At 39.1% G+C, this 144,179-nt stretch overlaps 2 protein-coding genes and 1 pseudogene across 3 annotated transcripts; 2 read left to right on the top strand and 1 right to left on the bottom strand.

Moving 5' to 3' along the window:
• The first annotated feature begins 17,087 nt into the window (after positions 1–17,087).
• Positions 17,088–32,798, top strand: IDO1 (indoleamine 2,3-dioxygenase 1). The gene is made up of 10 exons (XM_037166985.2): positions 17,088–17,210; positions 21,012–21,107; positions 21,226–21,345; positions 24,246–24,364; positions 25,452–25,466; positions 27,363–27,462; positions 28,015–28,132; positions 29,212–29,263; positions 29,705–29,853; positions 30,858–32,798. The coding sequence occupies exons 1-10, from the start codon at positions 17,115–17,117 to the stop codon at positions 31,310–31,312; spliced, it is 1,320 nt and encodes a 439-aa protein (XP_037022880.2). The 5' UTR covers positions 17,088–17,114; the 3' UTR covers positions 31,313–32,798.
• Positions 32,799–48,091: 15,293 nt separating this feature from the next.
• IDO2 (indoleamine 2,3-dioxygenase 2) lies at positions 48,092–99,556 on the top strand. Of its 2 annotated transcripts, XM_037166888.2 has the most exons (11): positions 48,264–48,353; positions 58,979–59,069; positions 64,978–65,073; positions 74,514–74,633; positions 77,762–77,880; positions 79,693–79,707; positions 80,941–81,040; positions 82,361–82,478; positions 88,002–88,053; positions 95,478–95,626; positions 96,889–99,556. In XM_037166888.2, the coding sequence occupies exons 2-11, from the start codon at positions 59,034–59,036 to the stop codon at positions 97,242–97,244; spliced, it is 1,161 nt and encodes a 386-aa protein (XP_037022783.2). In that variant the 5' UTR covers positions 48,264–48,353; positions 58,979–59,033; the 3' UTR covers positions 97,245–99,556. The 2 variants fall into 2 exon arrangements, with proteins under 2 accessions (XP_037022784.2, XP_037022783.2); XM_037166889.2 differs by lacking the exon at positions 58,979–59,069 and having other exon boundaries at positions 48,092–48,353; positions 96,889–99,554.
• Positions 82,974–85,408, bottom strand: LOC119065013 (cleavage and polyadenylation specificity factor subunit 5-like; annotated as a pseudogene).
• Positions 99,557–144,179: the final 44,623 nt, after the last annotated feature.

Raw genomic sequence — 144,179 nt, 5'->3', positions numbered from 1 at the left:
TTGGCATGTAGTGTTTCAGTTGTTCCAGCTTCATTTATTCAAAGACTACCTTGTCTCCCTTGAATTGCCTTTTCATTTTGTCAAAGTTTGGATAAGCATATTTATGAGTGTCTGCTTCCGAAATCTCTATCTGCACTGATCCATTTGTCTATTCTTTCACCAATAACATACCATGTTTATTAGTGTAGTTTTATAGTAAATCTTGACATTGGGTAATATTAATTCTCCAACTTTGTTCTTCAATATTGTGTTGACTATTCTGGATCTTTTAACTCTCAATATAAACTTTATAATCAACATGTTGATAATCACAAAATATTTTTGTAGGATTTTTTATTGGGATTACATTAAAACTTTATTTTGATCAAGTTGGGAAGAACTGACATTTTGGAAACATCTTATTATCCATAAATATAAAATAACTTCATTTGTTTAGCTCTTCTTTGATTTTGTTCAGGGGTTTTTAGTTTTCTTCATATATATCTTATACATTTTGTTAAAATTTTACCTAAATATTTTATTTGTTTGGATGCTAATGTAAATGATGTTGTGTTTTTAATTTAAAATTCTACTTGTTAGTGCTGGTATATAGGAACTCATTGATTTTGTATACTAACTCTGTATCCTGTAATCTTAGTTTAACCACATATTAGTTTTAGAAATTTTTATCACTTTAAAAAGTATTTTACATTAAATAAGTATGCCATCTGTGAATAAAGATAGTTTTATATCTTACTTTCTTACATTGAGAAGGTATACCATCAATTTTTTTCTTGTCTTATTGTATTAGCTAGGAGTTTAATTACAAAGTTTAATAGGATTGATGTGAGGGGATGTTTTCGCCTTTGTCCTGATGGTGGGTTTGTTATGTACTGACTTTATTACATTCAGGGATGTTCTTTTTATACCCAACTATTGAAGGTTTTTATCAAAAAAATGTTTTAATATGTCAAATGCTTTTTCTGTGTCTGTTGAAGTAATCATATGGTTATTTTTATTCTATTAAGGTGATATATTACATTTATTGATTTTCATATCAAGCTTTTTAAATTATTGTGCATCCTAGAGATAAGTCTTACTTGATCATGTATATAATTCTTTTAATGTGTTCTTGAATTATATTTGTTAATATTTTCTTGAGAATCTTTGCATTTATTTAGCAAAAATACTGTTTTATACTTTTCTCATAGTGTTTTTATCTGGCTTTATATGAGGGCAATGTTGACCTTGCAGCTTGAGTTTGAAGTATCCCTTCTCTTCCATTTTTTATGAATGTGAGAACTGGCATTAATTCTTTTTTAAATGTTTGATAGGCCCGGCTGGTATGGCTCAGTTGGTTGGAGGGTCATCCCATAGCTGAAAGGTTGTCAGTTCAATTCCCAGTCAGGGCACATACCTAGGATGCAGGTTTGATCCCTGGTCTGAGAGCATATGGGAAGCAACCATTCAATACTTCTCTCTCACATCAATGGTTCTCTCCCTCTTTTCTTCCACTCCTTTCTCTCTAAAAGTGAAAAAAAAGTTCTTGCATAAGGATAAAAAAAACCACATTTGCTATATATCACCAATAAAGTTCTCTGATTCTAGGGTTTTCAGTGTTGGTAGGTTTTGATCACTGATTCAGTCTCTCTATTTGATATTGTTCTATTCACATTTTTTATTTCTGATTCAAGTGTGGTAGGTTGTATTTTCTAGAAATGTATTAATTTCCTCTAGGTTATCTAATTTTGGGGGGTGTATAACTGTTCCTAGTACTTTCTTCTTATCCAATGTATTTTTGTAGTATGAGTTGTAGTGTCTCCTCTCATTTATAAATTTACTTAAGTTGTCTGTCTTTTTCTTAGTTGTTCCAGCTAAAGTTTTATCAACTTTGTTTATCTCTTTAAAAAATCAGCCAAGTTTTATTGATTCTTTTTATTGTAGTTCTGACCTCTGTTTTATTTATTTCCATTCTGATCTTTATTTCTTTTTTTCTGATAACTTTGAGCTAAATTGTTTTTTTGTATTTTCTTTAGGTATAAAGTTTGAGACATTTCTAACTTCCTAATATATGCATTAATACTGTAACTTTCCTCTCAGAACTGCTTTTGCTGAATTCCATAAATTGTGTTATATTGTATATTCATATTAACTTATTTCAAGGTGTTTTTCAATTTTCCTTTTAACTTCTTTTTTTGACAAATTGGTTGTTCATAAGTGTGTTGTTTGGTTTCCATACATTTGCTGTAGTCAGCAAAGATCATGGTATGTTTTTAATCATAAATTAATGAAATTTATTTTTGTCTTATCATATGATATATTTTGGGGCATTTTCCATGTGCACTTGAGAAGAATGTATATTCTGATATTGTTAGATGGAATGTTCTAATATGTCTGTTAAATCCATTTGATATAAATATTATTCAACTCTGACATTTCTTTGTTGATTTTCTGTCTAGATGAATCTATACATTGATGAGAATAAGGTTCTGAAATCTTCTACTATTATTGTTTATTTTTCTCTTTAGATCTGTTAATATTTACCTAATATATTTAGGTTCTTTTACACTGAGTGCATTTATATTTATGATTGTTATATCTTCTTGATGTATTGACTATTTTATTATTATATAGTGACCTTCTTTGTCTCTTGCTACTATTTTGCCTGATATAAATGTGCTTGCTCTCACTTTTCTTTTGCATCTCACTTGCATGAAATACCTTCTTCCATCCCTTCACTTTGAGCCTATGTGTGTCTTTAAAGAAAAATGAGACTCTTTCCAGCAGCACAGCAGTGTCTTTTTTAAAAAATACATCCAGTGACTCTGTGCCACTAATTGGTAAACTTTTCCATTTACAATTAGAGTAATTATCCGTTATTATTTTTGTATTTTATATATTGATTTTGTATTGAATTTTATCGGTGTGACATTGGTTGATAAAATGATATAGTTTTTGGAGGAAGAAGACAGTGGTGAAGTAGGAGGGAGCTCATTCCACTTCCCCCTACACAAGGGAGAAAAACGTACCTAATCAATGGAGAAACAGAGCAAACAGCCAACAGTACCCCAGCATATATGAAAACAGGAGACCAAAAATTGTAGTGGACATTGAAAAACTAGATGGTAAAGAGAGTGCTTCAGGACAATAAGGTCTCAAGTATTGGCATGGGGACCAGGGCAGCTGCGGCTGCAGCCCCAGGCCCAGTGCCCGCTGGGTCTGCCACAGGTTTCTTGGGAGATAGCTGGGTCAACTGCTCCCTCCCCAGCCAAACAATGCTTGAGCAGCACCAGAAGAGACCTGGTTGCTTGAAGTACCAGAGAGGGGAATGAAGACTAAGTGGCAAATACACAGGGACTGTGAGCACCCATGGAGTCTGTGGATGCCAGCAGGGGAGAGTCAGGAGTCGTGCTGTGACAGGCCCTGACCTTGATAGTCCCTGGTCTGGCTGGAGAAGTGGGCTGTGCAATAGTCCAAGCCACTCTAGGGAGAGGCGGGCATGAGTTTGGGGAATTTCTCAAAAAGAAATAGTGAAAAAAGAGACACTCTTTGGGGAATTCTCCTGCAGCAATCGCTCCAGCCTCATCCCCACCCAGCCCGACAGTGCTCCTGAGGTGATGTGGAAGGTTCTGCATACACTCCTGTAGCACTGGGAAGGGTGTGCCCCCAAACCTGAGAGACTGGAGGTGCCCTGGATATAGCCTGGATATGGCCTGGATGAGCACGTGTGTTCACACCCCGGGGAGAGTGTGCTCTGTGGAAGGCCCCAGGCACACACCCATAACCCTGGTGAGAGTGCACTCTTTGGAAGGCCTGGGTCCCACACCCAAAGCCCCAGGGAGAGCTAGGCTAGCCCTGGGGAGAGTGCACTGGAGGCTGACTGAGTGTGGATCAGAAAGGGATAAAAGTGAAACCAAATGCCCCTCAGCCTGCTGCAGCCAGCAAGACCAAAAAAAAAAAAATTGGTTTGGCAAGTTTGAAACCAGCAACAGGCCCTTTTTTTTTAAAGTCATTCTTTATTTTTAAATTTTTATTATTTTTCTATCTCCCAATTCCTTTTTCCTTTCTTTCTTCCTTTCTTTCTTTCTTTCTTTCTTTCTTTCTTTCTTTCTTTCTTTCTTTCTTTCTTTCTTTCTTTCTTTCTTCCTTTCTTCCTTTCTTTCTTTCTTTCTTTCTTTCTTTCTTTCTTTCTTTCTTTCTTTCTTTCTTTCTTTCTTTCTTTCTTTCTTTCTTTCTTTCTTTCTTTCTGTTTTATTTCTTCTTCCTTTCCAATTTTACCTGTTCATTCTTCCTTTTTCTTCATTCATTTTTTTACTTTTTCTTTTTTTTTAAATACCTACAAGTGAGACAAAAAAACCTGGAACTGTGAAAAGACCACAGTTGGACCCAAAGAGTGGGCAGCCCAACAGCTGAGACAGTGAGACAAATCTCACCTTGCTATTACAGAGAACCTGCAAGTTGTTGAATATTTGTATTACCATTTTTCCATTATTCTTACATCTTTTATTTTAATAATATTTTTGTATTCCTCTTCTTTCTGTTTAGCCTTCTTTGCTTGGCTGATTAAATTGTATCAGTTGACAGGTTTCCTCTGTTCTCACTTTCATAGTGTATTTCTAATTTACTGTCCTTCACTTCACTTGTGTTTCATTAGCACACTACTCAAGATCCTACACTGTGTTAAGTATGACACATGGACATGAACTAAAGGTGGGGAATGTGGGTAGGAGAGGGTGTGCAGGGTAGAGGGGAATAAAGGAGGAAAATGGGACTACTGTAATAGCATAATCAATAAAATATATTTTTAAAAAGATCATATACCACAACCAAGTGGGATTCATCCTAGGGATGGAAAGAGGGTACAATATTCGCAAATCAATAAATGTAATGCATCACATAAACAAAAGCAAAGACAAAAATCACATGATCATATCAATAGATGCAGAAAAAGCATTTGATAAGATACAGCCCCCATTTCTGATTAAAACACTCAGAAAAGTGAGAATAGATGGAGCATTCCTCAACATAATAAAGGCCATATATGAGAGACCTACTGTCAACATCATACTCAATGGGCAAAAACTAAAATCTTTTTCACTAAGATCAGGAACAAGACAACGCTGTCCACTTTAACCACTTCTATTCCACGTAATATTGAAAGTTTTAGCCACAGCGAGCAGACAAGAAAAGGAAATAAAAGGCTTCCAAATTGGAAAGGAGGAAACAAAACTGTGTTTGTTTGCAAATGACATGATAGTGTATATAAAAAATCCTATAGACTCCGCCAAAAAACTGCTTGACCTAAAAAATGAATTTGGCAAAAGAGTGGAATACAAAGTCAATATCCAGATATCAAAGGCATTTTTGCATATCATCAATGAAATAGCAGAAGCAGAAATCAAGAAAATAATCCCATTTGATATAGCAACAAGAAAAATAAAATATTTATGAATAATCCTAACCAAGGAGGTAAAAGACCTGTATGCAGAAAACTACACAACAATGAAGAAAGAAATCAAGGAAGACACAAACAAATGGAAACATATACCACGTACATGGATCGGAAGAATTAATATCATCAAAATGTCCATTCTACCCGAAGCAATTTACAGATTCAGTGCAATACCTATTGAAGTACCAATCGCATATTTCACAGACATAGAACAAACACTTCAAAAATTTATATGAAACCACAAAGGACTCCGAATAGCTGCTGCAATTTTGAGAAAGAAGAACAAAATAAGACAGATCACAATACCTGATATTAAACTATATTACGAGGCCACTGTAATCAAAGCAGCCTGGTATTGGCATAAAAACAGGCACATAGACCCCTGGAACAGAATAGAGAGCCCAGAAATAAACCCAAGTCTCTACGGTCAATTAATATTCAACAAAGGGGGCAGCAACATAAAATGGAGTAAAAACAGCCTCTTCAACAAATGGTGTTGGGAGAACTGGGCAGCTACATGCAAAAAATGAAACTCAATCACCAACTTACACCATACACCAAAATAAATTCAAGGTGGATAAAAGACTTAAATATAAATCATGACACCATTAAAGTCCTGGAGAAGAACATAGGCAGGGAAATCTCAGATATTTCAAGCAGCAACATTCTTACTGATATGTCCCCTAGAGCAAGGGACATAAAGAAAAGAATAAACAAATAGGATCTTATCAAAATAAATAGCTTCTGCATGGCTAAAGAAAACAGTATTAAAATGAAAAGAGGACCAACCATATGGGAAAACATATTTGCCAATGATACCTCAGACAAGGGTTTAATCTCCAAAATATGTAAAGAACTCACACAACTCCATCCTAAGAAGACAAGCGACCCAATTAAAAAATGGACATTAGGACTTGAACAGACATTTCTCCAAGAAGGACATACAGAGGGGCCAAAGACATATGAAACGATGCTCAGTATCGCTAGCTATCAGAGAGATGCAAATTAAAACTACAATGAGATACTACTTTACACTGCCAGAATGGCCATTATAAATAAAGCAACAAACAACAAGTGTTAGAGAGGTTGTGGGGAAAAGGGGACCCTAGTGCACTGTTGGTGGGATTGCAGACTGGTACAACCACTATGGAAAACAGTATGGAATTTTCTCAGAAAACTAAAAATGGATCTGCCTTTTCACGCAGAAATTTCACTGCTAGGGTTATATCCTAAAAACCCTGAAACACCAATCTAAAAGAACCTACGTGCCCCAATGTTCATATCAGCACAATTTACAATAGCCAAGTTTTGGAAGCAACCTAGGTGCCCATCAGTAAATGAATGAATAAAAAAACTATGATACATTTACACAATGGAGTACAATGCAGCAGAAAGAAAGAAGGAGCTCCTACCATTTGAGACAGCATGGATGCAACTGGAAAGCATTATGCTAAGTGAAATAAGCCAGGTGGTAAAAGACAAATACTATATAATCTTACCTTTAACAGAAACCTAAACAACAAAACAAATAGGCAAGCAAAATATAACAAAGACACTGAAACAGTGACCAGAGGGGAGGGAATTTCAGGGGAAAAGGGCAAGGGTTTACAGGAACAAGTGTAAAGGACACATGGACAAAAAATAGGGGGGGGGTGGAAATGGGAGGTAGGTGGAGAGGCTTGGGGGCATGGCCTGGGATGGGGGTAAAAGGCAGAAAACTGTAACAACAGTTAAAATTTTAAAAATATATATAGTTTTCAGGGGCAGTGATTTTACTTCTGGAAATATATCCAAAGAAACCACACAAAACACTAAATCGAAAGAATATATGCACCCCTATGTTCATTGAAGTATGTTTTATAGTAGCCAAGATTTGGAAGCAGCCCAAGCCCCTACCAGTACATGAGTTGGCAAAAAAGTAGTGCTACATTTATGCAGTGGAATAGTATTCAGCCATAAAAAAGGAAATCTTATCTTTTGCAATAGCATAGATGGACCTATAGAATATTATACTAAGTGAAATGTGCCAGTCAGAGAAAAATATGTACCATATGATTTTACTTATATGTGGAATCTAATGAACAATAAACTAACAAGCAAAATAGAAACAGACTCAAATACAGGGAACAGTCTGACAGCTCTCAGTGGGGAGTGTGACTGAGGGGCTGGGTGAAAAAAGTGAAGGGATTTAGCAAAAAGAAAACTTCACAGATGCAGGCAACTGCATATGGTGGTTATCAGAGGAAAAAGGAGGATAAATGGTGATGGAAGGATACTTGGTTTGGGGTAGTGAACACCCAATACAATATACAAATGGTATACTATAATTAGAGTGATTATTGATATATAAGGACTTACTACTGGCATTTTAATTTTTTCCTCTGGCTGTTTTATATCTCTAATGAGATTTTAATTCTCTGTTTCTGCTTATATATGTAAGTTGATGTTTTTTTATGGTTATATGCTTGGTTTCCTCTTTTTTTATGTTTTCTGAATATACTCTAGATTTTTCTTTTTGCTTACTGTGAGGCTTACATGAAATATTTTGTAAATATGACAGTCCATTTTATTTTGGTAACAACTCATCTTTGAATATCTAAAACACCACACCCTTTTACTCCTCTTTTTAAAATACTTTTAATGTCACAATTTATCTTATGTTGTGAACTTGCTAACAAATTACAGTAGCTATAGTTATGTTAACACTTTTTCTTTAACTCTTCTATCTTTAACCCTTATAGTTAAGTGGTTAACATATCTTTCTAATATAATGTTACAATTTCCTAAATATGACTTTATTTTTTACCTTTACCAGGGGGTTGTGTACTTTGGGGATGAAAAGGGGATGCTGTAATAAATCTAAGCAAAAATAAATTCACAGGGTGATCTGATCATAAATTCCGAACTGGGCAGGTTATGATGGTTGGTCAAGAAAAAATTTTAATCAAGCCCTTTCCATTGCTCTTGTGCATCAAAGTTAAAACACCTTTAAAATGCCTGAAGTAGTCCTCTTTTTCAGAATCCTCTAAGGCAACCACCCTCAAGAAAGTACAGTTATTATTTCTTTAAATAAACTACCTTCTCTCTTTCTTGTTTCTTTTACACCAATTGTTCTTATATTTGCCTTTTTAACTGAGTCCAATAGGCCTTATAGGTTTCCTCATTTTTAAAAAGTTAAAGTTCTCTACCATCTAATTACTAAATTATTTTCATAATCCTAATGTCCAACTGGTCTGTCTCGTTATATACACTCTCTATTGTGTTCTTCATTACATTCATTGAATTCTTCAGTTCCAGAATTTCTGCTTGGTCTTCTTTTATAATTTTAATGTCTTTGGTAAAGAACTCTATCTTTTCATTAATTTTTTATAGTTTATGAATTACCTTTCTGAATATTCTTGTAGCTTGTTAAATTTCTTTATAATATCTATTTTAAATTTTTATCAGATTGCAACATTTCATGTCTTTGAATTCAGACCTAGAGAATTATTATTGTATCGTGATATCTTATTTCTTTGATCTTTCATGTATACTTCTGATTTTGCATATGCAGTGGCAGACAGCTTTCTTATTTAAGAATGTATGTTTACTTTGGTCCTTAAAATTCAACAGGTTGGGAATTAGAAACAATCTTCTGACTTCCAGGAGGTGGCAGTACAGCTAAAGTTTGAGCTTTCTCCTACCAGAGCTAGCTTTTGAAAATGCTCCTGGGGAGCATGCGCAAGAAGCATTTTTCCATTGCCTGTTAGGCCCCTTATGCCCTCTCCCCCCACAGCAATCACACACTGTTGTCCAAGGGTTTGAAGAAAGCTCAGAGAAATATAGGAGAATACAGGTAGAACTCCAGGAAATCTAGTAACAATTATATGAATAAATAAGAACAGTGGGATAGTTATTATAAAAGAGCACTAAACTGAAATTCTGGAGCTGAAAGATACCATAAATGAAATTTTAAAACCATAGAGAGTATCAATCACAGACTAACAAGGAGGCAAAAAAAAACCCTGTGAACTCAAAGACAAGTCATTTGACATTGTCCTATTAAAGGAAAGGGGGAAAAGAATGTTAAAAGAGGCCTACATGAATTAATAGAATAGTATTAATTTAAAAAATAATGCACTATAAGAGTCCCAGAATGAGAAGAGGGACCAGAAAGGTATAGAAGGTTTAAAGAAATAATGGATGAAAAACTTTTCAAATCTAGGGAGAGAGATGGACATCCAGCTTCCTGAAGGTCATAGAACTCCAAACATATTCTCTACCCAAAGAGGACTTCATCAGGACACACTGAAATGAAAACATTGAAAATCAAAGACAAAGAGAATTTGACAAAGAGAAGACAATCTCATCATATCAAAGGGAACCCCCATAAGGCTATCAGCAGTTTTTTTAGCAGAAACTTTGCAGGACAGGAGAGAGTTGGATAATGTCTTCAAAGTATGAAAGGGAAAAAACAAAAAACAAACAAAAAACCCCTGCCAACTAATACTTGGCAAAGCTGTCCTTTAGAAATAAAGAATCAATAGAAATTTTCACAGAAAAACAAGATTTGAAGCACTTAATTATCACTAGACCTGTTCTTGCTGGTTTCAGTAACAGGTTTTCAGCAAGTAGCAGGAAAATATATGACAGTAAAAAAAATTCATCGGTAAGTACAAGTATAGAGTCACATTCTTAAGTCACTGAATTACTTTAACGGTGCTGCATAAATCAGTTAATTCTAGGATAAAGGTGAAATAAACAATTTGTTAATGTATGCACAACAAAAATATGTAAATTGTGACCTCAAAAGATAAAATGGGGGTAGAGTCTTTCGTATGTAACTGAAGTTATCAGGTTAAAATAGACCATTATCACTATAAGAGGTCTTGTGGAAGCCTCATGTTAACAACAAAGCAAAAAAATGTCTAGTAGATACAAAAGATAAAGAAGAACCAAAATATACACTATAAAAAACAACCACGTGATAATGAAAGACCACACAAGAGGAAGAAGCGTACAAAAGAACTACGTAAGAGCCAGATAATGATTAATAAGATTCACCAGTGAAGTTGTCTAGTCATAGAATCTTGTTTGTTGAAAAGTTTTTGATTACTGATTCAACCTCCTTATTAGTAATTGAATTGGTCTGTTTAGATTTTCTTTTTCTTCATGATTCAGTCCTGGTAGTTTTATGTTTCTAGGATTTTGTTTTATTTTTTGAGGAAGAAATTGTATTTTTTATTTTTAATGTTTTTAATATGTTTTATTGATTGTGCCATTGTAGCTGTCCTGTTTTCCCCCATTGTGGGGGCAACTTTCTCCACAAGTCCCCCCGTCAGCCACAGATGAAAGTAAACAAGACAAGATGTGATCTGTTTGAGGAGGAGAGGTGGCTAGTTTCTCCAAGGAAAAAAGCCCCTTTCTCCAGAGACTTTTATTGGGTTGTAATACACAGGAATATGGGGTGGCAAGGATCAAACAGCAGATAACATTTCAAAGAGATCTGAGGGCTTAGTCTGAGTCACAGTCTGTCAGGAAGGGGATTTTGCAGAAACTTTTATGGTTTCCAGCTCGGACCTTTAACATATGAATGAAAGCACTCTTAGCAGAGCAGATTTCACAGGTTTTTCAGGAATTCTTTGTGACGCCAGATTTTTCCCCTGGGATCTGCTCTGGCAAGGCAAGGAGCTGCACCCCTCCCCATCAGATATTCAGGTTTAAGGGGATTAGAGCAAGGAAGCCCTCCTCCCAGAGGACATGGGGACTTGGGCTATGTCATGTAGCTGAGGGGGGGGGCAAGAGTCCATTGCTCACTCTTTGTTGCAGCCCCCAGAGTCTTTCCATGACAACCTCCCAAGTGATGGAGTCTGGCTTAGGTTGCCCCCCCCCCACTGTGAGGGGTCTTACCTGTCATTGACTTCCTACCAAGCTTTGGGGGCAGGGAGAGGAAACTGAGGCAACGTTTGCCATCAGAGACAAGCTTTGTCTCCTGTGGCGTGCATTCCAGAGGTCACTCACTCTCCCTTAGCCACAGGGGGTAGTTACAATTCCTGAAACCAGGCAAAGCGGTCTACAATACCCCTTCACTGTCCTCCACCCTGCACACCCTCTCCCACCCACATTCCCTCCTTAGTTCCTGTCCATGTGTCATACTTAAAAGTTCTTTGGCTTCTACATTTCACACATTATTCTTACCCTCCCTGTCTATTTTCTACCTACCATCAATGCTACTTATTCTCTCTACCTTTTCTCCCTCTCTGCTCCTCCCACTCTCCTGTTGATAACCCTCCCTGTGATCTCCATTTCTGTGGTTCTTTTCCTGTACTATTTGTTTGATAGTTTGCTTTTGTTTTTGTTTTAGGTGTGGTCGTTAATTATTGTGAGTTTGCTCTCATTTTACTGTACATGTTTTTTATCTTCTTTTTCCTGGATAAGTCCCTTTAACATTTCATATAATAAGGGCTTGGTGATGATGAACTCCTTGAACTTGACCTTATCTGAGAAGCACTTTATCTGCCCTTCCATTCTAAATGAAAGATTTGCTGGATAGAGTTATCTTGGATGCAGGTTTTCACCTTTCATGACTTGTAATATTTCTTTCCAGCCCCTTCTTGCCTGTAAGGTCTCTTTTGAGAAATCTGCTGACAGTCCGATGGGAACTCCTTTGTAGGTGACTGTCCCCTTATCTCTTGCTGCTTCTAGAACTCTCTCCTTCATTTTAATCTTGGCTAATGTAATTATGATGTGCCTTGGTGTGTTCATCCTTGGGTCCAACTTCTTTGGGACTCTCTGAGCTTCCTGGATTTCCTGAAAGTCTATTTCCTTAGCCAGAATGGGGAAGTTCTCTTTTATTAATTTGTTCAAATAAGTTTTCCACTTGTTGCTCTTCATCTTCTCCTTCTGGTACCCCTATAATTTGGATGTTGGAATGTTTAAAGATGTCCTGGAGGTTCCTAAGTCTCTCCTCACTTTTTGGAATTCTTGTTTCTTCCTTCTTTTCTGATTGGATGTTTCTTTCTTTCTTCTGGTCCAATCCATCGATTTGAGTTCCAGTTTCCTTCTCATCACGATTGGTTCCCTGTGCATTTTCCTTTATTTCACTTAGTGTAGCCTTCATTTTTTCATATAATTTGTGACCACATTCAACCAATTCTGTGAGCATCCTGATTACCAGTGCTTTGAACTGTGCATTTGATAGGTTGGCTGTCTCTTCATCGTTTAGTTGTATTTTTTCTGGAGCTTTGATCTGTTCTTTAATTTGGGACATTTTTTTTGTCTTGACATGCCTGTTACATAGCGAGGGCGGGGCCTTAGGTGTTCACCAGGGTGGGGCAACCCAGTCACTGGGTTATGATGCTCTATGTGGGGGGAAAATCAGAGAGGGAACAAGGCTCTTGCTCCACTCTCTCTTGGATTTCAGTCCCTTCCGCTCCTTCCCTCAAGCAAATTGGGCCCTTCTGGTGCTGATTCCCATGTGGGTGGGTTTGTGTATGTCCTGGGATCCTGTGGATCTCTCCAACAAACTTTCTTGTGAAGCTGGGAGTCTCTCCTGGCACCTCAATCCCCACAGGTGTTTTCAATCAGTGGTTTGAGGCTTTATTTTCCCATGATGGGACCCTGGGTTGTGTGGTCTGTCTCACTCTGCTTTGCCTGGTTTATCTGTGTGTGAATGTGGGACCGCCCAGGGTTTTTTTTTTTTTTTTTTTTTAAGATTTTATTTATTTATTTTTCAAGAGAGAGAAAGATAAAGAAATATCAATGTGTGGTTGCCTCTGACATGCCCCATACTGGGGACCTGGCCCACAACCCAAGCATGTGCCCTGACTAGGAATCGAATTGGCCACCCTTTGGTTCCTAGCCTGTGCTCAATCCACTGAGCTACACCAGCCTGGGCAAGAAGATTTTATTTTTTAATTAAAGTATAGTTGACATACAATACCATGTTAGTTTCAGATGTACAACATAGTGATGAAATATTTATATATCTTACAATGTGACTACCACAATAGGTCTAGTAACCATCTGTCACTGTACAAAGTTATAGTTTTATTGATTATATTCCTTGTGCTGTATATTTTGTCTCTGTGACTTGGGAGGGATATGGTCATATTTGAACACTTATATAATGAAACCAGCAAAGAGGATGAGTTGAACATGTAAGAGTGAGAAGAAGTAATTGATAGAATAAAGATCCTGAGTGTGTGGAAGGGTGAGATCTAGAACTCACCCACAGTAAAGGTCCTGCACCTCTGTGGTCCTAACTCTAGCTAGCCAATCAAATCCCTCTCTCCTGGAAATTTAAAATTTAAGATTCATAACTGATGGTCAGACTGTGCTGGCCACTTATATGAAAGTGATGTAGCTACAGGGACGTGACATAGAAAGAAGTACATGTAAGAGACCCCATGACCACAGAGGGTTGGAAGAAAAAGTGGTTTTAGTTCCTTGCACCACCCCCATTCCTGTTCCAGTTCCTGGTGAATCTCCTCTTGGGTTCCACAAAATACCTCTTTGTGAAAATAACTTCCCTCTTCTTGTTTCTTTTACTTCCAACCAAACATTTTAAGTAACAAATTGACAGGATTGAATTTTAACCCCAAACGAAACACTTTCTAGGTGTGCAACTTCTAGGCTGAATCTTCTTTCATTTCGTCTAGGTTTTCAGATTCATTGGTGTGCTCTCGTAGTACTCTCTTATGATCCTTAGTTTGTCGGTGGTATCAGTTGTAGCATTTCCTTTTTTATTTAAGATTTTATTTATTTTAATTTTCTGTTTTTAGTGAATCTAGATAAAGTTTGTCAATTTTATTTATCTTTTCAAAGAACTAGCTCTTTTATTGATTTCTCTATTGTCTTTCTATCCCTATTTTATTTATTTCTTCTCTGATTTTTGTTATTTCCTTACTTCTACTAACTTTGGGCTTCATTTGTTCTTCTTTTTCTAGCTTTTAAAGATATATATATATATAGTTATTTCAGGTTTCTCTTGTTTCTTGGTGTAGGCATTTATCACTTTGAACTTCCTTCTAGAGAACTACTTTTACTGCACCTCGTAAACTTTGTTATCTTGCATTTTCATTTTTTTGTTTTTCTCATGGTTCTTTTTTATATTTCTCTTTCGGTTTTTTCTTTGACCCATTAGTTGTTAAACAGTGTGTATTTGTTTTATACTACACATTGTAATTTTGCATTTGAATCACACTTTTAGTTTCTCAACTGAAATGATATATTTTTTCATTTATTTAAAGGATGTTCACATTTACCTCCCAGATATTTATAATATGCATCCTATCAGGACTGGAATCTGTTGATTTTCTTTTCCATTAAACTTTGGTCATATTTTCCTGGCATTTTGAGTGTTATGAAATTTTGGATTATAATACAATAATGTGAGGCTGTAGATTCTCTAGAATCCTCTGAAGAATGTTGAATTTTTTGTTTGTTTGTTTGTTTTAGCATGCAATTGTGCTGGTTAGATTCTGATCACCAGTTCTGCCTCATCAATTTTGTAGTTTCAATGTCAGTTCAAATGCTGTTCTATGCCTCTTACATTTGCTGGGTGCATATACCACTCAAGTTTATCTGGGATTTGGGTAGTCATTTCTATTGTAGTTCAGTTCTTAAAGAGTTTACTATATTCTTCTTGATCTGTTCTGTGTGTGCACAGCTCACTATAGAGTCCAGAACTTAAGTCAATTCATAGAAGAAGTAGGGAATACCATTTTTTGTTTCTCTTCTCTTTGTAATTTCTCTAACATTCTTGACTCTTATAAGCTCAGGCATATTTTCCTGTTTCATTGTTCTTAAAGATGGTGTTAACTCAGAATTTTAGCTTTCTGTACTGATGTACAATTTTGTATGACTGGATTTATTTATTGCTGAATAAAAATTAAAAGGAATGAAGACAGAGGATCAATTGAAAATGTATTTCAGAAATACAAAAGATTTTGAAGTTTGAAGTAGTTAAAATGTTGATACAAAAGTAGAAAAGTATTATTGCTTCTTCAGTCAAATGTAGAATAGATTTAGTAAGTAGTTGGATGAGTCAAGAAAAATGTTTTCAGCCATGTTTATTTGGCTGACTAAATGTCTGACTAAAAAATCAATAGTCAGACATTTTTCCAAGGTAATTATATAAAAGCTATTTACACGCCTCTATTTGACTCACCCATGAAAAGATTCAGGAACAAGGAATACAAAAAAAAAAAAAACAGGAATAAGCACACATTTTCTAGTTCTCAATATTTTGTTGATTTTTGTTTTCCATATATGTGGTAAACCAACACTTTTTGTTTGTTTTTATTGGAACTGGTTTCAACAATATCACCCTCATGAATCACTCATTTTGTGGAAGCTGAGTCATTGTGTTCCTTTTCTGTATAATTTTTTTTCAGTTTTTCTTTCCTTTATTATAAAAGAAATATATTCTCATATGATTACATCTTTCCAATAAAATCCATAAAGTAATCATGAAGAACATTGTGAAAACTATTCTTGAATGTTGTCCCAGTCAAGTACTATTAAAATGTAATTCAAGTACCAAGAAGTTGGATGACAAAACTGCATTGGCTCTTAGAGTGCTGAATAATATCTCTCTTCCTGTTTTGGTCATCAAAGGAAACAATATGGCCATTGTTATTGTTTGTGATGTGTCCATCAACCTGCAAACACTGTGAAAACATTTACCCAATTCAGTCTTAATTTGCATTTTGAAAAAACATTTTTAAGGTAGTTTATCCTTCTATTCAACTTTTTAAAAAGTATTTATTTATTTTTAGAGACAGGAAGGGAGGGAGAAAGGAAAACATCGATTTGCGAGAGATATGTCAATCAGCTGACTTTCACATGCCCCCAACTGGGAACCTGGTTTGCAACCCAGGCATGTGCCCTGACTGGGAATTCAACCAGCAGTCTTTTGGTTTGCAGGTTGGTGCTCAATCCACCTAGCCACAACAGCCAGGGATCAACTTTTAACATATTACAAAGTCCTCAACTGTGAAAGTCTGTGGCTTCATTAGTCCCTAGCAGTCAGAAATAGTACAGATGTAGAAAAGTCTTTCTTAAAATGACTTACTAGGACTATGGAGAAGGAAAATCTCTACGATTGTGAACACAGATGAAAGAATGTGTAAGAAAAATGGGAGGTGACGAGGTACTATCTTTTAAAATTTTTCACGTGTTACTTTTTTTTCTACTTCGGAGTCATTGACTAAGATTTCAGTGTATCGTGAGTTATATTTCATGGCTGCTGAAACAAGACACTAATATGTTCAAAGAACCCCACTAGGTTAAAAGAAAGCCAATGGCAGTAATAACTAAATGATAGTTTAGGACTTGAGCCTTGGTCAAATTCATCAATTTAAATCAGTTTTAAAAGTTCCCATAAAATAAAAACCTTCTTTTCTGGTCACCTATTTTCATGTGTTAGTCCAATTATGTCCTTTCCGACCCGCCCTCTGAACAAATGATGTTCCTAGTGATAAAGACTTGATATGGGATGCAAACTTTTAGATTTTTATGTGATGAATAATGGTTTTATTACTTATCAAATTACAAATAAAGAAATTGGAAAATGAAACTGCTCTTCAGAAAGTGGAAGTACTTCTTACTGCCTACGTGATAAGTTGTGGTCATCAGCTATGGCAACCTCAGAGAATAAATAGATGCTCAGAGAGGAGAGTCAGACGACCGGGCTGAGAGAATGGCACACAAAGCATCTCCTATGGAAACTTTCTCAGAAATCAGCAAAGAATACCATATCGATGAACAAGTGGGCTTTGCTCTGCCCAATCCACTGGTAAGAGAGGGCACTACATTATGGTAACATTTTTTCTTATTTTTACTTACCTGGACAAGCTAATTTCTATTGGAAAAAAAAAGAGGGGTTAGAAATTTCTACTGAACAAAGGGGGGAAGTGTGCCAAACTGAAGGCAGAGTTTTAATAAATGGGTCTCACTTAACAATCTTACAATTTTCTACCTAGAAATTTAGTCTGAGATGTATTACCTATTTTCCCAGATATAGAGATTAATGAGATAAGGAAACAATAGAAGTATCTTGGTTTGATACAGTTGTGTTTTCTGAGGACATTTTGAGGGGGGGGAAAGACAGGAATAACTGATCTGTGAGTCGAAAGAGTCCCTTTTTTTGACCAGTATACCTTAAACTATATGAAGTATCTGTTTGTACTTTGGTTAGGTTTTTGAGATGGCACATCTAGCAAGTACGTTGTATTAATATTGCTTATTGTTACTGAGCATAAGATTCAAGGGAGTCTGAAGTACCTCTTATTTTTTTTACAAGTTTTCTTTACCAAGTGAAATGCAGGTGCTGTTTGCCTTAACAACTACATTTCCCTTATTTATCTTCTAAAAAACGCCATTAAAGCTATCTTGGTATCATCAACATTGTAATTATCTAACACTTATAGAGCATTTTGAATCAAATTACAGATACTTACTTTTCCATCTTCACCACCACCCTAAAAAGTATGTATGTTACTAATCTTGTTTTTCTGATGAGCAATGTAAGCTGTGCAGCATTTTAAGTGACTCTTCTAACTCACATAACCAGAAGCAGCAGAAGCAGGATAGGAAGCCTAATCAGTTGGGCTCCATAATCCATGATCTTAAAACACCGACACTGTGCTGGGTCTCTTACAACGAGAGGTCACGGGCGTGCTTCCCTGTCCCACCCCTGGGAATTAACAAAACAGTGAAATTCCAGGAGACTATTTCCAGGAACAAGATATATGTTGGGACAATAGTGTGTAACAATATAAGTCTATGTGGTTGTGACTCAAGCAGAGTCCACACTACAGAAAGTACCTTTAAATGCAGCAAATATATTTTTCGTCAGAGATGCCAATCTGACTATACTTAGAAATAACGTTTAGTGTTTCTCTATCATATCAATGTCTCTCTGACTCTCTTTTGCTTTTCCTTGCTTTCTCTCTAAAATCATGAACATATCATCAGGTGAAGATGAAAGGAAAGGAGGAAGGAAGAAAGGAAGAAGAAAGAAGCAAGAGAGAGAGATTGAAAGAGAAAAGAAGGAAAGGGAAAGGGAAAAAAACACTGAAAATATCTTGTAATAGTAGCAAATCTACAGCAAATTCTTCCTCCCAATTCAAATTATTAAGTTAATTGAATGATATGAAGTATAGGGTTTAATTTTATTGTTAAAAACACCTGGCTTACTTTATATTTGCTCCCTCTTCATACAAAAACACACGATTACCAGGATTGGCTTGTGTGAAGGATGTGCTTATCAATGGTACAATTTAAAAAAATCTTTTTCAGAAATTACAAAACCCATATTTAGTTTTTGCCCCCAAAGAGTCAGTTTTCTTTAAAAAATGAAACAATCGTAATCATGGAGACATCTAGGACAGATTCCAAGGGTTAAAGCAAAACCCCAAAGGCAAACACAGAGGATAGTGTGGTGACAGGCAGGGGAGAGGGGCAGGAGGCTGGGTGGAAGTGGGCAAAGGGGCCCAGGAGACAGGTGACATCTGCAATAGTGTCAACAATTTAAAAAATGGGGGGAAATAAAAACCAAGCATTATGCTGAGTGAAATAAATCAGGTGTTGAAAGACAAATACCATATGATCTCACCTTTAACAGGAAGCTAAACAACAAAACAGACAAGCAAGCAGAAAAAAAACAAAACAAAGACACTGAAATAGAGAACAGGGGACAGCAACCAGAGGGGAGAGGGGAGGGAATTTAAGGGGGAAAAAGGGGAGGGATTTAGAGGAACAAATATAAAGGACACAGGGACAATAACTAAGGGGGGTAGAAATGGGAGGGAGGTGGGGAGCACAGGGTGGGGTGGGCTGGGATGGGAGAAATAGACAGAAAACTGTACTTGAAAAATAATTAAATAGAACAAAAACGAAAACCTCTTCCAGAGCTACTTGAAAAACAATGCTGCTCCTTGAGATGCTTAGGAAGTTAGATTCAGTGTTGTGAAACACACACAAAGTAAGGCTTATGTTATGGTCTTCACTGAAGGTCTCTCCTGCACATTATAAGCTCAAAAATCATTCCGTTCCTTATCATCTATCAGCTTTCTATTTCAAAGGAAAATAGTATGCCTTCTAATTCCATGTAGATACGAAGTACATTCTCTAATCTAGCAGAGGTTGAATGGTTCTCTTGTTATTCTTCATTAATTTAGATTGTACCGGTTAGGCATCCTCTGGATCAGAAGTATACTATTAATTGAATTTTACATTTGCTGAAATTTCTGTCTAAAAGGACACTAATCCTGATACATAGCAGAAATTGAATTTCTGTTCTTTGGGGGAAAATAACAACCAATAATTTGGTTTGCAACACAATAAAACACATGACAAAAGATATGTACGAAAACTGAAAACACTAGAGCACAGCATTTGTACGATGAGGGAGAAGAATTCAGAGTAGACAAAAAAAGGTGGTGCTCTAGTAAATATGTTGCCAGATATTTTGTTGCTAAAAGTCTGCTTTTAACAGATTAAGACTGGCCAATTAACTGCAGCATCCAAAAATGTTTGAATTTTATAGTACATTTATCTTCTTGTTTCATAACGTGTTTATAATATTGTGAAGTTCACCCATGTTGGTTCACTTAATCACTTGGCTTGTACTCCACCCCCATCGGTCAGCATCGGTGGCACCAAGGGCATGTCTGGACGTAGCTTAACGGAGGAGGGCTAGAATCAGAGCAGGCAGGGAGTTGTCCAGGGATCTGAATCTTATTTTCGAGTGTTTCCTAGGTCTCTTGCTTGTATATATTCCCTTCAAATGAGGTTATAAATAGGCTAAGATCCAGGGAGACACTTTTATTTGGATTTTGTTTAATCTTATTGGGCAAAAATAAACCTACAGTGAAACCAAAGCAAGAAATCAACATGTGTACGTACAGAATTTCTTCCGTGTCTGGTGCTGTGCCAGTGCTATAAGGAAAATAGAATTAACAGCATGATGAAATCCTTACCATTGAGTAGTAAGATGTAAAAAGAGCATGGGTTGTTGAAAATTGGAAACATGTTTGAATCACAATAAATTATTTATACAAAACAAGTTAGTAAACTGTCCAAGCCTCACTTACCATATTTATGACATAGAAACAACAATCAACTTTTTTGGTCACTGCAATAATTAAATGAGAAATTACTGAGTGAAGTATCTAGTGTACTACTGACATTTAATAAATCTCATTTTTATTCCATTCAAAAAGACTTCAAACCTAGCTGAGAAGAAAAAAAGTAGCAGTTAATGAATACATTACTTAACAATAGGAAAAGGTATATAATACGTAGGCTTCATAGTTGGGAACATGGGTGTAAACTGCAGTAGTTAGGAGAATGTTAGTGGAACTTTGGAGGTGACCTTTGAAAAAGAGGCAGATGACAGTACTCAGGAGAAGAGGAGGAATGCAGAGAAGGTCTTGAGCCCTGAGTGTGCAGATGACAATCCATGACAGGTGTCGATAGAGCTAGACTGGTAAGTGTGTGTTGGGGCTTCATGGCACAGATAGGCTACCAGTGGGAGACAAAACTTTTTTACAATAACTTCCACCGGTAAAAAAAAAGTTCTTTTTTTTTTAAGGAGGAACTGCCTCACCCATATGATGCCTGGATTTCCATCGCTAAAAACCTTCCTGTCCTGATTAAGAATGGTGAACTTCGTGCAGAAGTAGAGAAGGTTTGAACAACTATTACATTGGTCTTCTTCTATTTTAACTTCTTAACAGTTTTAATTTGATTTTGAGGCTATAATGTCACTCCTATTGATGCGAGCCAACCTCTCCATTTGTTCTCAGTTACCCATGTTCAGCATCGATGACCTCCCAGGACACAAGCTGCAGCGCCTCGCACATCTGGTCCTGGGGTATATCACCATGGCATATGTGTGGGACCAAGGTGATGGAGATGTCCGTAAGGTCTGGAGATTTTCTAATATTTTTTATGCTACATGATAGGTTTACATCCAGTTTATATTTAACATAAAAATATTCTGAAACTACTATTGTAACTGTATTTTGTGAAGCTTGAAAAATAGGAAAAAAAGAGAAAATCATTCACTGACTTTACAATGTCAACTATGATCATTATTGAATGCTTAGTCTTTCACTAATATAACACAGTTGTTCCATTTTCTGCAAGTACATATATATCCTGTTTTTTTTCACTTGTAAGCATTTTTTTTTTACTGTACAATCATCCTACTCATTTGAAATCACTTTATAATTTTTCATTGAGTTTCAGAACTTTATTCAATCTGGAGTTGAAAAATACTTTACTTGTTTTTAGTGTTTTACTAGTATAAAATAATACTACTATCAACATATTTGAATATGAAAACTATGACTTTGGGGAGATATAAACATTATATAGCTCTTCTTAGTTAATGCTAAAATGCTAGCTTATATCTGTCACGATAGAAGAATACATTATATATTAATTTTACTCTACCCTCATCAAAAGTAACTTTAGATTTTAAATAATATTATCTTGTATTTTATCTGGCATCATTAATCACATAAAACCTACTTAGACTGTAATAGCTAACCTTTAAATCACAGAGAGATAAGAGATTCCAGACACCTTCTTCCATGCAGTGAGTTTTCCTTTTGTTGACAAAAGGGTAATGGGTAGCTCAGCTTTGTTTTTTCTTCCCACATCCTGTTTAAAGATAGAATAGCTGATACAGTCCACCTATGTGATGAGTCATCCCCTGATAAGCAGAAAAGAGGAAAAAGTTGTTTCGCACAATCATGGAACACCTTGCACTTCCTTAAAAATCATGAAACTGCTGCATCTTGTTTTGTGATGACACAAAATGTTTAAGATTTGCTCTAGTTTTACAACCTAGTCTCTCACTAGAGTTGGTGGAATCTGAGTCTAGCTAAATGCATAGGTATTGTATACAAAAAGAACACCCATAATGCAGCATCAGTAATACAGGGAAGCATATTCTAGGTAGAGAAGTGTTGCAGTCCAGAGGAGTTAACCAGTAGTTGATATGCTCATGAAATACTTCAAGAGAGAAGTGAAATTTGAATTAGTTCTTGGAAGATTGGTAAAGCTTATCCAAAGGGGAGGGGAGCAGAAAAGAAAGAGAGAGAAGATGAGCAAAAAACTTGGGAGACTAGAATGCACATGGCAGAATCAAAAGATAATAAATTTACCAGGCTGGAGATCAGAATTATACAATAAAACATAGGAATGTGTTTTTTAATTTATCCAGTTTTTGTATGGCCATATCACTTTGAAAAAATTGTAGAAGCTGGCAGTGAAAACAATATATGTAAAGATTTAAAAGATGTGAGTGAAATCATATGAAAGAGAAAATAAATACATGAAAATAAGCTACATCAATATAAGGCACATTTTGCTTGAGAATGGGCAAAAAAATTAGCAACTGAGTTTCTTAGCAGCTGCATGAGTGTCTATAATAGATTAGGATGTGTTTGAACACTTCCTTTCTTTTTCCTAAACCATTTGAAATTAACCATTTTCTCTAATTCAGAGAGAGACACATTTCATTTCCTTTTGGAATATGTGGAAATCATTTGTCAAGAAAAATATTTTGATTCCCAGTGGCATCAGGTCTGCAAAGGGAAGCAGACATTTAAATGGCACTTTAACAGTCAATAATTCTATTCGAACACTTTTGGTATTTGGGTTAAATCATCATCTCCAGGTATGTCACACTAACCTGAAGCCACTTGGACTAGAGCTTGGACTTTTCACTGAACTGTGGAGTGGGCTCCATAGTCACACCATCTCTACCGCTGAAGTCCCACCACCCACTGCCCCAGATGGGCCATATATGCCTGTCCTTTGTGTGGTTAGATATGTATATTCCAACCATAGGATGCTGATGATAAGCATGACTGTAATTATTACATGGGACCATCTCATTATAAACTAAATATAGTTAGATGAAGTCAGGCAGGTGGAAAATGAAATGTCAGCTTTATGAATAATGGAGCAGTAGGAGATTGTGGCTTGAATATGTGGCAACCATGTGCTGAGTGTACCTGATCATCAGGATTGTCCCCGTGGGGACAGGAGTCTGTTATTATGTGGCCCAAGACAGGACAGAATTCTATGAGAAACAAGCTTAGGGAAAGAAGAGTTGTGGGGGAGGGGGGAGGGGCAGAGCTGTAGTTTCACTGCCAAACTCAGTCATTAAGTCTTTTGAGGAAGGGTGAGTGAAAGAACCGAGATAAACCAAGTGTCATTCCAATTTATGTATTTTGCATGGAAATACAAAATGAGGGTAATTCCTTCAGCCAACAAGGTAAGCCATCAAGACCAAGCATTAATGTCACTCTATGGTGAAGTTTTCCAAAAAAATCTTTCAGTAGAGAGTTTCCATCAGTATGGTGCTCTAAAAGCAGCCATCTTTTTAATGCTTGTAGTATATATCACTTCCAAAAGCCTTAATTACAAATGCCTTTGAACCTCTTTGAGGTGATTAATTTCATCTTTGCTTTGTGGGTGGATCAGGAGTACCTGGCATAGAGGAGTTGCCAGACCAATGCTCATGGAAAGGATAAATGAATGAACATAATTAACTCGCAGGGTCACTAGATGGTCAAGGAGGTAGCCTTTGTACTTCTTGCCTTCTACATCTGGCTTTTCTGGATGATTACATTATGTACATGCCAGTGCAAATCCAAAACCCAAACATTTAACAATTACTGGGACAAAGTTACAAAATGAGGAAGAGAAAATGACAGGTTCATTACAGCAGTTAATGTTTTGATACCCAGGAAGCAGAAAATAAGGTAAGACACTTCAAAGTTTATACTAAATATTGTGCTTTAATTAGGTCCTGCCCAGCAATATTGCTGTCCCTTACTATAAACTCTCCAAGAAGCTGGGGCTGCCTCCCATTTTGGTTTATGCAGACTGTGTCTTGGCAAACTGGAAGAAAAAGGACCCCAAGGGGTATGTAAGCAGTAATTATAACAAAAATGAAACAAGCACATGGCATTTAAATCAAAAGGGAGCACAGATGGGTGGGGCAGGGAGGGGTGTGGTATGGGGAAAATGCAGACAATTATATTTGAACGACAATAAAAAATTATTTAGAAATTTTAAATTTAAAAAATCAAAAGGGAGATAGTCATTGTTTTAATTTTTGGGTATACGGTTTTCTTCAATGTTTTTGGGGTAAGGTTACTTTGGTGTATCTATAACCACAATTCTATTGTACATATATGAGAGGAGTGTATAATTAACGTACAGTGAAATGCACAAATCCTAAGTGTTCCATTTGATGAGCCTGACACAGAATATTTCTATCACCTGAGAAAATTTCTTTGCGCTTCTTTCTATTCAATTCCATTCTCTAACCCCAGGTTTTTCTGATTTGTCATCAAAGTCAGTTTTTCCTATTATTGAATTTCATAGTGCTGAAATCATAGAATATGTATTGTTTTGTGTCTGGATTCTCGATTAACATGTTTCTGAGACCTACATGTTTTTAACTATCCAGTAGACTTTAGGAGTCATCATCCTCAACTGTAGAGATAAGCAATGTCTGGTTTTCTGGAGCAGCATGCTCAGAATTTAAGCCATTTCTAACCATTTAGTTAGGGGATCTGCTACAATGAAGAAATAAGAGAATCATGGTACTTTCTGGGTCTGGTTGTGAAACTGCAGAAGAATATCCTAGACACGGAGATGGCCCCACATGAAAGGATTTAGTCTATGAAAGTTTTTTTTTCATGCAACCAGTCTGACTGTTCATGTGTGTTCCCTGCAGGTTGATTTTTTATATTCTTTATGAAGTCCTAAGTTAAGGGCTTGCCATGACTACTTGAGAAATATAAAACACATGTATATTTTTATCTGACTACATCTTACCTTTAACAGTAGTATTAAGTCTAATAACAATAGTTTATAGAAGGTATTAAATTTAATAATAGTAACATTAAATCTAATAACAATAACTTGAAACCATTTGATTTTTTTCCATTGGTTTTCTTTCTCTCTTCCAACTGGTCCATTGCTTCATTGCTGCTTTCATAAGGCCCATGAGTTATGAGTAAGTATTTGATTCTTATTTTAGCCTAAAGATTCTTTATTATTCAAAGTAAATATAGGTTTATCAATATCCATCAAATGCATTTTTTAAAAGGCCAATTGAATTCAAGCAAAAATATTAATTCAAATAATTGTTTAAAGGGCAAACAACCTCTATCCTTAATTATATCTGTGACTGTTGTGTGACTGTTTAATATTATAGCTATAGATATATATGAAAGTAATACTTGCCCATATAAAAATGTAATTAATAGATATAAATACAAAATGCACATACCTCTGTGTATCTATGACTTAATGACCTCAGTAGCCAGAAACATCAAGGTGTTCCTTTTGACTCAGTCCTTGCTATTCTTGATCTATGTACCAAAAAGAGGTTAAGAGGTAGGGGAAAAAAGGTGAATGTCATAGGTATCAGCCTGCCCTGATGAAGCTGGACTAATGGGGAATAAAGGAGGCATACAAAAATGATGTAAATTGCAATATGATTACAAGAAGGGGTAAGAAGATAAAGTACTGGAAACTCCAGCCAAATGAAAGCAATGAAGGAGAAGTCCATTGTAACAAGTTATTTAAGCAGAGTTCTCAAGAACAAGCAGAAATTAGCTAGAGGAAAGAAAAATAATGAGTGTTAATAGTGGGGGATAAAGCAAGAGTGAAGATAAAGCCAGAGACAAAAACCTTGGTGCCTTATCAGAACTAAAGGAAGGCTAGTATTGCTGATAAATGACAAAAGTATCAGTATGGGAAAGCAATGAAGAAATAAACTTTTGAAACAGATTATGTAGGAATTTTGGCTATTGTAAGGGCTTTAAACAGTATCTTAAAATGAATGGGAAGCTACAGAATGTTTTTAAGTGAGAGACTATCATTGGTTTCATTTCATAGACAGAAACACTGAGGCAGAAAGGGAAGGAATATCATGCTCAAATTAACACAGGAAATAGGTTACAGAAGTGGTCTAGCTTCAGAGACCATGAATTTAACTATCATGAAGCTCACAGAGATACGGATACTGAGACCTATTCACAACAATGCAAAACTTCAGTGAGAAAGAAAATAGGGTCTAATCAATTATTTGAATTTGCCAATCAATAATCACATTTTGCATTTGTCCATCAATTCCTTTCTGTAGCAGATAAACCACTGAGAAATTGGATTAGATTCACAGATAAAAATAAAGATATGAATACCGTTATTTAAGCAAAAAGGCCACCTTGTAAAATCAGACCTCGCAGATATCTCTGTAAATGCTGTGCATATATGTATGTATGAATGTGCGTGTGTGTCTACTCCTATACATGCATGTGAAAATGTGCATACATGTATGTATGAATGTGTGTGTGTCTGCTCCTATACATGCGTGTGAAAAATTAATGTAGTAACAGAAATGGTCTTAGAATTTCTAGTTCTAAGTTCTAGAATGGCATTTCAAGTCTCTTAATCTTTTTATTTATTTTTTTAAAGATTCTACTTATTTATGTTTAGAGAGAATGGGAGGGAGAAAGAGAAGGACAGAAACATTGATGTGCAAGAGAAACATGGATCAGTTTCCTCTTGCACGCCCCAAGTGGAGACCTGGCTTGCAACCCAGGCACCTGCCCTGCCCAGGAATTGAGCCAGTGGCTTTTCAGTTTGCAGGATGATGCCCAACCCCACTGAGCCACTCCAGTCAGGGTTCAGTTTAACTTTTTATTAATTATATGATCTTAAACAATGGATTCAAAACGAAGATTTCTATGTAATGGAGATAGTAAAACCTGTAATACTTATCTCACAAGATTATTTTGAAAATAAAACAGGACAAGTAAAAATGCTTAAAAACTATGAAGTAGTTAGTCAACAACTATCCCAATATTCTTGCTATATTCTTGACTTTCTTGATTGATTTTCTCAGGAACATGGACATTCTGTTTTCATTTCCTGGTGGGGACTGCAGTAGAGGATTCTTTATCATTTCTCTCTTGGTGGAATTAGAAGCTGCTAAAGCAATAAAGGTATGTCCATTTACCTCACAAAATGTGTATCTTCATTCATATAAGCAGAGCAATCACTTAGTAACTGAACTATGTAATGCATAAAGTGACTTTATCCTGAGTAAATAAATATAGCCTTTGATTATTTAATTGAAGGTAAAGGATCATCTAGAAGAAACAAATATTGAATTTATTTTTATGTGTTGCCTAAAATATAAAATGGAGGAGGCATTTATTTACAATCAAATTTGAGACCTCAATAAGAGGAATATTTTCAGTGCAAACTGGCATCGGAACGTAGTGACATAAATCTAATGGCTTTGCCTATCTGAAGTAGAAATAGAAATATATGAAACTCCATAAACTTATATCTAAATGATAAATGAAGAAAGACATATCCAAGCTTAAGAATGTATAAGAAAACTAGTTAAATGATTGGAGAAACTCAGCTCAAGAAAGAAGCAAAAATCCCAAATTTAATTGAGGGATTAAGGTTTAGGAGGATTTTATTCTGTGTCACTGTTAGATAAATCTAAAGTGTTGTCCCTTCTTTCTTTCTTTTATTTTTTTTAGGACATTCCCTCTATATTCAAAGCACTAGAACGTCAGGACCAAGATGCTTTGCACAAGGCACTGCTTAATATAACTTCTTGTCTGAAGGGAGCCCTTAAAGTGTTTGAACAAATTCATGGCAAGTATTGCATGCCACACGACATTCTGGACCTCAGACAAATGTTTCTGATTATCTAAGATATAGAGTTGTTGACAAAATGGAATCAAAAACACTCTTACTGAGTGGGTGTGTTTTCGCTCTATTTTATCTCACTAAATCTTTACTTTCCAAGTGGTAGCTTTTACTATGTTCATTTTGTAGAGAAGGGAATCTAAATTCAGAGAGGTAAGATAAATGACCTAAGATTACAGAGGTAGAAAATACTGAAGCCAGAATTTCAAGCTACATATATTTAACTAAAAAGAAAAAAATCCTCACCTCTCATTAAGAACCTTGGAGAATCTCGCCAAAGGTACAGGCTGGTTTAAGTTCTGAAAGAATTAGCTCCTGCTTGATAGGAGCTCTACACAAATTCTGCTTTTTTTTTACAAGTTAAGGAAGAAACAACAAAGAAAACTATTGAGCTCAAAAGTATTGCAAAATTAACAGCTACTTAACAATAATAACCAAAAAAATGACATAAGGAAGATTTGCAAGAAGAAATTTGCCCTGCTTGGATGGCCTTAACAAATATGTGCTTCTGTCACTGGTATTTGAGTTAATGCTGAGTGGTGCTTGGTGAGAAGACCAACCTGCAAATCAAAGACATTAGCAAGCTTTGGAGGTGCAGGGGACCCTAGGAATGTGGTCCATAGGACTGCTGGGGTTTTCATTTGTGGATTTTTTGTTTGCTTGTCCATATTTTTAGATTCCTTTATTTCTTCGTGGAAGTAAATTATCTGTTATGTCAGAAAGCACATGAAGTAACCTTAAAGAAATGTTGACAGTTTAATTAATGTGAGCATGAGAAGTCAGTGGGTTCAGGCTCTTGGACAGCCCTATGGTAGACCCTGTTCAGGAGACATAAGAGATGAGCAGGGCTCACCTGGGAGAGGGCAAGTGAGTGTGAGCTTGTCCTCAGGGGCTTTCTCTACGCAATCTGCGGACGATCAGATTGATTGCCTTTCCCGCAGCCTCTGCTGAAATCTGCAGTCAGCTGATTACATTAGCTTGATTTCTCTTCACAGCCTAACTAAACACATCCAATCTTTTCACAGATTATGTGGACCCAGACCTGTTTTTCAACGTTCTTCGCATATACTTGTCTGGGTATGTAGCCTTATGTTTGAATTTTTCTCTTCCACAATTAACATGAGGAATCCACCAAGTTCCCACTAATGGTCCCCACTATCCGTTATGTTTAGAAAATACTTCTTTTAATATGTAAAATGCATGTTGTAGAAAAAGAATAGACTATTATCTCTGTTATTACTTGGTGAGGCCCACAGTGGGGTATGGACAGAAAAGCTAGTCATTTTAAAAAGAGAAGAATGATCTTTGCTAATGCAAAGGTAGGCTCTATCCATAGAAGACATAGACCAAATTTGCTCAGAACCATGCTGTGTGTTATTTTTATGCATGAACATGAGTGGAAAGGAGAATAATGAAATCTATCTCACATCACCTTCCATTCATCCTCTATTGCAAGATTTTATGTCTGGAAATTTGGCAATTAATCCAAATAATCATTTTCTTTCCTTCCTGGCCCAGCTGGAAAGGCAACTCCCAGCTGCCAGAGGGTCTTTTGTATGAAGGAGTCTCAGACATCCCAAAAATGTTTGCCGGGGGTAGTGCGGCCCAAAGCAGCATCTTTCAGTGCTTCGATGTTCTGCTGGGCATTGAGCAGAGTGCTGGTGAAGGTGAGTAGAAAATTATGTTAATGCAATCATTTTTTTAATATCTAAAAAATACCTTCTTATCCGAATCTTATCTGAGCTTACCTGGTGCTTTTAGAAGACTCAGCACAGTAGAGATTGTATTGCCATCATCCCATTTCACAGATAAAGAAGCAGAAAGTTAAAGAGGATAAGTGACCTGTTGCCTGTTAACCAGCTAGAAAGCAATGAAGGCAAAACTCAAACACAAGTTCATCATCCTCTCAATCTTGGCATTTAAACATGTATTTATAAGGCTCGATTGTGGTAAAATGTACATTCTATGTTCTAAAAATGTATGATCAGATTTAAGAAGAAAAGGTCACTGGCAGATGAGACAGGACTGTGAGTAGGAGTTGGGACTGTGGAAACTTCAAGAACAAGAGGATCCACACTGCTCCTGTCCCGCCTTCCACGCTGTTATGTCAACCCATGGGCAGTGCCCAGACTGAAGGGTGAAGATCAGCCACATTCATTATGCTCCTTTTAAGGGCTTAAAGAAACTTCTTTCTACTATTCCCTTTTTCCCTAAACTTATGTTTAATTGAGCTAAGGAAAAATATGTTTTTTTTCCTTAGTCCATTCACTTATTTTTAAATGATCCCCAGAACTCTCTTAGGCTTAATGTCACAATCTATCCAGTACAAATTATATATATATATATATACACATACACTCTGGCTACACCATCAACTCCTCCAGATGATCAAATACAGTAGGAAAGTGAGAAAGGAGGCACAAAGATCTTTATTATGGAAAACTGAGTTTAGCTCATCTGATTTTCAAACTTAAAAACATTCACAATAAGTGCCATGACTAGTAAGAATAACAGCTTTCTAATAGGATGGTTCAAAAGTCATTGTCCTATGCTAGCTATACTGTTGGTCTGTGATCTTCTAGCCACTTTGACGTCACTCTGTCCTTCCTCTCCGGACTGCGTGTGGGATCTTCAGTCTCCCTACTAACTTATCTTTCTCTTGTTCTTTCAGCATCAGCTGCTGCATTCCTCCAGGAAATGCGAACATACATGCCACCAGCTCACCAGAAATTTCTTCACTCATTGGAGTCAGGCCCCTCCGTGCGTGAGTTTGTCCTTTCAACAAATGATGATAGGCTAACTGCAGCTTATAATGACTGTGTGAAAGCTATGGTCTCTCTGAGAAGCTACCATTTGCAAATAGTATCTAAGTACATTCTGATTCCTGCAAGCAAGCAGTCCAAAAAACCTGAAACCTCTGAAGAGCCATCAGAAGTGGGAAGTAAAGGAACTGGAGGCACTGATGTCGTGAAATTTCTAAAGAATGTGAGAGGTACAACAGAGAAGGCCCTTTTGAAGAATGGCCCTTTTAGTGTAAACCAAGCAACAGTACATTTTTTCAAGATAAATATTATATGTGTGTGTGTGTGTGTATGTGTGTATATACTACTTGCTATATTAGGATGACAAATCAATACGTAACAACTTAATAATGATTTAAAAAATTTTTAAATGTTTTTTCTGATGTCTGTGAATTCCTTGCATGAAAACAATAAAAAGCAATTGTAAGTGCTACAATCTATTCCATATAATTAGAATGTAATAATAAAAATTGAAATGATATAATAAAATACCATATAATTAGAATGTAATGATAAAAGTTGAAATGATATAATAAAATACCTAAAAGTTGCTTTATTCATAACTATAATTAAACAGTGCTCCAAATGAGACCTACTCCACACTGCTCCCCTTCATGCAGGGCTAACAGATTCCGATACTTTTAATTAAGTAATATCACACTTTCTCACAATTACCTGTTTATTTGTCTATATTCTCATTACAATATAAGCTTCATGATATCAGGGACACTATTGTTTACCATACCCATGCATGCCTATAATACATATGTAATAAATATATTAAATAAATATTGAAAAGATTGAGTTTATGAATAAGTCAATATGTGCTAACATGAAGTCACATTTGAAGTATACTTTTTCCTAGGAGGTCAGAGTTATTAGGCATTCACTCTCTGGCATGAATTTATTTACCAATGGAATCTAAGAAAGTTAGGGCTAGAGAGGAACTTAAAACTCATATGAGCCAAAACTTATTATAAAAGATGATCGAACTCATTATAAAGGCTCAGAAGAGTGAGGTGGCTTACTTAGGGTCACACAATTAGTTTAAAATGGGAGGAGAACTTTTTTGACATCTCCCATCTTTTTCACTTCACTTGGAGCAAGTGGGTTAGAAAGGAAGGGAATTTGGGGAGGACATGAGGTGACTTAATAGGATCTCATGCAGTAGTAAATGGTCAGCCAGAAACTGGGTATTCTATTAAAGATGAGAAGAAAAACACGCACAATGGTTGTATGGGTAGAGGATTAGCAAGCACTTTCGATTTAGAAAAAGCTCAGCTCTGAGGGGATGAGTTGAATACACTCAAGTACATTTGAAGAAGTAAATGTAGTCACATATTTCTAAAGTGAAACATCCAAAAACAATTTTAGCATCATTTCTCAAACACATCCAAACTAACCCAAGGAAATCAAGCGGAATCTCTGCTTACAGCAAGATTTCACATATATTACTAGTGCATGGTACACATTTTTTCTTTATTCTCCAGTTGATATTTCTGCAATCAGTGTACATTAGTTTATAACAAAAATATGCATGCATGTATACATACATACCAAATACATATGTGTATGCACATGAGTGTAATCTTTAAATGATCACTGGAAAGGTCATCATGACTTAAGAGTTTGATGCTTTTCAAAAGCACTAAACTGAAAGTCAGGAGACCAAGAATTGGGATTTATTTTGGACATCTACTTGGTTTGTGACCTTAGGCAAATGCTTTGTATTTCTGTAAAATGAGCGCAAAAATACCTGCTCTGTCTCATTCACATGGTAACTGTGAGGACAGAATAAAATATAGTGCCAAAGTACTGGAAAATATAAAGTAGTACTAGAATATATGTAAATAAAATTTCAGGACCATATATTGGCTCTAAGTCAAGGTTTTTTCTGTCCTTTCTGTTACACTGGTCACTCCAGCTTCACAGCTGTGCCTCACAGGGCTACATATCAGGACTTTCTCCTTCAGAGTTGGTTTTACCTAATTAGCATTGAGTCACTTTGACACCCAGAGAGTCTTTGGTCTCCTCTGCAAGGCCCTGCATTACGTCTTCTCCTTTAGAGCAAACACATCCATCTGACATGAGGGGGAGAGGTGGGTAGTGGGAGGGGAAAGCTAGGGGCATGGTCACTGGCATTGCATTGCTGTGAGGTGGGTGATGGCCAGACTGAAACTTAGCTTCCCGTTCTCCACAGAGAGCGTATACATTTGTTTCTCAGAGTCAGTTCTCCTCTATCTGTCCAAACAATAGAGGTAGAGTTTCCAAACACTCTCACTGATCCAGAGAATAAACTGAGGGTTGCCGTATGGTTGGGGGGCTAGTGGGAAAGGTGAAGGGATAAAGAAGTACAGACTGTCAGTTACAAAATAGTCCTAGGGATGTAAGGTACATCATAGGGAATACAGTCACTAATATTGCAATATTAATGTATGGTGTCGGGTAGGTATTAGACTTATCAGGGGAAACATTTTATGAGTTACATAAATGTCTTACCACTATGCTGTACACCTGACACTAATATGTTGAATGTTAACTATAATTTTAAAAAATCACTTATTTTTGAAAAAAAGATTTCTGATTTCCCTTTAAGTCATCTCTGAAATAGGAGATGTACAACAAAATACTGGATAAGTTTCTAAAGAAATTCTGCTATTTTCCCCCAATCCCACGTGGGCTCTTCACAGTGAGTGGTCAACTGGGAAGGGTCGCCAGAGGGTAAAATTAACGTCCTACTGTAAGAGAAGGTTTTAGCTAGATGTAATGAATTCTTAGTAACATGGATCCCATTTAAAGAGTTAATGATAATTCCATCTCTTTCTGTGTCCTAGTAAAATCAGAAGTTTGTAATGGTATATTCTTCTACCTGTTTTTTTTTGTGAGGAGAATTTGGCTTAAAATATGTACCTTTTTCATATAAAAAATTCAGAAAATTAAGTATTCTTAATCTCCTTTTTTCTATAATTAATTTTATACAATACATAATTGAAGTTCCTTATGCATAAGTTATATATATTTTTCTCACTCTTATATATTAAAAACAATGTTCAGTTCTGAGCTTCTGCACTTCTCTGGACAACTCTGAACTCATTTTACCTTTGTTTAAGAGCGGTGCCAAGAGTTAAAGATGGAAATTTACTCATTACCACACAATTGTTTAGGGTGATAATAAATGATTGAAAAGCTTGAAGTTCAGAAATGCTTAAAATTTGGCACATAAACATGCAGTTGAGATTCTCTAAGTTTCTTGCCATCTGGGACACAATGACAAGACTCCCTCCCCAACACTTTTGGCAATGCAGCAAATGCCTATTTAGAGCTCATTCTTCTGATTACTGCTCCAACTGGTCTTTGTGTATCAACTCATTAATCTTCAAAGCATTATCCTCCCCCATTTTACAGGTAAGGAAACTGAGGTGCAAAGAAGTTAAGAAATATGTTTTTAAAATGCAAGTAAAAGGCAAAGCCAGGTATAAACTCAGGTATCTGGATCAAAACACTGAGCTCTTAGCCACCATAGAAGGAAATTCACCGTTTTTGAGGAAATACTTCTTTTACTTTCGGTATTTAACTAGAAGAGGGGAGTACAAGGGAACTAGACATTGAACTTAATAAACTGGGGAGCATAAGCCTGCTTGCTTAGCCAGGAAGCCACAGCTTCACCCCCCCAGGAAATCACAGCATTGCTCTGCCAATGGCATTACCGTTCCTCTCTCCCCCCATTCCAATACCAGATTGTTGGGTGGCCAGGAGACGGTGCTGAGGTGCTGAACCGTAGAAGCCTGTCAGCCTAACTAGGAGGTGTTAACCCATCCAAGGCTGACAAAAGTCAAAGAAGTTGGTTGGTTCTTTTGAAAAGGCCTGTCAAAAACTCAAGCTAATATAATCCCAGGAGAACAAAGAAGCTCTCTCCCTTTCTCTCTCTCTCTCCCACCTCGTAATGTTTCCAGTGTGCTCACGTATTCTCTCTCCATATCTACGTGGCCTTAGCAGCAACATGGCCAACAACCATACAAACTCTGCCACTGGAGCAGTTGGGAACAAGTCTGAACCCAGACTGAGCCACCTGTGGGCTCCAAGCAGAAACTGGACACTGGCTTTTGTGCTGGCCCTACTGAGGAAAAGATTGAACCTTTCCCATGGAGGGACAGAGGAAGATGGGCCATTCATTGGAAACCCAGGGGCAGCTACTACTTCCACACGAATAAATCCTACCACACCGCAGTCTCTCCTGTGAGGGTCCTTGGAATGCTTTTCTTGTGATCCCGTGGAAGAGCCCAATTCTCACTTGACAACCCTTACAGAGAAGAGGAAGTCATTAATGACACAGAAGCTCCACTCACTTTCACACAGGTACTCTTGGAGACACTTGGGAGTTAAAAAGTAATAGAACACATTCACTAATCCTAATGAGTTTATAGTTTAACAGACAAACCATTTTATTGTATTTCCATTGGTTGTTACTTTTCCAATTGTTAGACTAATCATATGGGCACAGAGTAGGAGATTTATTCTAATTAGAAGGGCTGAGGGACGTTTCTTACAGGAGGTGGCATTTGATGGTTACCTTTAAAATTTAATTAATTGTTATAATTTAACTGAAAAAAACCCCTCCCGAATTCCCAGCATTAAAATAACAAGCAGAAATATAACTTTGCTTATCAACCCAGCCTTATACAATAAAAAAATTAAATATAAACAATATGAATTCTGCAAATGAACATCAGAATTATCTAATACATGGAATATCATCATATAGCAACTCTTTAATCTATAAATTAATAAGAGAATTAATATATTTAGTTTTTCTATATGCCTCTTACTATTCTAAAAGTGTCATATATATAAATTCACTTAGTCTTGTCAATGAGCCTATGAGATAAGTACTAGCTAATTTTAAGAATATTGAGACCTGATGGAGTTCAATAGCTTTCAAAAGCTACATAGTTATTATACGGCAAAAAAAGAAAAAAGAGATTAAACCCAAGTAATGTGACTCTGGACAAATATGTCAGTCTATTACTGCAAAGGGGACCTGGCCCTTAGTAGGTCTGCCTAGGGCAAGCCTGTTGTGTAGGCTCTTGGCTTCATGCAGGAAAGATTTCACAACAGGAGTCCAAGTGACTGTGAGGGTACATTTATTAACACGGGCACAGTGAAACAAGGAAGGGCTTAACATAGAAGAAGCAATAGGAGAGCCTAAGTGGTACTGCCTTGGCTCTCTGAGAATGTCCTAGTGATATGAGAGGTCTGATCAGATCACTGGGGAGGAGGTGGTTGCCTGAGGCCATGGTAAACAGTCTAGGATAGCACTGGCTGAGCAGCTGAATGCCTCCTGAGCACAGGGGATTATAGGCCAGAAGATTTAAAATAAAAGGAGAGCAGACACTGGCTCTCTGGCTCTCTTCCTCAAGGATGCCAGGGTGATCCTGCTACGGCTGCCTGCATTTCCCAAAGGACGGTATTTTGGGTGGGAGAAGAAGCTCCAGGCGCAGTCTAGGACTGGGCTGACCTGGCAGAAGGTGGCAGGGTTATTCTTTGGATGTTCCAGAGGGGAGGAGCTGTGAGCTAGAAGCCTGCCATTCCTCCAAAATCAGGTAGCCTTTGTATCTTAAGTTGTTTTAGTTTGTAAACTAATCCTATAGAAAGAAGATAAAAACTAGTAAAGGAACTCAGGAGTTAGATTTTAGTCTTAAAAGATAGGCTTAAGTGTAAGTGGAAAAAGGTGTAAGTAGAGTTAAAGAGTTTAGCTTAAGCGACTGATGCTTATGGAAAGCTTTTATTCCAAAATTGTGAAACTTTTGAATAAACACTGATTTCCTTTATCACTGAGCTTTTGCCTCCAGAATTTTGCCTAGTAGGTGGTGGTGGGCAGCAGGATTTCACTTGCTGCTTTGTAACAATAGGAAAGAAATGACCTCTTGGATAGTGGCTTCCACTGACTGGTGGGTTGGTACCAGAAAAGGGGGTCATCATTCAATACAGCAGGTCCTGAAGTCAGCTGTGGTGCCACTTGTCTGGTTTTGCCACTGTTCTGAGCCTGAAGCTGACATAAAACTGAGGTCCAGATGTTCTCTCCAGGGAGGAAGGGCCAGGAAAGGAGAAGTTATCCTGTGGGCGAGGCTCTCGTTTTCCCAGTTTTGCCCCCCATCAGACATGGGAACTTCAGCCATGGTAACCATCTGGACCTGGCCGTGAATTGTTTGGCCAGTGTTTTTTTCCCCCAGATATCTGTCTCAGTTTCCTTATTCTACTTGCCAAGGAATTTTCTTAGCTTTTTATTAACTTGCCTTGAAACCACAACACAGTACAACCTTCCTTGAGGAAAGACTTTCCTTACAAACAAGTAAATTCTGCTCCTTTTTACTTAAACAATCAAAGTATTAAGCATTTGACTGGATGGGCTCTCTCCCAAATTCCCAACTCCTGCATGACTTTTTCTTATGTTGTGGTAATAAAAGAGTAGTGGAGGTAGGGTGGTAAAAAGACCTATATTTGTTCCCATTACTGCTGTGTGCAGCAACCAGCCCAAACTTTTCAAAACAGGAGCACAGAGGCATAACACTGATCTGGAAGATGCCCTGAAGCCCTTTGGTGGCTGTGCTTTTGCCAGAAGAGCTGTGGCTATGGGAGCTGAGCCTGATGGGGACTCAGCTGGTACCTGGAATATGATGACTTGCACGGGAGAGAAGAATAGAGTTTTGAAAGTTGAAAATTTGCTCGGTAAAAGATCATTTGCTGGTGTCTACAGAGCTGAGTCTACTCACCCTGGTTTAGAATTTGCAGCAAAATAATAGATAAGAGAGTTGGAATGGTACAGAATGTCAAACATGAGGTGAAAACACACTGCCAATCAGAATATCCTTCTACTTTGGAGCTTTATGACTATTTTAAAGAGAGCAATTATATGTAGCTAGTGTTAGAAATGCACCATAATAGGAAAAGGAACAGATATTTAAAGAATAGAATGAAAGCCTTTTTCAAAAGCAAGGTTAAAAACTTCATGCACCAGATAATCACAAGAATGTTGTATCTATTTTCATGATATGTATTACCCTAGGATCTCACCTTCTACTTATAGATAATATAAATATTAGGATTGCCAATCTGGGGCTAGCAACTCAACTGGAAAAGCTACATAGAAAAGCATTATACTTTAGATATAGAAAAGAATGTGGAATTCCTAGTTAACATTTTACCCAGAAATTGCAACTCTAAGTACACTGTGGACTTGCATATGGTACTGTCCATGAGCTGTATGCTTTATGCATTATTCACTAGGAGGCCACCTTTTAACACTGATACATTCAAAAACACATTAACTGAAGTGGTATTTGCAGATTATGAAATGCTAACAATATCTTTTCCCAAAACTGTGGAGCTGTCAACACTGTTGGTGTTAACAGTGTGAACTATTACATGTCCTTTAACTTGCTCACAGATTAAAATCAATCAGACTGATAGCCCAAAGAGCAGTGGTGAACATATCTCATTCAGAGGAGGTGTGTGCAAACTTTCTAAAGGAGTTGTTTATATATGTAGTGATTAAAATGGCAGTGCTCACCCACTGGCAACATCGACATAAGTTACCAGAAAAGTATTGGAGGAAGTAGAAACGTGTCTGCATATTTCTTCAGCTGGTGAGATCTAAGTCTCTAAAAAATTACCTAATTTTACAAGGTACCATAAGTGCATCTGGATAGAAAGGTACTCTGGTGTTGGTTTTAAAGTTTGGTTTTATGATGGGGCAAAAATACCCCTAAGAGAAGATTTAAGTCAGATAGCTGAAAAAACAGAAATCTTACACCTTGATAGGAGAAAGTAAAGTTAATGACTTAAAAGAGGATGTAAATATATGCCTGATCATGCTAACAAGAGTTATTGCATTTGTTTAGCACTGAAATACATAATTTGAGGGGAAAAAAACTTATGTCCACACAAAAACCTGTGTCACATGTTTATTGCAACTTTATTCATAATTGTCAAACTGGGAACCAACCAAGAAGCCCTGCGGTAGGTGAATGGCGGTAGGTATATCCTGACAATGGAATAATATTCAATGCTAAAAAGAAATAAGTGATTTGGCCATGAAAAAACATGGAGACACTGATGCATATTACTAAGTAAAAGAAATCCAACTGCATGATATTCTGAAAAAGGCAAAATGATGGATATAGTAAAAGGATCAGTGATTGCCAGGGCATAGGGGAAAGGGAATGGTAAAGCACAAAGGATTTTAGGGGCAATTAAATGATTTTATGTGACACTATAATGGTGAATACATGTTATTATATACTTTTCAGAACCCATAGAAGGAACACCACCAATGAGTGAACTGCAATGTAAATTATGAACTTTGATGGTAACGATCTGTCATTATAGGTTCATCAGTGGTAACAAGTGCACCACTCTGGCACGTGAAGCTGTGCCTGTGGGGGCAGGTTTATGGGAACTCTGTACTTTCTGCAATGCAACTAAAACTGCTACAGAAAATCAAGTCTATTAAGAAGAAAAGAGTTATGTGACCTTAGGTAATTCGTTTAATCTCTCTTATCTGTTTTTGCACACCTAAAGTGATTAGGGTAAATAGATCATTTTTAAGTGCCTTCCAAATCTTCGAGTCAATCACATATATGATCTGCAAATTAATCTGTGAAAGATTAATTAATAAGCTAGGTTAATCTAATAAAAATTTTAAACAAAATAGCAACATGTGTGTAAATGTGGGATAACACATACTACTTTAAGATTATAAAGATGATGATTTTGATGTAACAACTATTTTTACATACTCATATGTTTTAGAAGTTTACAAGTGTTTTCAGGAAATGGCATTGTTTTCTATCTATGATCTTAACAGTAAGTCAAAACAGAAACTATTTTCTGAGTTTCTGGTAACTCTCAAAACATAGGAAACAGGGTAGATGTAGGCAGGACAATACCAGAATAACCTGTTTTTTAAAGAGAGTATCTTTAGAAGAATAAACATACAAAACCATCTAATTCTCCAAAGACAGTCAAAGCCTCATGGATTGCAGGATGAACTCCAATGATTATGCTGATAGACCTGCCTTCCGCCTATTTGTTTGTCCAAATCCACCCAACAGCAGAGTTAACTTGTACGAAATTCTCTCTCTACTCTGTTCTCATAGATTTATGTTATTCTCGTTTAGTATACTTTTCTTTAGCTCTTTTGTAGTAACTATAGCTCTGTGTGTGTCCGTATCTTACTTCACTTGTTAATTTGTAGTTCCCTATAGATAAGATCCATAGCCTTTAATTTTTATATCATAGCACTTAGCAATGTATTTAAAATACCAGCAATTAAAAGAATGAACCAACGCAGTGTGGAGTCAGAGTACTGTTTCGTTAATAGGGTTATACTTAACCCTATGAGCAACAGAATCTCTACTCTATTTTTTGTTCAGTAACCATCTAATAGGCAAACATATTATGAAAGCTCCTTAGATAACAAAATTAAAAAGATTGATGGCACCAATCCTACCTTCAAGGAGCTCACTATTGGACAACTAGGCAAATTAATTATTTGAAAACAATGGAATAAGTATTATATGAATATAAACAGGGAACACAGAACCAAAGACCTGTATCCCCTAAACCCGGTGAGAGGGCTGAAGAGGGATAACAGGGTTTCCCATGGACAGAACAGGGAAGGAAAAGCGGGTACCAGATGAGGTTGTGGCAATACTAGACTTTCATAGGTGAGGTGATACATGAGATAAGTTTTAAGAGATGATTAGTATATATGCAAGTGAAAAAAAAGTTGGAAAATTTCAGAACGAAAAAGATGTGTAAGAACACAGTATGAACATTCACTATTGGAGAATGTACACATAGTTTGGTACAACTGAAGCATAAAAGAACTAAGATTGATTAGTAGGTGAAATTAAACCATAATTGGTTTCAAGAGCCATGCACTGAAATAGTCTCAAATTATTCAGAAAACAAAGGGAAAGATTCTTTAGTTGTTGACACCATCACAGATGTCCCCCATTTTGCCCCTCTTTACCCAGTCCTCACCCCCCCAATCCTGGCCTTTGCCACTTTGTGGTCTGTGTTCATGGCTATGTGTATATGTATGCCCATTCTTTGGTAAATGTTGTCCAGTCAGCCCCACCCACCTCCTTTCCTTTGAGATCTGTCAGTCTGTTCCATGTATCCATAACTCTGGTCCTATTTGGTTCATCAGTTTATTTTGTTCACTAGATTCCCCTGTAAGTGGGATTGTATGGTATTTGTCTTTCTCTGGCTTATTTCACTTAGCATAATAATCTCCAGGTCCATCCATACTGTCCCAAAAGATAGGAATTCCTTTTTATGAATAACCATGTAGTAGTATTCCATTGTATAAACAGATGACATCTTTTTTTGTCCACTCATTTACTGATGGACACTGGAGCTGTTTCCAGATCTTGGTTATTGAAAATAATACTGCCATGAACGTAGGGGATCACATATTCTTTCTGATTGGTGTTTTGGCATCCTTACTATATATTCAAAGCAGTGGAATTGCTGGGTTAAACAGCAGTTCCATTTTTTATTTTTTTGAGGAAAACAGTCCATACTGTTTTCCACAGTGGCTGCACCAGTTTGCATTCTCACCAGCAGTGCATGAGGGTTCCCTTTTCTCCAAATCCTTGCCAGCACTTGTTATTAGTTGATTTATTGATGGTAGCCATTCTGACATGTGTAAGGTGATACCTCATTGTAGTTTTAATTTTCATCTCTCTGATGATTAGTGACTTTGAGGATGTTTTCATATGGTCATGTGGCCATTCATATGTTGTCTTTGGAGAAGTGTCTATTCAGGACATATGCCCATTTTTTAAAATCAGATTGTTTGTCCCCTGATATGAAGTTGTGTAACTTTTAAAATATATTTTGGACATTAACTGCTTATCAGATATGTCATTGGCAAATATGTTTTGCCTTTATGGGCAATTAATATTTGATAAAGGAAGCATGAACATACAATTGAGTAAAAACTGTCTCTTCAATAAAAGGTGTTGGGAGAATTGGACAGGTACATGCAAAAAAAATGAAACTAGACTACCAACTGATACCGTAAACAAAGATAAACTCAAATGGATAATAGACTTATATGTGAATTGTGAAAAAATAAAATATAAGCAGTAATCTCAGACATCTCTCATAGCAAAGAGAAAGGTTTTAAGCACAGAAAGTTTGTAAAAGTAATTCATTTCTAAAATAATTGGCAAATATTATGGGATTAGATTTGAGACAGACAGATAAGTTGCTGATTATTATTATATAATATTTCAATATTAAATGGCAAGGGATTGCAAATAATGGTACTTGGGTTGGAAATAAAAACAAACAGGAGAACTATTAAGGCAGTAAGATTGGCAAGATTGGTGTTCTGTTGAATGTGATGGAGAGTGATTTCTAGGTCTCTAACCAGGTAACTATGGCAACAGAGGGGCTAGGGCCAGCTTCACAGATATTCAAACTGTGCAGTCACATGGGGTCTTGCATGCAGAAGGGTTCCCAACTAGGCTTAATGTTCTAGTGTCAGTGTCTTGAAATCCTTAATAAATTTTGCAAGGGTGCTTATTTTCATTCTTTACTGGAGCCCTCAAATTCTATTGCCAGTTCTGAGAGATACTATTCATCAAAGCATGGAATAGATGAGGAAAATGAGCTTTGTTCTCATTATTAGAAAATAAGTGACAAGAAGGGCTTCGATTCTTCCCTAGGCTGTGTGCTCTCTGCTCAAGACCTTAAGCTAGCTGCTGGAGGTTTCATAAGCCTTTGCCTCTGCTTTAATGGAAGGTATCTAGTATATGTTTGATGTGTTAAGACATTTCAGATGAAGCATTTATAATGTTTTATAAAGCATTATAAGATGAAGATGACAGGATAGACTCAACTAGAAACAATGTTGGGAGTCATTAGCCTAGAGATGATGGCTGATGTCTTGGAATAGATGAGATCATCCAAAGAAAGTCCATACTGTTTTCCACAGTGGCTGCACCAGTGGTACATGCCTTGAGTTGTTAAGAGTGATGACCTTAAATTGTCTGTGCTCCAGTCCTGACTCTGCCACTTACAAATGTATGACCTTGGGCTTTTATTTAACTTTTCCAAGCTGTAGTTCCCTCAAATCAATTATGGGAATAGTAATAGTACCTAACTCGTGGGGCTACTGTGAGAATTAAACGAGACATTCCATAGGAGATGCTTACCATAGATTTAGCACAGAAGAAAAATCAGTGATTAGTTATTAGGTTTTTTTTTTTTTTTTACTATTTTAAGCACAATTTAACAAGAAGGAATACATGTCATGGGAGAACTTGAAAAGAGAAGAGTGTTTTGTGTGTGTGTGTGTGTGTGTGTGTGTGTGTGTGTGTGGTTTTTTTTTTTTTTAAAAGGAGAAGTAGGCCGAAATCCAGATGCCTGAATAGTTAATCAAGGAAATGACTAGAAAGTCCTATTGAATTTATGAACAAAGAAGCATTTGATAAGCTGGGTGGGAACAGTCTCAGTGTACCAGTACTCTTTGGGCTGATTGTTTTTGATAATTCAGCCTTTGGATTTCATCAATTTGAAACTAAAACTACGTATATCTGATGCAGTATCTTATTTTGATCCTTTTCTGAATACTTTTTGGTTCATTTCCAAAAAGCCCTAGTACCCAGTTTAGGAGAAACAGAACCCTTGTCGTGTACTGATACTAGGGTGACTCATGGGAAAGCTGATTATAGAACACAAGACTATGGAATTCCAACTGTTACCACTGAGAGGAAGTTCATGAACAAAATTAAGTTTGAACTACTTCCTCTTGGTAAATAAGATGCAAAGCAGAGCTTCATAGCGGGTATGGTCACTGTAGTCCTTGTTGCAGGGGTTGTGCTTAAAGTGGACCACAGAGACCAGCACAAACCTCTGTCTGGCATTAAGACCCCAGTTCTAAAAATGTAGGGCCCACAATAAAACTCTGACCAATTATTCATTTAACAAACATTTACTGAGCTCCACGTACTGAAAGATACAAAACTCAGTGGATGTGGGTTCTATAAGGAGCTTACAATAACAGACAAAATGAGAGAAATATATTAGTAACAATCAAACCAGGTAGAACTTGAAATCTGATGTAAAGAAAGTCCAAGGTGATTGTAGAATTTTGCACAGCTAGGAAGGTGCTTGGGGGCCAGGTGATAGACATCTTTAAATGCCAGGCAAAGGAAATTTGAATTTTATTTAATTTACAGTGAGGAGTTCTTCAAAGGTTGTATGGCAGAACCCGAGATATACAATTGACCCACAAGTACCATGGACCTAAATCTGGGGAACAATGAATATCAAGACTGAATACACAGACTTGGGGACCTGGGCACAGAACTGATGGTTATGATCAACAAAAACACATAAGACCACTGGGGCAGAGAGACAGTTATAATAATACTGCAAATATTTATATATTCAGGGCTGAAATAGAAAAATAGGGTATAGTAATTGAAACAGAAAAGATAAAGTCAGAATGGTAGGAGAGAAAACTAGGAAAACATGATATTAAAAAAGGATTTATAGGAGGCATAGGTGTAAACGCTGTGTTTCCTCACACAACCAAATTTAAGAACAACAAAGATTTAGAAACAAAAACACAACCACAACAGACAGAAAATTGAACTGTACTGAAGTCTGACAACAACAAACCATTCATCCAGACTGGTAAGAGGAGTGGCAATGGCAGCCAGTGGAGAGGGGTCGTGTCAGGAAAAGGCAGTGGTTGGCAAACACAGGACCAGGGAGGAAATGAGCAAACCCAGTAAGGCTCACAAGGCAGTTGGCTGACTGCGGACACATATTTGCATGCAGATAAACCAGGCAAAAAATGGGCAATGAGACAAACTGTGCAACTCAGGGCCCCAGTGATGGGAAATAAAGCCTAAAAGCACGGATTGAAAAGGTGCCAGCTTGTGGGAAGCAGCAGAGGGGACTGAAATCCAAGAGAGTGTGGAACCAGCACCATTGCTCCCTCTGACCCTGCCCCCACATACAGCATCACAACCCAGCAACTGGGTTGCCCTGCACTGATGAACACCTAAGGCTCCGCCCCTCATACGTAACAGGCATGACCTGACCAAAAATGGCTCAGTCAGCAGAACAAATCAAAACCCCAGAGCCAATAATTTTAAGCAACCAAGAGATAGCCAACCTATCAGGTGCATAGTTCAAAACACTGGTGATCAGGTTGCTCACAGAACTGGTTGATTTTGGTAGCAAATTAGATGGAAAATGAAGGCTACACTAAGTGAAATGAAGCAAAATGCACAGGGATCCAATAGTGATGGAAAGAAAACTGGGACTCAATGAAGTGGACCAGAAAGAAAAAAGAAACAACCAAATAGAAAAGAATAAAGAAACAAGAATTGAAAAAAATGAGGAGAGTTTGTTTTCCCCAAAAAATCTCCAGGACATCTTTAAACATTCCGACACCCAGGTTATAGGGGTAGCAGAAGGGGAAGAGGAACAGCAATAAGTGGAAACCTTATTTGAACAAATAATAAAGGAGAATTTCCCCAATCTGGCTAAGAAAATAGACTTCCAGAAAGTCCAGGAAGCTCAGAGAGTCCCAAAGAAGTTGGACCCAAGAAGGAACACACCAAGGCACATCATAATTACATTAACCAAGATTAAAATGAAGGAGAGAATCCTAGAAGCAGCAAGAGATAAGGGGACAGTCACCTACAGAGGAATTCCCATCAGACTGTCAGCTGATTTCTCAAAAGAGACCTTACAGGCAAGAAGGGGCTAGAAAGAAGTATTCCAAGTTATGAAAGGCAAGGACTTACATCCAAGATTGCTCTATCCAGCAAAGCTTTCATTTAGAATGGAAGGGCAGATAAAGTGCTTCTCAGATAAGGTCAAGTTCAAGGAATTCATCATCACCAAGCCCTTACTATACGAAATGTTAAAGGGACTTAGCTAAGAAAAAAAAGATAAAAAATATGAACAATAAATGGATAGCAAATTCACAGTTATTAACAACCACACCTAAAACAAAAGCAAACTAAGTGGACTCCTAAAACAGGAGCAAAGCCACAGAAATGGTGATCACATGGAAGGTTAGCAACAGGGGAGTTGGAAGAGGAGAGCGGGGGAGAAGGTACAGAGAATAAATAGCAAGACTGTGGGGAGAAAATAGGGGGAGGGCAAGAGTAATGTGGGAAATGTAGAAGCTAAAGAACTTATGACACATGGACATGAACTAAAGGGGGGGAGGTAGGTGGGAGGGGGTGTTCAGGGTAGAGGGGAATGAAGGGGGGGGAATGGGACAACTGTAAAAGCATAATCAATATAAAATATATTTATATTTTAAAAAAGGATTTATAGAATGGGGGAAAGAACATCACAAAATATCTTGGATAAATTCCTACAGAAGTAGAAAGAGGTTTAGTACTGAAATTCTCACTTTTTGTTTCCCACTTGTTAAAAAGCCAAGTTGCTAATAGGTAATAGAGTGGAGAATCTTATGTAAATTGGCCTGGCTTACTTACAGTGAGAAAGTTCTGGGCTCAGAGGCAGCAAGTTAGAATTCTAGTCCAATTCTGATGTGAAATCCCAGGACTGGTAAGTCATTTCACTCCCATAAATCTCAAATTTTTCATATATTTAATGAGGATGTTGAAGTAGATAATTTATTCTATCATTCTCCTTTCACTTCTGATAATTTATGCTTTTAGAATCACTTCTGATTCTATGCTTTTACAATGTTACAGTAATTTTTTGAGAGGGTGTAGAAAAGTAGATGAAAAATAATGACTAGCACAAACAAAACTAAGTCATCTTTCAATCCGAGATTGCAGGAAAGAAGATGATTAAACAGATGAAGTTTGAGAAATTGCATTCAGTAGGCATAAGAAACTGAACGTGGAGACTGGTTGGATATTGGGCTGAATGGAAGTACATAATTGAGGATGTCTGTGAGGGGTTTTTTGATGAACCATGAACCAATTAGGCTATTTTTGACATGCAACCTACAAAACTTAACCCTCCATGGGAACTGTTAAATGAATTATCAGAGCACCTCCTTCTCTTAGCTTTTATATCAAATTTATAGAATGGGAGGTGAGAGAAGCCGTGGATAGATAAATTAGCTTCCACATAAATTTGTTTACAAGCTTGTGACAAGCTAGGTGTATGGACCATTGGACAAAAGGCAGAGTCTTCAGAATTCTCCCAGGGCAGATCCATAGCCTGGAGTTTACTGCTCCATATTAAAGAGAATTCAAACTGTGATGGCCCCTCTGAGAGTCGACCTGGCAGCCTGATTTAGTGAACAGAGCGGTGGCTTGGAAATCAGGATACCTTAACTGTGGTCTTCGCTCTGTTATTAATTAGTGGCATGAAGATGAACAGGATTTTTCACATGGGTGTGCCTTGGTTTTGGAGTCTGTAAAATGGATCTGGTAGTATCTACTTCATAAGCAAAATCTCTCATTTTAGTGACAGATTCTCAAAAGATATTTTTTTTAATTTTATTTAGTTATTTTTCAAGTCAAAAGATATTTTTGATAAAAGTCGAGGATTAAATCAAATAATCTGTTCAGGCTCTTCTCAAGGTTGTTAGTATCTACTACTTGTCTTGTTAAGCTTAACAATATATATAGTCTTCTTTAATGGGCTCAAAGACTTTTAAAATTATAAAATATTGTAAAGTAAGTCAAAGCAATTATAATCTTAGAATATATTGTTCAAACTACATATAAAACACTCCTGAGGTTCTGATACGCATCGAGTCCTCCTTCCCACTTTACTCACTACCAGTCACTGAAATATCTATCCATGTGTCACTAATTTCTGGTTTAAATAGTTTTTTCCTTTTGGATGAAGACCCAATTGCTAAGGTTCATTATGGATCCTATCAGGGGTTTTGCGATGAGCCATAACCAATTTGTCTCTGGGCCTAAAACCTATCATCTCATATTACACATCTATGAAAAACACTGAGATTTTTTTTCTGAGGTGTTTTTTTTTTGCCTGCTTATTTTAATAAGCAGTCTAGTTGTTTACTCAGCCTGGTGTCCAAGAAAGCTCATGGCAGTCTGGAATTCAACCTCTGGCCAAGGTTCTCTCCTGCTGCAACAGTACTGCTCAAACAACTGAAATGCAAAAATGCTATTCTGAAGTTCCCTTCACCTGGGTCTTTGACATATTTGGAGCAGGGGGCAGTTGTCTCTTCAAGTAGCAGCTGCAGTACAGATACTTCAAACAAAATTATGGAACGTCAAAGTCAGAATTTAAAGACAACACTGTTGTTATCTTTAGGAAGATTTCACATTTCTGAAGATTATGGGTTTCTTCTTCCAAATCCTCTGGTAAGCATGGAGCCTTTGATCAGGTCAGAATAAGTTTATTGAGATGCTGGTTTGTTTGTTTGTTTGTTTGTTTGATGTAGTGATTAAGAGAATGCAACACAAATACCAAGTTGTGGATGTAGGAAAAATGCTACAAATATGCAATGCATATTTATCAACAAAAGAGAAGCAATAGCTACAGCAGAGGAGAGTCCAAATGGAATGTTTTCATGTCAGGGTTTTTTTTTTTTTTGTAATAGATTGTCAGTTTAGTAAACATCATAAAATCTAGTAGTTATAGTTATATAAAAAAAAGACAGAACTTAGAGATAAGTTATATAGGCAAATCAGTTTATCTTGGCTAGCTAGCGGGACAGCAAAGAAATCACAAAGGACCTTGAGTGCTTTCAGGGCTGGTAGGAGAAACTAGATATTTACAGGAAAGTGGAAGAAACTGTTGAGAAAGAATGTATGTGTTTCTTAATTCTACTTACAGTTCAACCTATAATGTAATTGTTCCTCAGTTAACTTTGTCAACACTCTTTCCTGTTTGAATGTGGTCTGAGGCCTATGATGTCGTAAATGTAAGAAATCACAGAAGTTACAACCAATCCCTTTTACTTTTGTGCTAGCTAAAGTCTGGAAGAAGTGACTTTCCCAAAGTCATATTAGTGACAAAAGCGAAACTAGTACCACTTTTTAAATATGACATTTTTTTCAAATACCACATCATAAATAAGGGACAAGACCATTCAGTTTAAATCTAAGGATCTAATGTTACTGTCATTGCAATAATATTATATCGAAGTTTTTCCTCCCATAAGCATAAATTGTCATTTAACTGTGATTAAAGAATGGTCTGGAATTTAATGAGCTTTTATTGAACACCTATTCTGATGCTTATTTACTTCGGAGTGTTATTAGAAAAATACAGATGAAGGTAGATAGGATACATTCACTGGTTTTAAGAGAGTTAAACGCTCTCTTGTAGAGCTGTTAGTTGTGAAGCCAAGTAACACACCTGCAAGTAATTTGAGCATTAAAAGAAAAAAAAGTAATAACTTCAGTGTGTTATACAGAGTAGGATTGTAGCCCTTAGTATTGGATGATATTCTCTGACACTGCTGCTAGGATCACGATGACCCCAGACTCTCCATTTATGAGGAATTGAAGAGACCCCCATGATGTGAACCCTTCAGGTGAAACCATGCATCAGTCCCGCTAACTTGCACTTACAGCCTCATGGTACCTTCAGTGAATCACCAGTAGTGCCTGGCCCCCAGTTTTCACACCTACTCAATGGAGATCTGGTGCCACCCCCACATACTGGATTGCCATGGAGCATGAAAGCACTTTGATAAATGGAGTTGAAGGACTAAGAAACCAGTTCTCCTGACCCTCAGTCCATTGCTTGTTAAAAACTCCATTCTGTGTATGTAATTTGACTCAGGAATATTCCCATCAACCCTAGTTCACAAGGAGGAAAAGGCCCATAAACCAAGAAGGTCTTACTGGATTAAATATGTACCCTGAGCTGAGGAAAAATATTATAAAGTATGTAAACATCATGGAGAGCCACAGTTACTGAGTCCCCTCTTTGCTGTTTCTTTTTCTTATAAATTAAAGAGAGAGAGAAACAACAAGAACAACATCAGGTTGGGATAGACTGAGGCAGAGCATATTTGCTCTGTGGTTCAGTTGGATATTATCACTAGAAATTCCCATTCCTGAGGCCATGAAAAAAAAAGCCCCTGAAAAACTGGGTTTATTTGACCATAATTACATGCCAGATTTCTAAAAAGAAATGTAGTTGTTTGTTTCAGTTTTAGTTTTCTGTCATTTTTCATGAGAAGTTTAAACATCTCCCTTTCTGGGAAAAGGTTGGTGAAGTAGGAATCCACCCCTGGTCACTCCACCCATCAGGAGAGACTCCGTCATCAGGGTCATCAGGCAGCAGAACTGGTGTAACTGATCAGAAGGGAAAATACCAGTCACTGACTGTGCTAAGAGCATGAGTAGGTTTTGCTTTCCTTTAGTTTCAAGCTGGCGATGGGCAGGCTGCTCTTCATGTCATCTGGCCCAAAGATGTTTTTTCAGCAAACTTAGTTGTGTACTATAAATATTTACTTCCATGTCTTTCTGAAAAAAACAGTCAAGCTATTGAATGAGCAAACTTTCTGGCTTTGGGGACAGGGGAATGACTCAGTGTATGTCACTGTTTGTATAAGACTCAGACGTTTCCAGGGTCCAATATTTCAGTACGGATGTTGTATACATCTCAGGCTCATGTCTATATATATGCCACAAAAGTCTTTTGGAAGATCATGAGTGAGTATGTGTGTGTGTGTGGTGGTGGTGGGGGCAGTTCAGGGGAGTATATTTTCTTTAGATATAAAGAACATGAGGAGCCCTGGCTGGTGTAGCTCAGTGGATTGAGCATGAGCCTGAGAACCAAAGGATCGTGGTTCGATTCCCAGTCGGCACATGCCTGGGTTGCAGGCCAGTTCCCAGCAGGGCATGCACAAGAAGCAACCATACATTGATATTTCTCTCCCTTTCTCCTTCCCTTACCCTCTAAAGATAAATAAATAAAATTTTAAAATCTTAAAAAATATTTGTAAAAAAAAAAAAGAACACGAGGAAATTAACTTTGCAGGAAAGGAGGGACCAAGTCAATTATGGCAGGAGATTAGATTGGAGTAGAATTGAGAGACCTTGAAAGTTAGCCTCAGGGACTTGGCTTTGCATATAGGACATAATGCAACTGGCATTTGAAAAATTTCCTAGCAGAATGTTAAGTGCAGGATGGGTTAGAGTGGTGGTTCCTGGACTGTACCCCACAATTGTTTTTGGGGGGCAGCTTTAGAAAATACTGATGCTACAGCCCTACCCAGAACAGTTAATTCTGAATCTCTAGCCTAAGCAGCTCAGGACTTGATAATCACGGAACACCTAGAAGATGGTTCAGGTCCAGATGAGAAACAAGGGCTCCACTTAAAGGGCTGGGCATGGAAATAAAGGAGCCGTGGTCATAAGAAACACTGAGAAGGGTCTTGGAAGTAGTGCAAGCACAAAAACAAGGGGAAGGAGGACTTTTAAATGTTCCATGGAGCCGGAGGAAAGGACTAGTGCAGATAGTCACAGGAATATGGGAAACTCTATTCCTTATAGTCATCAAACAACCATTTAGGAAAAATAAATACACATATCTATACTCCTGTAGACATTCAAAACACTTAATAGAAGCAGTGGATTTCAGCTGCTTAGAAGGAAGAGTAGCAAAATAATTGCCACAGGAGGCTATAGTTTCCTGATAGAAGTTTTAAACAGAAAAAAATTCAGATATTTCCCTGAAAATTGTCATCTCTGCTAGGATCTGGAGCCTGCCCTCATCATATTGAATAGGAATCTGAGGCAATGATAGCAATATGGTAGAGACAGAGACAAAGAAATCGGACTTATTAATCAGTGTTAATTGATAAAGAAGGAAGTTTAAGGGGTATGGATTTCTGTTCCAAAATTTAAGAACCAAGAAAGATGAGTAGAACCAGAGGGGAAATGGCCAGACAGGCATGAGGAGAAGAGGGAGGATGGACAGCCAGGATAGTTCTCTGGAAACCAGACTTTCAAACAATGAAGCACCTTAGAGTTTCCTTACTCGGGATATTTTGAAACAACATGGAGACAGGTGAGCTGACAGATCCTAAGAAAGGATGAAGGCATAGGAAAATTCACACCTGCTACTTCTAGTCAAAATGAGGCTCAGGAAGTATACCAGTTTCCTCCAGCTGTTGTAGGAAATCACCACAATTTGGGTGGCCTACAACAACAAAAATTCATTTTCTCAGAGACGTGGAGATCAGAAGTCTGAAAGGGGGCTGTCCACAGACCCATTCTCTCTCCGAAGGCTCTAGGAGAGAATCCTTCCTGCCCCTTTCATCTTCTTGTGGCTCTGTGGTAGAATGATTTCACTTTCTGCCTTCCTCTTCACATGGTTTTCTCTGTGTCTGTCTTTGCCCTCCTGTCTACGCCTTCTCTTACAGGGACACTTGTCATTGGATCCACACTAATTCAGGTGCTCTCTTGTGATCATGAACTAAGTTACATCAGAAAAGGCCCTTTTTACAAGTACGGTCACATTCAGTTTCCAAGTGGGTATATTTTGGGGATGGGGGAGGTGTAGCACTCAACCCATTCCAGGGAGCCAGGTAAAAAGTAAAGAGTTAGAGGAACCTGGGCAATGCGAACAAAAACTTTGTTTTGCCCTGAGATTCCCAAACCTGACCCTGTAGGCATGAGAGGGTGGAAGATGAAGAGTTGGAGTCCAAAGTGTAAAGTGGTTAAGGAGGCACGTGACACCCACCAATGTCATTGACTGGTTTTGTCACACAATGTTAACCCACGTTCACCAGTATGATGTTGATATGATGAAGATAATTAATATCTTATGCTAGCAAATTATAGTTTTAAGGTGAGAAGAAAGCTAGAATATGAGACCTAGTGTAGGCAAAGGGGCAATTAATTTAGCCCACATAAGCTCAAGTCCAGCCCTGTTTTAGTTAAGCGGGAGTCTTCTCTCTTGCATAAATTCAAATGGATAAACTAGAATCATGTTTCTGAAACTGTGGCCTGTGGAATGGAAAGAGAAAAAAGGAGCAAAGATGTTCTTGAGAGTGCATAAGCACTAAGGAATTCAGAATATTTATTCTCTGATATGAAAACAAAATTGGTATGTTGCAGTGATAACTTGCAACTGATATACACTTTTGTACAATTTTAGTTTCTTCATTTTTTTTTCATCTGAAGCTTTTGAATCCTTGGGAAATTATTCTCTGGGAATTATGAGTATCTTTTATTTAAGCCACTTTTATATATTACTCTAGTGGAGAAATAGTAGATAGTCAATATGACAGATTCTGATTAACAGCAAAGGCAGAGTTAATTACAGTCATACTAGTTTCTGTTTGAATTCCAGCTAGATCTCTGATCCGTTTTAAAATTAGCAGGTGATATTTAATCTCTTTGAGCCTTATTTTTCTTTTGTGAGAATAAAGATTCATTGACATGCTATTGGTAAGCAGGTAGAAAAATCAATAAAAGTTAGATATTATAAATATCTAAAAGCCCTATATAATTCTTACACTCTGGTTATAAACTCAGGTTAATGAGTCCCATATATTAAAAATCCACTGTATAAAATCTCACTTCGCATTTCTCTTTACTGATAATTTATTTTATTATTAATCTTTAGAAATTCAAAGACTACTGACATATGATGACTTATTATATGCCACAATATTCTTATGAAAAAATATTCTAACCATGGCAATTTTATTATTACATTAATGGAACTATATTAAATAAAAATTGAAAATGTTTAAAAATATAAAACTAATTTTTCATAGCTCCACTGAAAAATCAAAACACCTTTGATGTTTGGAGACACATAATTTATCTAAGAGTGTATATGTCTGTATGTGTGTGTGTTTGCAAAATTATGAAGTTGTAGCCTTATTGCACATCCAAATCTATTCTGCACTTTTAAGTCAAAGCTATAAAAAACACTTTTCCTGAAATCAATCAGTCTAAAGATAACTTTCATGGTTGCATCAAATTCCATTTGTATGATAATACACTGAAATTTACATAAATTGGACATTTGGTGAATTTTAATTTATTCTCTTTATAAATAAAATGAATATGTAAAACTTCGTGTTTGTTCTACCCTCAATGTTTTAATTCAAACCACAAAATTTCTGTATGTTGTCCTAAAAATAACTTGTAATCACAATCTAAGTCTCAGAACAATTATTTTAAACCCTTCCCCACCTTTCATTCTAATTTCCAAACATTTGCTCTGTTTCTCCAGAGTCAAATTACCCTCCCCCAGTTTACTCTTCCCTCAGTGTTTTTGGCCATTTATTCATTATTTCAATATAGTGAATATTTTAACTACTTTCTATGTCTAAGGGCACTAAGGTAGTGCTTATGATACAGATGTGAATAAGACCAATGTGAGCTCTGTACTCCCAGACTGAAGACATGTTGACAAAGAGTATGAGATGAGAACAAAAATATTGGGCACCCTACATGGTCTAATTAATTTGGTACCAATTAGAAGTTATTTAATATTTGCCCAGTGTTCATTATGACAAAAGATTGAGCTCTCCTGCCAGGTGGAGAGAGAGGTCAGAGAAAATGAACTACTCTCTGTGATAGATAATATATCAGAATTCTTGAGGCCAGAGAAATTTTAGGTGGTAAGTTTTTCATTGCATTTTTTATTTTCTACATGCTTATTGGTCTACTTAGGTTTCCTGTTTCTAGACACACACACAAAAAGATCTTTTACAATGGAAATGTGGATTCAATTCAGATTTTCAAATACATTAGCAAAACTTATTTACACTGTTTTCTTCTATTTTATTAAGAATTGAGTTTTGACTTTCCTGTTATAGACCCTTTGTAATATATAATAATATAAAAGTAGCAATTGCTATTTAGTTTTTGCTCACTTTGTTCTAGACTTTGTATTAACCTTAACTACACTTTTTTGTTCTGCACCTCTCAATAATCTTCACTATTTACAGATGATTCATTTGATAATAATGAATTCAGCCTTTTCTCTGAAATATACATGCTAGCTGTTCATCTGTCTCTACTTCCAACCTAGTTCACTCCAGCATTGTTTCTCCTCTGGATTATTGTCCCCCACCTTGTCTCTTTATTTTCATGCTTGCCCAGCTGTAAAACATTCTCTGCACAGCAGTGACTCTTCAAAAATAAAAATTATACCCTGATACTTTGCTCTTTAAAACTCTCCAGTTGTGACTTCTGGTCAAGATGATGGCATAGGCAGATATGGCTTGCCTCTTTGCACAACCACAACAAAACTTCAATTAAAATATAGAACAACCATCACTCCAAACCATCAGAAATCAAGTTGAATGGAAGTCTGACAAGTACGGATTTAAAGAAACCACGTCTATCCAGACTGGTAGGAGGGGTGCAGATGCAGAATGGGCTGGTCCCACATCCATGTGTGGTGTATAAAAATTCAGGAGGGATATCTCAGGAACAAGGAATCCTGGTCCCACACCAGGCCCCCCAGCCCAGGGTTCCAGTGCCAAGAAGGTAAGTCCCTACTACAACTTCTGGCTGCAAAATCCAGTGGAGATTGAGTCAGTGGAAGAAACTTCTAGAGCCCCAAGCAGTTTTTCTTAAAGAACCCACATACCGACTTACCTACACATATTTACTTCCTCCTTGCTCCAGCAACAGGGTGGTGGCTTGAGGGGCACCAGCGGTTTGCATGGGGGAGCTGAGGTGTATGGCATCGAGGCTAGAAGAGGCTATGGTCCCTTTTCTGGGCCCTCCTCCCACAGAGCTGGCAGACCAGTGTTGTATCAGAGACTCCATCAAATTGGCTAACACTGTCAGAGCCCACCTTGGAGATCCCCAGAGACTCTGTCCCACCCATATCATGGTCTCATTCAAGCTGCTTTTCCATATGAATAGCAGTCATGGCTCCCGCTTCGCAACTTCCTAAATCTTCTCAAACAAGCAGCAGCTGGCCTCACTGACCCCAGGCTTAGAACTAGCCACCTAGAATCACAGCTTGACTTTGCCTGGAAATCTCCAAGCCCAGTACTGGTAGTAGCCATCTCAGATTGCTTTATAACTCAGGCAGGGTGCCCTGGGCAAAACACAGATGAGGGCTGACCTTGGCTTGCAATACTTGGGAAACCCCAGGGCCAGCACAGCCAGTGAGCAGCTACAGACCACTTCAGAGCGTCACCAGCCTGTACCTGCACAGCTGATCCTCCACAGAGAGCAGAGGTTGGTGGTAAGTGGTCACAGCCAATCCTTGCAGCTGACTGGCCTGGGAAAATCCCTCCCATTGATCTGCCAAGAGTAACCAAGGCTTAACTACAAGAGGAGAGTGTACTCAGTCCACATGAAGGCTGCACCTCAAATACCCAGCTTGGGTAATAGGAGAAGCTGTGCCACTGGACCCCAGAGGACACCTACTCTATGAGGCCACACTACCAAGACAGGGAATTAAAATGGTTCTACCTAATACATAGAAACTGCCAAAATGAAGAGACATAGAACATGGCCCTAATAAAAAAACAGATCAAAACTCCAGAAAAGAAACAAAACGAAATGGAGATAAGCAATCTATCAGATGCACAGTTCAAGACACTGGTTATAAGGGCACTCAAGGAACTCAGTGAGGACCTCAACTGCATGAAAAAGATCCAGTCAGAAACAAAGGATACACTAATTGACATAAACAACAACTTACAAGGAAACAACAGTAGAGTGGATGAAGCCGAAAATCAAATCAATGATTTAGAATGTAAGGAACCAAAAATAACCAATCAGGACAAGAAGAAAAAAGAATCCAAAAATGAAGATTGTGTAAGCAGCCTGTAGGACAACCATAAGCAAATTCATAGGGATTCCAGAAGAAGAAGAGAAAGAGCAAGAAATCAGAAATCAATTAGAAAAAAATTATGGAAGAAATCTTTCTTAATTTGGTGAAGGAAATAGACATGCAAGTCCGGGAAGCACAGAGGTTTTCAAACAAGATGGATGCAGAGAGGAGCACACCAAGACACATCATAATTAAAATGCTAAAAGTTAAAGAGATGGGAGGGGCATTGTGGCAGAATGAGTGAAGAGGCGAGGGGGTTAAGAAGTACAAATAGGTAGTTACGGAATAACCATGGGCATGTAAAGTACAGTATAGAAAACGGAGTAGCCAAAGAACTTACATGCATGACCCGGGCACATGAACAAAGGAGGGGAGATTGCTTAAGGGATTTGGGGGTGCTGGGTGGAGGGGGACAAAGGGGAAAAATCAGGACAACTGTAATAACATAATCAATAAAATATAATTTTAAAAACCTCTCCAATTGCTCTTTAGAACAAAATCAAATGTTTTAGTGTAGTCTACAATCCTCCCCCATGCTACTTACCTTTCTCTTCAAAATCATCTAATATCTCTTTCTCCTCACATTAAGTTGTTGTAATGTCACATTGGCCTCTTTCTATTGAAACTTGTCTTTTATTTCTTTTAAAACCACCTACTTCAAATTCTAATCTCTCTGAAACTTTAAATTCTAATTTTTATGATATTAAGATTTTCACCTAACTTCCCTTGTTGATATTTGTCTGGTTTATTTTTACTCAAACTTTTACACTTTCTGTGGTATTTTCTGCTTTTTAAAAAATTTTTTGAATTTATTGAAATGACATTGGTTAATAAAATTATGTAGGCTTCAGGTGTGCAATTCTGAAATGTATCATTTATAAGTGTTATTTTTTTAATCAGAAGTTTTAGTTAACCTGTATTGATTTAACAAAGAGTTTATTATTTCTATAAATACTTTACTGTAAAAAGCCTATTTTCTTTTAGGTTATAAGTCTGTTGAGAAAAATTATCCAAAATAAAACAAAAGGATGATTTTGTGTTCATTGACTACTAGCCTGGAGCACTAATAGTCTCACTCTATGGTTATTTAAAGCATGTATCTTACATGCTGCTTACAATTGGTTATGGCCCAATCTTTGAAGTTACAAATTAACTTGTAGATTTCTATGTGAAAGAGCTGAAAATGATTTCTGTTGAGTAGAAAATATAATTCTAAAACTTGTGATTGTATCGCCCTCTAGGACTTTAATAAGTTATATCTTTTTTTTTTTACTCTGCACATCTCAATTTACTTAAAAACAATTTTTTATTGTTGTTCAGTTACAGTTGCCCCCATTTCTCCCATTACTCTCCCTTGCCCTACCCACCCAGGACCTCCCACATTCAATCCTCCCTCCTATCGTCCTTGTCCATGGGTCATCTATAGATGTTCCTTGACTTGACCCTTCCCCTTTTTCCCCCTGTTATCTTCTTTCCCACTGCCCTCTGGTCACTGTCAGTCTGTTCTTTATTTCCATGTCTCTGGTTCTATTTTACTATCTTGTTTGTTTTGTTGATTAGGTTCTGCTTATAGGTGAGATCATAGGTATTTGTCTTTCACCACCTATTTCACTTAGCATATGCTCTCCAGTTCCACCCATGCTGTCATGAATCTTTAACCTAACAATTTGATTTCAACATTGTTTTAATTCTGCAAACATTCACTTTACCATGTCCTCTCAAAACAACTGTGCCATCCAGCTAATTTCTTCATTAATGATTGAACTACTGTATTTTGCCATGTATAATGTGCACCCACATTTTGTGTGTATTATACATGGGATTATTATAGCTATTATTATACCTGTGGTAAGTAATCATTATACCCATGTATAATGTGCTTCCTTATTTTCCCCTCAAAAATCTGGGCAAAAAGTGTGCATTACTTTGGACTCATGTTTTATGTTGGCTTTAGTCATTTTTTTGAAAATTATACCTTGGCAGATGTAAAAATCTAGGAAAAAAATAACATAAAAGAAAAAAAATTGGTTTTAAAGGAAAGCCAAATATTTTATATTATTCTTGTCCATTCCACTCTTGGTATCCTGACTAGTGGATTAAGGGAAAGAAAAACATGTAAAGTATCTTATTTTCCTATCCCCTGCACCAGCCCACCAGCCCTCCACCCCTCTCCCACATCCCCACCATTCTCCATGTGTTTTTTCAGAGAGGTAATTGAAAGTACCCTGGACTTTGAGTCAGAAGAACTCTGCATCAGAAGAATGTTGACCTGGCCACTGACCAGATGTCTAACCTTGGCAAGTTACTCAACTGCTCTGGGTTTTAACTTCCTCTATTTCAAAAGGGAAATGATGAGATAATTTGTCCTAACTTGTAACATGTACAGCACAAGTATAGATCCATTGAAGATATAAACATCAACAATAAAACTGGAAATACTGTAAAAGAAATAATGTTGGGATTGAAATAACTTCCTACGCATGATTTAAAAGCAGATGCATAAAGAAAAGCATTGGTTCATTTGATTACCCAGTTATAATTGGGTGTTTTACACACATGCATACAAAATGCAAATGACCAAAGCATATGAAAGCACATTCAAGTTTACCAATAATCATAGAAATGCAAATTTAAATAATAGAATGATGCCATAACTTTATTAAATGTTGAAATGATTATGTTTGCCCTGGCTTGTGTGGCTCAGTGGATTGAGCACCATCCTGAAAACCAAAGGGTAGCTGATTAGATAAACAGACAGACAGGGCATGTCCCTGGGTTACTGGCCAGGTCCCCAGCAGTGGATGTGTGAGAGGTAACCACACAGTGATGCTTCTCTCCCTCTTTCTTTCTCCCTTTCCCTGTCTCTAAAAATAAATAAATAAAATCTTTAAAAATTTTTTAAATGATTACATTTCACAACTAAACACTAAATCACAAATATCAAAAAATAAATAATTATATAATTTTAATGCAAATAATGTAATACATATCATACCTTATAAAATGACAAAGGAAAAAATTTGGTAATGTTCAATGTTGCTAGAATCATAAACTGCCACTTTATATGTACAACACATTATAAATATAATTATAAGTTCATGCGATATTTTTAGTAAGAAAATCAAGAAATAGATTTTAACCTGTTCATGTGTATGATCTTTAATGCAGCAAATCCATTTTCTGAAATTTGTCCTAATAATGAGAAAACATCTAAAAACAAATGGATGAAGGAGATTACTTCACACTTGAAAAAATGATAAGCAATTGCTAATAATTATTAACAGAATATTACAATAGTATACAGGCTTTAAGACAAATGTGATATATATGTAGCAACCAACATTAAAAGATAGGCTATTTAATGAAAAACTCATCAGATGAAACTGTCTTCTACACCGTAACTTAAAAAAAATCTGTCAATCAAAAAGTAATTTACAGAATTCAATACTTTCTTCAGTCTCCAGATGAAAAGCCAAAAGAAAGAGTGCATGTTTAATGGATTGTGAAATATTGTAATAGGATGCAGCCAAGGGGGGCCCAAAGTAGGAATTTGTAATGGGGTCCAGAACTCAGAGTGTCCAGGAAATATTTAAAAACATATATATATGATGTCCTTGCCCCCACAAATCTGAGCTGAGGGATGGGACACATGGAGCAGGCCATTGAGAGCTGTTTTGCATAGCAACAGCTTTGCGGATAACCTCTAGAATGGTAATTTAACATGTCTATAACCTTTAACTCATTTCATGGATACATTAAACAGCTGTGGCCAGGATTTCAGCCAAGAGGATGGGAGTTACTTCAACCCAGGCTGTAACTGGGATGCAACTCCCCCTGGTTACAGAGCCTGCATAAAAACTTGGAGATGAGTGGCATCACAGGGCCACACCTGCCCAGACTTACTGTGGCAGCCCAGTAAAGCTAGAAAAATATGGGAAGGCTGGCAGCTGTAGCCAATTGTGGGAGGAGTCAGAAATGGTGTGGCAGAAGGGTCTTTTGGGGACCATGTGGCTTGGGCAGAGAAGAACCTCTATTTTTTTCCTCTGAGATATGGTACCCTGGTCAGGCAGAGGGGGAAGGAAGTGTAGGGCACAGGTTTGTCTTGGCCTGGCAAATGTGACTCAGCTCTGTATGGAAAACCTACAGGTGTGAAGTGGTGGGCAGAACCCAGACTTGCAAACCGAGTTTTCCTGTGGGAATCAGGCCTGGAAAATGCTTACAAATTGTTATGGCTTGCTCTTGCTAAAACTCCCTCACCCTGGTCTAAAGCAACAAATGTGCATTGTCTATCTTCAAGGTAATTTCCAAAGCCTATGTGAGCTCTCCCAAGGACAGAGCTAATCAGCTCATTGCCATCCCCCTCTGCATGTTATTTTCATTTCCTTGATTGTACCTAGAATGTAGACAATAATATTCTATGTGATAGATAATAAATCTTTCTTCGATGTAAAACCCCAGGAAAACAATAAAAGCCTATCTAGGCAAGGGTCGAGGCACTCCTCTCTTGAGGGAGTGGCCGAGGCACCGTAGGCACTCTCCCCTTGAGAGAGCAGCTGTGCCGTTCCCTCTTTCCACACAGGATTGTTGTCACCTGTGCATTGATTCTCATCGTCAGCCACAACAGGCGGACTCTGCTAGACAGGGTCTGCCACAAGGAAGGACTGTGCATTTGTGGGTATTCTAAGGGACTTTGGAATCTCAGTGAAGACATTAAGTCATTACTCTTAGGTCTGTATCACTCTTTAAATAAATAACTCCTTTCCTTTTCACCAATCTCTGGCATTGAGAGATATTTTTTCCTGGTGGCAGACAAGGCAAACCTAGTATGGGGTGGGGGACCCCGGAGCACAAGTGTGGGTCCATTCAGTAATAGTATATCGTCTCCTGCCCCAGATCTGTTCTGTAACAGTATCTTTAAACCCTTTCTGATCATTTTCGAGGTCCCCACAGCAGTGCTTTTCAAGCTCTTAGGTACATCAGCTTCACCTACAGAGTTTGCTAAAACACGTACTGCTAGGACCCCTCCAGAGCAGGTCTGGGGTGGGGGTCCCAGAGTTTGCTTTGCTACCAAGTTCCCAAGTGATGCCCAGTTGCTGAACTGAGGACCATAGCTGGAGAGGCCAGAGGCTCTCAAAACACAATTTCCTTGTGTTTGGGGGGTAATACAAAAGTCCAAAAACTAGAACTTATTAAAGATGGGAGAAGATGAAAAAAAGAAGGAAGGGAAAGACTCTGCAAACCTCACAATCTAAAGGAAAAGAAAAAGTAAATATTAAAGACTAGAGCAGGGGTGTCAAACTCATGTTCACCAGGGGCCACAACAGCCTCGAGGTTGCCTTCAAAGGGCCGAATTTAATTTTAGGACTGTATAAATGTAACTACTTCTTAGCTAAGGGCAAGGAGCTGGGCACTGCTGCCGGGTAGAAACAAGGTGCTGGGCTGGATGAAGCCAGGTGGAGGGCTGGATTGGGCCCACGGGCCTTGTGTTTGCCACCTGTGGACTAGAGTGTCGCCTAGACTGCGGCAAACTGTAGCATTTACGAACTTCCATACGAGTCAGGAAGCGGAAGTCAGATGCTTAATGTAATTCTCAGGACAGGGTTCCTTACCTAGGCATCGAAGAGGCAAGCACACAGGTGATGATTTAGTTACGACTTCTTTTCTTAAAACCCACTTTAAAAGACCTGAATATTACAACTCTGCAATATTACAACTTTGACTTTTCTTTATGAAGGCTATATTTTATTGTTTCTGTAACTATATTCAATTTTGTTCATAAAACATATGCATCATATATTTAAGACAAAAAAATTATCAGTTCAGTTCACTATAAATCTGTCTTCTTTCTTATCAACAGTCTTAACTCTTCTCTCCAATCACTCCCTCCTATAGTCAGAGTATAAATGGCTTAAGTTTCTTTTTTAAAAACATATTGTATTTATTTATTTTTTAGAGAGGGGGAGGGAGAGAGAAAGGGAGGGAGGGAAACATAAATGTGTGGTTGCCTCTTGCATACCCTGCACTGGGGACCTGGCCTGCAACCCAGGCATGTGCCCTGACTGGGAATTGGACTGATGACCCTTTGATTTGCATACCTGAACTCAACCACTGAGCCACACCAGCCAGGGTCTAAGTTTCTCATTCTTGAATGACAACAGCTCTCAAACACAAATTTCCCCTTTGCCTCTGCCTATGGCTATCCTAAGAGCACTTTATACTTTTGTCCTTTCTTTCCTTACTTCTGTAGCACATTAAAATTTAAGCCCAGCTTCCATGACCCTGACCTAAATTTCTATGCCATGTATATTGAAAGACTTCCTAGTTTGGGGGTATTTTTCTCCCAAAGGGGACGAGCTTATTTTAAATTTTCAGTGACGCATTTGACTTTCTGAATTCCCTAGTTCTGTAAAATCCCCTAATTTCATAACTGCAGGGTAATTTCCTTAATTGACCTTGTATAAATGTCTCTTGATCTGTATTACTGGATTCATTTCCTCTCTCTGCCTCATAAATATCTCCTAGAGTGCTGCCCTGGGGCATCTTCTCCTTTCCTTAGCAACTTCCCCTAATGACCTTTTCTATTTTTGTGGGTTTTACCGCAATGTGTCATTTCTATAGTTGTGTCTGCTAGTTGTATATTTCTAATATTAATTCTCTCCTTCAAACTGTATATCCAACTTCCCAGCATACAAGAATATTTTGACTTTCCACAGATATTTTAGGCTGTATCTATCTAAAAAGATATTCACTATCTTTAAGCCCTCTCTTTGATTTTAACCTGAATTTCTGTTTCAATTTGTGTTCCCATCAATTCATTCAGTCACCTAATTCACAAATATGCAAATCATCCTCATCTCCTTTCCTTCTTAACCCAGAGAAACAACATTCAGTTGTGTAAATTATATTCCCAAAAAGAAGGCCCAGCCCTGGCTGGTGTGACTCAGATGGTTGGAGAGTCGTCCAGTAGAGCAAAAATGGCAAGTTCGATTCTCAGTCAGAGCACACATCCACGTTGTGGGTTTGATCCCCAGTCAAGGTGTGTACAAGAAGGCAACAAAGTGATCTCTCTCTCTCTAAGAAATGAAAAAATGTCCTTGAATGAGGATTCAAAAGAAAAAAACAACAACAACAAAAACGAAAAGGAGGACCAGACTATGGGATAGCTCAGAGTTGGCAAACTTTTTTGTAAAGAGCCAAATAGTAAATATTTTAAGCTTCGACACCATATCGTCTCTGCTGCAACTACGCATTTCTACTGCTGTAATGAAAAGAAGCCATAGGCGTAAACAAATGAGTGTGGATTTGTTCCACTAAATGTTTAATTAAAGCAGTAGGTGTAGTTTGTCATTTCCTGGGACTGAGTCAGGGTTGCTGAAACCCAGTGTTATTTTCTACTTAAGGATAACGCGGGCCCAGAATGGGCGCATATATGGCTCTATTGGGCGAGGAACCACCTTGTCTTTAGCACCCCCACCTCTACATTTAATCATCATGTCATTTAAATTTTACTTTCAGAATATTTTCTGAACACGTCTTCTCCTTTCCAAATTCATTGCCATTGCTTATGTTTAGTCCTTCAACAATATTTCAAAGGCTTCCTAATCCGACTGCATATCTTAAAATTCTACAAGCCAAATTGACTTCCTAAAATTCAAATCAAATAATGGGGTCAACTTATATAAAAAAATTCTTATGTCTGCCATAAAAAGCACATTTGATCTCATCTTGTAGTCTCATCTTCCAACACCCTCTCTTTTGAGCTTTATATTCTAATAACAAAAAATCATTTATAGTCCCAAGAAACACAGTTATCTCTGTTTATCAACTGCCCCCTCTGTTTTACTGCCTTCCCATCTTCAAATTTCTACCTGGAAAAGTCTCTCTCAGATTATATAGCTGGCCCAGCTGTCATATTTCTGCATATATTTCCCTATAACAGTTGATAAATTAACCACTTTTTCCTCTTTTCAAGTTCTTATACGCACATCAGTAATTGAACACATTATTCTAAGATATGTCTCACTACATTTTTCTTCTCCCTTTGTAAACCCTATGTTCCTTGAACACAAAGATTTTACTCATCTCTGAGTCTGCATTGCTAAGCTTGGGGCTGGTGGTGTATAGAGGAATCTGAGAACAGCTACTCCCCAAAGCTGCTTCTCAGAGAGACCTAAAATTACAGAGATGTTTCTGTTTTGAATGCAGAAAAAGCTTCCAGATCATTATAGACCTTGGATGGAAATTGCCGACAAACTTTCTCACCTGATTGAGAGTCACCAGCTTCGAGCTCACGTGAACAAGGTATGTATTTTTTATATTTTATTCTTTGACCCCTTCTCCCCGCCCTATTGAAATCCACATGCCACTGTTCTTTCTCAGCATGGTGGAACTGGGTCAACTGACAGAAGGACACCAGTCATTGTCACTGAACTTACAGACAAAATGGTCTCACCCTTCCCAAAGAGTCGGCATCTTATTCCTGATTTGACACGTATTTCCTTACCATTTCCAGAGCCTGCACAAAATAATCCCTGGAGCATATTAGGTACTCAATAAGAATTTGTTTAAAAATGAAATCTGGTTGTAACTTACAGGCAAGCTGATGGGTAAGATCTCTCTGAGAAAGGACAAGCGTAGAAATTCTCAGTATCATTACTCCACGTCACGTGGTCAGTGCTCGCCTGCCTGAGTGAGTCTGCCTTGATTGTACCATAGGGGCCTCACAGAGCAGTTGAGTCAAGACGATTTCTGAGTTTGTAAGGTCAGGGTTGTCAGGTTCTGCAGGAGTAATTGATAAGTCTGTAAATAGCGTATTTTTCAAACTATAAGTGGCATTCCCCCCACCCTCCGCCCCAAATTTGGGAGGAATAATGGTTGTTAGTGCTGCTGTTGAGTTCTGTTTACATTTACATTGGTGAAATACTGTGGTATTTATGTTATTAGATATTTTATTACATTTTTTGCTTCAAATTTTTTCTTATTTTCCTCCTCTAAAACCTAGGTGTGTCTTATGGTCTAAAATACAGTACATATGGGATGAGAAATGTTTTCCAAGAGTATATAAGGAACAGTAAAATTTCTTGGTCCCAGGAAAACTGACATAAACCTGCATGAATACTAACAAGATATAATAGGAAGAATATAGATTCTGATTCTGGAAGACCTGAGTTTGAGTCCTGGTGTTTTCAGTTAGTAGCTCCATAACTTTGAACAAGTTGCTTAACCTCTATAATTCTGCTACCTTATTTATAAAATGGGAGAAATTCTGGCCTCATAGAATTGTCGTGAAGACTAAATGATTTTTGAAATAGGCTTTCCTACTTCCTGTTACATAACAGTGTTGAATACATATTTATACTTCCCACTAGATCTCTTTACATCTGCCTTAGTCTCACAATCCAAAGTGCCATGCGATTTTAAAGATACTACTTCACCGATACATATTTAATGTCTATATTTAAAAATTCATGTTAGCCCTGGCTAGTGTAGCTCAGTGGATTGAGCGCGGGCTTGTGAATGAAAGGATCGCGGTTCAATTCCCAGTGAGGGCACATGCCTGGGTTCCAGGACAGTTACTACCAGGGGATGTATGAGAGACAACCATACATTGATGTTTCTCTCCCTCTCTCCTAAAAAGAAATTCATTTTAAAAGACTTATTGAATGCCTGCTAAGTGCAGTCACGAGATTAGAGACATTGTTAAAGAGATGTAAAGGGACTAGACATTTAGAGCTAATGACCTCCAATTCAAAACAAAGTATAAATGGTTCTTAAAAAATTTTAACATCTGAATTAATTTAAATTCTTAACTAACTATAATTGATGTCTAATTAATTGTATTTATATCTTAAACATAACAGAATATTCTACAAAAGGAACTGTTAGAAAAGTAAGAAAAAACCAACAAACAATAATAGCAATAAGACCCCAAATACATTGAAGAAAAAGTAATTTAGGACATTCCATAAAAAGTTTTCATGAAGCATAAAGCAAAAGTGAAAGAAAGGCCAGTTATCAGAAAAGGTGTGCAAAAAAAGGAAACTGATGATTCATATTTCAGAAACACAACTGTCAGAAGCAGAGTAGTATAGGGAGAGGAAAAGCAAATCTTCAACCATGTACAAATGCCACCTTTTAGATCTGACTTAAGTAATTCCATTAGAAAGACAATGGGGGACGGGTAGGCACACAGATGTCATGGTGAAATTCCAAATTTTCTAGAACACAAAGAAAAGTTTGCAAATTTTAATCATGAAATAATCAAATAAAACTAGATTACACACAGAACAAGACAAGACAGCTTATAAGAGTATTAAAAGACAATTTAACATCTATCTGAATGGCTAAAACATTTTTAAAAATCTGGCAATATCCATAACTAACTGCTGAGGATATGTACCGAAAGAGATGCTTATTCATTTTTCTGGTGGGCATACAAATGATACAGCTACTTTGGAACACAGGTGACAGATTCTTATAAAGTTAAACATAGACCTACCACCTGACCCAGCAATCACAATCCTAAGTGTTTACCCAAGTAAACTGAAAATGTATATTCACAGAAAAGCTTGTGTGTAAATGTTTAGAACAGTTGCAATCATACACACCCAGCCTGAAAATTTCCTTCAACAGGGAAAGGGTTAAACTGAGTATAATGGATTAAATGTTTGTATGGATCCCAAATTTGTACCTTGAAATCCTAACTTCCAATGCATTGTACTAGGAGGTGGGGTTCTTGGGAGGGGTATTAGTCAGGGTTCTTTCAAGAAACAGAACCAGTAAAATATATACCACTAAAATATATACTACTACTAAAAACACATAACTAATAAAATATATACTACTAATGCGACTCATGGATGATATAACTTCTGTATTGTACTCAGGTGGTGAGTACACGACCCTGTGCATTTTTAAAAATCCAAAACTGTACATTACAGAGAATAAATTATATACAGAAGTTAAACAGAATGTTGAGAGGTCCTGGGACGGAATGTAAACAATGACGAATTTAACTGTTAACGATGTAGGACTGATACAGGGTGCAGCCAAAGGGGGCCCCCCCCAGAAAAAGATTTGGAATGGTGTCCAGAATTCAAAGTGTATAGAAATATTGGAGAGACATATAAGATGTCCTCACCCCCCCCCCCCGGGGGAAGAAAGAATGGAGCCAGGCCATTGAGAGCTATTTTGCATAGCAACAGTTTTGGAGCTAACCTCCGGAGGAATGGTTATTTAACATATCTATAACCTTTAACTGGTTTCATAGATATGTTAAATAGCAGTGGCCAAGTTTGGAGCAGAAGGGGGAAGGAAGAAGGAACTAGAAGGAAGAAGGGAGTAGCAGGGACTCAAGATGGAAACTAGGGTCTGGGCTCCGGTGTGAGAAGGCCTGTGTGAGAGCTTGAAAAAGACTGGCTCCAGAACATGAAGAGTCCCCGCTTGGCCAGATGGGGGAGAGCCACGCGGTTTCAGCAGAGTGAGGACCCCCTGTTGGTGAGGTGAAAGAGGGAGCCACGCGGTATTGGCAGGGTGTGGACCCCCTCTTTCCCAGGTGAAAGGGAGGAACCACGCAGCTTTGCCAGAATGGAGATCCCTGCAGCCAGGTGAAGAAGACAGCCACATGTTTTTGGTGGAGTGCGGACTCCTGCAGCTTTGGTAGAAGAGGCCCACGCGGCTTTGGGGTGCCCCCCTTTGGCCGCGGGGCCTGAAAAGCAACAGAGACTTTGACTGGAACTGGGTACAAAGGACTCTTGCCAGTGGACCATGAGAGGGTACCACAGTACTTTGGATTAACTTGAGATCCTGCACAGTGACACAGCTGACGGTGCCAGCGGCCTGCAACACAGACGTGTGCTCTTTTCCTGATTTACGGTACCCGGAGTTGGGACAAGAGGGAAGGGGAGCGCTGTGTGGGTGTAGGCGTATAACCTAAAGGACTTTGATATTTTAGTGGTGGCATTAGGCCTGAATAGCATTAAATAAACATTTTGTTTCCTTTTCACAAATCTCTGGCATTAAGAGATGTGTTTCCAATTGGCGGCGGACAGAAGGGCCCAGTAGATTTCAGTATTTTGGTTTTTGGGAGGGGCCCCTGTTGTACAGCAGTTTTGGGCATCCCTAGGTGGGCCAAATATTGTATTGCCCCTCCCTCGGACGACCTCCTGTTGTTCGGTAACAGGACAACTTCAGGAAAGAGGGTGGGAGTGCAGGGGAAGGATCAGCTGTAACTCACTATGGTAAGTGATGGGACTGGAATCTACAAGGCTAATACAATCTGTTAGGCTGAATCACTGAGCTGTAGTTGGTAAATTTGTTTATCATGGCTACAGGTTAACATGGATACAGGTTAACATTTCTGAAACTACTTTATAAGTATATTTTTCAGAAAAACCTCTAACCAAGAGGAACATCCTCAACTTGGACCTTACTCCTTTACTTTAAGATGGCACTATAGGTAATCAATAGCTCCTTATGGCTACTGAGCACTTGAAATGTGGCTAAAACAAATTGAGATATATATTCACTGAATTTTGAAGACTTACTATAAAAAGACATTACAAAATATCTCAGTATTTTATACTGATGTTGCCTTGATAATATTGTAGATATATGGACCTAGATAAAAAATATTTGAATAAAGTTTCATTATTTTTACTATTTTATTTTTTTTGTATTTTATTTCATCTTTATTTTATTTTTTCCATTACCTTTTAGGACCCTATCTCCCTTTCGTCCCAGCAATCACCACACCGTTGTTCCCATCCATGGATCCTTTTTCCTTTTGGTTTAATCCCTCTTCCCCACCATTCACAAGCTGTCACCCTGCTCTCCATCTATGAGTCTGTACATATTTTCCCTGTTAATTCAGTTTGTTAATTAGATTTCACATAGGCATGAAATCATACAGCATTTGTTGTTCTCTGAATGGCTTATTTCACTTAGTAAAAAAAGAAGAAAATTTTACCCTTTGCAACAGTATGCATGGATCTTTTCACTATTTTTAACATGTGGCCACTAGGAAACATAAAATTATACCTGTGGCCTCCACCTGTCTATTGGACAGCACTGACAGGAGGGGGCAGAGCTGCCAGCACAACGGAAATGTTGTCACCGGTGGGCACAGGTAACCAGGTTCTTGGTGATCGGGACAAAGAATTGAACTGAACACCCAGAGTTTATAGCAGAGAACATGGAAGCAGGCCAACTCCAAGCAGAGATTGACCTCATGGGCTGGAGGGACTCTATTCGTATAGGGCGGATACTTCCTAGCTAGTCCTGGCAGGCTTGTACTGTGCAGGCTTTACAAGTAGTTGCACAGCTACTGCACATGTGGTCTCCCATGGTTTACCTGGATTGGCCGCCAGGGAAGGGGGTCCCACAATGTTACCTAATTGACCCCCCTTCTCCTGGGGTCCCCCTGTACTAGGTTCGCCTTTCCCTTTGCCAGAGAATTGTAGCTCTCCATGTTAGAGATTGGTGAAAAGGAAAGGAATCATTTATTCAATTTGTACAGACTTAAGAGTAATGACTTAATATCTTCATCAAAATCCCAAAGTCCTTTAAAACACTCACAAACACACACAGTCCTTCTTTCCCCCTTTGCCCAGTCCAAGGTACCGTATCTCGGGAAAGGAAATAGAAAGCTGTGTGGTGGTTCTCTGCTAAAGCTGCATGGTTCTCTCTCAATGGCTGCCGCATCTGTGTTTAAATCCCTGTGCCAATCTTCCTCTGCAGCCCCATTTCCGACTCCTCCCACAATTGGCTATACTCGTCAGGACTCCCACGTCCTTCCAGTTTCACTGGGCTGCCAGAGTGAGTCTGGGCAGGTGTGGCTCCATGGTGTGGAGTCAGTCATCTCTAAGCTCTCACGCAGGCACTGTAATGGGACTGGGAGTTGCCTCCCAGTTACGTCTTGGGTGGAAGTCAACCCCATCCCCTTGGCTCAAAGCATGGCCACAGCTATTTAACATATCTGTGAAACCAGTTAAAGGTTATAGATATATTAAATGACCATTCTAGAGGTTATCTGCGAAAATGTTGCTGTGCAAAACAACTCAACCCCCAGCTCAGACTTGTGGGGGTGAGGACATCCCATATTTTTAATATTTCCTGGATACCCTGAGTTCTGGACCCCATTACAAATCTTTCTTTTGGGGTCCCTCTAGCTGCACCCTCTAACAATGGCACCCTGCCTAAGTCCCCCCAGACTCTGGGAACCTGCTAAAATACCTCACCCTCTCTGACTCTCAGTTTTGTCCTGTGGGTTTGGAGGAGGACAAAAAACCATCCTTGGATACTCTTTAGTAAGAGTCTTAGAATTATAGGAGACTGTTCTGGGTGGCGTTGGCCCTGCTCCCACTTACAGATGCACAAGACCCACACCCACAGATGGGTTGTCCTGTGGGGGATCAGGCCTGCAACGTGCCTGGGCTGCTTTGAGTCTTGCTTTTGCTAAAAACTCCCTCACCTGGATTTGTGGCAAACATTTACTGCAAAATAACTTCCTAAAATCTATTCTAAACCTTTCTAGGACCAGCGTAACTAGTCCAACCACTTTTTCCTTTTCATTTGCAAATATCCCTCTTCTGGGATGTAATTAGCAGCATTGGCTCCTTTGTTTTCTGTAAAAGGTAACCACCTAAAGCAATTCGTGCATAGTAAATAAGGACCTTCACGTAATGTGCGGAGAAACCCAATAAAGGCCGTCCGGATAAGGGCTGCGGCTTTTGCTCCCCTGGAGAGAAAAGCCATGCTGTCCCTTTTCCTCCACTGGACTTGGTAGTCCTGATACAGGGTGCAGCCAAGGGGGGGGGGGCAAAAAAAAAGATTTGGAATGGTGTCCAGAATTCAAAGTGTATAGGAATATTGGAGAGACATATAAGATGTCTTCACTGCCCCCCCCAGGGGGAAGGGACAATGGAGCAGGGCCATTGAGAGCTGTTTTGCATAGCAACAGTTTTGCAGCTAACCTCTGGAATGGTTATTTAACATATCTATAACCTTTAACTGGTTTCATAGATATGTTAAATAGCTGTGGCCAAGTTTGGAGCCAAGGAGAAGGGAGTGGCTGGGACTCAGAAGGTAACTAGGGTCTGCGTTCTGGAGTGAGAAGGGCCTGTGTGAGAGCTTGGAAAAGATGGGCTCCAGGACATGAGGGGATAACTGCCCAGGTGAGGAGAGGGCCACGTGGTTTCGGCAGAGTGAGGACCCCCTTTTGGTGAGGTGAAAGAGGGAGCCACGTGGTTTTGGCAGGGTGCGGACCCCCTCTTTCCCAGGTGAAAGGGAAAAACCACGCAGCTTTGCCAGAGTGGAGGTCCCTGCAGCCAGGTGAAGAAGAAAGCCACATGCTTTTGGTGGAGTGCGGACCCCTGCAGCTTTGGTAGAAGAGGCCCACGCGGCTTTGGGGTGCCCCCTTTGGCCGCGTGGCCTGGAAAGCAAGAGAGACTTTGACTGGAACCGGGTACGAAGAACTCATGTCAGTGGACCATGAGAAGGTACCACAGTACTTTGGATTAACTAGAGATCCTGCCTGCACGGTGACACAGCTGACGGTGCCAGCGCTCTGCAACACAGACATGTGCTCTTTTCCTGATTTACGGTACCCGGCGTTGGGACAGTGGGAGAAGGGAGCGCTGTGTGGGTGTAGGTGTACAACCTAAAAGACTTTGATATTTTAGTGGTGGAGTTAGGCCTGAATAGCATTAAATAAACATTTTGTTTCCCTTTCACAAATCTCTGGCATTGAGAGATGTCTTTCCAATTGGCGGCGGACAGAAGAGCCCAGTAGATATTAGTATTCTGTTCTTGGGAGGGGCCCCTGTTGTGTAGCAGTTTTGGGCATCCCTAGGTGGGCCAAATATTGTATTGCCACTTCCCCTGGACCTCTTGTTCGGTAACAGTCTGTGTGAATGTCTCATTTCATCCATAATGACGCAGACACTGTGGGCTGGTGTCCGAATAATAGAATAAGTACTTAATAACTGCTGTTACAATTCTTGGGCTGGTTCCTGTTAAATGCAACATCTCAGCAGTTCCCTGCTGCCCCCTCACACAGGACTAGGGCATATTAAGTAGAAGATTTTTTCTGAGCTAGTTTGTAAGAGAAAGGAAAATGCATACAGATTAGGAAAGGCTGCCCCATAGTGGATAGAGGAGGAAGGGTTTCTTCAGGAAGGCTCGAGTGTCAGCTGCCCTGGGCCTGGGCAGGAGGAGCCAGGGCTGGAGGAGGAGGGTGGTCCCAGCTCACTTGATAGTGCCTGCAGCTTAAAGAGAAACTGCAAGGCCACAGCCCCTCCTGCAGCGATTTCTGACCTGGAGAGGAACACTGGGGATGATCTAGATCAGGCTGCGCCTAGGGGTTGTAGAGGGGATGGAGGAGGGAGGCAAGCTGAGGGCTCTGTGCCTGGAAGCAGGAGCTCGGGTGTTTGGTGTCAGCCAAGACAGGCAGGGCTGACGCAGGCAACACTGAGAAAGTGGTAGTTTGGGGGGGCACATTGCTATCAGTAATAACTAACTTCTGTATCGGGTGTTGCCTTCAGTGAGGACACCATCCGCAAACCTCCAGATGACACATTTTACAGGGAGGAAACAGGTGTGGAGAGGTGAAGAGATCCACTCAGGGTCACCGGGAGTGTGTAACCGAGGGCTGGGCCAAAGCTCGGCTGCCTCTCCCTATGGGTTTCATTGAATTCCTAACTCTATGGGCTTCGCTCCATTAGAGAGGAGGCAGCTGGTTAGGTATTAACAAAGGAAGAGAGAGTAAACAGGAACAAGTGACCCGACTTAGCAAGTCAGTAGTTTGCTATGACACTAAAGAGGAAAGGACAAAGTTCCACCAGGTCACCAGGGTTGGGAAAAACCCAAGACATCCTGGGGAGGGGAACTGAGAGCAGAAGGAAATTCTTCTCCTCAATTTATCCTGATTAGAATAAATTAGCATTGTGTCTTTTCACCCCCTTTGTGGGTAAATCTGGAAAATAATGGGCAAGAGCCAAAATGACAGGACACCACCCAGAGAAAATCAGACAATAGGGTTGAATAGTTTAAAAATAAGTCCACTCTTTCCAGGGGTTGGATAATTCAAAGACCTGCTCTTTCCCCAGCCCAAGAGAATACAAGAAAACTTCCATGAAGTTCTCCCGAGAGTCGCTCATGGAGCCTGCCCCGCCCCCTCTCCCTCTGGGAGTGTGCGTGCACTTTAATACATCTTGCCACTGTGGCCACTTGAACTTCTCCTGTGTGTGTGTGTGTCCCTGAATTCTTTCCCATATCACCTCAAAGAACCCTTTGTGGGGTGACAGTTGTGCTCATTAATTGAATGGAGACATTACTGCCCACAGTGCAAGGATGTTGTTAGGGTCTAAGGTACCAAATAAGCAGAGGTGCTTTGAAAGGACCGGATGGTAAAAGGTGCCACTGGGGACTCCCATGAGATAAATGACCTTGAGTGTAGTATTTTGGAATACTCTAACCAAGTGGTCACCTCAGTGATGGAGACCAGTGTCCAGCACAACCATGGGGATAATTGGGGAGGGGGGGGCTTGGGTGGGGTGGTTAGCTACTTCCAGAACAATGTAGTTTGGAATACCTCTTCCTATCCTGCAGTGCCGTCCTAGGATCAGGGGAGCCATGGGTGTGCGTGATTCCTGAATTGAAACAGAAGTGTTCCTCCTAGTCATGGTACCCCTGTGGCCATCTTGTCCCTGCAACTGACAATCTCCGGGAACTCTCTTGGACAGATGCCCCTTCTCAACTGCGAGTTCCTCAAGAGTCATCGGGAACAGCGCCTGGCCCACATGATCCTGAGCTTTGTTACCATGGGGTATGTCTGGCAGGAAGGAGAGATACAGCCTGAACAGGTAAACATAATAGAGGTCTTGTCACTGGGCAGGTCTGTCTGCTTGGCACTGCAGCGATTGCCTGGAAAATGGGTCCTTTTTTCTTCTTTTCTTGGGTGTCAGTTGAAAGAAGGGCAAAGGGTCATTTAAATGAAAGAGTTTTTTTTCCTTGACTAGGAAGTGAATTTTTTTCTTTGACTAGGAAGTGATAACCCTTTATTACTTTTTGAATCTATTTTTTTCTGACACCTTCTTCCCAGAATGTTTGAAGAGTTGCATTTGAAAGCAGGTTTTGAGATCTTCTAAGAAACTTAATAATAGTTCACACTTTACAGCATTTTATACTCCTAATATATATATTATCTTAGTCAATTTTCATAGTCCCATAAGGTAAGTAGAGCTAAGCTGTTCCCATTTTACAGACAGTTGAGGACTACAAGAAGTCCAAAGTCAGATGGCAAGTTTGTGGAAAATCCAAGGCCAGACCCTAAACCTTCTAATTTCGCTAATGTAAACTCCTTCTTCCAGAGGCGTTCATTGCCATTCACAATACCACTGCTTGCCCTCTACCAATTATCAATTCGTCTGTTAATAATTCCTTTACATGTCTTCTGCATCTCTGCATAACATTTTATAGTTTCAGCCTGAACCATGAGATGTGAAATCTCCAAGTTCCACTAATTGTGGATAGGAGAAGACTGCCTTTTATTTGATGTAAATATTCCTTTTCTAGAAATCAGGGAGCTGCTCTTGTTCTGGCACCTCACGGTCAAGGGAGTGGCCTGTGCCTGTTTTGTTTGCCTGGTTGATTCCACTTCTTACCTCTTAGGTGGATACCTGAGACTCCCTGTGAGAATAAGAACAGAAAGTGGAAAAGAAAAGGATAGAGCTGATTCAGATGTTTAAAATATCAGTATAAAACTCCTCTAAGCAGCAGCCTTGAGGTGACCTTGAAAATAGTTCACTATTTACTTGGCCCAGAAAACCCCAGAAAGTCATACAAATCAAAAGGTTCAAATCTTCGCGTTCACTTTAAGAGCGCTTGTGAAACTGCCCAGGCCGTCACAAGTATGCAGATCTGAAAGCCACCAAGTATCCAAAGGATATCACTTTTCAGAAGCCCTGTGTACCATTCCGTGTTACAATGGTGGAGTTGGTTAGGTGTGCCCAGGCCAAACAATGGGGCTGGACGCAGGGTCAGTGGCCCAAAAACACTGCTGAGTTTTTGCTGCTGGTGCTTAAAACTGCAGTAAGCAATGCTGAACTCAAGGGTTGAAATGTAGATTCTCTGGTCATTGAGCACATCCGGGTGAACAAAGCTCCCGAGAGGCAGTGCAGCACCGACAGAGCTTGTGGGTGGACCAACCCACACGTGAGCTCTTCCCGCCGCATTGAGATGGTCCTACTGAAAAAGAGCAGGTTGTTCCTAAACCACAAGAGGAGGCTGCACAGAAGAAAACAATATCCCAGAAGAAACAAACCCCTATGGCCCAGAAGTAAATCTAACGTATAATGACTGCTAATAAAAGCTTAAAAAAGTCAATATATATAATTTCAATAAATCGTGTGTCTAGGGTTGGAAAGTTTGATACCTAGGCCCATAAGAGAACATCCCAACTGGGTTTCATCCCATAATTCTCCAGACCATACCATGACCGTAGGGAAGGGTGGTAGGAGACCGCGTCTCCTGCTTCAAGGTGTGTTCGTGTGCTCCCAGGTCCAGTGAGCCTGGCCTCGGATCCTATCTTACTTTCTTTGTGTCTACGTAGACACCTCTCTTCTGCACCTTCCTCCTCATACCTTGCCTCCTGAGGGAAGCTGACTTAAGTTTGAATTTTAAAGCTCTTTAAAGCTCTTGCCCTGCCTGATATGGCTAAGTGGATTGAGCTACAGCCTGTGGATCAGTTCGATTCCCAGTCAGGGCACATGGCTGGGTTGTGGCCCAGGTCTCCATCTGGGGGTTTGAGAGAGGCAACTGATCGCTGTATCTCTCTCACACACACATCAAGTTTTTCTTCCTCTTTTTTCTCTCCTTTCCCCTCTCTCTAAAAATAAATAAATAAAATACATTACAAAGAAAACTCTTTATTGTTTTTACCAAAGAAGCAGTTGTCCCAAGTCTATTTAAAAATATTGTAAGGAAAGAAAAAGGCAGAAGCAAGGCTTCTAAGTAGATATTGCTATCTTAAGGGTAAATAAAAAGGAAGTGGGGAAAAGGAAATCTAAGGATTTGGTGGGGGGGATCTAGACTAGCCTTGTCTGCAAATAGAGATCCTTCCGTGAATCTGAGTTGATTTCCTGGATTTATGGGCAGATAAGGCCCTTCAGAGTGTTCCTCGGATAACTCAATTGAATGGGGACTGTCTTGAGGTGACTTATTTGAAGTCCTTATTGGGTTTGACTTAAGAAGTGGCTGCCCTGGCTGGTGTAGCTCAGTGGATTGAGCGTGGGCCTGCGAACCAACACATTGCGGTTCGATTCCCAGTCAGGGCACATGCCTGGGTTGCAGGCCAGTTCCCAGGAGGGGACTCATGAGAGGCAACCATACATTGATATTTCTCTCCCTCTCTCCTTCCCTTCCCTTCTAAAGATAAATATTTAAAATTTAAAAAAAAGAAGTGGCTGATGGAATCAGGGCCCACACAAGATGAGCTTTTCTACCCTCCCCATTTCTCTCTCTCACTGACACATAAACACACACAAATACATGTGTACAGATATATACACATACATGCTCTTAGTTTTATACACATATATCTACATATCTATGAATATAAATAGGTAGGTAGGTAGATTTACATAGATTTTTCTTCTTCATTACTTCAGCCCCTAATTTATGCTTGAACATTTGGTAATGTCCTTCCTTGTACAGTTAGTATCTGGGTACCATTTTATATTAGATGTGTATGTGTGTTCCAGCCTTATAGTTGTCCACATAATTTCAGATTGCACTCACAAGCAACGTATCCACTAGGCTGTTAACAGAACAAAACATGAGCGTGAATTGTGTGTGTACAGATAGATATTCGGATAATCTCAGTTTATCCCCAAGGTGCTTCTCTACCACAGAGTTGCTGGAATGAGAGACAGCCACGATTATTTCACATTCTTTCTAGAATATGCTAATTGTCCAGATTTACATCTAAAAGGTTCTGCCCAGAAATCTTGCCCTTCCCTTTGTGGAAGTCTCCAGGAAGTTGGGACTCCCTCCTATCCTGGTCCACGCAGACTTGGTGTTGACAAACTGGACCACAAAAGACCCTGAAAGGTAAGAAAAAGAGAGAGTGCTTTGGTTTGAATGAATGGAAACTGAGTAAGGCACAGTCTTGTGACTTGTATACTCCCTGCCAGAAAGGCCAAGGCTTTTTCAGTTATTTTGTGATTAAAGATATGTGTATTTATTGTCTGTCTTATGGTTGCAAAGAAGAGATGAACGTGAATACAAGTTCAAAAATCACAGGTCTCAGAAATTTCCTCTCAATGCACACTGAATGCATTGGTGCAGACCAGTTTCATTTGTTTGCTTCCATATCAAACTTTAATTCCTCAACCCGACCTTATGATCAGGCTCCTGCATCATCAGGCCTCAGTCATTCCCTAACATGCCCTCCATTCAAGTCAAGTTAGGAGCAGGAACTTCCACAAGTGATCATTATATAGTGATCGGAAATGAATGATTATGTATGAGTTGAGAGTAGATGTTCAAGGTGTGTCAGATTAAAAATTTGATTAGTAATGCTACCCATTCCACCTAGCTGGCATAATTCCTTTGGCAGCTGGATTGGAGATATTGGCATCTGTCTAAAGGAAAAATAGCATGAGTTTTTAAAAACAAGAAAATCCAATAAATACAACAGGGTAGGAAGTGGCAAAGTATTCAATTTCCCTTTGAACTTCATTTTTCATTTTCACAACCAAATTTATTTCAGGCTATAGATGCAAGAGATAGCACTTTTGTTATTTACTAAAATAGCTAAAGGGACATTTAATTTATATGTGAGGAACAACTTCTTTAGCATAAGTATTGTGGGTAAATACAGGATTGCCACAGATGATGGGAGTATTCCTCAAAGAATTAAATGCTTCATAAAAAACAGAGCTTTTAAGACTAATTTGTGTGCCCCTTGACATGAGATTGGACCATCTCATCTGACTAAAGACTTCTGAGCCCTGGGATTTTGGTTTCTGTAATGACAAATTATATTTGACAAATTCTGCTTTAGTAACAAAATCGGTGACTAACGTTCCCATGGAAAGGTGCTGAATCTGGCTCAGAATCTGGACAAAAGGAAAAAATAAATAGACATGGAGAAATGATCCTGATCAAGATATCGAATAGTTAATAAGCTGAATCTCTAATTCAAAGAGGAGAGGAATGGGGAAGGTTGAAGGGGAAAATGGCCGGACCAGGATATTAAAATACAAAACAGAGCAACAAAAAGCTAGTTTCTCCGTGGGTGAGTATGCAGAGCTAGCTTAACCCTGGAGATACGGGTGTAGTCCCAGGGTTCAGTAGTTATTCTTCTTCTTGGCTATTATTTTTTGGAGTCTCTTAATATGCCTGGCGCAGAGCTAAGTGAAATAAAGAAGTGAAAGCAAAGTATACCTGGAGTGGTTAAATAACAAAGCAATTCATGACAGATGGCAGAGTGACATGGATAATAAAGCCTTCAGAACTCCTAAGAAATTACATCAGTGCAGGCTTTAAAATTAGAAAAATCTTGGTGAGAGGGTTGAACTTGACCTAAAGTGGATGCTAAAATGTGAGTTGGAGTAGAGCACCTACAACAAAAATGTGGACTTGTGGTGTGCAAAAATATAAAATGAGCAAGACAGTTTATCATGATGCTGCTGGTTAAATGTTCTGGGGTTGACGTACGGGTTGAGACTTGGCACACTCTATGTCACACGGTGGTCTGTGTGGCAGCCTGTGTCACAGCCTGTGTGCACAGGAATGTGAACGTGTGTGCATCTGCACGTGAGTGTGTGCCTGTGTACACGTGACCCTAGTTAACAAACTGACTCGCTCTTTTCCTTTCTTTTTTTCATTTGTGGTTGTCAATAACTGAAATTTGACTAGGCTCCTGGATATCAGGTAAATTCTCAGAAATCTTTCCCTCACTTGAGAATCCATACTAACTTTACAAGATCACAACAAAGCAAGAGCAAAAGCCTATCAGATTGCATGTACAGTATGCAAGCCATATACAAGTGAATACAAAAATAAGGTTAGAAGGAAAGGTGCCAAGAGTACCACCCAAAATTAAACAGTGGTTGCCTCTGCTTTGCGGATTCATTTTCTTTATTATATAATTTCAGTCTGTACATAGTAAAACAAGTAAAGTGCATTGCAGTGCAAAAACAAAACAAAAAACTATAAACATCATCAATTCTTTCATGATCTGAAAAGCTCTCTTATCTCACCAAACTTCTAATAGTGGGGAAGAGAACTGTTCCCCACCACGTCCAATGACGAGCCAGCCCTGTGAGAGGCTTCGTTGCAGAGGCTGCTACAGTACAAAGGGATTCCTTTGAAATAATGGGTTACATGCACTCCAGCTCCTGAGGCAGGTCTGGCTCTGGGCTCCTTAGGCTCCTCCTCCTCCAGAGAGTAAAGTTACCCTGTAAATTGGCATTGCTTCTCCCACCACCTCAGCATGATAAAGGGGTTCGGTGTAAAAGCTGTAGATCAGGAAATGAGGGATGAAAGGGTGAAGGCACCTTTTCCCACAATAATGTAACTGCTGGAACAATGGTGTTCTTGGCTTAGTTTTATTTTGTGTTCATTTTTCCTTTCTTCTCATGTTGAAAATGTTAGAAGCAGGAGTGATTTGCAAAGTAATGTTTTTAAGCTTTGTAGACTGGCTGTGTATGCGGGATATTTGAATCCATATGATCACAGGTCATTTAAAAGTGATTCCTCTGCACAGTCTTCTAGCTCTCACTCTATTACACAAAACAAAGAATATTGATTAGAAAGAGCACCCACATGGTTCTGTGACTAACCATCTCTGTGTCCTTGGGCAAGCTACATAAAGGGAGCAAGGAACCAGCTGTCACCTGCCTGTGGTCCCTGTGACTCTAAGCGCCTGTGCTCCTGACAGGAATGGCATCATGGGACACAGGCTGGTCCTGTGAGGAATCAGAAATACCTGCCTACTCATGCTTCAGCTGCTCTGCTGGGGGATGGTCTGGGACCATTAGGGCCAAGTTGGACTTTGAGAGTCTTCAGATCAGGTCAACTGGTCTAATTTCTGAGGGGACCTATGAACCATGCATACTCACGGTGTCCAAGCCTCTTTAACCATATGGTCATCTTCTTCCCAAGGAACCTGGACATCATTCTCTCTTTTCCTGGGGGAGAAAGTCTGCGTGGTTTTATACTAGTCACTGTTTTGGTGGAGAAGGCAGCAGTACCTGGGATTAAGGTATCTTTTCACCTACAGCAGTTTTTTTTTTTTTAATGATAAATTAGTCTGAGCTTTATTTCCCATTCAGTCTCTTTCCCTTCTGTGAATTATGTAGATGAACATAGGCCTTGTCCTATTGGTTTCTATCTGAGAAAAGGGGTTTACGTTCTAGCCCACAGGGCTGTTCCCTTCTCCCAACTCCTGTAAAACTTGTAATTGACCTTCTGTCCATTCAACAAACAAGCAGCATTCTAGACAGTGAAATATCTGGGGGAACAAGACAGACAGTGTTGTGGCCCCCACTGGAGCTCATGATCTAGTGGAGGAAGATGGGTTGATGAATAGGGTAATAAAAAAAAGTGCAATGTTTCATGAAAAGACATTTAATACCTAACTCAGAACTGAAGTGTCAGACAAAGCTTGCCCTGGGGAAGTGACAGCTAAAGGTAAAACCTGAGTGATGTATAGGAATTAAGCAGAGAAAGAAAATAGACAGAAAAAAAGATAGACAGACATATTCCTGGCAGAGAGAACTGCTATGCCGAGGCTCAGAGGAAAAGGAACCATCGCTGAGCCCACCTAGCCCCGGAGGGTGGCAAACATATATTCCTTCAGGGGTCAGGCAGTGTCAGAAAGGCCAGGTTTAGTAAGACGAAAGACAGTGGAGCAGCAGGCCATGGAGCCAGAGAAGCCAAGCCTTGCCTAGAGGTAATTGTTAGATGTACGTCTTTCTTCACCACCTTCCTTGATAAGCCTATTTTGAGTTCTTACTGTGTCCTCAATACAGTCACTGGTTTTGCCATAAGAATTATAGCACCCTCTGTCACTCTCAAAAGTGAAACTACATGGCCACTTCTCATTGGTGTGATTAGTCCCCTCAGATAAGGTAGAGACTGCTAAGTAGGCTTCATGATGGAGGGGGCCCTGGAACTGGGGCCTCTATGAGCTCTACAAAATCTGTCTGGTTTTATGAAAGACAAAGCTCAAACATGAGGGTGCCCTGATTCAAGATACAGACATACATATGGATTATAAGATGTGATAAACACAGAAGGAAGGAGAAAAAGGATAGAGTTATGCCCCTGAGAGTTATAAGAAGTAGCAATCAGAGGAAAGACCCAGAAAAACATGTCCAAAGGTCTATCTGGGAGATGCCTGGAGAGATTATCTTCTCAGGCAGACCTCATAGCAAATCTAGTTTAGGGGAGTCCTGCAAAACTGTCCAGCAGTGACAGGGGTGCCCTTTCCCTGATTCCCACACCACTGATGCCCACCTGACTCCACCTCAGTGGACCTTAGTGAATGCTAATGAATTGCATTAATGAATCTTCTCCCCAGGCACTTGTTCAAGGAGTGAATGCCATCCTGCAGGCCAGCCAGGACTCCCTGCTCCAAGCCCTGGAGCAACTGAGACTCTCCATTCAGGACATCACCAGAACCTTAGGACAAATGCACAGTAAGGGGGCTACCCAAGCTGAGGCTCTCTGTGGGGGCAAAGGGTCTGGAGGCTGGCCAACATCTGAGATGGTGCTGGTTTATTAGCTTTGTTTTATGGTAACTGATCGTTGCCATACTATTAGGGAATGACCTGTCGGTTTGCACAGATATTTTTGTGGTTCTGTTCCTTTTTTGTAAGAATTTTTCAAGTTTAATGTGAAATTTAAAAATACAAATAAAAAATAGTCCACTTTCTTTAATGCACAAAAATGTATGCATAGAAACAAAAACAAATTGAACATTATTACATATGTTTACACCACTATTTAGTTCTTATCACCTTTACTACTCAAACAATAGAAAGCAGATGGTAACTGGTAAATTGGAGAGGAGGTAAAACAAAAACAAACGTTTCTATCATGTTTATTCTACACTGTGCACAGCTGTGCCCACAGAAATGTCTTCTTTCACTTCTCTGCTGTGCCGGAATTCAGTTATACACTGAACCTGAAGTTCAGTTATACACTGAACTATACACAGAGCTGGACCTGCTCAAAAGCTAAGGGAGACTCAGTACAATGGGGCCCAATCCTGGTACGTTGTCATACAATTCAAACAATGGTGTAGCTACCAGCTTGTCATTTTCAGGGACTGCACACAAGGCTTTCTTTTGAAGTTGAACCAAAAGCAAGTTATTTTCTTTCAGTTTTGTAATATATGCAGGAATATATGGACACTCGGAGGTTCCAGACTTGGTCCCCACCAGTCTCCAAGGCCGTTGTCAGTGACTCGGTTATGCAGGACTCCATCTTGATGACCTGGTATCTCTGTCTTTGAACATTATAGTCCTTCATCTTCTCCTGAGTTAGGTTCAGCACCAGGGGGTTTGAAGAAAGTTGTTCCCAGCTGCAGCAGTAACACAGGGGATAGCCTGTGCTCATGCACAATCAGATCCCCTTCCACAGTCCTCATTCCAATTCCATCAAATTTCTCCCCCACATGCAGAAATCTGGCTGCAACAGAGCCATCCTCACAGAGGCGCTCCTTGGGGCACTTAGGTAGTTTCCGTACATTGGCTATTGTAAATAATGCTGCAATGAACAGAGTGATCTTTTCAAATTAGTCATGTCGCAGTCTTCAGATAAATACCCATAAGGGGAATAGTTGCATCATACGGTAGTTCTATTCTTAATCTTTTGACGGAGCTCCATACTGTTTTCCCAAGTGACTGCACCAGTTTACATTCTCACCAACAGAATACCAGGGTTCCCTTTCTACACATCTTTTCTAACACTTGATATTTTTTATCTTTTTGATAATGGCTATGCTCAAAGTATAAGGTAATATCTCACAGTTTTCATTTGCCTTCCTCTAATCATTAGTGATGTTAAACATCTTTTCATATACCTGTCAGCCATGTGTGTCTTCATAAAAATGCCTATTCAGATCCTCTGCCCTTTTTAAAATGGGATCATTTTTTGTTGTTGTTGCTGACTTGTGTGAGCTTTTTATATTTTTGAACACTAACTCCTTAACAAGTGTATGATTTGCAAATATCTTCTCCTATTCAGTAGGCTGCCTTTTTGTCTTGATGCTGGTTTCTGTCGTTAAATTGTTGCTTTTGTTTCCCTTGCTTTTGAAGTCAGATTGACTAAAATATTGCTAAGACCTATGTTAGAGAGCTTATGGCCTGTGTTTTTTTCTATAAATTTTATGCCTTCAGGTCTTGCATTCAAACTTTTAATGCATTTTCAGTTAATTTTTGAGTATGGTGTAAGATAGTGGTTTAGTTTCATTTTTCCCCCCTGTGGCTGTCCAGTTTTTCCAGCACCATCCATTGAAGAAGCGGTCTTTTCTCCATTGTATGTCCTTGACTTCATCAATTGTCCATATGTGTGTGGCCAATTGTACTTGGCCATACATCATTGTCCACATGTGTGTGGATGTGGAGGTGAGGTGTACTTCTGGGCTCTCACTTCTGTTCTGTCGATCTGTGTGTCTGTCCTTATGCTGATACCATCTTCTTTTCATTTCTATAGATTTGTGGGATAGTTTGAAACCAGAGAGCATGTTGCTTCCAACTTTGTTCTTCCTTCTCTACACTGTCCTTAGTGTAGTGAACTTCTGTTCACTCTTGTTGTCCTCATTGTGTACACAAAGAAGTGGCCATAGAGTGGGTGTGTGGTGTGTGGGTGAAACACCCCAAACAGTTGAGGTGCCCATGGGACAGTTGGGGGGATCTGCAGGTGTGGCATCTCCAGCAGCTTGTGGGAGAACGTCTTGACGGAGCCCGCACGGTGGTCAGTAGGACCTGCATCCCTTTACTGTCCTCCAGGAGCCCTGACGCTCTCACAGCCACTTTCAACCCCACAGTGTTCTCAGTCACGCAGCTCACTGCAGAGTTCCAGATGGGCTGAGAAAAGTGGGTCTCTGGAAGCATTCCATGTAGCTGAGGAAGCGGGGCACTCACTCACATGCTCTCACTTTTCCTTGAGGAACAAATCACAGGCCAGTGAGGTCTCTTTTGGCCCTGAGCTGTGTCTCCTTGTGGGACAGGTGAAGTAGGTAAAGTGAAAAGTTCTTCTCACCCTCTTTGGGGCACTCAGTCTTGGACTGTTTTTACTCCAGTGGTGTGCTGGAGCTTCCAGGCTGGATTCCTGGACTTGCACAAAGGCTCTCTTGCCCACAGGTGATTGTCTAAATCAGCATTCCTCAGGGGGCAGGGGACTGTAGAAACTCATTCCACAATGCTAATGGTGTCCTGCATTTCCCTGATTTTCAGTGCGTTATCTGTCTTCTCTCTCTCTTTCTGTGAGTGGTGTGCACTCACCACTTGTCCCTTTTCTGTTAAGTGCATGTCTTTTCTTATTTTTTAATGGTCTTTTTATCTTTTACCTGTGGATTTTTATGAGCTTTTGTATACTCTTCAGCATAATTTTCGTTAGTCATATGTGGTGTAATTGTTGTGGCTCATCTTAATATGACTTTTGAAAGCAGAAAATTTTAATCTATGTATTGTCAAAGTTTCTGTCATTTCTTTCATAAAAGTCTGGTTTTATAGGAGGTCTTGTGTGAGATACTTTAAAATCATGGGTCATAAATATATTTTCCTGCATTTTCTTGGAAATCGCTGTTTTGTCTTTCATGTCTTAGTCCTTAGTTCACATATATTTATTATTTGTGTGTAGTATAACATAGGAAATAAATTCAATTTCTCTTCTGTGAATAATTACTTACATGCAGTATTAGCTAATTTTTATACCAGATTTTCTTAAGTGCCTAGATCTGTTTTTCAGGCTCTCTATTCTGTTTCATTGTCTGTTTAATTTTCCTTGACCAATATCATCTGTCTTAAGAACTATAGCTTCACAGTATTTCTCATTTCCAGGTAAAGAAAACTCCCTCCCTTTGCTCTCCTTTATCTTATCTTTGAGCCTTTGCTTTTCTTATAAACTATTAGAATTGGCATGCCAAAGTTTATTTCAAAATCTTTGTTAGGAATTTTGCTCAATTTGCATGACATCTGTATATTAATTTGGAAAGAAATGCAGGATTTTTATATTATATTCAGTCCCTCTGTCTCATGAGCAAGGCAGGCGGAGAGGCAGAGTTAGCATAGATCATCAACTGTCATTCCCAGACAAGCTACCCCATACCAGGGCTTCATATGAGTGCATATTCTTTTGTCATATAGCTTGAAGTTTATTCAGACAAAAATATCTTCTTTAGATACATTTCTTCTTTTAGATATTGATACTGAATTTTCTTGACTTTCTCGAAATGGACAAAGTTTTCATTAATTTTGAAACGTTTTCTTTAACTTTTTTCAAGACAAAAGACTTAAAAAGCTTCAGTTTTATTTATAGTTACTTTATATTTTTGTTCTTAATGAATACAATATCTTTGATTTAACTACTGACTGTTGCTTGTTTACAGGATAAAATTGATATTTGAATATTAACCTTGAATTTAGAACCTTGATAAACACTCTTAGTCATTCCAATAATTATATATACATAATTATTATACATTCATGTGTACATACATAATAATTATGTATGTTATGTGAGTTTTCTATGTTGAAATTATATAATTTGAGAATAATGTTCTTTTGTTTCTTCATTTATACTAGTTATAACTTTTATTTTTGTTTAATTTCTGTTTCCTATTCTTCTTGCTAGGACTCCTAACACAGTATTGAATGGAACTGCTGATCCTTGTTCTGTTCCACATTTTAAAAGACCTATTTTTAATATTCCAACATTAAGTATAATGTATATTATAGGCTTTCTGTGGATTCCGCTGATCATTTCAAGGATGAGCCATCCTAATCCTAATTAGCTAAAATGTTTTGTTTATTTGTCACTGTCATGAATGGATTTTTTTAATGTATATTGAAATTTTTTTACATCAGAATCATTTTACATCTATGGAAATGATTATTTGATTTTCCCTCATTAAATATGGTAGTTTGGGTAAAATTTTGAATTATTTCCAGTCATTACTGCTTCAGAAAAGTTTGCACATTGTATTTAGCATTTTTGTGAGAAAAGAGCAGCAAATGGGTAAGACCCAGAAATAACACCCAGAAAAAAGTCCAGAAGAGCATTGTCACAGAAGTGCAGAGAGAATGTGACAGCATTTGGGGCAATGGGACAGCCCGAGGCTCAAGGAAGACATTAATTACCTGAGGTCGTGGGGCCTTAGAGAAAATAAGGATGGAGGACCAGAGATGGAGGTAGAGGTGAAGAGCGAGTAGGTGCGATGGGGACAAAGGAAAACCAATGATATAGAGATGGGGTTATTTAGGTATCATAAAAAACATGTTATTTTTTCTCTTAGAAACAAAGGAAAATGGATAAAAGAAATATGCTGGGTCACAGAGGGGTCCTATTATATGAAGGAACGGAGTAACCTTCAAAAGTTGATAAAAACAAATTTAGTACAATTGTGAAAACCTGCTTCCTTATATACAACTTAATAAAACTAGTGAAATCAGTTATCCCCAAGCATTAGCTTAGATTCAAAGTAGCTGCACAGTTTATGAACGCAGCTAAACAGGGAGCGGAATGAATCAGTATTTGACCTGGTGTGACTCTCTCTGGGTACGAGACTGTCCACTCCGCTGTGCTTTGTTGACCACACAGAACTCCACTTGAGCTCTGACGGCTTTAGTTTTCCTCTCTTGGGAGAGTCTTCTGAGAGGTGATTCTTTCTCTCCACTTCTCATAGTCTCTCAAACATCGTCTGTTTAAATTACAATTTTTTTGAAAAGATGGCCTTGAGCTCTGTCTTTTGTTGTTAAGTACAGCAAGGGGAAGTTCCGCAAATAGAAAAGGGCAGCATTTGGAATAGTTTAAAAGTCCTGCACACGCCAGCGAGGGCAACTGCATTCCATCTGCCTCTAGCTTGTTGCTTCATTCCAGGTGTCCCAGCGGATCAGATAGAGAGGCAGCCCCAGGAGCTCAGCAGGGCCCATGCACATGTAACCAATTGCCTTTTTTGGCCTGTAGTAAAGTTCAAATTTTGATTGTTCCTCCAGATTATGTAGATCCAGACATATTTTATGCAGTCATCCGGATCTTTCTCTCTGGGTAAGTATAGTTCAACTGTTTCTTTGCATGAGGTCTCTGTAACATTTTCCAAATTTATGGGGGTAAAAACTGACATAAGCTTCCCAGAGCAAGAAACACACCAGGGAATTCTTAGCAAAGTAATCACCTGGATCCACTCTTGGCTAGAAGAAGGTTACCATCTGCATGACAAATGACATTAAAAGGTTGAATATTGAAGTTTAGAGTAATTGTCTTCAGGTTATCATACTAGAGTTATTTGTATTTACCTTGATGACAGACAGGAAAAAAAAAAGCCGGGTATGCCACCCTCAAAGGTCATTTATATTTCCTTGTTACTGAGACAGATGGAGGTATAGACAGTAGCTTGAAAGCTTTTGTACAACATTCCTAAAATAGCTCCCCCAAACCATTTTCTCATATTCCTGTGTGCTCTTTTCGTCACATTGTTAGGTAGGATAGAGAGTAAACCAAGGCAGGGAGGAGAAAGGAGGCACGTCTCCCCCACTGAGTCAGCCATCCTGAGCCTGGTGTCACAACGTTGCCAGGTGTTCCGACATCACAGGAAACACCATGCTGACACGGGGGGAGGGAAGTCCTTGAAATTCTGTGTGTACTGTTTCCACTATGTGGAAGAGAGCCTTTGAAACTGTGTTCATCCCAAAGTCTGGAAGGGGGACAAAAAGGGGGTTCACAATGCCCAAAGGAAAAGCCCATAAAACCGCTTTGGTTAATTGCCTGCCTCTGGTCACTACCTGTTTTATAAGGGGGTCCCTAGTGCTTACAGAAAGAGCCCATAAATAAGTCTGGGTAAGCGCCTCAACTTTAATGAACTGCCTCCTGTCACACAGCTGTTTTACAACAGATATGGTCTTGCTGACCAAATATGGTCTGGAGCAAGATAAGAATTTTTGGGGAAAAAGACCCCCCCCCACATGCCTACATTTGAGTAGTCACATCCCCCACAGGAAGCTGATGCCACCTTAACCCACCAAACAATATGTAACTCTTTCACTTCATCTTGCCATCTATATAAGCCCTCAGAACGAAGGACCTGATGCCTTTTGCCACCCAAGCCTATGCCTTTCCAACCCCACCTTGGCTAGACCCATTGTCTTTCAGGAGAATGTGTCACTGATAAACTTTGCTTGCATGCTAATCGACTTGCTGATCTGTAGTAATCCTTTACTGAGTTGTAAAAAGAAGTGAGTTTTTCCTGCAACAACATGACCTGTAATTTCTCCAAAAACAGAACTCTACTCCTGGATGTGTTTTTTGTTTTAAATACACTCATCATACATTGACAGGCTTTAATGAGATTGCTTTCCTATTCACTGTAAGAAATTGAGTTTTCTTGTTTGTTTTTTAATGGTGAAAAGTGAAAGGTGCCGGTAGTGGATGGATGAGATAAAAATGTGCAATCGATATTACCCAGTTTGCCATATGTACAACTAGGAGATGACTGGAGTGTTACTGACAGAAAGAATAGAAAGCTGGGACTGGATGCAACAAGAAACATGCCAAATACCTAAATCAATAAGTTTATTAATTTAGTGTTCAAATCTATTGGTGCAAAAATAGAATGACAGAATGTGCTGATTATTTTCTGTAGATTGCTTAGGTCTAGGGCCTGAGGAAGTGACCTCCCTCTCTAAGGGAGGCTGGCCTGGGCAGGGATTCCTGACTGTAGAGTGCAGAGTGTAAAAGGCAGAAAGGTTTCTATGGAATTAACTTGAAAGTAATGCGTACTTGGCTTATGGGGAAAAAAGGGGGAGAAGGGGAAGGTGACAGGGAATTGGGAGTGTGTCTCACAATTTAGACTTTCACTTCTGAAATGCTCCCCAAAGAGATTGTCCTATAGAGCTCTTCTTGCTCTCTGTATGTTTTTCATGTAGCCAGGGTCAAGACAAGATCTGAATACGGAAAAGAGATTCTAGCAACAAATATTAAGCAAAACATGTAGATATGCTTTGGTAGGATTAGACAAAAGATAAAAGGGGTCATTTAAGAGTGCTTTTGAAGTTATATTTTTATCAATGATGCTATTAGTTATCCCAATTTTTCCCCTTTGTCCCCCTTGACCCAACGCCCCGCCTCCCTCAGGTAATTCCCACACCATTATTCGTGCCCATGGGTTGTTAAGTTCTTTGGCTACTCCATTTCCTGTGCTGTACTTTACATCCCCATGGCTATTCTGTACCTATTTGTACTTCTTTTTAAATTTTTTTTTAAGATTTTATTTATTTATCTTTAGAAGGGAAGGAAAGGAGACAGGGAAAGAAATATCAATGTATGGTTACTTCTTGTGCATCCCCTGCTGGGAACTGGCCTGCAACCCAGGTATGTGCCCTGACTGAGAATCAAACTGCGACCTTTTGGTTCTCAGGCCTGCGCTCAATCTACTGAGCTACACCAGCCAGGGCCCTATTTTTACTTCTAAATTCTTTTATCTCTTCACCCATGCACACACACACACCCCTCCCATCTGGCAACCATCAAATTGCTCTCCTTATCCATGATTTGGTCTCTATTCTTGTTTGCTTAGTTTGTTTATTTAAATTCCACTGTTGATAGATATGTATTTATTGCCATTTTATCGGTCCTAGTTTTGACCTTCTTTTTCTTAAATAAGCTGCTTTAACAGTTCATATAATAATAGTTCAAAATAGACTGGGTTTTAGAAAGCATCTAATTCTGAAAAATCTCTTTGTGCTTTACTTTGTTCCCTAAGTTTGTATTGGATTTTTTTGTAACATAACAAGTTACCACAAATTTAGCAGCTTAAAACCCTACACGTTAATTAGCTCACACTTCTGTAAGTATCTGCACGACCAAGTTAAGGTATCTGCTGGGCTGAGCTCTTATCTGGGAAAGAACTCACTTAGATCCTTGGTACAATCTAATTCTTTGTGGCTTTGAAACTGTGCTGTGTTTTCCTATGCTGACTGTCAGGATATGCCCTCAGCTTCTAGAAACTTCCTGTATTTTGTCACCTGGGCTCCTCTGACTCAGCAATGACACTTCCTGTCCTCGTATTTCACATCTCTATGACTTCTTCTTTTGCCACTAGTCAGAAAAAGCCTCTGCTTTTAAGGTGTTATTGATTAGATTCCACTCACCTAGATCATCTAGAATGACCCTCTATATTAAGGTCAACTGATTCGTAACCCTAATTACATCCACAAAGTCCCTTCGTCTTGTTATATACTATATCATTATGGACAGACATGACATCTCATAATGTCAACAGTTCTAGGAATTAGAATGGGAATCTTGGAGCGGTATTTTTGGAATTCTGCCTATCGTGATTAGTGAGCACCAGAAGGTGACTTTGTTTTCATTAAAATAAGTTCCAGATTAATGACACATATTATGTGTCATCTACATAAGTGTCTCCCCTGTTTCTTAGCCTCAAAATATTTCCCATGTAGCTAAACTAAGTGACCAGCACCAAACCCTAAGTGTACTGGTAAGTGCAGATGACCAAAACTTCTGGATTGTTGGCAATTCCCAATAGGGTTGCCTTCAAAAATCTAAATCTGCTCCTGTGTTCTTTATTTGTCCTATGTTTGATTTGTTATTTTTGTTTACTTTTTAAAACATTTTTATTTAGGGGAGTTGAGAGATTTCATCTGCAAATGAAACATTCCCTTTATTTCCCACTCACATTAAATTTCTCAGGGAAGTGAATATCCCCTGTGGGGGGAAAAAAAAGATATCTCATTTCTTTTTTTTTCTTTTAAATGTCTGCTTTTATTGGATTTGCTAGAAATATGCTACAAGAAAGACTAAAAATAGTCTCGCCTACAGAGATTTGAAAGAAAAATAATTCCTTTCCTTCATAAACAGCAGTTTGGACCTGAGAATTCATGGGAGCATCCTTGAGCAACCCTTGGGTTCTTCAGAGGAAACTAATTTTCCTTCCTCAGACCATTGTCATCATAGGGGGAGAATATATGGGTTTTGAAAGTAGGTGCCTTTCTCTTACTTTTCTGATCTTCATGCTGTTATTTTCTCTGTCACCTTGGATGCAGCTTCAGTGGGCCTTCCTCACGTTGGGACACTAAAATGAGACTGATGGATGCCTTGGCCATTTGAGCATTTGATGGCTCTTTTAAGCTGGCCAGGTCTTTTTAAGAAGTATACTTGGCTATATATATTCTAGATATATAATATATAATCATAGAATACTACAATTTTATTCACTCATTCATCAGCTATTTAATGAGTGCTTACCATATGCCAGGCACAGTTCTAGGTGCTGAAAATGAAGCAATAACATAAAATATCAACTTCATTTCTATGGAGCTTACCTAAGTTTTAATTATGGAAGGCAGATGAAGGAATAAACATAACAAAATCAAGTATTGTACAAGACGTGTTACAACAATGAGCAATATGGGGAAATGGGGATATACAGGGCATCATGGAGTGGTGGGGTGGGGGCTGAAGTTTCTTATTCATTGTGATCAGGGAATGCCACACTTCTAAGGGATGTTTAAGCAGATACCTGAAGAAAGTAAAGGGTAGGTCACCTATATACTTCTCCCAAGCAAAAGGAAAAGAAATTATGATGATTCTGACATGACAGCATGTTGTGAAGGAGGAGCTGCAAGGAGGCCAGCAATGCATGAAGGGAGTGAATATTGGGTAGAATGAGAAAGATATAATGTGATAGTGGAAGACTGGATCACACAGGGGCCTACTGGCTTCTTTTCTAAATGAGATGGACATCACTGGCGAGTTTGAAAGGAGGGACATAATCTATCTTAAGTTTCAAATCATTACTCTATCTTCTAACTGGAAAATAGATTATTTCAGAACAAGAATGGAAGCTGGGAAAGAATTTAAGAAGCTTTTACTGCAATTCAGGGGGGTAACTTTAACTAGGGTGGTAGCAGTAGAGGCTTTGAGAAATGGCCAGTTCTGGATATAGATTGACAGTGAAGTTGAAAGGATCTTCTATTGGATTGCACGTGGAATGCAAGAGAAAAAGGTCAATCAAAAATCAAAGAGGATTATAAGGTTCTTGACCCAATCTATTGAAAATATGTAACTGCCAGTTTTTCTGTTGAGGCAGAATGAGTTTGGCAAAAGGGTGGGGAAATCAGGTCAGTTTGGGACGTGTCCATTCCTGTGGAGATGTCTTGTAGAAAGTGAAATATGAGTCTGGAATACAGGGGAGGGGTTCAGATGTAGGAGCACATTTGTAAACAGTCAGAATAGGTTTTTAAATCTGTGAGGCTAAATAAGATCCCTTGGAAACTACAAGTAGTGAGAAGCCCGATGACTGAGCCCTGCGAGAGTCCAACACTTAGAAGCGCTCTTAATGGGAAGAAAATAGTGAAGGAGACCAAAATGACTATGTAACATCATCATCAGGATTACGAAGAAAATCTGACCAAATGTGGCATCCGGTCCAATGACCACATAGTAGTGGTCAGGTTTTCAACATTGCTTCCCCATAAAATGTTGTTTAGAAATTTTACTGGATAAGTGTTCTGAACTCTGACAAGTCATGAAACCTCTCTGAAACCCATTTAATTCTTCCAGCAGCTTTAGGAAGTAAGTACAGGTTAGGAGAACTAAGACTCAGAAGGGTTTGTATAAAGTCACAAAATAATGAAAGAATAGAGATTCCAAATCATTCTGAATAATATCATAAAATAGCTAAAATTTATTGAAGGCTTAATAATAGGTTCCAAGCACTGAACAAATGTTATTTTAATTACTTCTCACAACAATCTAATAAGATAGATGCTTATATTACTTGAATGAGGAAGTTGAGGTTCAGAGAGGTTAACTAAGCTGAGGCTCACAGCTGCAAATAAACTTGCAATTAAATTCCATATCAGCTTAAAATAGAGCCTTCTTTCCTAGCAGCAATATCTTATGACCAGAATCTTCCCTTTGTTCTTTCTACTTGTCCCCTTGACTGCTTCCTGTGTCTCTTTTCTTTCTAGAGTGATATTACCTTACCTGCGAAAGCCCCGCTGATATCCACACAAACCATAAATAGCTAACCAAAAACGGCCACATGTCCAAAAAATAAAAATAAAAAATACCTTCTTGGAGCATTTCCTGCTTCCAAGAAATTATTTGAAAAAGGTTATAAAATAGGAAGCTAAACTGTTTCTGTGGGTTTTGTACGCATGAAAACTGGGTGGTTCCCATCTCTTGAATACAATTTTAGATTTGTGGGAAGAAGGCTTAACATCACTAAAGCCTGTTATTTAAACTGTTAACAACCAGCATAGTCATTTGTTCCTGGTAATAGGAGAAAAAGATTCTATTCCTTAGAAAAAGGAGAAATCCACATGTACAGGTTTTGTGAACACGAAAATAGAAAATTACAAGCTTCGGATTTAAGTTCTGGTTCTCTTGCTCCCAAGAGAGCTCCCAAGAGAGTGGCCCGGGAGACTTAGCTGCTCCAAATCTTTGTTTCTTTAATTGTAAAATGGGCTTAAAAATACTCGCTTTGATCTATTCAAAAGTGGTCACATGAGAAAGTGAATGTGATGCTGCTTCATAAACTATAAAGCATTTGAAGTACAAATACATGTGTTCTTGGTGCTTTTGGTGTTGTCTCATAATGGAGCCACCCACGTACGCTCTGTGATTGTTTAAGACTCTATAAAATCAGACAGGGAAATGAGTAAAATAGTCAGAGATAAGAAAAGCGGCCCCAGAGAGAAGAAGATGAAGAAATGGAATCAGGAAGACCAAAGAGAGGAAAGGAGAGAAGAAAAGAGAGGACAGGGAACCAAAACCTACTTACTCTGCACATGACCAAGAAGAGCCTTTATTGCATCCCTCCAACATGTCCCTGAACTTAGCTTCTGGTACCTGTAGGCTTGTATTGTGCTCTTTTTGTCACTACCATTATTATCAATAGCTGTTATCAACAAAGCATTTGATAAAAGCATTCACATAAAGTCAGGTCATATTTAGAAATGATAGTTTAATGTGATAAGTGTCACAACTATTTCAGGGAAGGGCAAAGTTGTGTGTATTTATATGTGTTATGTGTGTGTGTATTTTTAAATCTCTACTTGTGGAATTATTCCATCATCAAACTTATTTTATCAGGGGGAAAGAAGATTGTTCCAGAGTCCCTAGTTTGTTCCTGCCAGTCAGTACTGATGCCTGTCATCTTTATGAACAGACTTTTCAAAAGGATACACTGTGAAACCAGTGCTGAGGGCCCTTCTCTATATATTCTTGTCTGTAAAAGTTCTGTAAAGTTCACGAATGAGGAGAAGAGTTGCATTCTATGACCTGTTATGAAATTGGGGTTAAGATGATGCTTAGGTACCCATCCTACAAAGACATCCAACCTTTGACTATCATTGAAATCAAGTTCTCTTTTGTGCTCATTCTGCTTCTATATCAGAAAACATACTCTTAACTCCGAGCACCCACTCCTGACTTGTACTCTTGCTTAGATGGAAAGGTAACCCAGCGATGCCCATGGGGTTGATATACGAAGGGGTCTCCTCAGAGCCCCTGAAATACTCCGGAGGCAGTGCGGCTCAGAGCACGGTGCTTCATGCCTTTGACGAGTTCCTGGGCGTTCGTCACAGCAAGGAAAGTGGTAAGTCAGACATTTTTTTCTTTTCCTTTTTTTCCTTAATAAGGAAGAGCAGAGGTGCTTTTACAAATTGATGAGAACCAAGTGTAACTTAAAGTGTCATCAAGTCTTACTTTTCTAAATTAGCCAGGAAACTGTGTGCCTGTCACACTCCTATGTTGTGTTGTCAATTGATATCAGATCCCCGCAGGACACTGAGTGTCACTTCCATGTCCTAAAACATTGCTGTATTTCCTGCCATTTGCTGCAATTTTGCCCGGATCTTTGGGCAATGGCTTCCCTTCTCTAAAATGAGACACAGTAGTGGAGTTTGAAGGGTGTGGCATGTCGTGGATTAGTCTGCAATGCTGATAACGGATCTAAGGGCCTCCCCTACTAGTGGAGGGTATGAGAAGTCCCTCCTCATACTAATGGCACAATCCCAAGCCAATTCAATTTATACCAGAAGAGGGAAGGGCCAACTGTTTTAGAAGCTTGAAAGCTCATTTCCTCACCTGCCAGCCTTGAGCCAAATGCTTAACAGCAGCTAAAAGCACTGCATAGCACATAGTTTTCAATATGAATTAGAAAAAAAAACCCAAAACCCTGCACTTTGGTGTCATAGGGTCCAGTCTCATCCACAAAAGCCAGTTGTCTAGAATGATGAAAGCTTCTCGTGGAGTTTGACTTGGTGACGTCAGTGTTTGACTGGCCGTGCGTAACATTAAACACATAGTGGTTTCCTAAACACGATTTCTTTATCTCCACTTTCTAGAAATATGTTAATTAGGTTTTTAAAGAACTTGACTTCAAAAGGCCACTCTTAAAAGAGTTGCTCATTCTTTATCCTCTTGCTCTTATAAATTCTATTACTTTCTTCTTTCTTAGCTCTCCCTCCAAAACAAAGCACTTAAGAAACACAATTCGGCCGACTAGCTACTTAGTTTAAGGGTTTATGCTTTACGTTCATAACTATTCTTTTCTAGGGACTAGCAAGACACTTGGCCCACATTTGGTAAATGATAAACATTGATATACTGGCTGGTATCTAGTTCCAACTCAGTTATCTGAGATGCCTTTGCTTCTTTTTCCCTTCCCCAACTCTTGTCACTAGTCATGAGTGTGCATTTGAGTCTTTGAAGTCTCTGAGCAAAAGAGTCAGCAGAGCAGATTGGACAGTTAGAATGACAGCAACAGTCTTTGCCGCACTGATGTTCGGAAAAGCAGACAGGCTCTCCTCTCTTTCCACGTGGAGCCATGGCATTATTCTGGACTGTTTCTTTCAGATGACTTTCTGCTCAGCATGAGGGAGTACATGCCCCCTTCTCACAAGGCCTTCTTAGAAGAGTTGCAGGCGGCTCCTTCACTGAGGCATCATGTCCTGTCCTCTGGAAACGGCCAGCTGCTGACTGCGTATAACTGGTGTGTGGAGGCCCTGGCCGAGCTGCGCAGCTACCACGTAACTGTGGTGACCAAATACCTGGTCACAGCTGCAGCCAAAGCAAAGAGCAAGAAACCAAGCCGTCTCCCAGAGCCGCCTCGGGCCTTAGAAGAGAGGGGCACAGGAGGAACTGCTGTCCTGAGCTTCCTGAAGAGCGTCAGGAACAAGACTTTGGAGGCCATCCTTCCACAACGCGGTTGAGGGATGGCTTCCCTCCAGTGATGCAGAACCAGCAAATGTCCCACTGGAGGGCAGATGGGCCTGAAGAATGATGGTTCGTGTTCTGTTGGAATAACACAAAATTGACCTCAGTCCTGAGAACATTGGCTTCTCCTTCACTGAGACCTGTTGGTCTTCACAGAGATTTTTCATGGCCAGAAATTCTCCTTTCTCTGCCTGATCACTGGTTAATCACAAACAGCTTTGGACAATCCATCAGTAAGAAACGCACGGAGGAGCAAGAGGATCCCTATTCTGTCTGCGAAGTGAGGGAAAACCAATGCAAATTTCAGAAACCAAATAATATTGCCCATGGACAGATCACCTTGTCAATAGCTTGAAAAAACAAATTAAATATTCATGCATTTGTTCACTTAAAATGTATTAAGTTCCCACTGAGTACTGGCTTAGGAACCCGAACAGCGATTTTTGTGGCCCCAGGGCAATCCTCGTCTCCCTGTGGGTGCTGATCGAGTGGCGGGTAGTTGGAATGCTCCGGTGGAAATGTGGAGAAAAGGGGAGACTAACAACAAGACTTGGAAGTCGCCAGTATGGAAATGACTGGTTAATGACATGGGAACGGATGAGACTCTTCCACATGGTTCATAAATTTTCAGTTCTATTTTAGTTTCCTTCTTTATTTTTAGAAGAACAGTTCATTCTCCTTTCACTGAAAGTTTGCATTTGTAAAATGAATTAATTGACCCTTTGGAAGTAAATGGGCGAAGTGGGAATAAACAGTAAATCTACATGTTTACAAGGTCTCGTTCCATCTGACAGCACAGAGCTAGAAAGCTTTAATCGGTTCTCTTAGGCTAAACTCCACTGACGAAGACTTGCTCCCCACCATGCACACACACGCATATCTGGGATAGTATCGAAATTCCACAGCACTGGTGTAGCATGGCAGCATCACGAAGAGGTACCTGATCACGAGGAGCAGCTTGTCCCCAAATTAGTGTCTGACAAACAGTCCCCTCCTCTATATATTGTAAAGACTGGTCAAATGGAGCTTGCAGTATGTCTTATCCTGTCTAAGTGACCTTCCAGATTTTCAGAGATCTTTCAGCGACCTCTCAGCCCTCAAGATCCTACCCTGCCACTTTGAAAACCACTGGACTACGCCCCCCCACCCCCCCACAGAGAGTACTGGGAGATGACTCAGAGAGTCTGCCCAGCACTCACTCAACTGTTCTCACTCTAGAATCATGGGGTGTGTGGGCGAAGGCGGGGACTTCTGAACTCTTGTCAACTCTCAGGGCCCTTGGTAAGAAGTCATGAACCAGTGTCTTCCACTTGGGGTACCAGGAGGGCTCGCATTGCCTTGGACCCTTCAAGGGCTTGGTCTGGCCAAAATGGGGGATGTAGACCATGACAGAGGCAAGACTTTCTAGTCTGGATGGGCCAAAGGAAAACCCTGGCTCTGACAATGTCCTCTTTGCCTTTTGTTTAAGTCAAGATCTCAGCTCAAAGACCTAGGCTGTGATAACTTGAAAAGTCTTTCTATGTGCTCTCTCTGTTTTGTGGTGAAGTCTGTTATGAAACTCAGAAAATGAGCATGGATGTGCTTACTTCTCCTGAGTTTGCTTTTCTAACTGCCCTAGCTTGGTATCAGTAAACCTGGACCATCTTAACTGCTCTGGCCAGGTATATGCGATGATCCAAGGAGCTAGGCCAAGTGGACTCTGTTGGGGAGTAAGGTAGAAGCGCAATGACTGATGACTCAAAACATTGTCCCTTCTCGATATCATAGGCAAAAATAATGAGGCCTTTAAAATAAAACCTGTGTTTGAATTTTGATGCCTTCATTTATTAAAACAATGTGGCTTTTGACCAACTTTAGAAAATCATGAATCTTCAGCTTCCTATTTATCATGAAATCAAGATAATCAGACTGGTCTTAGGGTGGATGTAAGTAACAGAAAGGGTAGTTCTTGGTAAGAAGGGTAAAGCCAACAAATACTTACTTGGCTGTAAGGTGCAGCTCAGAGCATTAAAAAAAGGACACTATTTCTCATGTTTCTTGGACTTACAGAGCCTGCATAGTAATAAACAACCATTTATCATTTATCCTTTGTGGATTCTGGAAAGTAGCAAATGACAAAAGTATGGAATTAAAGAGCTGAAGAATCTGGATTTGTATTCCAGCTTTGTCCCATTTTATAATGACAAGTTGTTTAATCGTTCAGAGCCACAGTTTACTCAGTTGTAGAAGAAGGAACATTGTAATAGTGCATGGGGCAAGAATGTCTAGAGTCGGTAGTGAGACAGTGGTTATTATGCTTTTATTCTCATATATATATATATATATATATATATATATATATATATATAGCCTAGAACTGGAAGGAACCATGTCTAGGAGTTCCTAAAAATCAGAAGGGATGCTGGAATTAGTTATCTATCTCCCTGTCTCCCTGTACTTGGGAAAGAGAGAAAGAACATGGCCTTAAAACAAGCAAGCAAGGGAAGCAAGCTAGAACCTGGAATTTTCTTGAAATTTTGTAGGCACGTGTGGGGAGTAATAATGATCAGACCTTTGACTGAGAACTTAAGAAAGGATGACAGTCACTTTAGGCTTTAAATCTAGGTTAGTACCAAACGAGGCTCTGATTTGTCCCTCCGAGGACAGGTTTGCAAAGAATCATCTTAATGGTACAACTTCAGTACATGCAAGTCCACTCAGAGAGACCAGGGAGCCTGATTCAGAACAGACTTTTTATAAATGCTGAGTAAGTGGAAAACCAGATAGAATTAATGGGGTGGAAAGAGACATTTGAAATGTTTTGTCTTTCAAAGCTTTGAGATATACACAGTTTGTTGTCATTACATGAGGATGTTATACACACAGCCAACTCTATTTTATTTCCCAATGAACTAAATTTTAATTCTTGTGTTAAGGTTTGATTTATTGGGACAGGGAGTTCCATTTTTGGTTTTATGGTACAGTATCATAAGTAGAGATACCAGTAAGGAGAGAACACATTTTTCTCAAGATTTCTAGGGATAACAGGTATCCCCATCAGTGAAAAAAAAAGATACTTTCTTATGGCAGAAATAATTGTATTAGTATTACTACATGAGGATATTACTGCAAGTTTGAAGGAATGGCAAAAGAGCAAGCTTAGAAACTAGACAGATGCAGGTTTGAGTTCTCATGCTGCTGTCACTTACAACATGAGCCATTCACCTTGCTTCACATCTCTGCATTGCAGTAATCACGTGTGTAAACAGGGGGGATAGTGGTGACCTTGCAGTGTTTTTGGGAGAAGTAAAGCTAATATATATTTGCTAGCTAGCAGGCCCTGAGTAAAGGATATTACTGTGGTGATGTTGTAAGAAACAACTGTAGGCAAAGGAAATAGGAGGAAACGTGAGACGCTTGTTCTCTCCCACTCTATAAGTTTCAAGGAGAATGGAGAGGAAACCCAACAGATATGGAACCAAGAAGCGCTGCAGACACCGTTTCCTTGGGGCATGTGTGGAGGAGTGTGTGCATGTCTATGGGTGTAAGAGGCAAAATTATGACTGAGAACAAAAAGGTGGCCAAATCAGCCCAGAGTCAGACTCCAGGACAGGTTCTCCATGCTCTGGGATTTGTCATCTCTTTTCATAAGGATCAGAACCAAGAAAGATTCTGTCACAGGATTGTACAGGGTTCAACAGAAGTGACACCTGCTTGAGTGTGGTTGGTAGGGCAATAATATGGGTGTAATGATTTATAGCTTTAATTTGAACATTTCACCTAAAATGCTGCATGGTGTGCTTGAGTGTGATACTGTGATGTGACAGAATTACATGATTATGATTTCGTAATAAAAAGGGGCCATGACTTGTGCCAGACACTGTATTTTAAATGCATCTGGATATAATCAGAACCAATTATAGTATTTAACACATAATAGTTTCATAATAATTGTAGAATAAACCAACACTCAGACTGAATGAAACAGTAAGAAGATCTACAGATTCTTGCCTTCAGAAAACAGTTGCTTTCAGGATACTCAGTGGCAATAAGTGCCACAGACCAAGTGGAGGCGGAGAAAAATCCGTGCTTTCTTCAGAGCTTAGGAAGGTTGCACCTTCAGTTATTGTAGAGGGCCAGTCCTACAAATAGATGGGGCATAGACCACTTAAATGTTCAAGTTTCACCAAATTTATGCTGAGCTATACATTCCTTGTCAATGCCTTATAATTATTTGAGGTTTCTTAACTCAAGACTTGTATTATTTGGGGTTCTCCAGAGAAACAGAACTGAGGATAGGTGTGTATGTGTGCGTTCAGGGAGATAGGGGGAGAGAGAGGGGAGAGATATTTATTTTAAGGAATTGGCTCCTGTGATTATGGACACTGGCAATTCCAAAATCTGGAGAGTAGACCAGCTGGCTGGAGAGTCAGGGATGAAGCAATGCTGTATAGTTCAAGTCTAAAGGCCAACAGTTGGTGGAATGCCTTCCTGCCTGGGGGAATTCCGTCTTTGTTCTTTCAACTCTAACTGATTGGACAAACCCCACCCACATTATGGAAAACAATCTCCTTACTCAAAGTCTACCAATTTAAATGTTCATCTTGTCTGGAAAAGCAACAACAACACCAAAACAAAAAACCCAAACAAACAAAAAGAAAACACCATCACGGAAACATTCAGAATATTGTTTAACCAAATATCTGGGCATCGTGGCCCAGCCAAGGTGATGCATAAAATCAGCTATCACAGCCTCCTTGAGAAGGGCCTGGATTAGGATGAGCTATGGTATCTGACGCACACTCTCTGTCAGAGAAGAAGAAGCCTCCTTTGCAAAGATAGAGAGGGGGCCAAAATGGGGCAGAGCAGAGAGAGCTATTGCTTATAAGCTGCCTGAACAGGGGGCCTCAGTGTGGTGTCTAGAAGCCGCCAGAGAGACGTGAGAATACCACCAACAAAAACCTGACTTAGTTTATAACACATGTGAAATCTAATGAACAATATAATCAAGCAAACAAAAGAGAAACAGACCACACTGACAGTTGCCAGAGGGAGAGGCGTTGCGGAACTGGGGAAAAAGGTGAAAAGCTTATGAAGCACAAACTGGTTGTTATAAAAGAGTCACAGGGATGTAAATGGTAGCACAGGAATTATAGTCAATAACAGTCAATAGTCAATGACTATGTCTGATGCCACAGAAGTATGGAAGTATTGGGGGGAACATTTTGTGAAGGATACGATTGTTAACCACTATACTGTACACCTGAAACTAATACAAAATAATATTGAATATAAACTGTAACTGAAAAATAAAAATATTAGAAAGAGATTTATACCAAGCAATCCATGTAGAATGAAACCATTGTCTCTCTTAATAAAAATAACAACCTACTGCTCCAAAGTTGAGAATATAGGGCAAATCTTCACCTGGAAAGGGAGGACCGGGCCTTGAATTCTAAAACCCTGTACACAGGACTGATCTTCACTTTGGCTGCCCCCAACACCTACCACTGCTTGTGACGAGGGACGAGGGAGTGCTCATTTCTGTTCACCCTGTGCTCACATCCAGTCCAGCTAGGACTAATTTGATAATTTTGGGAACCTTTATTAAAGACTTAGGGATGATTTTAAAAGCAAACAAATGATAATGCATAACAGAAACACCAGCTAGATGCCATGCTACCTCACATAATGCTTCCTCTGTGGAACCCACAGGCCTCATCGTGATTTGGGGGTCACCAGCGGGAGGTTGAACTCCCTCAAACCTGGACACAGACATCTCACTTTACAGAGTGCCGAGTCAGGACTGGTGAGGCTCAGAAACTGAGTTCTCCTTCCCTTGCCGTTAGTCTGAACTTCTTTTAGTTGTTGCAATGCAACCTACACAGGATTAAAATAAAAACAAATAAGAAAGAAACAAAACCCGTATGTTCCGCTCCAATTTGAGATGTGGGATACAACAGTTTTGGTACCTGCAAGCAAATTATTCCTTCCCCAACAATGAATTTCACCCACTAAATTTTGTCTCCCATTTCCTGGTGCACAGATGTCCTGTTTGCTTGGCTAATGGAAGACATGTTCTTCTCTTTCTTTGTTCACTTAACAGTAAACTGAGTAAAGAAACCGGAGACCATTGCTTTCTGAAGTGCAATCTCTAGTTAGTTTTTGCAGTTTAACATCTGCTTCCAGTGATATTGAAAAACTGAGTTCTTGAATGTAAGCATCATCAAAAACAAAGGATTTTTTTTCTTTTGCAAAGTAATTTTCTTTGTAAACTCGCAAATCCTTTGGCCCCATGGTTTGGCGGCAGCTTATATAGATTTCAAACTAAACTCAATTATATATCTGCCTTTAATGGTTCATAAACAGGTTTTCTTTTCCCTCCTGAGTTTTTCAATCAGAGCTTTGACCTGAACCCTATGCTGGAAGCCCTTAGACCCCACTCTGGCCCTTACCAGGCCATATCCCCCTCACTAGGCAGGGAGTGCTGGGGTCCAGAAGACCGGCCTTTAAAACCACTAACTTTTTAGAAAACCAGTCAGGGACACAGCCATACTGGACAAAGTAACAACAGCAGCAACGATGATGTAATAATAATAATCCACAGGTGTCATTCATTTATTACAATGTGAACAATATCCATCTACTTGAAATCATATTCTAGTCAACGTTACCTACCTTTCTGTTACATAAATGTTATTATTTAAACAAAACAGTGACCTATTTTACCTTGGCAGTTAGTAATGAGCTGAGAAAACATGATCACAATACCATGTGAAAAAATCAAACTCGTGCTATCTCATTACGAAGTACAACGTTAATCATCAAAGTCACAGGCAGACTGTTAACATTTAGGATTACAAACGCTGTGACTGAAATTGCACACTGGAGTCACATCCATTATTGAAAACCACAAATCACCGGTGCCAACATCAGCCATCAGGGGAGATCACTGGCAGTGACTATGGAAGACGGGTAATTACACCACATCTGACACTAATGAGAGCGTTCATTTCAGCCCCTATTTGGGGGGCTGTTATATAAATCTTGCACTTTTCCTTTAATAGCTTGGTGCAGGATCGGAAAACGGAACTTGTGACATCCTGGTGGAGGGTTTCTCGGGTTGGGGACTTTCAGGATAGATTTAGGCACGCCAGTGCGTCCAACCTGTTTGCCCTCCGTTAATTCAGACGACCTCCACCTCCGCCACCACTTCCTACGTCATACTCTGGGTACCTGAGCTCCAGAATACCTTGCCCAGAGGGCCTCAAGACTGCTTCTAGAACCTGCATGATGATCCTCTCTCCCGAGTTTACTCGTCACCGTGCCATTCGTATGGATTCACGTGGGTCCACTGGGAGGGCGTATGGAGGAGGGGCCTCTTTGCAGGTACGTGGATGAAGTTTAGCCCGGTGGCTGGGGTGTCCACAGGAATGAGGGAGCATTCTCTGGAAGTGTGCATCAGAGCAGGCTGGGGAAAGCAAGGTTAGACCTGAAACTGTCTTTGTGTGTCCATGGAATCCTAAGGAGTCTGAAAACTTAAATATGGGCTCTCAGGTCGTAATGGAAGTATCTTTTTTAGGTAAGTTGGTACAACACTTTTTATTTAATACTTTTTCCAGCTTGATTTATATCTTTCAGATAAGTAAATAGCTGGCTGATGTTCATTTGTGCCTTACCTCAGGCCGTGGCAAACATCAGGAGTGGGTGGGGATCACCTATCGCAGACTTAAGCTAGAAAAGTATAAACTTTGCTTGTAAGTCTGGTCTGTGACCACCAGAGGGCAATAGCAACCTGCAATATAATCTGAATCTAAAGCAAGTGTGGATTCCCACCAACCTCACAGACCCAAATATTTTCCTATTAAAAAAAAAAAAAAAAAGAATCTCTTTCTGTACAGTGGGACCGGGAGCAGTCTTAAAAGATTGTCACCAAGAGCTCCGCCTTATGACAGCACCACACCAAAACAATCCAGATAGATTTATCTTTGTCTGAAAGCAAGTCTCATTTCATTTACTTGTAAATTTTATTAGGGATATTCCAGGGGGTAGAATGATATATGGTTTGTACCCCTCTTTTTATATTAAAAAGAAATTTTTAGTATTTCTCTAATAAATTTTCTCTTTATTAAAGAGAAAAATACTAATATGTGTGTTTTTAAGAATTGTAGCGTAATTATTCACCCTGCCTCAGTGACCAGCATTCTCAGAGAATCCAACATGTTGCCAAATGGTGAAAAGATGAGTAACAGGGGTCAGCACTGCAAAGGAAGATCACATAAATGCTACAAACAGGAAAAGCCCAAAACTTGCCCTGGGCTTAGGAAGAGGTTAGCTGGGATTTTGTCTGCAGGAGGAGACAAGTGTCCTCGCTGAGGAAATGTTCCCCCCAGTTGCCCCTCCATTGCACTCAGCCGTGCGTGACTTCTGGGGAACACCTGTCCTAAGAGTGTGCAGACATAGGTTGCAATGCAAACAGTCAGTTCACTTCAAAATGTCCTCTTGTGACAATCACTGAAATTATATTCAGTCTCTGAAGGAAAAGCATGGGTGGACTGAGGCATGAGATCGGAGCATGACATCTAGCTAATCTACCAGTGGTCAGCAACTTCACCCTTATTTTAAAACACAAAACCAGCATAGAAAAACAAACTTAAGTAGTCCTTGTTTATTATCTTCCTTGTCCATTAATTTCCAGTGAGTAATAAAGACAGTGAACAGAAGATTTAAATTTCTAATGTGAAACTAATGAAAACAAAAAATCTAGACTATATATTATTCAGTCTCCCTTAGCCACATAGCAAACGTAAATTTAGATTAGAGTATGAAAACCACATATATCTCCTATTCATGACATTATTCCCTTTTAGTCACTTGCCTGGGTACAAATTTCAGTCCCTCCATTGAACATATTTGTGACATCTTTGTGTATCAATTTGAGGATAATAAGAAAACTTACATTGTAGGGAATGATCATCGTATGAGTTGACATACATAAAGCACTTAGGCAAGTGTCTATATGGCAAACATTCTTTCACAATTTGCAGCTATTATTATGGCCTTTATTAATTGTTGGGGACCATTAGACACCACACTGATGTGCAGTGTGGAAGGAAAGCTTGCTGCCTTTAAATCCAAGCCGTGGCAGAGTCCCACTCATTCCTGTTCTCTTGGGCTTCATCTGGGAGAGAGAGTTTATGGTCTAGGAACCCCATAAGAAGGCCTTTGGAAAAACTGAGAAATTTCTATGGTATGGCGTACTTTTCTTTAGAGGAAAATATTTGTCTGATATTGTGTGATTATTGTCATGCTAACCATACAAGAACTTCTCCAGTCCCACCCCTAAATTTTAAATGGTATAAAATACCTTGTGCTAAAATTAAACTAAAGTCACGTTAGTATTGTTGTGCGACCTTACAACACTCTCTGAGAAAAGGGGAGATACTATAGATTTTGAAGAAAACCAGGAGTAGGATTTACAGAGCTGAAGGCTCACATGCCTACCTGCAGGGGGTGCTGGTTTTCTGGGAGAAGGAGTGGAATATGCTACAGCCTGACAGGGTTGGCTAAGCCGTGACACATCGAAACTTTAGCCTCCACACTTCTGACTTCCCCTTTCTGGGTTGCCAACCCCCACTTGGCGACATCTCTTCCACCTCTTCCATCAGGACAATGTTATATTTTCTTTAATAAAGAAAAATCCCAAGGATAGAAGTTTGCTTCTCTCTTAGGGATGAATTGGCTGCTCCATAAGGTCATTAGTAAATCAAGTTTCTCTCTCCCTGTGCTCCTGATACCCTCTGGAGAGCTCCTTCGCCTCGTGGTTTAAGACGGCTGCTGGGGCTCCAGGTTTTAGGGCTGCGTTTCAGCTCCTGGGAGGAAAGAGGGGGAAGAAAGGCAATTTCCTCTTTCTTGAGGGGACTCTCAAGAAGTCCCCTACATATCTTTTGCTTTCTATTGACTATATCTTACTCCTATCATAGCTTTTCTAGTTATAGTGGAGATGGCAGATGTAGTCCTTTAATAGATAGAATAGTCATTTACTCAGAAAAAAAAAAGGTGGGGTTCTATCAAACGAGAAGGGGCTGAATGTCTATCGAGGTAGGCGATACACCTTTCCTAAAAGTCCGATTTTCTCAGTGCCCTTTATGTTTCTCAAAACTCTTTCTCAGACAGGAATCTGAAGTGCCCGCCGTTTGTGTACGAGGTTGATAAAGGATGGGAGTACTAACCTTACCTAAGGACTTGGGACTGTAACCTCATGAAAGCCTTAAGCATAGTTGTCAAACAATCTAGTAAAATGTCCAGGGAGGGAGAGGGAAGTAGAAGGAGCAGAGGCAGAGTCGGGAGGAGCAGAACAAGCCATCACCGCACACAGGCGTCCCGCATTTCACCCTGGGCGGTCCGCCTGCGCTAGAGGTGGCCCTGTTACCTTCGACTTGCAGCTATGCTCGGATGGGGCAGGTCCTGGCTGGTAAAAACACCTGCTCTCAGATTAGAAGACGTTCTACCTGTTCACATAGTGAGGAGTAAATTCTTTAAATGAATTGGATTCCATACATTTACAGCAGTCTGTCTCTGAAACTTGAGCCCTGCATCAGAATTGCCTACAACCTGATAAAACACAGCAGGTTTAGGGTTTGCCCTGAGAATTTGCTTTTCTAACAAGTTCCCAGGTGATGGCGTCATAAGCTAAAATTTGAGAACCATTGTGTTTCCTTCTTACTCATGTTATTCCAAGGCACTGCCAACCCACTCCCTGTGATCCATCTCGCGGTTAAAGAGAATTTTGCTTTCCGAGGGGAGATATCTCGAGTTCTTTATAATCAACTGAATATGAAGCATAAAACACCCAAGTTGTTTTGATAACCCACATAATCCATTCCTCCCCCAAAACACACAGAAAAAAGTATTAGCATATGTTTTAAAGGGAGTGTTTTTTGATCAGTCTCTTGCACCATTAAGTTTCAACAGAAACAGAAAACAAATTCAAGTTTCAGGAACAATGAAATGCTATTGTCAAACAAAGGACATAAGAAAAAATTCAGATAACTTGGGCCAAAAGAGACAGCAAAGGAGATGAACAGTTTCCTCAAAATGGCAAAATCCCAAATCAGCTGCCGACTAACTAGGACTTTATCAGAGGGAAGACTAGTTCTGGGACTTTAACTGAAACTAGTGTGGTATGTTTCTTAAGAGATGTTAACATTAATGGATAAAATACTCTTTCAAAAGTTAGTAGGAACAGGTAGAGCTGGAAAATATTTAATGCATATAAGGATTCTGCTGTAAACAAATACACTCTGTGTAGCTAAATGGTTGTATTACCCTCCTCTGCCTGCCCCCCTTAGGCACACAGCACCTCATCTCCTTGTGAGCCCCCTTGTCTTCAGTGGTGAAGTCGGCACGCTGGACTGGATGCTCTGTAAGGTCTCTCTCTTCTCTAGCACTCAGTGATTCTCTAATGGGTGTGCAAGAGCTGGTTCCGTGCTGAGTACACAGGGAATTAGTTCTATTTGCAATATCAATTGGGAATTATTCTAACTTCTAGTTGGTTCATTACCATTTAGGTTGGACTCTGCCTGCTTGTATTAAACACAGGCAATGTTTATGACAAAAAGAGTGAGAGTGAATAAACCAACGAATCACAGTTTAACAATGAAGTTTCCCAGAGAAACCCACCTCCTCTCTTACCTGAAACACCTGGCCCATGACAACTACCAGTCCCACTGAATTAGCTGTCACATTACCATGGCCATCTGCTCATCCCACACAGTGTCACAGAACGCTGGGTAATGATTGTTTTAAATCATGTTATCTTATCACTTTGTAATTTATGATAGTTAACCGAACCAATCTATTTCATTCCAACACAGCCAGAAAGCCTGGAATCACCTCAGCACCTTTCCTCTGTCTTTTCCTGCACATTCCTAAAGAGTCCATTCAGGCGTCCATTCCAGAAGTCCCTTCCTCTGCCACTGTGCCCTCCTCCTCCACCACTGCCACCAATATGCTGCCTAACAGCTTGGTTTTGCCGCCACGGCTGGATTTGTCTCATGGTGTAGCAGTAATTACCTGTTCTATAAATGCTTTCTTCCCTCAACTATGTGTTTCATAAAGTCACCTCTGTATTTCCTATGCCACGCATAGGTACTTCTCAGTAAGCCTTCTTTGAATGAAGGAATAAATAAGCTCGGGGGGCATGTGGAGAGAGCCCCTGGGAGATGGATGCGAGCCCAGTCTGAACATGTGTTACAGGGGAGAAAACTCCTCTCCAGGGGACAGGAGTCTCCTAGTCTCTAGAATCTGCAGCCTAGGACAAGGTACTTCATGAGTCCTCCCTCAACATACTGGGACAGTGTCGTTTTAGTTTGTATCAAGCACAGCAATAACAACAACGTGCATAATGTATGAAAGGCTTCCACTAACATTGTTCCATTTATTTTTGATAACAAATTTTTACCCCATTTCTTCAGTAATGAAAGTGCTACACGAAGGAGTTAGGTGACTTGCCCAAGGTCAAGAGCACTGTAAGTGGTGACACTAAAATGCAAACCCAGGTTGTTTGGCTCCTCATGCAATGGTCTCTGTATTGTCATTTCACAATGTAGTTGTCAAATGTCAACGGAGAGAAGATTTCAAAACCCTGTGTGCGTGCCCTGGCGAAGCAGCTCAGCTGGAAGAGCACCGTCCCCATGCACCATGGCTGCGGGTTTGATCCCCACTCAGGGCACATACAAGAGTCAACCAGTGAGGGCACAAATGGGTGGAACGGTGAGCCAGGATCTGTTGCTCTATCTGTCTCTCTTTGTGTGTGAGAATTAATAAATTAAAAACAAAACAAAACCCTGCATGCATGTTGTCTGGTGGGGAAAGGGAGGAGTTTGTTGAAAGCCAGTCTGTCTCAGGCCCTCTTCTGTTGCTTACCAGAGGATTCACAGTCCTTTAGGCTCAGCATTGAGTGTTCACTCCTGTCCCAAAGTTCGTCTCTGAGCTTCTGTGCCACCCCGGCTGGAGAAGCCCAGACACACAGGATCCCATAGCAGTGGCCCTAACTGGTGGATCTACGTTAATGGCTTTGGGCAGAGATTTCTTCTGCAGTGAATCACCCTTCAATCACCAGTGAGTCAGGCTATTTAACTCTAATCTTTAATTCATACTTCATAAACAGTCCCATTTACTTCCAAAGTCTTTAATTTAAAAGCCAGGGGCAATGGCAGCAGCAATGCAACAAGTCCCCTCACAGAGTGTAGAGAGAGTGGAAAACAAAAGCAGGTGCCCCTTTTCGTTCTCAGTAGAAATCACAGTTATAGGGTACCTCCTCCCCATCCCCATCCTTGGGTTCACCTCCAGGGCTCCTCAGGATGAAAGAAGAAGTAATACAAAGTGCATTCGCAACCTGCTCTCCTAGCTCTGGGAGTAACCCGGAGACCCTGATACCATGAATGGCCCTTTATTGCAGCGATGTGAAGGAGTTCCGCAGGTGTGGCTTCCAAGTATCCTCTCCAGCTTCGCAGGACCTAGGCTGAGAAAGTAGGAGAGGATTTGGCCTCGTGCTTCTGCAGAGCTCATCTCTGGAACCCTAATGACGTGGCAGAGCCATACTCGAAGATTGTTCTGTCGGAAGAGGAAGAGAAGGCTTGACGGTCCCATACATGGGAGATCCTAGACTGAAATTCTCAGCAACAGTGTCAAAGAGCTCCCTGGCGTGGGTGTTGCTTACAGCTAAGGGGCTGAAACGTTGTCAGCACAATACGCTTTTATATATGTAAAATAATTAAGATTTTAGAAAAGGATAAAAACAGTAAAAACAATGAAGTCTTGCTTTGATGCTTCCAAACCAAGGAAGGGCTGGACAAAAGTAGATTAGTGAGTAGTAAAACACAGAGTTCATCCTTCGGTTATAATGTATTATTATCTCATTGTTTTCCATATGAACAACTGCCAACCTAGTGTTGCCCCACCCTGTGTGTCCTCTCAACACAGGTCCTCGAGCTGTCAGTCTCCCCAGAATGCCAAGCAGCGGCGCAGTTGACACCACCTTACAAAACACCAGAACTGACTGTGCCGTGTTTGGTACTTAAACACCATGAGACTCAGGCATGAAATGATGCATTAACATTTGGTGTTGCTACCAGCTAAAACACTTCAACACATCTGTGATTTCACGCCTAGCAGCGCTTTAAAAGGACTTGCTCCGTGGACGACATTCCCTGCCAGCTCCTGTGCCGCTTCGCTCCTGGTTTTAAGGGTAGCGGCAAGCTCAGCCCACGCCCAGCTTTTCAGTTTCTTTCTCAACAATACTCAGAAAGACACACAGGCTGTCCTGTAACAGTCGGGTTTTCACTTCTTCCTGAGCTAGAAGCTCTTTTCTGCCACACTGGCAGCCCCTAGGGCGAACTGCTGTGTCCAGAGACGGCGCAGTGTAGTCATAGGGAAATTCGGATCTCCAAGTTTCGTTCCTTGGACCTAAGGTGGTATCAATGTCAAAATCATCCTGAGGGTGGCCTCCTCCCATACATGTCTTTCCTGAAAAAATGAAGTAAGTTCTTTTGTCTGCAGTGCCCTCCTCCATTTTCCTGTTCTGCAATCCTTTCAAACATTCTGCTTTTGTACCCCCTCCTAACTTCCCACTTGCCTGGCTCTACCTTACCTGCAAGAACAACCTTCCACTCCCATTAGCACTTCAGGATCAAGGTAATCCACTTCACGTATTACCAGTGGGGCCGTTCCAAGTCTGCTGTCCACAGGTGTGGGTGGGTGACTTGGTCACATCTGAACTGAGTATGCTAGTACCTTGGCCACAAATGGGGCCAATCAGACTCTTCTCTAACTTTGACAATCTGGGTGCAGAGAGAAGTTCATGTAAATGTGGGTTTGGGGTAGAGAACGAGCCCATCTGCGTACAAAACCAACATGAGGGAAAAGCAAGCAGGGAGGAAGGGCGAGGGACAGAATGATAGAGAGCGGGTGGAGGGAAGAGAGAAAGATGGAGAGAGCTTAGAAGACATGTTCCAAGCCACTGTAACAGAAGCCATGTCTGTTACCTAAGTCAACACATTATATTAAATGAAAACAACAACAACAGCACAAAAACACTAGACACAATGAACTGCTGTCTACGACTGTTTGTCCTCACTGTTCACTGTTCACCTGTCCCGGAATCTGTTCCTGGCTTCCTAGGTTAACACTGCCAAATGTGACCTCAATGTTATTGACAGAATTTCACGCTCAAACCTTTCCAGACAAGGTGTTATATTCTCCCGGTGCTAAGCAGATTTCTCACGCTGGCCATGCCCCTGGCTCAGTTTTTGCTGTAGAATTGAGTTTTAGAGTCACACTTGGGTCTGCCAGCTACCACAGCTCACTTAAGACCACCACACTGTCTGTGTCCAGTCTCACCCTCCTCTCCTTTTCTTTGCTATGCCCACTTGACCTGAAGGCACACAGCAAATCTACCTACAGTTTTTACACTACCGGATTGAATTCCCACTCAGATTATCAGGTCGTTCTTGAGAAGAAAACAGCTTCGTGGCAGGAGCATGTCCATATTAGTACTCTGCACTTGGAACCCAGTGACATGCTAACTACAAAGGAATGCAGATGAGATTTCGAGCAGCACAGCCACAGGTCAGTAGGGTTTGAGGCTTTCCCAGCATTTTTTGAGCAAAGCCACACTCAGTGATACTGATCATTTCCTGCTCTGCTCACATTCCCTTCTAAGGAAGTCTGCTTGGTCTATGGTGCAGGCTACCTAACAGGCCACATTTTGTACTATGTCACCCAGTCTTCCTGGGACCCAGAGCCAAGCAGATGAAAGTGGGGAAGGCAGAGAGAAACACCTACTGAATATTTGACTCACGCTGAAGGAGGAGCACTCTACGACTTCAAAAGAAAGTCCATGAATCAGCACCTTGACTTGAAAAATACAGCCTGCAGATCGCGATTTAGAATATCCACATAAAACTCATTTCCCAAACCACTGTACATGAAAGAAATTAATATTCCTCAACTGTGCTCCTGGTGCTTACCTAGCTAGGTGACTCTCTGCCCCCTGCAACCAACTGTAAAAGTATAATAAATGATGTAAAACTGTGGTGCTTTCTTCACCAAATATAAGAATGGCTCTGGTTGTACTGACAGATTAAGGCAGGGCTGGAGGTGGGGTTGAGAGTGTGTGTGAAATATGTAATTGTATTCAACAGAAAGGAGAACCCAAGTACATTTAACATAACTTGACTTAGACATAAGTAAAGAAAGAAAAGATAATTCTAGTTTTTGATCCCTTTTTCTGATGCATATTTTTGAGGAGCCTTTCTTCTTACTCTTCTAAGGATGAGATAAATCATTTACATAAATATTGCATATCAGGACAATTTGGATAACAGCAAGGCATGGAATATTAAGTACAGGAGTGATTTATTGATAAGATATTAGCAATTTATGAAACTGAAGGAAGAGTACTGTACATTATCAGTTATTTTTAAACCATTTTTATATGCTTATAGATTCACGAAAAAACCTCAAAGATAGTGATGAAAAGTTCCACGTAACCTTCAGCCAGTTTCCCTCCATGGTGACATCTTATATAATTATAGTATAATATATTGAAACAGAAACTGACACTGGCATATTGGTGTGGGTGTATATATTTGGATGTTTTATCAACAGCGTAGATTCGTGCAACCACCACTACAATTAGGTCACCACAGATGGATCCCTTGTAAGCCTTCCTGCAGTCAGTCAGTTACACTCACCGCCAGCCTCCCCAACATTCCTAATCCCAGCACTGCTTCTCTGTCTTCCATCTCTATAATTTCGTCTTCAAAATGGTTATATAAATGAAGTCTCATAGTATGTGACCTTCTGAAATTGGCTTTTTTCACTCGGCATAATGCCCTGGAGATTCATCAGAGTTGTTGATGTATCAATAGTTCATTTCTTTTGATTCCACGACATTGAGGGAGCAGAGTTTGTTTAATCATCCACCCACTGTGGGCCTGTTCACTGTGCCCCGTTCTTGGCTATGACAAATAAAGCTGCTAGAAACAATCACTGTGCAGGTTTTGTGTGGACCTCAGTTTTTGATTCTCTGGGATAAATTGCCCAGGAGTGGAATTGCTAGGTCAAAAGGTTTAAGAAACTGCCAAACCATTCCCCAGAGTGACGGAATCATTTTACATTTCCACCATCAACGTATGAGAAATGCAGCTTTTCTGCATCCTTGCTGGAATTTAGTATTGTCACTATTTTTATTTGTAGCCCTTCTGATAGGTGTAGACTGACATCTCATTGTGGTCTTAATCTGCAGTTCCCTAATGGCAAGTGATGTTGGACATCTTTTCATGTGCTTATTCACCTGCCATTTATCCTCTTGGGTGAAATGTCTCTTCGCGTCTTAGCCAAAGTATTAGAAAAGGCGGAGTGAAGACCCAGGACACTGACCACCACCAGGTAGTAATGAGCACTTCCCACCTTATGTGGTGTCAGTGGAGACCACGTGGGACCCTGGATGCCCACCACCATCCGTGCAGTTGTATGAGAGGAGGCTAGTGGAGAACCACTGCCCTGTGGAGGAGGACTTTCCTCCTGGCCATGACCTCACTGAGGACAACAAGGCAGTTCTGCACCTTGTTCTCCTTTGCTCTTTGTTGGCAGGTGTGAGGTGGGGCAGCACTTTTTCTGTGTGACTTGGCTGGAATAAAGTGGCTGGTTTCTAAACAGTTTCTATTTTGCCAGCTGCCTCTTTCCTTACCCTTTGGCTAGAAACAACAGGCTTTTGTTGGGGCTTTTACGAGCTGTATCCATTGGCATTTCTGAGTTGCAGGTTTTTCCAATGTCTAGTCAGACATATGTGAAGCAACAAGAAAATCCGGTGAACTCACCGCTATGCCATTACTTGGGTCCTGAGGTCCCTAATCTGTCAGGTTGTTAATCTCCACTTTTCAGGGCATTGTTAAATTCTTTTACACATCATGTCAAGGGGTTTTAGTTACACCAGAAGGCTGCGGGGAAGGGAGATAGGGATTATGTTTTTTTCTATTTTTCTGTAATAAAAAGTCCTATAATTAGACTTTGAAAAAAAGGCAAAACCATAACATCCCAGCAGAGAATTAAGGAACAAGAACTCTAATAATAATCTCTGCCACACCAGTCATGTTGCCAGTATTAGGATGAATAATCTCCAACTATTAAAGTTAAAAAAGAGTCATATAACCAAGCTTAGGACATGTGCTTATCCCACCATAACAAAGCTGAGTCATTTTGGCCCTTACAACTTTCATTGTTGAATTAGGCTTCTTTATTTGTTGTTCTATCACGATCACAAATTTTCTCCAAAGGATGGTAGTTTGCTCTGTAGAACAGGGGAGGAACAATGGGAAGATCTCCTTCAGACACAGCATCCGTCAACTGGGATCGGCAGATCATCTGTGTTGATGCCCAATATCCATACCGTTTTCTCTTCTGATAAACTTTCTAAAGTACTCCATCTCACTAATATACTACAACTCTTTCACATACGCTAAACACTGTGTAAACTTAAGTCTTATGAATTATATATCCCCATCCAAATCAAGGAACTCTGTTTGATGGCCATTCATCCTCCACTAGTTCTGCTGTGATTTCATTTTTATTTTCTACAACAACCAACCAGTAAAATTATTCAGTGATAGAGAACAGAAGAAGAAATAAGATAATTTAATAGAAATATAAAAGTATTAGCTGGATTGTGTAAGCAGAACACAATCAATGTATTAAGATAGGGACTATAGGTCTCATGTCTATAACTGCTCAAAAGACCATAAATAATATTCCTCCCTCCTTTTCTCCCATGTGCATATGCCTCTTGCCATCCGGTGACAACAAGTTCATCAGAGGATTCCTTAACATGGTGGCCGAAACCTTTGCTTTACTGAGGGGACTGAGACCTTGGCAGTCTTTCTCTTAAGGACTTCCTTTAACCATTACTACTGGACCTACTTGTACCAGGAAGCACCAAAGGTAATAACATAGGTTTCATTCATGTTCTTTCCTGCCCAAATGCATATGAATAATTCAATTTCCTCATATAGTTAAAGCCATAACATCCTTTTTGGCCTATTCACCTAGTGACATGGGGGACCCAAAGTTCTCAAGTAAATTAGTATTCAAAGTCTCAGATCTCCAAGTCCTGAGAACAGGAAACAATGACATTGTAGACAGGAAGTAGATATGCAACCTTATGAAGCACCAAGCCTGTTTTTTCATCTTTTAGTTCTAAGAACCATATATTCTAGCTATAAATGAAACACCAGCATATTTTGGGTCACTACCTCATAGCATTCATTATATTCTTTAGGACAACAACACAACACGGCAAAGTTTTGTCTCTTAGCTATGGTAAAACTGTTTCATCAGGATGATAAGATACAGAAGAAGACCAGCAAATACCCTTAGTATGGAGTCATTCATTGCCTTACAACTTTGACATTGGGGCAATAGCCTTAATACTATAAAAGTGTAAGATATCATGATGGTACATAAGGGCTTCTACAAACTCATGGATTATAGCACTGACAAAGGCATGATAGCTGTGGCAAACACATCCAAATCTAGAAAAATTGTTTGTGCCAGTAAAATCTCTTCTTTGTCCCCTTCATAATGGGAGGGGCCTAATGTGAACAATCTACTGTCGTCGTGCTGAATTCTCGTGTTGACAAAGGGTGCTAAATTGGGTGCTCAGCAATGGGGGCTTATTGGATGTTCAGCTACAGTCAGTTGTGTATCAGTCTTGTTGGGAGGGGGACGTCCTTGTGGCTGAGCCAGTGCAGTTTCCACATTTGCTGACATGGCTACTTTGTTCATGAGTGTACTGAACACACTCTGGGTGGTGAGTCAAAGAACATATTATAGAACAAGTCTGCAAGCCTCATTATTAAGATTCCCTTTTGTAGTTCTAAACTATGAGTAATAATTTATATGACACAGAATGTTGATTTTCATTTATAGCCATCTAGCTGTATAAAGCCATTATCAAGCCATTATCAAACTAATAAAATTACACTTCCTGTTGCTATTGTTCCTTAATGCAGCCATGTAACTGAATACTGGCAGGTGAGATATAAATGGAAATATTGTGTGGAAATCCACAAAAGTGGCTTTAAAAAAAAGCTGGTGCAGCATAGATGCACTCCTCTCTTTGCTTTTCTCCATTTCTCTTTTTCCAATGCCATGAATGTGATTGGCTGGAGTCCCAGCAGACCTGCTGGCTATGAAGTAACCATAATTGCTGTGGAGCAGTTGTATAGGTCCTGGATACCCACCTACCACTTCTCTTATGTTAGAACAGAAATCAAAATTTAAAAAATGATCTTTCATTTTGTTTGGTTACTGTTCTGTAGGGTTTCCTGTTGTGCAAGCTGAAACAAATTCTAAATAATATAGGATTCATTCTTCAAGAACTATTCGAATACTATTCTCCTCAAAACTCCTCGTCACCAATTTCCTAATCAGGCACCTTCCAAATTTCTTATCATCTGACTAGACTATTGGTGACTCCTGATGGTTAAGTAAGAATCTTACATCAGACCATCTTTCCTAAGCACAGTTGATGAAATGTGCTTTTTAGAATTTGGCTCATGGGATGCTTTTCTTTCTACATTGTGCTTCAGGGCTATGCCTGAGTGAGGTTGTAGTGATGTGGGAATCACAAAAAATAATCTCATAGCAGGGAAATTCGGTGGAAAAGAAATTAGATGAATACATTCCAAGCATGTGTTCACTACCTGCATTAGACCACCAAGTCTGAAGTTCCTGATAAAAATTACTTCAATTAATTTAAATTTAGATCATATGTCTACATCTTGTCCACATGAGTTGATAGAAGGTAACATTTGGTCCCTTCAGATTCTTTAGTAAAAGGTAGAAACATTGATTCATTGCCCAACCACTATATGCATGACGAGAGGTCATCTTCTCTTTCCTTTACCAAAAATAAGTAAATAAATAAAATCAAAAATCAAAGTGTCAGTAAGAAGGGGGATTAATGTTATCAAGGCAAAAAGGATAGATGTCTATTGTGGCTACTTTGGCAATTTCTACCTTATTAGATACAGTGCAGTGTTATGGGGATGCTGATAAGGCTTCAATGTAAGACAACTGGTTTAGGTCAAAGCTCTTTTACCTAGTTGTTGGTCATCTATAGCACATTACATGACATATAGAAGCTCAAATTTTCTCCTCTGCATGAAAGGGCTCTAGTACAGAATTTATTAGGTACATAGCCTTAATATGAAATGAGACGACTTACACAAGACACTTAGCATAGCAACTGATGACAGCTGTTACTACTCCAAGTCTCATTTTCTCTCTTATTATCTCAGAATGAAGGTGTATTTCTTTTACTTGATTCAAGATCTAAGAGCCACAAAATAAAATATTTATCAACTGATGATCCTAATTTTAGCCTTCTGTGAAGGTATTCCTGCATACATCATACTAGTAATTAAGAGCAAAGGACTTTGATTCAGACTTCAACTAGCAATACAATGCTTATCAAGTTATTTACCTTTCTAAATGTCTATTTCCTCATATGTAAACTGACAATAACAGTAGATGCTTCATAAATGTAATTCAAGGAATAACTAAGTATATGCATATAAAGCATCTAGTGCAGAATCTAACACCTAGAAAATGCCCTAAAATGGGAACTGATATCACTGTAATTACTACCACGATTATTAAATATAAGACATGTCGACTCAAGCTACAGTATGCATACCATTTTCTGGAAACATTCAATGTTATATGAGAGTAGAAAAATACATTCTCTCAATTTTACAATGTTCTTATAAAGCAAAAAAAAAGGAGGCTGTATTTGATATTGCTCTCTGAAACAGCTTTAAATGGACAAAAATAACAATCATGATTGTATTATTACTTTATTATGGCTTCATAAGATGTACTGCATGTCCATAGTGTGCTATAGCTAACATAGCCAGTACTTCCCCTTGGGGACTAATCACCTACACTCAAGACCACAGACAAATTCTTATTCAATTAAGAAATTTGTCTGGAACCTACTTATAACCCTGGTCTTTCCCCATTCTCTAACCATGCTGAAATGCCTCCAAAAAACCCAACAACAACTAATACTAAACAGGATATGGAAATGGGCACAAGCTGAAAGAGAAAGAGCAACTAAATGATATCTAAAGTGACATCTTACCAATATCAGCAAGGCAAACTATCACAAGAATCACTTACACAAGACTGTAGTCATTCAGTGGGGACAATATGCAATTCACCACCAGCAAGGTGGGGGCATATTTACAAGCCTCTGTAGTGATTTATTCTCTGCAAAACTCTTTTAGGCACATTACTGATTCATTAATTCATGTTTATTGAACACCCACTACACACAGAGCTAATTACTAAGGAAATATATTCATTGCATAAGCCTCCATCTTTCTAGCTAGAAGAATTACACAGATAGTCATTAATTCATTCATGCACGTACCCAAGGACTCAACATACATTTAATGAGGATGTGCTAAGTGCCAGACACTCGACTTAGGAATGGCACATGAAGATAAATAAGCAAAAAATATCCTGAAGTGCTGAAAGTTTGATTAAGTGAAACACATTTGCCTTCTTGCACCTGCGATTTCTTTCTGCCAGGGTAGTGTGTGGTGGAGCGGTAGTTGGGGGTGAAGAGAGGAGCAAGCTGGTGTCCAGGTCCTGCTAAGCAGGTAGCCACCACCACCCCAGGGAGAGGTGAAATGAGGACACAAGTCAGAAGTGCATATTTTGTGATGGAGGTGGCATGACGCGAATCAACTACATTGACCTTTAGAATTTAAAGAAATGTTCCTTGAACAAACAATCATTTCAGCAACTCTGGGGGAACTGGTTTCAGAAGCTGGTTGTGTAATAGTTGACCAAGGGCATCTGGTGTGCTTCTTGTTTGCATTTTGCTGCATGGGTATGTTTTACTCTGTACACTCCCCACCCTTTTTCATGGACTGTCTAAAACTTAATGTGTATGTCTGGAAGTTAATGCTCTATTGTGCTTCTGGCTCTGTCTGCTTCAGCTAATGGAGTGTAGAGAGCCATGGTTGTTTGCAACTTCTGTCCTCCCCTTAGGGACTCCAGTCAGTAATTCCAGCCAGTTCTGATAAACAAAGGACAGAGAGAACTGGCACAGCGGTTGGAAATTGCCTGTTCTGTGCCAGTTACCAGCCTGCCACAGGTCAGTGTCCTGAGGAAATGCAACGTTGGGAAAAACAATGATCACTGAGCTCGGCATTTGATGAACGAATGTACCCTAGAGTAGAAGGGGTGACCTCTCAGGGGTGAATGGGGCCTGAAAGATCATCCAGTGAAGAGGGAGGTGAGGAAAATGACATGAGAATGTCTTCCAAAGACACTTACTTAGTAGTAAAGACAAAGCTATGTATTTTCCCTGTCCTTAATTGCTAGGGATTTATCAATATTTTGGATTGGTTATCTCCAAAAGAAATCCCTGACACAAAGACTTGGATGTCAGTAATTTATTTTTGAAGTATTCTCTAGAAACATAAGTGAGAGAGTGAAGACAGTGATTCAGGGAGGGAGAAAATCCATTACAGTGTATGTTATTGTGGGGTCTCAACTCTGCAGGCAACTGAGGCTCAGTCCTGACAGAGACCCTGCAAGACAGCACGAGAAGGGAGCACACCTCAGGATGGTCCCAGCAGAGAGTGTGGAGCCTTCCTGGTTTACCCAGCAACTCCCATCCCCATGAGTTGAGGTTTGCTCCCAAGGACACGAACCCTGTGCACACACTTCTGGGCTACGCTGGTATGCTGAACGCTAGCTCAATGGTACTGAAGAAAACCCGTAGGCAGAAGGGAAGAGAAATGTAAGCACTTGAGGTAAAATGTTCCAACATTCTGGAAACTTATCTACCTCAACCATAAGTGAACTCAGAGGTGAATGTGGGTCTATGGGTAGGGCATTGATAGTGTCTGCTACAGTCAGCAAACACACACAGAATTTGCAATTGGTGAGAAACAAACAAAAAGGTACCTAAAGAGGAGAAATCTTCTTTATATGAAACCAGAAGCCAAAACATGAGTTATGGTGATGTAAATAAAGGCTCTAGAACAGGTCACCCTACCACTTTCTATGTGTGCAGCCCTACATGGTTGCCTTAATTTTTTAGACCTCGATTTCTACATCTGTGAAATGAAAGCTATAAGATCTATTTAATCTTGCTGGCAGAATCTTTAAGAGGACCAAATGAGAAAGTGCTTGTGCAGATTTTTGAATAAAACTAAGCATTATTATGCACTGAATTTATTTATTCAACCAATGTTATTGAATGTTTTTCCATTTTATATGAGGCATGATGCTAAGCTTTCAAGATAAGATAGTAAAAAAGACCAATAAAGTCCTTGTTCTCACTGAGCTTATTGTATTTTGGAGAACACAGACCAACAAAAAGGAAGTTTAATGAAGTTTTATGGACTATGATTGGAAGAAGTACAAGACACTATAGAAATGCAAATAGGAACACATTATTCAGGCTGGAGTGGGAAGGGGGCTCTGGAGAAGCTTCCTGGAGGGAGTGATGTCTTTGTTGAGTCATGAAGGATGACAGTTAGCTGGGAGAACAGGAAGAGGAGAGAGTACTGCAATAAGGGTTGGTGGAAAGAAGTGGGGACAGAGGAGACTTGAACTATGTAAAGGGCCAGAGATAGATAGAATACAGTGTGTGTAAGTACCTGAGAACAGTTTATAGGACTGGAGAGTGGAAAAGGCAGGGAATGGATGGGAAGTTAGAGTCCCCAGGGTTAGATCACAAAAGGGGGGATGACTATCTGGAGAGTGATATGGAGTCAATGAAATTATTTTTAAAAAGGAGACATATGATTATACAGAAAAATCACCCTGGCTCCTGCAAAAGGACTGGATGGATGACTATGTACTTGAGCATGCTGTTTCCATGGCTTTGTGCCAAGGCCATGACTGGAAGGGGAGAAGCACAGACCAGCTGTACCCCCATAAAGCACCTGCTTCAACATCATGCTTCCTTCCCCCACAGTCCTCGTACCAACAAAGGTCTTTGCCTTCACTGCATGATTGCAAATATATTTTTTCTTCTGGTAAAATACACACATCAAATTCACCTTTCAACCATTTTTGAGTGTACAGTTCAGTGACATTAAGGACGGTCATGTTGTTGTGCTACTATCACCACCATCCATTCACAGAACCCTTTCATCTCGAAAAACTAAAACTCTGTATCCACTCAACTACAACCCCATTCTCCTCCCTCTTGGCCCCAGGCAACCACCCTTCTACCTCCCATCTATGAGTTTAATGGCTCCAAGTATCTCATGTAAGTGCAGTCATATAATATTTGTCCTTTTGGGACTGACACATTTAATTTAGTGTAATGTCAAGGCCTATTCTCATTAGACAGCATGTTTCAAAATTCCCTTTCTTTTGAAGGCTGGATACTATTCCATCGTATGAGTGTGCCACATCTCGTTTGACCTTTCATGGCCCTTTGAGTTGCCTTTTGCCTTTAGCTATTGAGAATAATGCCATAATGAACATGGATGTGCAATTCTCTTCAAGTCCCTGTTTGCAATTCTGAAACCTTTTTATCTGTTGCCATATGTCATTTTTGACCAGTTGACATATGCCCATCTTTTCTTCTTTATTACAAAATACATGGAATGTTGCAGCAGGTACAGTTCTCTTCCTTTTGGCATCATTTATCGAAGCCCATGTCGGTGTATTTCTAGCAGGCAATGCAGAATAACGGAGAGTATAGACTCTAAAACTAAACCTGGGATTCAATCTAAAACTTCCAATGTACCCACTGTAGAAAGTTAAGCAAATCCCTTTACTTCTTTAAGATTCAGCTCCCTCTTCTCTAAGATCAGGAGAATATGTCCAATTGAACAGGTGATGATACACACAGTAATTATATAATGTGTTATGTAACCAAAGTGGTTCAGGAACTCAGCACAGAAAAAGTGATCTTTAAAAAATACTGATTGTTAATCTGGTACGCACTTACTAAGCTATTTTGAATTGACAAGTGTATGAATCAGCAAGTGTATAAATGGAGTTGTTTAAATGTCAGGTGTGAACTAATTGAGGGTATCTTGTATCCTGTGACCCCATGAACTGAGGCAGAGGAAATGCTGTTGAGATGAGACCTGCTACCCCATCATACTGCAGCTCTGCCCCAGGTGTGTGTGGCTCACCAGATGGTGCCTTTCCACGCAGGCTACCAAAGTCAGCTCATTCGCTGTGGATGTGGAACTGGGGTGGAGTGGGAGAGATAAGAACGGTGCAACTACTCAGTGTCCTGCCCCAGGCCAGCAGACCTTGGGTAGGAGTTTTCCTCAGGTAAGTCCCCTTGTTTCTGTTCAGCTTTTTTCAACTAAAACACATTCCCCCTCCCATAATCCATGAGATTCTTTTCTAACTCTCCCCATAGGCTCAATCTCTATTTCATTCAAACATTTTCCTGGCAATTTTGCAAGCTGACTTAAGTCTTTCGTGGAATGAGGTATAATAAAACACTAGTACTTACCATGGTACTAAAATGTCAGAATATAAATATATTATTTTAATTGGTGATTGACATCCTGCAAAGGTATTACAGTTTACACCCTGCAATGCTATTACAGTTAAAAAAGTACTTCCTGGCTCTAAGAATTATTACTCTATTTTCTGTCAATGTTTGATTAAACCAGAAATCATCACAATACAACTACAACTTGTGGATGATAAAATTTCTTGTAAAGTTACCAAATCTCAATCTCTCAGGTAAGTAGCAAGTGCCACTCCTGGGAAATAACCTCCCAAGACAGACACATGTGGCTACTGCATTAATCAGGTTTTAACCTAAAAAAGGAATCAAAACCACAGCCCCCAAATCAAATGTCAGTCTACCAGCCACTATAACAGGTCATTATAGAGCATTTAGTCTATGGCATGTTTTCTTCAAAGTTTCTGGAGCTAACCGTCTTCAAAACAAACATCAATGGATTGAGCCTAGAAAAGCACTTGTCTACGGACACTTCCTTTTAGAAAGTGCTAATCAGCAGGTGACTCAACCTGCTGACTCCTCCCAAAGGAGGGCCTTTGGCTGCAGGGCCAACTCACTTGGTGACACTAGTTCCCAGACTTGAGTGGAGGCACTTAGAAAGGGGGACAAGGACATCAGACATCTTCCTCAGGAGACTGGGACAGGCTAGTGCCCATTCCATCAGGGTTCCCTTTTGTGAACACAGATGGGGACTGTGTTGTTCAAGTGGCGGAGCTGTGGGAGGGTAATACAGGGGTGGGCAAAAGTAGGTTTACAGTCATAATACAAGCAAATAATGCAATAATTAATAATAATACAAGAATAAACTCTGTTTTGTGTACTCGCAACCATAAATCTACTTTTCCCTACCCCAGTATAGTTTCAGACCCCAAGAAAGGGAAACTTGGGGAAGTATAATGGTGTTAAAATTTGGAAATTATCCTTCTTCTCCCCATAATTCTGGATGGGGTTTCATTTAGCAAAAGATGTGGCAAACCATATGATGCAGGGGTTATTCTTTCTCCTTATGTCTTTGCTTGTTAAGATGTTTATTTTGTCTATACTTTGTGTGAATGTGCGGGCAGCTGGGGCAGGACCTGAAAATAGAATGCTGGGGAGTGCCCTAACGTGAGGAGTTAGGGTTTTTTTGTCATGTAACTCTGGATTCAAATCCCACCATGGAATCTACTGCTGTCATGCTCAGTTTTCTCATCTGGAGCTAAATACTATGGTATTATTTTATTCTTTTTTTTAAGACACTGACATTGAAAACAACTAACATCCACCCCAGTATTTACCTTATAATTAGCTGAAAAGAGAGTGAAGAAGGTAAAACAAATGAATAACATTATGTGTGAAATGACAGACATGTAGAAACTGTTCAGTACATAACAGCATTGTTAGTCATAGTAGCAGTAGTGGCCCAGCTTCCCTGGGCTGGCTGACCTAGAGTATGGTGCACTGAGATCTCACTTTAAGGAGACCTTTTCAGCTTTTTAAAACTATTTTTTAGAGATTTTTATTTATTTATTTTTAGAGAGAGGGGAAGGGAGGGAGAAAGAGAGGAAGAGAAACATTTATTCGAAGAGAAAAGCACCAATCAGTGGACCCACAACCCAGGAATATGCCCTGATCAGGAATCAAACCACTGACCTTCCCCTTTGTGGGATGACTCCCAATCCACTGAGCCACACCTGCCAGGGCAGAGAGCTTTTCAGTTTCGTAATGTGGTTCATACTTTGTCAGCAGTAGAGTCTGAGAATCAGAAAATCACTGAACAGACTTTCCTGGGGCCTTTCTCTAGGAAAAACTATATCAAGACAACATAAGAATAAGAATTATTTCTGGCGCATACATCCAAGACCATCATTAAAGGTCAAGGTGGCAGACTCCAAGTACCATGGTAAGAGAAAGCATGATTCCCTTGAAATAAGCAGTAAAGGATCAGTAGTTTAATGGTTCAACCTGGCATTGAGGTCAGCTAACTTTATTAATTATTTTGACATTTCATCTGGTCACAAGTATTTACATACCTAATATATGTTAGGCACTACATGTATTGTGATGAACAAAATAGACCTTATTCCTAATGAATGAGGCCAATATTATAAAAATAAAACATAGCCATAATTATCTATTGTGTTAAGTGCAATGAGGAAGATGCAGAGGGCCGTGAGAGAAAACAACAGGGAAGATGTTCTATAGGTCAGCAGGTGCAACCGGCATCTCTGGGCAAGTTCTATTAAAGCAAAGGTCAGAGGATGCAGATCAGAGGATGCGATGGGAGTTAGCCAGGCAGGAGAAAGAGAAGGAGGTATCCTAGACATGGGGAGGCACATGCTGAGGACTTTGAAGAAGGAAAACGTGTAACAGTGTAAGAATCTGAAAGATTAGGGTGACTTGGGTGTAGCACCATCACAATCAATTATGGAGTGAGAAGAATTGAAGATGGGGAAATCAGTAGAAGAAAATAATTCAGGGCCTTTTACGTCATGTTACGGACTTCGAATAAATAAAACACTGGCATGATTTAATGTAGATTATGCAAATACCACTCAGCAGCTCTGTGGATATTGGGTGGGGGAGGAACACTGGAAAGAAATGACTAAGAAGTTATTTTAGCTCATCTTTTTCTTCTGCTTCCTTAATCCTTTTCTTCCCCCTTCCCTTTATTTTTGTTTTCCTTTCCTTCTCTTTTATTTTTTCCTCTTTTCTCCCTTCCCTATTCATTGCTCTCTCTTTAATTTCTTTCCTTTTAATTCTTGTTATTTGCCTTTATCCCTTTCTTTCTTCTGTCTTTATTTCCCTTCTGGAACAGTTTGGTTCACAAGTCATTAAGTGCTGTCAAGAAAGGTAGGTGTCTGAGTCAGGTGGTAAGACCAGTATGTCACGGGGTAAAGAGGGAATGAGCATTGGCTGGGTGGCTCAGTTGGTTGGAGTGATGTACCGTACACCAAAAGGCTGTGGGTTCAATTTCTGGTCAGGGCATATACCTAGGTCGTGGGTTCAATTCTCTTTCAATAAACATACAGGGGGCAACTGATCAATGTTTCTCCCACATTGATGTTTCTCTTTCTTCCTTTCTCTCTGTCTAAAATCAATAAACATGTCCTTGAGTGAGGATTAAAAAATATTTTTAGTTCTGGTCAAGATGGTGACATAGGCAGACACGGCTCACCTCTTTTGCACAAAAATATCAAAATTACAACTAACATATAGAACAACCATCAGAAATCAAGTTGAAGTCTTGAATCAATGGAAGTCTGACAACTATGGGATTAAAGAAACCACATTCATCCAGACTGGTAGAAGGGGTCTGGGGGCAACTTCTTTGTGAGCCCCCCCAGTGCCATGGACATGTGTGAATGAATATGGCCGAGACATGCTGGATCTGTTTGGGGGATGGAGGTGTGGGCTGTGGCCAGTTTCTCAGGGGAGACAAAGGCCCCAAGCACCCTCTTCCATAGCCTTTTATTGGGTTGTAATACACAGGAATACAGGGCAGCAAGGATCAAACAGTAGATAACATTTCAGAGAGATCTGAGGGCTTCAGAGTCTGAGTCAGTGTCTGTCAGGAAGAGAGTTGCAGAAACTTTGGGAGAGGTACTCATTTCCTCTCGGACCTTTATCATATGAATGAAATCACTCTTGGCAGAGCAGATTTCACAGGTTTATCAGGAAGTCTTTGTGATGCCAGGTTTTTTCCCAGGACACGCTCTAGCAAGGCAAGGAGCTGAACCTCTCCCCAACAGGTATTCAGGCTTAAGGGAATTAGAGCCAGGATGCGCTTCTCCCAGAGAACATGGGGACTCAGGCTTTGACAAAGCTAGTGGGGGGTGAGAGTCCATTGCTCTTTGTTGCAGCCCCCCGAGTCCTTCCATAAAGGCCTCCCAAGTGATTGAGTCTGGCTTAGGTTGCCCACCCACTGCGAGGGGTCTTACCTGTCATTGACTTCCGGCCAAGTTTTTGGGGCAGGGAGAGGAAACTGAGGCAGCGTTTGTTACCAGAGACAGGCTTTGTCTCCTGCAGCTGGCATTCCAAAGGCCGTCTCTCGCCCTTAGCCACAAGGGGTAGAGATACAATTCCTAAAACTAGGCAGAGTGGTCTACTACAAAGGGGTGCACATGGAACAGGCTGGTCTTTCACCCATATGTGGTGGATAAAAATGTGAAAGGAGTATCTCAGGAACAAGGAGTCCCAGCCTCACACCAGGCCTCCCAGCCCAGGGTTCAAGTGCTAGGAATATAAGTCCCCACAAATTCTGGCTGCAAAAACCAGCAAGGATTGAGTTGGTGGAAGAGGCTGCTGGATCCTTAAGCAGTTCTTCTTAAAGAACCCACACACAAACTCACCTAGTCAGACTCACTCCCTCTGGGCTCCAGCACTGGGGTGGCAGCTTGAAAGTCACCAGTGGTATACCGGGAGGGGCTGAAGTGTCTGGCACCAGGGCAAGCAGAGGCCATGCCCCTTTCCTGAGCCCCCATCCTACAGAGCCATGGAGCTGGCAGGCTGGTTCCATATCTGGAGTTCCAAAACTCCAGCCTGGCTAACACTGTTTGACCCACCTTGGAGACTCCCAGAGACTCTGCCCCACCCAACTTACAGATCCACCCAAACTGCTTTTCTATATGATTGGCTGGTCTCGGCTCATACTTTACAATGTTCTAAATCCTACCAAACAAGCAACAGCTGGCCTCAGTGAGCTCTAGACCAGGCAGCAGCAGCAGCCAGATTATTTTCGCACCTTGGCTTCACCTGGGAATCTCCAAGCACAGCACTAGTAGCAGCCATCTCAGATTGCTTTATAGCTCAGGAAGGACAGCCACAGGCAAAAATAGAGGTGTGGGCTGACCTTGGACTGCACCACCCAGAAAACCCCAGGGCCAGCACAGCCAGTGGGCAGCTACAGACCACTTCAGAGCACTACCACCCTGATCCTTCATAGAGGGCAGAGGTTGGTGGTCAGTGCTCACAGTCAATCCTTGCAGCTGAGTGGCCTGGGTAAATCCCTCCCACTGATTTGCCAACAGCAACCAAGGCTCAACTACAAGAGGAGGCTGTACTCAGTCCACATGAAGGGTGCACTTTGAATACCCAGCTTGGGTAATAGGGGTAGTTGTGCCATTAGACCCTACAGGACACCTACTACATGAGGCCACACTACCAAGACAGGGAGTCAAAACTCTTCTACCTAATACACAGAAGGAAACACAGGGAGGCTGCCAAAATGTGGAGACAAAGAAACATGGCCCAAATGAAAGAACAGCTCAAAACTCCAAAGAAGGAACTAAACAAAAAGGAGATAAGCAATCTATCAGATGCAGAGTTCAAAACACTGATTATAAGTATGCTTAAGGAACTTAGTGAGGACCTGGACAGCATAAAACAGATCCAGTGATAAAGGAAGCATTCACTAATGGAAGTAAAGAAAATTTACATGGAAACAACAGCAGAATGAATGAAGCTGAGAATCAAATCAATGATATGAAACATAAGAAAATGAAAAACAATCAATCAGAACAACAAGAAGAAAAAAGAATCCCCCCCAAAATAAGGGTAGTATAAGCAGCCTCTGGGACAACTTCAGGAGGTCCAATATTTGAATCATGTGGGTACCAGAAGGAGAAGAAAAAGAGAAAGAAATTGGAAATCTACTTGAAACAATAATGAAAGAAAACTTCCCTGATTGGCAAAGGAAATAGACATGCAAAGAGAATCTCAATCAATTTGGACTCAAAGAAGACCACACCTAGACACATCATAATGAAAATGCGAAGGGTTAAAGATAAAGAGAGAATCTTGCAAACGGCAAGAGAAAAGCAGAGTTACCTACAAAGGAGTTTCCATAAGACTGTCAGCTGATTTCTCTAAAGAAATCAAGAAGGGACTGGCAAGAAGTATTCAAAGTGATAAAAATCCCACCAACAGTGAACTAAGGACCCCTTTTCCCGGGATGGGAGAAATAGACAAAAAACTGTACTTGAAAAATAATTAAATAAAATTAAAAAAAATCAAGACCTACAACCAAGATTACTTTATTCAGCAAAGCTATCATTTAGAATGGAAGGGCAGATAAAGTGCTTCACAGGCAAGGTAAAGCTAGAGGAATTCATCATCACCAAGCCATTATTACATGAAATGTTAAAGGGACTTTTTAAGAAAAGAACAAAACTGTGGACATTAAAGTGAAAACAAACTTGCAACTATCAACAACTGAACCTAGAAAGTAAAAACAAAACAAGCTAAGCAAACAACCAAAACAGGAAGAGAATCATAGGTATGGGGATCATTTGGAAGGTTATAAGTTGGGAGAGGGAAAGGGAAAGAAGTGGAAAATAGTGCAGGAATCAAGAAGCATAATTGGTAGGAACAAAATAAACAGGGGGGCGGGGTGTTAGGGTTAGAATAGGAAAGGGAGAAGGCAAAAAACTTACATGCCAGCCCATGGACATGAACTAAGGGGCGAGGTTGCTGGAGGGAAGGGGGTACCAGGCAGAGAGAGGCAAAGGGAAAAATTGGGACAAATATAACAGCATAATCAGCAAAATATACTTAATTAAAAAAAGACAAATCTATGACAGGGACATTGGCGTTGGAAAAACAGTGTAATGTCCCAAGAAGGGTAAAGGGCATCCATGGAAGAGGACAACCTGGCATGAGCCAAGCAGGCCAAAGAGGCCATGCATATCTTCCAAAGGACATAGAAACAAGAAAATTGTTCCCACTGGCCAAATAAGGAACAATTTGGGCATTAAAATGAATAAATATAGTAACAGATTTTCACCGAGTACCATAGAAAACCATCTTATTCTAATATAAATGAATAAATGAATGCCTTGAATCTTCAATTTGAAATGGAATATTTACATATTATCAAAATCAATACCCACAACTTATTTACTTTAAACAAGAATAACTTTACAATGGAAACTCCTGGCAGACACCAAATCAAAAGTTTGTTTATATTCAGTCTTCACCTTCTCACTTTCCTTTCTGTCTTGAATCTACTGGATGCATTTGCCCCTTTATCCTTTCTTCAAAACCATTTTCATCAAGGCCAACATGACCTCCACAAGATCAAATCTGATGGTCACTTCTCAGTCATGTCATCTGACCTTTCAGGAGCTTATTACGAAAAGGACTGCTCACCCATTCTTAAAGCCCTTTGAACAACGGTGTTCTCGTTGCCATTCAGTTCTGGTTCTCCTGATACCACAGAGAGACTGCTCTTCCTTATTCTTTTGCCAGATTCTCTCTTCTTTCCAAGTGTTAAATGTTGTAATGCCCCAAGGTTCTTTCCTGAATTTTCTTTGCTTTTACATCTGTCCTCACTCCCTAACTTCAGCCAGTGCACTGTTGGTTCCTAAGTTTATATAAATGAACTATTCCTCTCAAAGATACACTTATCCAACTGCCTATTCAACAAGCAACAGCCAATTAAATGTCTATTGGAAATTGCAAATTCATTAAGTCCCAAAATGCATTCTTGATTACATCCTCCTCCCCCATACCTGCTCATCTCCCAGTTTTTCTTACTTCAGTAAATGCTGCCACTGTCTATCCCGTGGTTTGAGCTAAAAACCTTCAAACTGCCCTAAATTTTACTCTTTCTTATTCCACATTCAATAGTAACAGTTAACACCCATAGAGCATTTACTGAGTGCTACGTAGGTCACAAGTGCTTTACATAACTTTATATAATCTTTGCAAAAATCTATAAACTGGGTTTTTTTTCACTTCCATTTTACTGATAAAGGAAGATAAATGAAAAGACAGAGATCGTCAGTTTTACAATGGCATGGAGATAGCTAGTGCCCAAGAAGGGATCTCAAACTTGAGGAGCTGTCTGTGGAGACTGGGGTCTTAACCATTGTCTTGGACCACCTGGATTGCCATCATCTCCTAATTTAGTGACACAGTAAGAGCTTCCCATCTGACAGCTAAAACCAGCTAAGTGTGTTATCACTGCTTCTAGTCCTTACACTGAAAGAATAAGGCAAAATAAAGAATTAAACATTATAAGGACTGTAATGAAAGAAAAATGAAAAACAGTTATGCAGAGCTAATATAATTTCATACATAATTTTTAAAGCTATAGATAATTTATTAAAATAAGCAGGCGTTTTTAAATGGTAGCCAAATATTGAAGCAATATAAAATAACTTATTCTACTTTTATATTCTAGAAAAAATATGAACATGTAGAAATTAGAGGTTATAAAATTTAAAAAAGAATGTATTACTTATATAACATCAAATAATGTGAAACATAACAAAAATATAACACAGTGTATGAAACACTTCTATGGAGAAATTTTGAGACATCAGTTTTTGAGAGACATTAAAGAAAATATAAGTAGAAGAAGAAATAGATCCTATTGAGGATCTGGAAGGCCCAATATTAAAGGCTTCAGTATAATCACCACCAACAACTGAGCATTGTTGTTGGTGTTTTATTTTAGACTACAATGGACTTACTGTAAAAATAACATGGAAATGCAGTTGTCAGACAAAGCAAAGACACTCTTAAGGAAGAACTTACCAACTTTGAACCTTATTATAAAACCATAATTATTGTAAAAGCTTGTATTTGCACTGGCATTGTGCAATAGAACAGAAGAGAGGACACTGGTACTGAACCATAATATGTAACAGTATTATTATTTTTTAGACACATGATTTTAGAAAAAATTAGTTTTCATGTAGACAAAAGAAATTTGAACTTTACTGCACACAATACACAAAACATCAGCTATGAGTTAACAATCTAAAAACAAAAGGAAAAAAACACTTTATAAATGAATATATTTACGACCTGCAATAGGGAAATATTTATTAAACGTGATGCCAAAAAGAAGTCATGGCAAAATTAAGCTATTTTGAAATTAAGTACTTCTGTTTCTAAAAAAATAACATTTATAGAGAGAAAAGGCAAGCCACAGAGTATAAGAAATATTTTAACCCATATTACTGGTTAACAACTGCCATGTAAAATATATGAAAAATTCCTACAAAAAAGAAAAAGTTGAAGAAAACGAGATATCTCAACTTTTTAAATGGAAAAAAATGTGACCAGGTACTTCACAAAAGTAGAAATCAAAATGGCCAATAAACTTTTGAAAATGGGTTTGACCTCACTTATAGGGAAGAAAACATTGGTTAAATCCACAATGAGATATTATTATGTATCAAGATTGACTAAAATCTCACATTTCACTATCATTAATTTTAGAAAGGATATCAAGCAGTAGAAAATGTTTTTTGGTTTTAGTATAAATTGGTATATATAATTGGAATATACATTTTTGACAATATTTTCAAAAGTTGAATAATGCATATTAAGCAATTTCACCCTTAAGTATAAACTCATGGATATGTACACCAAGAAATATATACAAGTGTGTTCCTAGCAGAATAATAATAGCAGAGAACTTGAAAAAAACTCCAATGCACATCAACATTATAATGAATAAATGTAGCCTGCTGTGTAATGATACAAATAAATAATGATAGTTGCCTGCAATAACATAGATCAAACATCTGCAAACTACAGCTCATGGGCCAAACAAATCCACTATGACCTATTTCCACATGGCCCACAAGCTAGGACTGTTTTTTACATTTCTATGGCTTGCATAATAAATAGAAAAACAAACACAAATGAATATGTGTCAGAGAATATATTATACATAATTTGAAAAGACTGAAATATTTACTATTGGCTCCTTCCAGAAAAGGTTCGCCAACCCCTGACACAGAGGGATGTTAAAACACACTCTTGATCAAAAGAAGTAGTATTTAAGAATAAATAGAGAATTATTCCAGTCACATAAATTTCAAAATCAAAGAAAAGTAACCTCTTTTGTTTCATAATTAACATAAGTAGTAAAACTATAACAAAAAGCCAGGAAAATCATATCCAAATAGTCAGATTGCAATTATTTATTGACTTCTTTTAGAGAGACAGGAAGAAAGAATAACATTGATTTGTTGTTCTACATTTATGCATTCATTGGTAGACTCTTGTATGTGCCCTGACAGGGAATCAAACCTACAACCTTGGCATATTGAGATGATGCTCTAACCAACTGAGTTGCCTGGCCAGGGCCCAGATTATAATTATTGATATTATGGGGGAAGAAGAAAAGTGCTATCACGGAGAGAGGTACACAGGAACTTAAGGTGCTGATAATGAAATTCTCTTTCTTGACCTGTAGGAGTTCACTTTAGACACACATACAAATTACAAACCACACAAGAAAATAAAGTATCCTGAGGGAGAGTCTGGTTAATAACAAACACTAGGAATAAGGCCTCAAAAATTAGAAGTAATAGAAAAATTATAAAATGTCCTTTAAATTGTTAAAAGTTAAAAGATATAATAAAATTATAATAAATACAAAATTTTAAAAGTATGTTTTGAAAGAAACAAAAAGAATGTTTAAAAATAAAAATATAATTATTGAAATTAACAATCAATGGTTAGTAAACATCATGTCAAACAGAATCAAATAAAAATTTTTAAAAAGATTGTATTTATTTATTTTTAGAGAGGGGAAAGGGAAGGAGAAAGAGAGGGAGGGAAACATTAATGTGTGGTTGCTTCTAGCATGTCCCCCACTGGGGACCTGGCCCACAGCCCAGGCGTGTGCCCTGGCTGGAAACGCAAACTTTTGGTTTGCAGGCCAGTGCTCAATTCACTGAGCCACACCAGCCAAAGCTGAATAAATAATTTTAAACACAACTAAATAAAAAATTAGTGAGCTGAAAGATTTGTCTATGGCAATTACTACAGGACATAACAACCCAGTGTGTTAAAGGAACAGAAAATATACACACTGAGCCACATGGCAAAGAGAGTAAAGATGACTGATGTGTGTCTAATAAGAGCTCCAGAAGGAGAGAATGAGGGAAAAGTTGGGCCAAAAATATACAAAATGATAAGTAAGTAAGAATTTTCAGACCTGATAAAAACTGCAGCTTATAAAAATATTATTAGACTCTATTGAATCTAGCCATTTTTTCAGTGAACAAGTAGGTTGCATCTCAGTAATTCATGGATCATTTAACATTAGAAAATCTACAAGTATGATCCACTACTTTAACAATTATGATTAAAGGAGATAAACTATGAGATTATCTAATTAAATGCAAAAATGTGTTATAATTAATGATCATGGTTTTAAAAATATCTTTAAACAAACTAGGCATAAAATGTCATTAACTTTTATTATTTTGTCAATGAACATCTAAAATTGAATATTGTATTTAATGCTAAAACATTAAAGCATTTTCTCTAAAATAAAGAAAAAGATAAGGATGACTTCTATCAGCAATATTCTTTGGAATTATACCTTCAGTCTTAGCCAGACCAATAAGATAGGAAAATGTTAAGTGATGTGCAATTTGGAAGAAACAAAATGAACATTGTTCAAAGGCGACATGGTTATCTATACAGAAAATAAAGTAAATACACAAACTATTAGAATGAATAAAAGTGCATCAGTTACTGGATATAACAGAATGTTTCATGCCGACAATAAAAACTTAGAAATCTTATCCATGGTAGGAGCAAGAGTGTATAGGAATACATTTTTTTAAATGCAAAAAATAAAATTTATAAAAAATTATAAAACTTTATTGAATATGCCAAAGAGATCAGAACTGGTGACAGCAGGCAGGTTCATGAATAGAAACACTAAATATCTGTAATTCTAACCATTCCCCCACAGTGGATTTTTTGTGTGTGTATTTGTTGTTTTTAACAGAATTTAACTAATGGATACTAAAATTAACATGGACCAATGAAGGGCCAGGAATTTCCAAAACTATACAAAATAATAAGGAGAAGGGGATGGACTAACTATCTCAGATGCAAGATTTGTTATAAAGCGACTGCCATTAGGACAGTGTGGTGTGGATTCAGGGATTGGTCACCCGAGCAGTTGAACAGCAGGGAGACCAGAACGGACACTTGCATGTAGAAGCATGTTCTATGAGATGGCTTTAGAAATCAGTAGTGGGGGGAAACAATGACTGTGTGACAGTGGTGGAGTAATTATCCATTTAAAACAAAGTGATTTAAAATCTACTTCATGTGATAATAAGTGGCACAAAACCAACAATCACGATAATAACATTTATTGAGTGTTCTTTACTGTTCTATCAAAGGCTGTGTATGAGTTAACTCATTTAATCCTTTCTACAGGCCAATGAGATATTTTGCAGATAAGTAAGTAGAGTCTCAGAAAGAGGCCAAACATCCCACAGTCACACAGCAGGTAAGTGGCAGGAGCAGCACTGTGCTTTGTGCATCAGCAGTGAAGGTCTGGAGCCCTAGCTCCTGACTCCCACACACTGTCTCATTGTGATGGAAATGAATTCCCCATGAGTCAAGTCCCAAAGGCAAAAATCAAACCTTAAAACACCAAGAATCAATTTTCAGACATACGATACTAGGTTAGAAAAAATTCTACACACGTATTAACTAAATTTATCATCATAAGTGTGGAATGTCATTTAACAACCTCAAAATATGGTTGTATATTAGATAGGAGGAGGAAGGATGAGATAGGGCAAGAAGTTTTGAAGTGTTTCTGTGATATTTGTTGTTTTAAATAATAATCTACAAAATGATATTTCCTCAATCTGCTGGATATGTATACGCCTATGTATTATTCTGTATGTTTAGCATTTTCTAAATATTTGCATTTAAAAAATAGACACAAAGTAGATTTTTTAACTTTTTTGTTGTTGTTCAAGTACAGTGGTCTTCATTTGCCCCCACCCCAGCCATCCCTACTTTCTACCCTGGATCCTACTCCTCTTTGGTTTTATCCATGTGTCCTTTATAGATGTTCCTGAGAATAAGCTGGAAATGAAATCAATGAGTATAGAATGTGCTTTTTAAGCATTTAATAACTTTATTTTTATTTTTGAATTATAGTTTATTTTTAATATTAGTTTGTATTAGTTCAGGTATGTAGTATAGTGGCTAGACAATCATATACTTTACAAAGTATTCCCCCTATAGTTCAAGTATCTACCTGGTACCATATGTAGGTATCACAATGTTACTGACTTTGTTCTCTATGCTGTTGTTTACATCTCTGTGACTGGTTCTGAACTACCAATGTATAGTTCTTAATCTTTTCACCTTTTCCACCCAGGTCCCAACTTTCCTCCCCTCTGGCAACTTTCAGTCTGTTATCTGTGTTTATAACTCTATTTCAATTTTGTTTGTTTATTTATTTTATTCTTTAGATTCCAGATATAAATGAAATCATATGGTATTTATCTTTCTCTGTCTGAATTCTTTCAGTTAACATAATACCCTCTAGGGCCAACCATTTTATCAAAAATGGTAAGATTTCATTTCTTTTTTACGGCTGAGTAATATTCCATTGTTTATACAGGATCTGGCAGAAGTAAGGTTCACCTGAGTGTGGTTAGTAGGTGCATGAATGTCTCACACGAGATGGACAGTGATTTGTCCATCACCTAAAATGTCATATGATGTGCTTGAGTATGATATTGTTATGTTACAGTATTATATGCGTAGGATTTTGTGATATAAGATTTTGTAATAAAAGGGGGCATTATTTGTGCTGGATACTGTATGTACCACAGCTTTTTTATCAGCTTGTCTATTGATGGGTCATTAGGTTGCTTTAGTATCTTGGCTACTGTAAATGAAACTACAATCAACATCGGGGTGCATATATCCTTTCCAATTGGTGTTTTGCGTTTCTTTGGATATATACCACTAACGTGCCCATGAGTGTGATAAAATTTCCCACAACAGTCCATTCTCAACCTTGCACATCAAACTCTGATTATCATGCGGGACATACACTGCCTTGTGCACTGTAGTTCCTCAGTAAATCGTTGATTGAGCCATTTACAACCTGGTATTAAACCAAAATAAACCAAATTAAACCACAGTAATTCAGAAAATGCCTAACTGGTATTTCTTCGGTACAGAATGGATTTCCTCTGAATAACGTTTGGAAAGGAAAGCTGGGGTGCTTAATTTAACTCTTTTCAGTAGCAAAACTGATTAGAAAGTTTTTGCAAATTGTGCATTAAAACGAGCTTCCCTGGAAGGGCTGGGATGTTTGTTTACTCTGTGAACATTTCACTTTCTACTCACAGAGAACTAATATCTGTTTCCAGCCAGCTTTGGCTAACCTTGGATGCCCCTTCCTCCCGTTTAGAATTCCGCAAAGCTCAGTCTTCATTTCAAGCACAACCCATGCCTTTGAAATTGTTCCCATCATTCAGAACAGTTTTCTCATCCTTGTGCTGTTTCCATTTGCCTTCCTCAAGGAAGTCCTACCCTCCCTGAAGCCGGGTTGTGCAAAACAAAGGAGTGTTCTTCCTTCTCTCTTTTACTTTTGTATTCATGACTATTTACAATGGAACTAAGCTGAAAATACTTGGATTCTAGATGCTACCCCATTTTAGCAGTTTCTATCACATGTGTCCAATTTCCTAGAACCATGCTGAGAGCAATCACCAGATGATTTAGGCATTGCTGTCGATGGTATAGTTGTTTTTTCTTTTTCTTTCTTTCTTCCTTTCTTCCTTCCTTTCTTTCTTTCTTTCTTTCTTTCTTTCTTTCTTTCTTTCTTTCTTTCTTTCTTTCTTTCTTTCTTTCTTTCTTTCTTTCTTTCTTTCTTTCTTTCTTTCTTTCTTTCTTTCTTTCTTTCTTTCTTCTCTCCTTTTCTTCTTCTTCTTCCTTCTTCCTTCTTCCTTCCTTTCTTTCTTTCTTTCTTTTCTTTCTTTTTTTCTTTCTTTTTTTTTTTTAGCAAATTGTGTGGAGAGTACTTTTGCCCTAGCTTTCAAAGTCAGGCTCTCTTTGGCATTTAATTGCACTCTTACAATGCCCATTCATATTAATGAATATTCTGTTTATTTTAGCTCCTAGAGGTCTGAAAGTCTTCTGGTTATAAAAATAGTCCTTGGTTGACATTTCTGATGTGTCTAAGAAGCTTTTAATGTCATCCTAAAGTTCTCTAAATTATTATCTTGATTAATGTGTTTATCCAAATAATGTTTGCTTACAGACCATATATTGTTATTTTCCTCTGCAAGTCCCTGGGCCTATGAATTTCACATTCTTCTTTTTGGCTGATTGTATTGGCAATATCTTCTACCTATTTTGAATCAACTTGCCACCTTGACCACACTACCCCTTTGCAGTGCCAACCTGAAGGCTGTGGTATTTGTAAAGATGTATTTCATTTAAAAAGCTTCTGCACAGCTGAAGAAAACAACAGCAAAATGAAAAGGGAACCAACCATATGGGAAAATATATTTGCCAATGATGCCTCAGACAAGGGTTTGATCTTCAAAATACATAAAGAACTCACACAACTCCACAACAGGAATACAAATAATCCAATTAAAAAAAATGGGCAAAGGACCTGAACAGACATTTCTCCAAGAAGGACATACAGAGGGGCCAAAGACATATGAAAGGATGCTCAGCATCACTATCCATCAGAGAGATGCAAATTAAAATCACAATGAGATACCACTTCACACCATTAGAATGGTTGTCATAACCAAACCAACAAATAATAATTGCTGGCTAGGTTGTGGAGAAAAGGGAACCCTTGCACACTGTTGGTGGGAATGCAGACTGGTGCAGTTACTGTGGAAAAGCTAATGTGGAATTTCCTCAGAAAACTGAAAATAGAACTGCCTTTTGACCTGGCAATTCCACTGCTGGGATTATAATCTAAGAATCCTGAAACACGAACTCAAATGAACCTATACACCCCAATGTTCATAGCAGCATAATTACAATAGCCAAGTGCTGGAAACAGCCTAAGTGCCCATTAGTAAATGAGTGGATCAAAAAACAGTGGTACGTGTACACAATGGAGTACTATGCAGCAGAAAGAAAGAAGGAGCTGCTACCCTTCTCAACAGCATGGATGAAACTGGAGAGGCTTATGCTGAGTGGAATAAGCCAGGCAGTGAAAGACAAATAATATGATTTCACCTGTAAGCGGAACCTAATTAACAAAACAAATAAGTGAGCAAAATAGAACCATAGATATGGAAATAAAGAACAAACTGACAGTGACCAGAGGGGAGAGGTAAGAGGGATAATGGGGGAAAGAAGGGGGGAGTCAAGGAATGCGTATAAAGGACCCATGGACAAGGCTAATGGGGCAGGGGGAGGATTGAATGTGGGAGGGGGAGTGGGTAGGGCAGGGGAGAGTAATGGGGGAAAATGGGGGCAACTATAATTGAAGAATGATAAAAATTTTCAAAAGAAATTAAATAAAAGATACTAGTTACTGCTAAAAGAGAGCAAATAAAAGATGCCCAACTATTTTAGTTTTCAACAACTCTATAACTTCCTTCTTGTCATTTCTAATCTCTGTTACTTCTTATTCCTTCCTTCGGATATACAGAGTAGCTCCACAAAACACTGACTTCATACCCATACATAGTGTTACAGTGTTTGTACTGCTTCTGCTTTAAAATTGTGCATATTCTTCTTTCTCTCTCCATCCTCTTTTATGCCTCCACTTGCAGAAAGCCTTTGCTCTCACACCTACCTCACTTTTCTTTTCCTAAACATTTCCCAGGGAAAAAAACAGGGTAGAGGTAGCAATTAATACAAATTTCATTCAATTACCTATTCATTTGTATTTATTTTTCCATTTAATAATTGTGTATTGACATGCATAACTGAACAATGTAAAGATAAACAAGATTTACTCACTTCTATCTCCCAGAAGCTTTTGCTAATTGATAGTGAGAAAATTTAAAAAAACATTTTTTTTTAGTTCTAATTTTTAACCACAAAAAACTATTAACTCAGAAAAGTCCAAAGAGCTAACTCTTGTTATTTTTAGACTTGCCCGGTGTTTTGCTTTCCCAGATTCCCAGCTCAGTGGGTTATAAGAAGTTTCCTTTTGCATGTGACCTGCTGTACTGAGGGATAAATCAGTTATTTTTGGATGACCATGAAAATTTCACAGAGCAACATGGGCTAAATCCCATATTGCCTGTTCCGGATCTTGACAAGTCTTTCTGAGAAGGATCATTTACATTTCTTCTTCTAATTCACTTCCAGACAGCTCTCCAATCTGCCTGTACTTTTATTTTAAAAATGTAACTAGATGCAAAGATAATATTTAACTGCATTTTTATTTAAAAACATATCAGCACTGTTGAAAACTATTGATTAATTTAATACTTTCCTAAAAGGATAACTACCTTTCTCAATGCCATGCAATGTGTTAGAGTTTCTCTAAGAACCTTAAAACACCAATCCAAAAGAACCTATGCACCCTAATGTTCATAGCAGCACAATTTACAATAGCCAAGAGCTGGAAGCAACCTAGGTGCCTGTCAGTAAATGAATGGATCAAAAAATTATGGTACATATACACAATGGAATTCTATGCAGCAGAGAGAAAGAAGGAGCTCCTACCCTTTGCAACAGCATGGATGGAACTGGAAAGCATTATACTGAGTGAAATAAGCCAGGTGTTGAAAGACAAATACCATAAGATCTCACCTTTAACAGGAAGCTAAACAACAAAACAAACAAGCAAGCAAAATAAAAACAAAGACACTGAAATAGAGAACAGGGGGACAGCAACCAGAGAAAAGAGGGGAGGGAATTTCAGGGGAAAAGGGGAGGAATTTAGAGGAACTAGTATAAAGGACACATGGACAACAGCTAAGGGGGGTGGAAATGGGAGGGAGGTAGGGAGCACTGGGGGGTGGGCTGGGATGGGAGTAAAAGACAGAAAACTGTACTTGAAAAATAATTAAATAAAAAAAGAAAAAATCACGTGCACACACATAAAAAGAATTTCTCTTTAATAGAAAAGCAACACTTGAAAGAAATTCCCTTAACTAATAAGTTCTGCTTCTCAACGGTCTGCTCTGTTTTATTACCCTAATGGTGTTTATTTGTTCTTTTAGTACATTGCTTTAATATTTAAAAGTGTATAATATGTCTCATTATTTGTTAGGACAAGAATTTCCTCTTTTTTTCCTTTTCAAAGCTGTCTTAGTTATTCTTATATATTTCTTTTTCATCTGAATTTTAGAAATAGCTTATCAAGTTCCATAAAATATTCCTCTTTTATTTGTGATTTATGTTCCTTTCTCTTGGTCAAAGTTGCCAAAGATTTATTCATATTACAAACCTGAAGAAAATACAAATTTTTCTGAGTATAAAATTACAAACTCAAAGATTTTTTTCAAAAGCTTGTTTTTTTGAGTTTGGTTAGATTCTATTTTTTTAATGTATTCTAACAAATCCCATTTTGGATTTTCTCTTTCTACCTGATGTGCTGAAATGTTTCTAAATGTGGATGGAATGGAATTTTTAAAAATTCTATTTATCTGTTTTTGGCTTCAGGAGGCCTTTCATTTTGAGAATTTGTATCCTGGACTGGACTTGAGGGAGTCAGTTAGAACTCAGCTTTTGGTATATATACACATATTTAAAAGACAGCTAAGTGTAAATTGGTATATGCATATATTTGCATACATACATTTAATCCAAGTCCATATTGAGTATGAATATGGAATTTTGATAAGCACATATATAATAATGATGCAAATAAGAGGGGAAGTTTTTTAATACTAGAATGGCAAATAATAAATATAGATGGTATAATATATTAAAAAATCACCATTTGAGAATCACCATAGTAATAATTGCTTTAGTCAAGAACCAGCAATAGATACTAAAACCAATGGGTAAAAATGTTATGAGAAATCTTGACAAAGTGCACAAAGTTAGCATTACTGTTCATGAGCCAAATAGATATCATGTGCCAGCTGATGGGATGCACTGAGAATAACACATTGCCTCTGGGGTGTTCCTGCCAACAATGCATTTCATCAACATGACCATGAAGAGGCTTCAGAAAATTCCCAACCGAGAGTTATATACAAAATAAATGGCCACTACTTAAAAAAAAAAATCAGGGTCGTGAAAGACAAAGCAAGACTGAAGAACTCATTTGCATTAATGGAGGAAAGAAACTCAAAAAAACCAAATGCAGCGTTAATTATGGATTGGATCCTGGACCAGAAAAAAATTCTTATTTTATTAAGAATTTAGTGGAAGAAATGATAAAACTTGACTAAGTTCTATAGATTAGTTAACAGAGCTGTACTAATGCAAATTTCCTGATTTGCAAAATTGTGATCTGGTTTGTAAGAGAAAGCCCTTGTTTTTAGGAAATACATACTAAGGTAAAAGAGGCATTATCTTAGCAACTTACTCTCAAATGATTCATAAAAATTTATATGTTCCCCACATATACACACTGAGAGAGAGAGAGAGAGAATGATAAAACATGGTAGATATAAAATTATTTCAAAACAAATAAGAGAAATTTTTTAAAATATGCATCTTTGAGAAAGCATCATGCCACATTGGGGTCCAGTAAGCCAGCAAACGTGTGCAGGCAATAAAAGTGCTGTCCCAAACAGAGTAGCAGAGTCAGAATTGAGAATTGCATGCTGTCCCCTTTCTCTGAATGACTGAGTCACCAGTCACAATGGCCAGCTTTCCATGATGCTGTCTCTCCACTGTGTTGGTAGAACAAGAGCAGACTTCGAATAAATGCGTAGTTTTGACATTTGCCAGCTGAAGACAGGCAATAAACAAATGCCATGTAAACAGTTATGCATCTTGGTTGAGTTTACAACAGGGGATCTCTAAAAGCATCAGCCCAGGCAGATTCCGTGTTGCACTTGAAAGTATGCTTTCCAGAAGCCCTGAGAATGGAACAAAATGAAATATTGGGCAAGTGAAATCTCTTTCCTTATGGAACTTCAGGACACAAAGAAAACAACAGTTTTGCCTCAATATGATCTTTGGGTTACCAGTAGTGACATTAATGAATTGCACTCTAAAAGAATAAGGGTACTGGGGAGTGGTTGCTACCTTTGTGGGAAGGCCACCAAGGTGAATATTTTCTCTGCATCCAGTGGCAAACGTTTTACATAAGCAGGAAATGGAGTTGTTTGAGCTTCCTCATTACTTGGTTGAAGAAAGATGTTCAATGGTTATTTTTCTGTTGGGTTCTGGGAAAGGAAACTTGTTTTAGGTGGCCTCTTATGGACTTTTTATTGTCCATAAAGGACTATTAATGTAGGGATCTGTGTTTATGAAATCATTTATTTTTCTTTTGACATCCTCTCACTTTCTTTGCCATGACTATCTCAAAACAACTGGATCTCAATCTCTAAAGAAAGCTCAGAGCTCTGTGGGAAAGAGCAAGTGCTGGGGCAATAAAATTGTTCTGACCTGATTATTTGCTCTATTGCTTGGCTTTTCCTCATGCTTCTTCCAATTATGTCTGCATTTGTTAGGTCAGTGCACT

This window comes from Artibeus jamaicensis, unplaced genomic scaffold, assembly GCF_021234435.1.
Source record: "Artibeus jamaicensis isolate MK-2021 breed Jamaican fruit bat unplaced genomic scaffold, CSHL_Jam_final scaffold_833, whole genome shotgun sequence".
NCBI lineage: Eukaryota > Metazoa > Chordata > Mammalia > Chiroptera > Phyllostomidae > Artibeus > Artibeus jamaicensis.
Note: the sequence above shows the minus strand (reverse complement) of the source record. Positions and strands in the feature narration are given on the sequence as shown.

Excerpts from the sequence above, each read along its gene's own strand:
- IDO1 (XM_037166985.2), top strand. The coding sequence starts at position 17,115 with ATGGCACACAAAGCATCTCCTATGGAAACTTTCTCAGAAATCAGCAAA. Across the intron at positions 17,211-21,011 it reads TTGCTCTGCCCAATCCACTG|GAGGAACTGCCTCACCCATA; the intron begins GTAAGAGAGGGC and ends TTTTTTTTTAAG. Across the intron at positions 28,133-29,211 it reads AGTGTTTGAACAAATTCATG|ATTATGTGGACCCAGACCTG; the intron begins GCAAGTATTGCA and ends ATCTTTTCACAG.
- IDO2 (XM_037166889.2), top strand. The coding sequence starts at position 48,255 with ATGGAACGTCAAAGTCAGAATTTAAAGACAACACTGTTGTTATCTTTA. Across the intron at positions 48,354-64,977 it reads TTCTTCTTCCAAATCCTCTG|AAAAAGCTTCCAGATCATTA; the intron begins GTAAGCATGGAG and ends TTTTGAATGCAG. Across the intron at positions 88,054-95,477 it reads ATCCGGATCTTTCTCTCTGG|ATGGAAAGGTAACCCAGCGA; the intron begins GTAAGTATAGTT and ends ACTCTTGCTTAG.